The sequence below is a fragment of the Bombina bombina genome, chromosome 6 (assembly GCF_027579735.1).
Source record: "Bombina bombina isolate aBomBom1 chromosome 6, aBomBom1.pri, whole genome shotgun sequence".
Lineage (NCBI taxonomy): Eukaryota > Metazoa > Chordata > Amphibia > Anura > Bombinatoridae > Bombina > Bombina bombina.
The window spans coordinates 139,820,977-139,965,155 of NC_069504.1; positions in this window are offsets into that span (position 1 = coordinate 139,820,977).

Genomic DNA, 144,179 nt, shown 5'->3' on the forward strand with positions numbered 1-144,179 from the left:
CTTCTTTTTGTTTTAACTTTAATTCCCTATTGCCCCCTCTTCTATGTATGGGAATATGGTCTATAATTTGAAAGCGGAGTTGGCTAACTGTGTGTCCCATTTGTGTGAAATGTGCAGAAACTGGTAATGACAAATCTTTAGATTTAATAGAGGCCTTATGTTGGCTGAACCTATCCCTGGCAGCCTGGGTGGTCTCGCCAATATAACAAAGCCCACATGGGCATTTAAGTAAATAGATTACATAATTGGTCTGGCATGTATATAATCCATTTATAGTGTATTGTTTTCTTTTATCATTTTGTGCCAGGTATTTACCTTTAATTATAGAGTTACATTGGGCGCAGTGCAGACAGGGATAACACCCCTTTGAGAACAAATTTGTCTACAATAGTCAGCCATTCATCAGTAGCTGTAAGCTCTGGCTAAGGTATATAGATGATATTTTTGGCATATGGGGGGGCTCATTGGAGTCCTTAATTCAGTTTGTTGAGGACATTAATGCCTCCATGGTGGGCATTAGATTTACACTTACATATTCTCATCAAAAGTTAACTTTCTTGATACTACTGTCTATAAGCAAGGCACAAAACTGAGCACTGATCTTTATACTAAACCAACAGATAGGAATACATTGCTAAGATATGAAAGTTTCCATCCAGAAACAGTGTTCAGATCTATACCCAGGAGCCAGCTATTGCGTACAAAGAGAATAGTTCAAGACCAAGAGATATTGCCAGAAAGATTGAAATCTATGGGCAATAAATTTATCCAAAGAGGATATCCAGAAGAGACAGTAGCTAGGAGTATTGAAGAAATACAAAGAAAACAAACTAAAAAACATCCTAAAAACAGCACAGTAAGTAGATCTAACAGATTGGTCTTTTCTATGGAGTATAGTGATCTGAGTAGTGATGTTTTTAGAATAGTAAGAAAATATTGGCACTTACTGTCTAAATATAATCCAGAAGTAGAATCTTTCAAACTACCCCCCATGCCCTCATACAGAAGGGTTAAAAACCTTAGGGATAATATTGTTAGTGCCGATATAGGTACCATCAAACCATCTAATGTTAACTACCTAACTACACCAAATAAGGGATGTTATCCCTGTCTGCACTGCGCCCAATGTAACTCTATAATTAAAGGTAAATACCTGGCACAAAATGATAAAAGAAAACAATACACTATAAATGGATTATATACATACCAGACCAATTATGTAATCTATTTACTTAAATGCCCATGTGGGCTTTGTTATATTGGCGAGACCACCCAGGCTGCCAGGGATAGGTTCAGCCAACATAAGGCCTCTATTAAATCTAAAGATTTGTCATTACCAGTTTCTGCACATTTCACACAAATGGGACACACAGTTAGCCAACTCCGCTTTCAAATTATAGACCATATTCCCATACATAGAAGAGGGGGCAATAGGGAATTAAAGTTAAAACAAAAAGAAGTATGGTGGATTAAACGTTTGAATACTTTACACCCTTATGGTCTGAATAGGGACTATGATTTGTATTTGTTTTTATAAGATATTCTTTTGTTTTAAAATGTTATGTGTTTTGGGGCCACCAGGGGGCACTTAAGTAAAGCAAATTGCAATACCTGGACAGGTATGAGTTAAACCAATTAGTTCACAGCACTAAACCCTGATTGGCTCTGATACCCTTTTTAAATGTTTGTTCAGTTGTATTTTAACTATGCATGAATAAGGACCATGTAGGTCCGAAACGTCGCTTTTTTATGGTTGTTGTACCTCAATAAAATAATTTTTCACCTCTAAGAAGTAAGACTGTGCTGTGGTGCTGTTACACTTTGCATATATGGACTGTATCTTTTGGAGTGTGGCTGATACTCCACAGTAACGAGCACACAAGCTGGAAGCCAGTATTGAAACTTATGGTGCTGGGCTCTAACTATCTATTGTTTATATATATATATATATATATATATATATATATATATATATATATATATATATATATATATATATATATATATATATATATATATATATTGCAAATCAGCTTTATTGTCTAAATGTATAGACTTTCAGTTGTTTGCAATGAACAAAGCAAACAAAAGCAATTGAAATAGCTCAACACAACAAATGCTTAAAGTGATTTCCCCAAATTCAACTGAAAATGCCAGTTTTAATGAATTCTGCAGTCTCAAATTTATTCAGCCCCCTGAATAGAATCCCTCACAACAGCACAACTATGCAAACTAGGGGTTGTCTCAAGCACACCTGATGCAACTGATCAAGGGCTTCATTAGTTGCACCAGGTGCGTTTGCGCTAGAACACATGAAACACCTGTCACTTTTAACTGTATGTTAGAAATATGGCTAAGTCACAAGAATGGCCAAAAAAAAATGAGAGAAGTGACCATCGCCTTTCACAAACAAGAAACAGGATACACAAAGATAGCAAAGCACTGAATGTTCTTAGAGACACTGTTGAAAGCATATTTTGCAAGTTCAAAGTTAAAGGAACAGTGGTTACACTACCTGAACGGGGCCGAAAAATGAGGCTATCAACGGCTGCAACCAAGTGACTTAAAAAGCCCTGCAGCAAGACTTGTTTGCAACAGGCACTGCGGTCTCAGTTTGAACAGTAAGGCGCATACTAAATGCAGTAGATTTCCATACCAGAACTCCAAGACATACACCACTACTGACCCAAAAGCACAAGAAAAGTTGGCTTCAATATGCTCAAAATCATATAAATAAGTCACAGAAGTTTTGGGATTCTGTTCTGTGGAGCGATTTAACAAAACTGAAACTTATCGGCCCGATGGATCAGCAGTGTGTCTGAAGGAAGAAGAATGAAGTATATGCTAAAAAGAACACTCTGCCTGCAGTTAAGCATGGTGGTGGCTCAGTGATGATCTGGGGCTGCTTTGCATCCTCTGGCACTGGAAACCTGCAGTGTGTGGAAGGCAAGATGGATTCATTGAAGTATCAGGAAATCCTAGGAGAAGCTGAAGCTTGGGCATCTTTGGATCTTCCAATATGACAATGATCCCAAGCATACCTCAAATTCCACCAAGGTTTGGTTGCAGAAGAAGTCCTGCAATAATCTACAATGGCCATCACAGTCATATGACTTGAACCCCATAGAAAATCTCTGATGGGATTTCAAGAAGGTGGTGGCAGCACACAAACCCAAGAATATTACTGAACTTGAGGCCATTGCTCATAAGAAATGGGCTAAGATTACTCAGGAACGTTGCCAGAAGCTGGTATCTGGCTATACATCTCATTTGTAGCAGGTCATAACAGCAAAAGGGTGCACTACTAAGTACTAAAAATGCTTGCCATAAAGGGTTAAATAATATTGGGACAGCAAAATTCATTAAAAATTAGCATTTACAGTTGAATTTGGGGAAACCACTTGAAGCATTTGTTGTGTTTAGCTATTTCAATTGCTTTTGTTTGCTTTGTTCATTACAAACAACTGTCCAAATTTAGACAATAAAGCTGATTTGCAATATATATATATATATCTATTTAGAAATACTTAGAACATATTCTGCTATATGCAGAACATTAGAATGTGAAATATTTACAATAAATACACAGTACAACACTTTATTAAATATGAATATTGCATTTTTTCATCTACTTAAAGGGATATTCCAGCCAAAATTGGAAACCACATGGATGCATTTCGGTATTGAACAGAAGCAATTTTGTAATATACATGCGTTAGCAAAAATGCTTCTAATAAAAGCTCTAGCTGTTTCAAAAGTGTATTTAAGTATGCACCATGCACCAGCATTTTAAACACAGCACTTGCTTAGAGAGCCTAAGGTGCTCGTACCGTCTGGTAATTACTCAATTTGTTCATTACTGACATAATACAAACCCCAGTGATGATCTGAGCAGCTGCAAAAATGTTAACACTAAAACAGTGATAACTTTTACTATAAGCATTTTTTGCTAATACGTTTCAATTCAAAGATGTAATTCATCTATGTGCATTTAGATTTTGACTGGAATGTCCCTTTAACTGCAAAGGGCTCCAAGGTACTTATATACTGTATGTATACATACATACAATTGATTTTGTTTCATTATTATTTATGTCAAAAAGCTAAAAGTTTGTAAATGTTAACGATAAACCTGATCTGCAATGGGGGTTGAATAATTTTGATTACAACTGTATATATATATATATATATATATACTAGTCCTAAAGCCCGTTCACACGGGCCGTGTTGTGTTATATTTAAAAAATCTCTCTTTCTCTCTCTTTCTCTTTCTCTCTCTCTCTCTCTCTCTCTCTCTCTCTCTCTCCTCCACTTGCCGGTCCTCGCGCTGCTTTGTTTTTGCGATCAGCTGTGCTGCCGGGTCCTCGCGCTGCTGCCGGGTGGGTGCGCGTGCGATCAGCAAGAGTTTGTCTGAACTGCGCATGACGGCTTCAGACAAACTCTTGTCTTTTATAATATAGGATATATATATATATATATATATATATATATATATATATATATATATATATATATATATATATATATATATATATATATATAACACCAAAAAGGGAAGGCACTCACTGGGTCATTTTCAAACAAACATACCTGATATTTACAGTGTACTCACCCAATATATAACAAACACCACCTCAGCAATCCAGTGTGATGCTACTGACAGCGTTCCCGGAAGTAACTCCTCCCCTCTTGGCTGCGTTACGTAATATCCATAACCATGGCAACCAGACGCTTTGTCAGCAGCGTCTAATGGAAAAAGAAGACAGCATAATTTCATGTTTACAGGCGTCACATAACATAAGGGTACAATGCTACATGATTACTACGAACTCTCATAATACAAAAATAGACCAATGGACAGTGGATGGTATAGCATAAGAAATATAGCATTAAAAATATATATATATAGCATGTGAAATCAGACTACAAAATAGTAATAAACCTCTTAATTTCTCTATAATAATAAATGCTATAGCAAACGGAGGATAAGATTAAACCATCCAATGGTCATGATGATACTATCCATCTCTAATTTTATATAGACAGTGCAAATTACGTTTGCTAGCATGAAATATAAAGAACAGCATAATAAAAGATTAGCACCTGTTAAGATTTGTACAGTATAAACAATTCATGCAATATATAATTCACAGTATGAAAATTGGCATAGATATCAGTTGTTCTTCATTGTTAGGATACTTTTTAGGGACAAATCATAGAGCACTTAGGCCATCACAAAAAGCAATGCCAATCTAGATGCACATTCAGTCCCTGGGGTGTCATAGTACCCAAGGTGTAGATTCACCTGGCCTCTCATTGTAATAATAGCTTGACCCTGTCACCTCCTCATGTCAGAGGAGGTACATGGTCTATTATTACATATTTCAGATCTTTGGTGGTATGTCCTGCTTATGCAAAATGCCTGGCCACCAGCTGGTCAGAATCTCCTTGATCAATTGCTTTTCTGATCGCAGACCGGTGGTTTGCCATCCTTGTCCGGAGGTCATTAACTGTCTTACCCACATAAAACAAACCGCAGATGCAGTGTAGCAGGTATACAATGAAATTGGTCGTACATGTGACTCTATATTTGATAGGAAATCTTTTTAACCCATATGGGTGGTTAAAGCTGTTGCCCGTTGTTAGGCCTCCACATGTAGTGCAGCCCAGACACCTGTAGCAACCTGGATTATTTTGCAACCAGGTATCCTTCACGTAACAGCTGCTGGGGTCTGTTTTAATCAAAGTGTCCCTTAAGGAATGTGCTCTTCGATAGCCCACTCTAGGTGGATCTATTCCTTGAAAAGGCAGTTCCTTGTCTGTGGTAAGCAGTGTCCAATTATCTCTCATATTTTGTACACAATTATTCTTTCCTAGAGTAAAAGTAGTGATGAAAGTCATCCTCTCGTCCTCCTTGGGATGTTTCTGAGGTTTCAAGGCTTCTTCTTGTGTAAGATGTGCAGCTTGATCCTTACATTCATTCAATAGTTTATTTTGATAGCCTCTTGAAGGAAATTTGCTTTAGAAAATTTGCTTTAGAAAAATTTCCAATAGCTGTTCGTTTCTTAGTCTAGGGTCTGTGTTATTCCTAGTTGTTCTTTTATATTGAGATATTGGTAACGCTCTCTTTAAGCTTGGCGGATGACAGCTCGCTGCATGTAGCATTGAATTTTTGTCCGTAGATTTTGTATATAGAGTAGTACAGATCTTATTGTTCTGTTTATAGATCCGAAGATCTAGGAAGTCCACAGTTTGTTTATCATGTGTCAGTTTGAATTTCACCGTTGGATGTACGTTATTCAGTTCCTCTGTCCACCGGTGTAGTCCCTCTTAAGTCCCAGTCCACAGTAGAAACAGGTCATCTATATACCTACGGAAAAGTATTATCCTTTCATCCCGTAAAAGCTCAGTACCCATGGTCTCCAATTCCACCATGAACAAGTTCGCATAGGCTGGGGCCACGTTGGACCCCATAGCCATTCCTGCAATTTGTAAAAAATATTCCACCGGTCTGCGATCAGAAAAGCAATTGATCAAGGAGATTCTGACCAGCCGGTGGCCAGGCATTTTGCACAAGCAGGACATACCACCAAAGATCTGAATTATATAATAATAGACCATGTACCTCCTCTGACACAAGGAGGTGACAGGGCCAAGCTATTATTACAACGAGAGGCCAGGTGGATCTACACCTTGGGTACTATGACACCCCAGGGACTGAATGTGCATCTAGATTGGCATTGCTCTATGATTTGTCCCTAAAAAGTATCCTAACAATGAAGAACAACTGATATCTATGCCAATTTTCATTGTACCCGTATGTTATGTGACGCCTGTAAACATGAGATTATGCTGTCTTCTTTTTCCATTAGACGCTGCTGACAAAGCGTCTGGTTGCCATGGTTATGAATATTATGTAACGCAACCAAGAGGGGAGGAGTTACTTCCGGGAACGCTGTCGACAGCGTCACACTGGATTGCCGAGGTGGTGTTTGTTATATATTGGGTGAGTACACTGTAAATATCAGGTATGTTTGTTTGAAAATGAGGGCAACCCCGGAACGTCACTTATTAAAGCAATTTGTTCATAAGACCCAGTGAGTGCCTTCCCTTTTTGGTGTTATGCTCAGCAGAGTAAGTTCTGTGTAAAAGTTATACTCAGCTGCTAATAACTTTTACACAGAACTTACTCTGCTGAGCTGAGGAGATTGTGAGGTGGAAAAAAGGAAAATTCCAGTAATCAGTTAAGTGAACTGAATTCAGATTCTACCTTAAGAAAATCAGATAATCACAGGGTCATAGAGCATCACCTGAAGCCAAGATCCAGATTGCACTACCATACTGCGGAGAGATACCAAGTCAACAATACCAGAGACCAGGAGACTCCAAGGTTGAAAGCACCATACACAAGCCTGGCATGAAATAAAAGAAATAAAAGATAAGAACATCTCCCAACACAGGAAAGACTGCCAAGACACACCGGAGAGATACCAACCAGACACTCAGACATTACCTCATATGATTGAGGTACCCTCTGGTAAGGGCATACCACTGGTCTCCTAGTACCAGTGTTACAGTTATCGTTAAGTTTTGTTGACAAAATACATCTTGAACGTATAATATTCACCTTACCTGTTCTTATTCATCACCTGAACTTTTTTTGTGAGACAAAGGACATTTGTCTACTTCAACCGAGAGACATTTCATTTCATTTGATAGAACTTTATATATATTTACATATTCTTAGTATTTGTAGCGCTGAATATCTTTCGACACACACAGGTATAAATCCAGAGAAAAGAGCACTCACCGGGGTCTTTAAACATAAGAATCAGTAATTCTTTATTTTACCATAAGGTGACATTTCGGGGACTTTAACCCCATCCTCAGACCATACAAACATGTATACATACCTCTCTCCTTAAATACCCGACACCAACTAGCCACGCCGCAAACCGGAAGTCAACCGGTGTCCTGACCGCACTAATGCGCATACTCAGTCCTTTTTTATGGCAACAGGACGCGGTGTAACTGAAAAAACACCACAAGTCAATATTCTAAGTGCAATACAATATGGAGAGTGTCAGTTAATATATATAAGTGACATACAACTAGTCTATATTCCTAAGTTATATACATTCTTACTTGCAATGGTAATAAAATTATTACTAAAGCAATTAATAGGAAATAAGACTGTAAATTATATTGTCGTATTACAACCTTATGCACTATATATATATATATATATATATATATATATATATATATATATATATATATATATATATATATGTGCAACACTAATGAACAGTATATATTATACAGCAGCAAGACAATGTTATAGGCAAACCCTTAATCTAGCAATTTATCAGTCAATTTAGACACTGTACATATTCAAAATCTATGCTACCAGAGAAAACAGTGGCAGTCTAGGTGGGTATTCAACCCACCGGGCACAATGGTGCCCAGGTTGAAGATCCATCTGGATTCACACTGTAGCAACAATTTGCGCCTATCTTCAAGTCTCATCATAGGCGGAATGTGGTCTTTAATCACATAACGTAAATCAGCTACCGTATGGCCAGAAAGTGCAAAATGCCGAGCTACGGGTTGATCAAAACCCATTTTATTTATGGCAGCTTTTATGGCAGCTCTAATGGCAGCACGATGATTGGCCATACAGGTGCGGAGATCATCTATGGTTTTACCGACATAGAATAACCCATACGGACAATGCAAAAAATAAATAATATATGTTGTTGTGCAAGTTACCCTATGTCAGATTGTATACCTCTGATTAATACTTGGACAAGTGAAGAATTTAGCATTCAACAGGCCATTACATGTAGTGCACCCAGCACATTTGTAACAGCCAGGTTTGGCAGTCTGTAACCAAGTGGTAGTAGCATAACTCTTGATCTGATCCACCTTTAGCAAGATGTCACGTAAGGATCTAGATCTCCTAAATCCCACTTGTGGATATGAAATTCCCTGGAATGGTAAAGTCTTTTCAGTTTACAGGATGTTCCAATTCTTCTTTATTTATTGCTGAAGTTCTCGTTTATCAGAGGTATAAGTTGTAGTGAAGATCATTCTGTTGGAATTTTCTTGTGTGGACCTACATTGTAAAGCTGTATCTTGGTCCATCGTCTCAAATCTCCAAAAATGTTGGTCTATCTGTTTGCCTCGATAAGCCCTTTGGAGGAATCTTATTCTCATCTCATTCAACTGTTGTTGGGCATAGCCTTGTCTACTATTATTATACTATACTATTATTATACTATTTTATATTTCTAGGATTATATTAGCAAGTTCTTCTGGGTCTATTTTCAAATGACATCTGGCATTCTTCAGCAGACAGTAACCATCTGTAGACTCTCTTATCTTTATAATCAGATGTCACAGTGTCCCATCTTCGACTGCTATATATACAGGTATATATATACAGGTACAGTATATATATATATATATATATATATATATATATATATATATATATATATATATACACTGTATATTAGATCACAGGAGAGCACTCTTACTAAGGAACACAGCTTTCAGGGTGCTAGTACAAAAAAATAGATAATGGTAACAAAAAACTTGCACTCGCTGGTCTTTTTAAACACACTCTTTTTCTGTGGAAAGTAGTAACGTTTCGGGGACAAAATATCCTCAGACGGGGGAAGGGAATATTTTATCTCCGAAACTTTACTACTTTTCACAGTAAAAGAGTGAGTTTAAAAAGACCAAGTTTTTTGTTACCAATATATATATATATATATATATATATATATATATATATATATATATATATATATATATATATATATATATATATATATATATATATATATATATACTAGCAAGAAATAAGCACTCTCTGGTTTTGTAAAACAAATAGTATATTTAAATAGTGTGTGTATATATATATATATATATATATATATATCTTCAATAAAGGACTGCACTCACTGGATTAGGTAAATTATAAGTGGTAACGTTTCGGGGATCGCAGATCCCTTCCTCAGACCCAATACAGTGCAAACAAAACATGCTGACTTTAAACACAATAAGTCCCTCCCATCTCACAAGCCAGCAAAATTGTGCCAAAAAGTATAGTCATGGCAACCATATGGTAGCCTGGATACCATAGTAAACAAACAAAAAAATAACAAATAATACAACACTACAGGCAACTTATAACCCTAAAACTGTGATATCTATGTTAAAAAAGTGGAAAGCACCAAAGTAGTGAAACTAGTGTATGATACAATCCCACACAATATCAGTCCCTATGGTACATTGTCAAAGTAACTTAGTTGGACCCATGCCACAATAATATATATCTCTCTTAGAATTTCTCACATGCACAGTCATAATACATTGCACATCTTATCCCCTAATAGTGTTATATCCTTATAACAAGTTAAGAACACATAGCATAAATATATTCAAGTAAATCCTATAATGCGTAGTAGATAATAACAGTGCATCTAATAATGTCAACATTGGTAACATCCAGATACAAAAGTTGCAGGATGTACAGGGCTACACTGTGTCAAACTGTATAACGAGATAAACAGGGCGTAAAAGTGGTGGCCGATAACCCTCAGGATAAGTGATGTTACAAACTAAATAGTAGCCATATGTTAAATGCTGTTACTTACTTTGTAAGTTCATATCTCTTCATGCAGGGGAGCAGTGCGATATCGTGATTTAGTTGAACAGCACACTCAGTGGATAGCGCCCAATTATTGAACCCGCCAGACCGTTGCTGTGTTACTAGGAATGCATGGCTAATTTGCATAAATCCTGTGAGTGTGTGACGTACATACTACTGCTGGATGAGTATTATACAAATATAGCAGCGGCGATTATAGTGAACAACCTTCTATGTTGTTTAATCAGCAAATGTTTAAGAGTTAACATCTTGATGCTCTAAATATAAACATTAAAATGTTAACTGCTTGTTTGCTATTTAGGACCAGCAACACGGTATCATTGAATATGTGGGTTATTAAGTATTTTTTTTGCTTTGCCCGCTTCTTGCATAGTACCAACAACGATTGAACAACATAATTATTTTGCTGTACATGTATGTTGCATTAATTGTGGGTGACTGCCAGTTATGTGAATATGAATAATTGAGGTGTACAAATGATATGGACTTGCAGGGTTTGCACTAATATGTACCATTTAGTGGTAAATAAGGTACAAATATGTTTCCAACTGTCAAAGGGTCCATGTTTGTACCATTTAATCCCTCCAAAAAGGTATAATCACTTGTGTAACTAAAAGGTTGAGGGGTATGGGTGGTTCAAGACTGCTAAACCCTGCAAGTCCATATCATTTGTACACCTCAATTATTCATATTCACATAACTGGCAGTCACCCACAATTAATGCAACATACATGTACAGCAAAATAATTATGTTGTTCAATCGTTGTTGGTACTATGCAAGAAGCGGGCAAAGCAAAAAAAAAATACTTAATAACCCACATATTCAATGATACTGTGTTGCTGGTTCTAAATAGCAAACAAGCAGTTAACATTTTAATGTTTATATTTAGAGCATCAAGATGTTAACTCTTAAACATAAAGCAAATGTATTAACTAAAATTACAAAGATTTTTTTTGTTTTAAACTTTATAAAATAAACAAGAGCTGTTTAAGAACCATTTTTTTTTGTTTTTTTTTAAATTGTAACTGTTCCCCAGTCACATACATGGACATTGTGTAACACACCATAGCGCCATCTATTAGTTGAAAGTTCCTTGACATGTGTAACACAGCTCCATCTATTAGTAGCAGGTTCATCACCAAAATTTGTACTAGGGAAATAGAGGCATTTGCATATATTTTGCATAGAGTGACTATTCAATGTATGGTTGTGAGTTTTATGGTTTATCCCTCCTCCGAATCCCCCTTCTTTTAGTTAGAGTTTTATTTTCTATATTTTTTTATATTTTCTATATTTTTCTATATTTTATATATTTTTTATATGTTTTCTATATATTTATGTTTTATGTGGCATGTCACCCTAAATTAAATGAAGTGTTTTTAGAGTCTAGTACAGAGTGATATAAAACACATTGCGTAGCTCTTTTTTAAACTGGTTATTAGACCTGTGTTTTCCAGGTGGTGCTGTAGCATTCTTTGGATTTGCTATATGGCTACAGTATCCAAACTTTTTTAAAACTACAGTGTGGCTATTGTAATACTTTCTGAAAAAGTACACATTAAATGAATGCATATTTGAATGTTATATAATAAATTGAATGGAACAGCATTCGGTACATCATGAGGTACAAATGGCTTGTCAAGGGAGCAGTACCCTTAAAAGGCCAGATTTGCACCATTTTTTAAGGGTACAATATGGTACCATAGGTCGAATCTAGTCACCAAAGGTACATATTTGCCTTTGAAAGGTACAATCTGCATTGGTACCAATTTGTACTTATGTTAAAGGGTACAGCAGGTGGACTGCACCAGTGACAAGCTGTTGGACCCCTAAAGGTACAATTTTTGCACATTTTTTCTAACAGTGTACTAAACTTTCTTTATACTATTTCCTCTCCTCCATTGCTATCCCCTTGAACCCCCTTAGTATGTAAGCCTAAGAGCCATGCTGTTTGTAGATCACCTTCTTTAGAGCTGACTACAACAGTGTCACTCTTGGCAGGGCTCTCTACTTATCTGATCCCTACAAATGTTTCCTTGTATTCCGCCTATGTTTATAGCGCTGCATAATCTGTTGGCGCTCTACAAATAACCGATAATATAAATAATAATAACAGTTTAACCAAAAGTCAAATCTTTGCTGAACATTATGACACACATAATCTCATAGAACAAAATCACAAGATTGTTTTTTTTTTCAAAAACAGAAATACTTTTTATAAATATAGGACACCAAGGTACAAATACAACTCATTTAAATAATTATCTGTATACACTGAAAGAGAGAATGATGGGATAATGGATTAAGCATGAGGTAAGGGGGTTGTATTTTTTTATTTAACATTCAATTAGGATTTTTTAAGGAGCTTGAATATTTGATCGCATCGGCATTTGACAACAGAATATACTCTTGTCTGTACTTTGTTTTTTCCTTTTTTGTTTGTAATGTTTACATATTATAATTTGGAAAATGCTGAATACAGAAAACTGAGAAAATTATGATTACACTCTTAAAAAGGTAACATAAGAAACAAACTGAGAGGATGGGGAAGATGATGTTTGGCAATTTTGCAACCATGTAGCATCCATAAAGAAATCCAAGACTTAACATGTTTTTATATGGTCAGGTTTATATAAAAAGTTTAAAAATCCAGTAAAAAAATGTTTGTTAATGTATATTCTGATGGATTACAATACTGATTAGTTAATTGTCCCCATCAGTATTTTTCATGGTGGTGCATAGCCTCTTAATATCAGTGCAATAGAAAATCACACAATAAGAGTGTCAGAGGGTTTGCAAATGGATTGGATTGGTTTCAAATTTAAAAATGCTATTAAAATGTTTTTTAACAAAGATATTCAGATATATTGGAATACTCCTCTCTGTTTATAGCAATATTGTCCCTCAGTCCCTAACTTAGACATCTGTATTACATTCCCAGGACTCAAAACAAAGACCTTATTAATAGAGATGAGGAATTCTGTGAAGGAGATTGTGGTGACAACAATTTGACAAAATAATGCATATTAATAGGACCGTAAACACCTAATGGTTTAGTGTAAAAATGGTGTTTATCCTGCACTGTCTAAAAGCCAAAAAACTAATTCTGTCATCTACAAAAACTGAATATCAAATAGCTGTTTTATGTAATCTGCAGCATTTTGAAAATGTAGGTGAGATATTTTGGGAAGCTGTCCATGTTCACAGGGAATCAAGTAGTAGGTGTTGCTGAAATGTAACATTTGATAGTGGAGTACACCTAGCGCCTACTAAATAAGACCTCTGGCTTTGATAATTTGACACCTAGTTGTCAAAATGGAATGATGAAACTAATAAGCTATACCAAAGCGCCAACTATACGAAGGCTGGGTCTGGACCTAATGCAATATTATCAAATGATTACAATAAACAATTTATTGAGTACACAAATAAGTTAAAAACATGGATCCATGTATAACCAATCAAATTTATACAACAATAATAGCTAAATGAATAGTTAAAACAAATAGTTATGTAACAGATATAGCATTTAAAATTGTGCAAACATTGCTCTTAAAAATATTCCTAAAAAATTCCAAATTTAGTATAAGGCTCACAACAGAAATTCAACTTTGTGTTTACCACATACACATACACAAATTTATACAGCAATAATAGCTAAATGAATAGTTAAAACAAATAGTTATATAAGCAGATATGGCATTTAACATTGTGCAAACATTGCTCTTAAAAAATATTCATAAAAAATACCAAATTAAGTATAAGGCTCACAACAAAAATTCAACTTTGTGTTTACCACATACACATAATAGGTGAAATATATTAGTCAGTTATAAAATATTATCTAGCCAATAATGTTCTTGATTCTATGCAATGCTCCTAAATATTGCCAATAGTAACTAATGTGTAAGGCTCTGAGTAAGACCTTTAACTCTGTGTTTAACACATACGCATTGTCAAGTAAAAAATATTGTGACAGCAATATGCCAATGTAAAAAATGTGTATCAAAAAAGTTGTGTGCAAAAATTAGTGTACAAGACTTATTAATGGTCAAAAAAATATGTTGATCTTCAAAAAACGTGAATTCAGAACAAAGATTGTGAAAAATGAAAAAACAAAAATTTAAAAAAACATTGTGGTATGTTCAAATAGTGACTTGTATAAATGTAAATAGTCCAAAAAATAGTCCAACAGTGAAAACTTAATAGAAAAAATAATCCAACAATAAATTATAATAAGTGGTGTGCCTCTTTAAGAAAAAACAATAATCCTTAAAGTGTTGTGAATCCTAAGCAGCAATAATTATGGTGATTTTCCAAGTGTTTTATACTGAATAGCAGTGTCAGTACTTACTAGCCGTTTTCCAAACCCAAAATTCTATCTTCTTGGCAAATATTTTGTTATAATCCTTGGATGATCCTTCTGTAAAAGAAAGATATGATGGTGTAGATTGTTTTAAGATCAATAGAAAAATGAAATTGTGCTTACCAGTCAACGCGTTTTGGTCACAAAAAAAGAGACCTTTACCAAGACTCTTTATCAAGTCTTGATAAAGGTCTCTTTGTGAACGAAACGCGTCGACTGGTAAGCACTATTTCATTTTTCTATTGATCTTAAAACAATCTACACCATCATATCTTTCTTTTACAGAAGGATCATCCAAGGATTATAACAAAATATTTGCCAAGAAGATAGAATTTTGGGTTTGGAAAACGGCTAGCAAGTACTGACACTGCTATTCAGTATAAAACACTTGGAAAATCACCATAATTATTGCTGTTTAGGATTCACAACACTTTAAGGATTATTGTTTTTTCTTAAAGAGACACACCACTTATTATAATTTATTGTTGGATTATTTTTTCTATTACATTTTTACTGTTGGACTATTTTTTGGACTATTATTTACATTTATACAAGTCACTATTTGAACACACCACAATGTTTTTGTAATTTTTTGGTTTTTCATTTTTCACAATCTTTGTTCTTAATTCACGTTTTTTGAAGATCAACATATTTTTTTTGACCATTAATAAGTCTTGTACACTAATTTTTGCACACAACTTTTTTGATACACATTTTTTACATTGGCATATTGCTGTCACAATCTTTTTTACTTGACAATGCGTATGTGTTAAACACAGAGTTAAAGGTCTTACTCAGAGCCTTACACATTAGTTACTATTGGCAATATTTAGGAGCATTGCATAGAATCGAGAACATTATTGGCTAGATAATATTTTATAACTGACTAATATATTTCACCTATTATGTGTATGTGGTAGTACTACTACATCTTAATTACTACTGGGAATATCACTCCTGTCCTGCAGGAGGCGGCAAAGAGCACCACAGCAAAGCTGTTAAATATCACCTCCCTTCCCTCCCAAACCAGTCATTCTCTTTGCCTACGTTAAGTGCAAGGAGGTGGTAAATTAGGTGTTAGAAAAGATTCTTCAATCAAGAGTTTATTATTTTAAAAGTAGTGCAAGATTGTGCTGCTTGTCCTAAGGTGAAGCCGTAGTCCATATTAGTCTCTTCAGTAGAGCAGTGGTGGCTTTAGAGCAATGGGAACTTGTGGGACATAATTCTCACTGTGCCTCCCATACTGCACTGAGGCTGGTAACGTTTTTGGCGGTGAATATATCTCCCAACATTTACCTTATTAGTATCAGCACGGGAGATTGTTACTTTGGCTACACCCACGATGGGCGGGACGAGAGGAGGCGGCTACAGTGTATGCGCGCCTTTTTCTACTTCACTTCCGACAACGGAGGGTGAAGTTCTTATGTGACCTTTTTTCCAATGCGCAGTTAATAACTCACATACGCATTTAGACAGAGGCTGTACATCCTGCTGATACGAGTACCGAATCTGATTGCGTGGAAACGGCTCCTGATCAGAGGTTTCAGAGGTCAGGTAGGTACCTCAGCAAAGTATTGCTGAGGTGTAGAGGTGCCTTGCAGAGTTATTTTAGCTTCCTAGGCTGTCTAACCTTAATAAAGAATTAAATAGAGAAAAAATTACCATTTAAAATTTAAAGGGTAACGTTTTTTTTATATGTGAATTTATTAAAAGATTTTTACTTTTACTGAAATCTGTTAAGAAAAAACAACAAGGAAGAGGCGCCAATGGTGCAGATCAATGGTGGTTCTTATAGTGTGCCGATAGTGTATGAACACAGGGTACTCACAATTGATAAAGGCAATCAATTATGCCAGTAGGGGCAGGCTTGATTTCATCAGCAATCCAGCTAGCTGGTCGTGGAGGCAGCTCTCTACCGGCATCCAACAAGAGAGAATCTAAAAATAATAATAATAATAATAAAAAATAATGCCTGAGGAAACAGTATATCTGAGAAATGCGTCGCATTGTTTCCCCACATACCATATACAATCTGACACTAAGATGAGTGGTAAACTTTTTTATATGTTTTAATAAATCTGTTTTTATATAAATCCACTCTGAGTGCTGTGTATGGTATCCTTTTGCTATGCTACTTCTAGAGTGTTAATGTGCTGACATCCATATTTTTGCCTTTATACTTTGGATCAGCCAGCTGGATTGCTGTTAAAATCCAGCCTGTCTCTATAGGCATAAGTGATTGCCTTCAACACATGTGAGTACCCTGTATATCATTGGCTACTAGTGTTACCGAATCATCATTGATCTGCACCATTGGCGCCTCTATCTATTGCTTTTATTTTACTTTTACTGAAAAATTGTTTCATTGTGAGTAAAGATGGACCAAGAGGCCATACAAAATGTCACTTGTTCCTTATGTTTTGATGCCAATGTGAGAGGACTTTAAACTACAGGGATAAAAAAAATTCTGAGCCAGCATTTTCTAAAGAGGATGCTGTCCAGGAATCTAATGACAATGTTCAATTTATGCCGCAGCTTTCTCCTCAAGCGTCCCAAATTTTACCGCCCTCACATGCAGTGCCCTGCGCTTCCTCTCTAGCTTCCGCTGGAGTTACTTTTAAAGACATTGCTTCTCTCGTCTCTTTTGCAGTTTCAGATTCGTTGTCTGCTTTCTCAATGTTGCAAGGAAAGCGCAAGAGGAAAATCAGACATTCAGTAAGCGAGGTTTCTGACGCAGTTGCTATTTTAGATGTCCCCTCACAGAAGCCTGAGGAGGAGGATACCATAGTAGCATCTGAAGGTGAAATTTCAGATTCTGACAGTCTTGCTGATACTGAAGTTGTATCCTTCAGGTTTAAGCTAGAACACCTCTGTCTGTTACTTAAAGGGGCAGTCTAGTCAAAATTAAACTTTCATGATTCAGATAGGGCATGTAATTTTAAACAACTTTCCAATTTACTTCTATTATCTAATTTGCTCAATTCTTTAGATATCCTTTGTTGAAGAAATAGCAATGCACATGTGTGAGCCAATCACACAAGGCCTCTATGTGCAGCAACCAATCAGCAGCTACTAAGCATATCTAGATATGCTTTTCAGCAAGTGTTATCAAGAGAATGAAGCAATGAGATAATAGAAGTAATTTAGAAAGTAATTTAAAATGACATGCTCTTTCTAAATCACAAAAGAAAAAAAAATGGATTTCATGTCCCTTTAAGGAGGTTTTAGCTACTGTGGATGACAACAACTCCACAGTTGTTGTTAATCCCAAGAAACCCAGTAAGCTGAACAAGTATTTTGAGGTACCTTCCTCCATAGAGGTTTTTCCGGTACCAGACCAAGCTTCTGAGATCATTGTTAAGCAGTGGGAGAAACCAGGTATACCTTTTTCTCCATCTCCTGTATTTAAAAAGATGTTTCCCATAGCCGACTTGGCAAACAGTCCCCAAGGTGGAAGGAGCTGTTTCCACCTTAGCTAAGAGAACTACTATACCCATAGTGTATAGTTGTGCTTTTAAAGAACCTATGGATAAAAAATTAGAGGGGTTACTCAAAAAGATGTATGTACACCATTGCTTACAATGACAGTCAGCTGTGTGCATTGCTACCGTCACTAGTGTGGCGGCATATTGGTTTGATGCGTTGCCTGATGCTATCAGGACAGAAACTCCCCTGGATGAAATCCAGGATAGGATACAAGCTCTTAAATTGGCTAATTCCTTTATTACGGATGCTTCCCTTCAAGTTATCAAACTGGGAGCAAAGATTTCGATTTTTTCTGTTCTAGCTCGCAGATCACTATGGTTAAAACCTTGGTCTGCAGATGTATCCTCTAAGTCTAAGCTGTTAGCGATTCCTTACAAGGGGAAGACCTTGTTTGGACCTGGCTTGACTGAAATTATCTCTGATATTACAGGAGGTAAGGGTCATCTTCTCCCTCAGGATAAGAGAAACAAACAAAAGGGACGACAGAGTAATTTTCGTTCCTTTTGAAATTTCAAGGAAAATTCTTCCTCTTCCGCCTCCAAGCAGGAACAGTCTAAACCTTCATGGAGACCAAATCAGTCTTGGAATAAGGTAAAACAATCCAAGAAGTCTGCTATTGAATCAAAGACAGCATGAAGGGATTGCCCCCAATCCGGGACCGGATCTTGTAGGGAGCAGACTTTCCTTTGTTTATCCCAATCTTATTAGAAGCTATGTAAGTATATTTGGCAGACAGAAGCATATACAAATATGCCATGAAAGAGTGGACTTAGGTGGTTGGATGTGCACCAATATTTTTTGTTGTTTTGTAATTGTTTTGGTCACTTTGGTAGCACTCCCACAGTATGTGTGTTAAGACTAAACAGTCCTTTTGTGGTGTGCTTAACCAAAAAACCCCTTTGTTGTATCTCTTAAATAGGGAGCTGACCAAATCCCTCCCCTTTGGTTAATGCACGCCACCCAGCCCAGGTGTGTTCCAGATAAATATACTTAATAAGCTAGAAAGCTTCACACTGTGTAGACATGACTTGCTGCAGTGTGTAAACTGGTTAGAGTAGGACCAGTCTTTGTGGGACACCTTGTAAGTGGTGACTGGCTTAGCAGAATATGATCATATTGTGTGACTAAGATCCCATTATATTTAAAGGCATTTTTTAAAGCAAATTTTTTTGCAGCATAAATATAAGTCAATATTATTGCGAGATGCTAATCCCAATTTTATTTGAACTATGTAAGTATATTTAGCAGATAGAAGTATATTTGTTTTTGCAGCACAGATATAGGCTCATATTATTGTGAGATGTTTATCCCAATCTTATTAGAAGCTATGTAAGTATATTTGGCAGACAGAAGCATATACAAATATGCCATGAAAGAGTGGACTTAGGTGGTTCGATGTGCACCAATATTTTTTGTTGTTTTGTAATTGTTTTGGTCACTTTGGTAGCACTCCCACAGTCTGTGTGTTAAGATTAAACAGTCCTTTTGTGGTGTGCTTAACCAAAAAAAACCTTTGTTGACTGAAATTATCTCTGATATTACAGGAGGTAAGGGTCATCTTCTCCCTCAGGATAAGAGAAACAAACAAAAGGGACGACAGAGTAATTTTCGTTCCTTTCGAAATTTCAAGGAAAATTCTTCCTCTTCCGCCTCCAAGCAGGAACAGTCTAAACCTTCATGGAGACCAAATCAGTCTTGGAATAAGGTAAAACAATCCAAGAAGCCTGCTATTGAATCAAAGACAGCATGAAGGGATTGCCCCCAATCCGGGACCGGGTCTTGTAGGGGGCAGACTTTCCTTCTTCACTCAGGCTTGGGTTTCAGATGTTCAGGATCCCTGGGCAGTAGAAATAGTGTCCCAGGGATACAAACTAGAGTTCAAGAGGCAGGTTTCTGCATTCAAGATTATCTGTAGACCAGATAAAAAGAGTGTAGGAGACCTCTCTGACCTGGGAGTGATTGTTCCTGTTCTGATTCAGGAACAGGGTCTGGGATTTTATTCCAATCTGTTCGTGGTTCCCAAAAAAGAGGGAACCTTCAGGCCTATTTTAGATCTCAAGAGTCTAAACAAATTCCTCAGAGTACCGTCCTTCAAGATGGAAACTATTTGTTCCATTCTCCCTTTGGTCCAAGAGGGTCAATTTAAGACAACTGTGGATTTAAAGGACAAGTACTTGCATGTTCCCATTCACTAGGATCATCACAAGTTTCTAAGGTTTGCCTTTCTAGACAAACACTTCCAATTAGTGGCTCTTCCCTTCAGTCTTGCCACAGCTCCCAGAATTTTCTCAAAAGTTCTGGGATCGCTGTTGGCAGTGCTTCGGTTAGGGGGCATTGCAGTGGCACCCTATCTCGATGACATTCTGGTCCAGGCACCATCCTTTCAACAAGCAAGATCCCACACGGAAATGTTGTTATCCTTCCTGCGATCTCACAGATGGAAGGTAAATTTGGAAAAGAGTTCCTCAGTCCCAAATACATGGGTAACTTTTTTTGGGAACCATAATAGATTCCTTATCTATGAAGATTTTTCTGACAGAAGTCAGGAAATCAAAGATTTTCGATACTTGTCTAGCTCTTCACACCACTCCTCAGCCATCAGTTGCTCAGTGCATGGAGATAATCGGGCTGATGGTAGCAGCAATGAACATCATCCCATTTGCTCGGTTCCATCTCAGAACTCTGCAGTTAAACATGCTCAGGCAATGGAACAGAGATTATGCAGATTTGTCTCCTTGAATACTTCTGGAGTGGGAGACAAGGGATTCTCTTCAATGGTGGTTGTCTCGGGACCATCTCTCCCAGGGTACCTGCTTTCGCAGACCATCTTGGGTGATTGTGACAATAGATGTCAGCCTTCTAGGATGGGGAGCAGTCTGGGGCTCCCTAAAGACTCAGGGAGTTTGGGCTGAGTCAGAGTCTGTTCTACCTATAAATATTCTGGAACTGAGAGCAAACTTCAATGCTCTTCTGGCCTGTCCTCGGTCCAGTTTATCAGGTTCCAGTCAGAAAACATAACTTCAGTGGCTTACATCAATCATCAGGGAGGAGCAAGGTGTTCCTTAATGATGACGGAGGTACCCAAAATAATTCAGTGGGCGGAAACCCACTCTTGCTGTCTGTCAGCGATCCACATCCCAGGGGTGGACAACTGGGAGGCGGACTTCCTGAGCAAGGAGACCTTTCATCCAGGGGAGCGGGAACCACATCTGAAAGTGTTTTCCAGCCTGATTCTCGAATGGGGTCAGCCGGAATTGGATCTCATGGCATCTCGGCAGAATGCCAAACTTCTGAGGTACAGATCGAGGTCCAGGGACCCTCAGGCAGTACTGATAGACGCCCTGGCGGTACCTTGGACCTTCAGTCTAGCATACATATTTCCTCTGTTTGCTCTTCTTCCTTGGGTTATTGCTCGAATCAAGCAGGACAGGGCCTCAGTGATCCTTATTGCACCGGCTTGGCCTCGCAGGATTTGGTATGCAGATCTGGTGGACATGTCATTTCTTCCAACTTGGAGACTTCCGTTAAGGAAGGACCCTCTAATTCAAGGGCCCCTGCTTCACCCAAATCTAGTTTCTCTGAAGCTGACTGCTTGGAGATTGAACGGGGCTTTTCAGAATCGGTCATAGAGACCATGATTCAGGCTCATAAACCTGTAACTAGAAAGATTTACCATAAGATATGGCGTAAATATCTATATTGGTGTGAATCCAAGGCTTACTCCTGGAGTAGAGTTAGGATTCCTAGAATTGTGTCCTTTCTCCAAGAGGGTTTGGAGAAAGGATTGTCGACATGTTCTCTAAAGGGTCAAATCTCTGCCTTATCTATTTTGTTACACAAACGTCTGGCAGATGTTCCGGATGTGCAATCTTTTTGTCAGGCCTTTGTCAGAATCAGGCCTGTGTTCAAACCAGTTACTCCTCTATGGAGCCTTAATTTGGTTATCAAAGTTCTTCAAGGGGCTCCGTTTGAGCCTATGCATTCCTTAGATATTAAGTTGTTATCTTGGAAAGTTTTATTTCTTGTTGCTATTTCTTCTGCTCGCAGAGTGTCAGAGCTCTCGGCTTTGACACTCTGCTCCCTTACCTTATTTTTCATTCAGATAAGGCAGTTTTACATACTAAATTAGGATTTCTTCCTAAGGTTGTTTCTGATCGGAACATTAATCAGGAGATTGTTGTTCCTTCCTTGTGTCCTAATCCTACCTCTCAGAAGGAACAGCTTCTGCACAATTTGACGTGGTTCATGCCTTAAAGTTTTACCTGCAGGCGACTAAGGATTTTCCTCAGTCTTCTGCTTTGTTTGTGTTTTTTTCAGGGAAAAGGGTCAGAAAGCTACGGCTACTTGTCTTTCTTTTTGGCTGAAGAGTATCATACATTTTGCATATGAGACTGCTGGACGGCTCATTCTATGAGGGCTGTTGCTTCCTCATGGGCATTCAAGAATGAAGCTTCTGTGGAACAGATTTGCAAGGCTGCAACTTGGTCCTCTCTTCACACTTTTTCAAAATTCTATAAATTTGACACTTTTGCCTCGGCTGAGGTCGCTTTTGGGAGAAAGGTTTTTGAAGCAGTGGTGCCTTCCATTTAGGTTCCCTGTCTTGTCCCTCCTGTATCATCTGTGTACTCTAGCTTGGGTATTGATTCCCAGTAGTAATTAAGATGATTCGTGGACTCATCGTGTCATTAAAAAGAAAAGAAAATGTATGCTTACCTGATAAATGTATTACTTTTTTTACACGATGAGTCCACGGCTCGCCATGTTTTTGAAAAGACAGGTTGTTGGTTATTATAAACTTCAGACACCATTGCACCTTGTTACTTCCTTTCTCTCCTTTACTTCGGTCGGATGACTGGGTTGGGAGGGAAGGGAGGTGATATTTAACAGCTTTGCTGTGGTGCTCTTGCCACCTCCTGCAGGGCAGGAGTGGTATTCCCATTAGTAATTAAGATGATCCATGGACTCATCGAGTCAAAAAAGAAATACATTTATCAGGTAAGCATAAATTTTCTTTTATTTATTTATATATATTTTTTGTTATTTATTTATTTGTATAAAATGACTTATTTTCATAATGATCTAATATAACTTTTATTATTATATCAGTCAAAGCAAAGGAGATAATATAAACAGCAATCAAGAGGAGTTGGATGGGATATATATATATATATATAAATATATATATATATATATATATATATATATATATACAGTATATACATATATATATATATATATATATATATATATATATATATATATATATATATATATATATATCAGTTGTTTTTATACAGTTCAATAAATTATTATTATTAATAATAATAATAATAACAACAGCCATTTATGGTTATTTACATTATTTTGCAAAACAAAGATATACACCATAAAATTCCATTTGAGTGCTGTTTATATTATCTCCTTTGCTGTGACCGATATAAATGAGCTTGTACCAAGCGATCACTGTGCAGTATTTTTGGAGGGTCACGGGTTCTGAATTCCACAGAATGTAGACTTGTTTTTCCGGGGGTAGTGAAAAATTACAATTATCAAATGAAAATCCAACAAAAGAAGACCTAATAAATCATTTAAGTCACTTGCCAATACAAATAATGAATCATTTTATGAGAAATTCAGTTTTGCGTTTAATGTACCCTATGCAGGAAGCAACTACACACATGATTATATTTGGTTTGTTTCTCAGTGGTACCTAGAAAAAAATTACTGACCTTAAGAAGAGGGTAACTATTGCTGTGGCAAATCATTTTTTTAAATATAAGTATTATATTAACTTTTTGGCCCGATTGCTATATTAGGTAATATCTAAAAATCCAATGCCTAGATTACGAGTCTTGCGTTAAGGTTAAAAAGCAGCGTTGAGAGGTCCCAATGCTGCTATTTGAAGCCCGCTGGTATTACAAGTCTGGCAGGTACAGGTGTACCGCTCACGTTTTTTCCACGACTCGAGCATACTGCAAATCCCCTTACGTCAATTGTGAATCCTATCTTTTCAATGGGATTTTCCTAACGCCGGTATTACGAGTCTTGGAAAAAGTGAGTGGTACAGCCTCTCCTGTCAAGACTCCTACCGCATTTAAAAGTCAGTAGTTAAGAGTTTTATGGGCTAACGCCGTAACATAAAATTCTTAACTAAAGTGATAAAAAGTACACTAACACCCATAATCTACCTATTAACCCCTAAACCGAGGCCCCCCCGCACATCGCAAACACTTAAATAAATTTTTTAACCCCTAATCTGCCAACTGGACATCACCGCCACTTTAATAAATATATTAACCCCTAAACCGCCGCACTCCCGCATCGCAAACACTAGTTATATTTTATTAACTCCTAATTTGCCATCCCTAACATCGCCGACACCTACCTACATTTATTAACCCCTAATCTGCCGCCCCCAACGTCGCCGCAACTATATTAAATTATTAACCCCTAAACCTAAGTCTAACCCTAACACCCCCTAACTTAAATATAATTTAAAATAATCGGAAAAAAAATACTACAATTAAATAAATTATTCCTATTTAAAACTAAATACTTACCTATAAAATAAACCCTAAAATAGCTACAATATAACTAATAATTACATTATAGCTATCTCAGGGTTTATTTTTATTTTACAGGCAACTTTGTATTTATTTTAAATAGGTACAATAGTTAAAAGAAGTACAAATTTACCTGTAAAATAAACCCTAACCTAAGTTACAATTACACCTAACACTACACTATAATTAAATAAATTACCTAAATTAAATACAATTAATTACAATTAAATTAAATAAACTAAAGTACGGAAAAAAAAAAAAATAATTACAGAAAATAATAAAATAATTACAAGAATTTTAAACTAATTACACCTAATCTAATCCCCCTAATAAAATAAAAAAGCTGATTACTTTGGGGCAATGCCCCACAAAAGGCCCTTTTAAGCGCTATTTGTAATTTAGTATAGGGTAGGGATTTTTATTATTTTGGGGGGCTTTTTTATTTTATTAGGGGGATTAGATTAGGTATAATTAGTTTAAAATTCTTGTAATTATTTTATTATTTTCTGTAATTGAGTGTTTTTTTTTACTTTATTTAATTGTAATTAATTGTAGTTAATTTAGGTAATATATTTAATTATAGTGTAGTGTTTGGTGTAATTGTAACTTAGGTTAGGGTTTATTTTACAGGTAAATTTGTACTTATTTTAACTAGGAAGTTATTAAATAGTTAATAACTATTTAATAACTATTGTACCTATTTAAAATAAATACAAAGTTGCCTGTAAAATAAAAATAAACCCTGAGATAGCTACAATGTAATTATTAGTTATATTGTAGCTATTTTAGGGTTTATTTTATAGGTAAGTATTTCGTTTTAAATAGGAATAATTTATTTAATGCTAGGAATATTTATTTAGATTTATTTAAATTATATTTAAGTTAGGGGGTGTTAGGGTTAGACTTAGGTTTAGGGGTTAATAAATTTCATAAATAGGAATTATTTTTAAATAGGAATAATTTATTTAATTGTAATAATTATTTTTATTATTTTAAATTATATTTAAGTTAGGGGGGTGTTAGGGTTAGGGTTAGACTTAGATTTAGGGGTTAATAAGTGTAATTAGGTGGCGGAGACATTGGGGGCAGCAGATTAGGGGTTAATAAATAAAAAGTAGGTGTCGGCGATGTTGGGGGCAGCAGATTAGGGGTTCATAGGGATAATGTAGGTGGCGGCGATGTCCGGAGTGGCAGATTAGGGGTTAATAATCAAATGCAGGTGTCAGCGATGTCGGGGGCAGCAGATTAGGGGTTAATAAGCATTTACAAGGTGTTTTTGTGGTGTCAGGGTGTGTGCAGTGTAGGGGCATATTTTGGCCTAGGCAAACAAGGCACTTGCTTAGGGCAGCCGATTGGGTGGGGGTAACACATTTTTGTGACTGTATTTGTAAGTATTGCCTTTAGTTCTGTTGGCTTAGTATTGTGTTTGGGAAATTAGTGTGTTTTTTTTATATATATTGCAGCAATAGATAGATGTGTGAGTGTGTGTGTATAACTCTGTGTGTCTGTTTGTGTGTATATGTGAGTGGGTGGGTGGGCGGTCAGCAGAATTTTGAGTGCCTAGGGCAGCACAAAATCTAAATACACCACTGGTGCAGTGTGTGCGTGATGTTTGTATATATATGTGTAGTGTCTGGGTGAGTAGTATGTGTAGTGTTTGTAAAAGAATGTTTGTTGAAAGAGTACTCTAAACATGTGTGCTACTGAGCATGCTCAAAATATATCAAAATAAGAGATTTTAAACTTTTTTTTTTTTATCTCAATGACCACTCTGGTTTTTAACCAAACAAAAACATACCTACAAGACAATATAATCTATTTGCATACACATTTTATGTATTTTTTTGCTCTAAGTTTGACTAATTATATCCAAAGTTTAGAGATAGAAAAAAGTAGTTTTTTCCAATACATAATAAACAACAACATTGTCAGTATCTCCAGCCACTTAGGTTGACCGCAAAATGATATTAAAAAAAAAAAAAGTATATGATTGAAAGTTACAAACACCTAAATAAACAGAGTTTATCATTGAACATTCCAGTAAACAAGCTCACCATAAAATAGTTGGAAGACAACAGATACAATAATGTATGGATACCAATACAATATTAAACAAAGAAATATGAGTATGCATTGACATTTAAAAGGGATGAACCCTGTATATATATATATATATATATATATATATATATATATATATATATATATATATATATACGTTGATTGGAGTAGCCATGTTAGTTCAGAGATTTAGATATCAAAATAACAAGAGTATTGCATTGAGCAATGATACTTTTTTTATTGGACTAACTATACATTTATAAGATGACAAGCTTTCGGAAGAGTTCCTTCCTTTATCAAGTCTGAAGCAATACTAACCAATTCAATGGAATTTACAGATTGTATCTTAAAACACAGAATAGCTAAGAAGACAGTGCAGGGAGAGGAGGAGGTGTCGTAAAAATCATGAGGGGGGCTTAGGTAACAGACAGACAGTGTCCAGTGTAGAACAGACAGGGGAAATATATAGCTTTACATAGAGCATATACTGACATAAAGTTATATATCAACATTGAATCAATATCTATAGAGATGTGAAATTGTATATACAGGGGGAATACAAAAGTTAAGAAAAGACAAAAGTGTGGACATAGGCTTACCTGTGTACCTATGTATAAAGAATGTGGAATATACAATGTAATTGACTAAATGAAAGTACATTACAAAAAATTTTGATAATGTGTTAAGAATCCAGAGTCCACATTTAGTCCAGAATTAAACAGGATGAAGTGCATTATCATTTTCATTTCAAAGGTTTTTCTTTCCATGGTGTTATTGAAGTTGCCTCTGAGAATTTTGATTTTGAGGTTTTGGATGGAGTGGTCAGGTTGGGTGAAATGGTGACCAACAGGGGTGCAGTATTTTGTTTCACAGTGGTTTTTGATTGAGTGTCTGTGTAAGTTCATTCGAAGGTGCAGTTTTTGGCTTGTTTCTCCAATATAGCATCCCATTTCACATGCAGTGCAATGTATCATGTATACCACATTTGCAGATATACATGAATATGCCCCTTTAATGTTGTAAGATTTATTATTGTGATTTGCTGTGCTGCTTTCACAAACGTGTTGACACAGTTTGCAGCGAGCTTTATAGCAGCACTTGGTTCCATTCTGAGTGTTCTTTTTCTCAAGGGGTAGCTTCCTATGTACCAGTTTCTGCTTTAGGTTAGGTGCTTGTCTGTATGCCAGGATTGGGGGTTTTGGAAAGATTTTTTTGAGTGTGGGATCCTCTAAGAGTAGTGGCTGTAAGTCTTTTATGATTTTTCGTATCCCTTCCACAGCAGGGTTGTATTTGACTACTAGTGGTATACGTGATATGTTTTTCTTCTCCCTGTATTGTAGTAAGTGTTCACGTGGGGTATTGAGGGCAGAGTTAATTTTTTTATTTATAATCCTTGTTTTGTAACCCTTTTCTCTGAATGATTGGGACAATGTGATGAGGTGTCTGTCACGGTCCTTGGTATCTGAACAAATTCTGTGGTATCTTGTAGCCTGACTGTAGATTATGGATTTTTTAATGTGATTGGGGTGGGAGCTGGAGCTGTGGAGGTAGCTGCATCTATCTGTTGGTTTCCTGTATACAGATGAGTGCAGTTTGCCATTTGTGATGGATATTGTTGTATCCAGGAAGTTGACACAGTCTCTAGAAAAGTTCATTTTAAGCTTGATTGATGCATGAAATAGATTAAATGATTTATGAAAATGTTCAAGGTTTTTTTCTCCTTCTGTCCATATGATGAAAATATCATCGATGTAGCGAAAGTATTTGAATGGTTTGTGAGGGTGAGTGGCTAGGAATCTCTGTTCTAAGTCAGCCATGAAGAGGTTTGCGTACTGTGGTGCCATTTTGGTGCCCATGGCTGTTCCCATGATTTGTAAGTAGATGGAGTGGTTGAAGATGAAATAATTGTGAGTAAGTATAAATTCTGTAAGTTTACTGACTGTAGAAGCACTATATGTCTGGTTAAGGCTGTTGCAGGAAAGAAAGTTTAAGCAGGCATCAATACCATCTTTATGTGGAATATTGCTGTACAGGGATTCCACATCCATTGTCACAAGTATAGTATCCTCTGGCAATTCTGTTATCTGGCTGATTTTGTTAAGAAAATCAGTGGTGTCTTTTATAAAGCTAGTGGTGTTAATAACTAAGGGCTTAAGAATATTCTCCACTAGGCCCGATAGTTGCTCAGTCAGAGTGTCCATGCCTGTTATTATTGGTCTTCCTGGGTTCCCTTTGTGGATTTTTGGGAGCATGTAGAATGTCCCTATGCTTGGGTTAGAGGGCACCAGTTTGTCCAGTTTATGTTGCGTGTGTTTAGGGAATGTTTTAATTAGTTTTCTAAGTTGCAAAGTGTATTCCTGGGTGGGGTCCTTTTCCAGTTTTTTGTAATAAGTTTGATCTGATAATTGTCTATTTCCCTCTGTGATGTAGTCCTGTGTATTCATGATCACCACTGCTCCTCCCTTGTCCGCAGGCTTAATGGTAATGTTTTCATTATTTCTTAAGTTTTTTATAGACGTACCAGTGAGAAACTGAGAAATAACCTAATTCATCAACTATATAGCAAAAAGCAAATAATAAAAGACCAAAAGCAGCTCCTACTACAAAAACTACAAGAAAATAATGGGTACAATGAAGAAATTAAAAAAGAAATGCAACACTTCCACAAAGCACAACAACAAAATTTTATCAAGAAGAAAAAGAAGAAACTTGCATGCCTGTCACAAAACAGAATAAAACACCAAATGCAAGAAAACAGAGCTCCACGTGACAGATCAACTACAACTTCAACAACAAATGACCAAACGTCCACAGACAATAACAGCACCTCATTTAAAACACAAACTGTCACCAACCAAGAAAACCACACAGAAAACTCAGGGATTGTGAACCTTTCAAAATACCACCTGTCAGAGCCAGAGATATCAGTACTGTGTAAAGGATTATCATTCTGTCCAAGTACAAATCTAGACAAAATCCAACTGTACTCAGACTTAGAAGAATTCTTCAGGAGATTGCGGCTAAAAGAATTCTTCTATGACAAAGAAAATACCAGCACTATGGAGGACTACAATGGAAGAAAAAAGAACACAATCTTTACACCTGCACCAGGACGCAACACAAAATTGGACAGCTATATTGAAAGCTTCCGGTTGAGAACTGCATCTCTGCTCAACACACAGCAGAAAAAAATAATGTATAACCTCTCACACTTAGAAAAAAACGCTATAAAAAACTTAAGAAATAATGAAAACATTACCATTAAGCCTGCGGACAAGGGAGGAGCAGTGGTGATCATGAATACACAGGACTACATCACAGAGGGAAATAGACAATTATCAGATCAAACTTATTACAAAAAACTGGAAAAGGACCCCACCCAGGAATACACTTTGCAACTTAGAAAACTAATTAAAACATTCCCTAAACACACGCAACATAAACTGGACAAACTGGTGCCCTCTAACCCAAGCATAGGGACATTCTACATGCTCCCAAAAATCCACAAACCAGGGAACCCAGGAAGACCAATAATAACAGGCATGGACACTCTGACTGAGCAACTATCGGGCCTAGTGGAGAATATTCTTAAGCCCTTAGTTATTAACACCACTAGCTTTATAAAAGACACCACTGATTTTCTTAACAAAATCAGCCAGATAACAGAATTGCCAGAGGATACTATACTTGTGACAATGGATGTGGAATCCCTGTACAGCAATATTCCACATAAAGATGGTATTGATGCCTGCTTAAACTTTCTTTCCTGCAACAGCCTTAACCAGACATATAGTGCTTCTACAGTCAGTAAACTTACAGAATTTATACTTACTCACAATTATTTCATCTTCAACCACTCCATCTACTTACAAATCATGGGAACAGCCATGGGCACCAAAATGGCACCACAGTACGCAAACCTCTTCATGGCTGACTTAGAACAGAGATTCCTAGCCACTCACCCTCACAAACCATTCAAATACTTTCGCTACATCGATGATATTTTCATCATATGGACAGAAGGAGAAAAAAACCTTGAACATTTTCATAAATCATTTAATCTATTTCATGCATCAATCAAGCTTAAAATGAACTTTTCTAGAGACTGTGTCAACTTCCTGGATACAACAATATCCATCACAAATGGCAAACTGCACTCATCTGTATACAGGAAACCAACAGATAGATGCAGCTACCTCCACAGCTCCAGCTCCCACCCCAATCACATTAAAAAATCCATAATCTACAGTCAGGCTACAAGATACCACAGAATTTGTTCAGATACCAAGGACCGTGACAAACACCTCATCACATTGTCCCAATCATTCAGAGAAAAGGGTTACAAAACAAGGATTATAAATAAAAAAATTAACTCTGCCCTCAATACCCCACGTGAACACTTACTACAATACAGGGAGAAGAAAAACATATCACGTATACCACTAGTAGTCAAATACAACCCTGCTGTGGAAGGGATACGAAAAATCATAAAAGACTTACAGCCACTACTCTTAGAGGATCCCACACTCAAAAAAATCTTTCCAAAACCCCCAATCCTGGCATACAGACAAGCACCTAACCTAAAGCAGAAACTGGTACATAGGAAGCTACCCCTTGAGAAAAAGAACACTCAGAATGGAACCAAGTGCTGCTATAAAGCTCGCTGCAAACTGTGTCAACACGTTTGTGAAAGCAGCACAGCAAATCACAATAATAAATCTTACAACATTAAAGGGGCATATTCATGTATATCTGCAAATGTGGTATACATGATACATTGCACTGCATGTGAAATGGGATGCTATATTGGAGAAACAAGCCAAAAACTGCACCTTCGAATGAACTTACACAAACACTCAATCAAAAACCACTGTGAAACAAAATACTGCACCCCTGTTGGTCACCATTTCACCCAACCTGACCACTCCATCCAAAACCTCAAAATCAAAATTCTCAGAGGCAACTTCAATAACACCATGGAAAGAAAAACCTTTGAAATGAAAATGATAATGCACTTCAACCTGTTTAATTCTGGACTAAATGTGGACTCTGGATTCTTAACACATTATCAAAAATTTTTGTAATGTACTTTCATTTAGTCAATTACATTGTATATTCCACATTCTTTATACATAGGTACACAGGTAAGCCTATGTCCACACTTTTGTCTTTTCTTAACTTTTGTATTCCCCCTGTATATACAATTTCACATCTCTATAGATATTGATTCAATGTTGATATATAACTTTATGTCAGTATATGCTCTATGTAAAGCTATATATTTCCCCTGTCTGTTCTCCTACACTGGACACTGTCTGTCTGTTACCTAAGCCCCCCTCATGATTTTTACGACACCTCCTCCTCTCCCTGCACTGTCTTCTTAGCTATTCTGTGTTTTAAGATACAATCTGTAAATTCCATTGAATTGGTTAGTATTGCTTCAGAATTGATAAAGGAAGGAACTCTTCCGAAAGCTTGTCATCTTATAAATGTATAGTTAGTCCAATAAAAAAAGTATCATTGCTCAATGCAATACTCTTGTTATTTTGATATCTCTATATATATATATATATATATATATATATATATATATATATATATATATATATACATCCATACATATCACGTTGATTGCAGTAGCCATGTTAGTCCAGAGATTTAGATATCAAAATAACAAGAGTATTGCATTGAGCAATGATACTTTTTTTATTGGACTAACTATACATTTATAAGTTGATACATACATATCTATACAGGTATACCCCGCTCATACAGCGGGTTAGGGACCGGAGCACCGCTGTAAAGGGAAAACCGCCTTAAAGTGAAACAAGGCGGTTTTAGTTTTCTTTTCACTTGCCAGTGTGTTTAAAAACTTGGAAACATGTTTGAACTAACTTCAGCTCCACAAAGCGCTGTATTAGCGAAGCGCTGTAAAGTGAGGTATACCTGTGTGTATATATATATATATATATATATATATATATATATATATATATATATATATATATATATATATATATATATGCTGTATAGGTGTACAGGTGGCAAATAAACAATAATTTTACTTTGCTAATATAACATGTAGTTTCATAATTCAAGTGTAAATACATAGTAGATTTCAACATTAAAATGTTAGACTACATTAGTTTCAAAGTTATTATTATTAAACTATAATAAGCTTAGCACATGATTAGAAGCCATTTTTATTTTCATATGGATAATCTTGTTGGCATTTAAACTTAAAAGACAAAATGTGAAATTGTTCTAATTAATTTCACACTCATAATTTAATTAAACACAAATAATTTACAAATTAAAGCTGGCATTTTGCATTTTAAGATTACATAGTTCATTTTTTTTTCTTAAAAATTAACTCAATTTACATAACTTCTTATAGAGTAATAAATATTGTAATGATAACAGAAAGAAGTAAACATAATTAGCGGAACTGCATAATCTTATTTTTTAATTATTATTATTAATTTCTACATAAATAATATGAGCCAGATGCTGTTAGGTGTTAAGAATATTTGTTGAATACTAAATAAAGGGGATATTTAATTGCATTACAGGCACATAAACAAATAGAAAAGAACAATATCAAACTTATGCAGTTGGTGATGGTATCCTTATATTAACTGTAGAATATTTATTTATCGTAACTAAAGCTAAAGGTGACATTGGGCCTGATTGATTAAAATTTGGAAGAAGCTTACTTCAAATCCCAACTTTAAAATTTCACAATTCTAAAATAATTTTAAGTGTTTCTGTGAGCTGCAAATAATTTGCCTTTCTAATCAGTCGAGTAGTATATATCTCATAACTGTTCTCCTCACCTCTTGACACAAAGGCCTCTATTTATCATTGGTCTTGTGGACCTGATCCGACAGTGCGGATCAGGTCAGCAAGACCTCGCTAAATGTGGACATCAATACGCTCTCCTCATTAAAAATTGCACCAGCAGCTCACAAGAGTTGCTGGTGCAACGCCACCCCCCTGCTGACTCACGGCCATCAGCAGGGAGGTGTCAATCAACCCGATTGTACTCGATTTGATTTCCGGCAATTGCTGTCCGCCTGCTCAGAGCAGGCGGACAGGGTTATGAAGCAGCGAAGCAATAGCGAGTTTAAGAATTCCACATGATTGGTGTTAGTGTTCATAAAACAAATTCTAACCACTCCCCCAGAATGTTTCTAAAATGCTCCCGGAGTGCCCATTGCAAGCCCTTGGTTTATGTCTACAAGATCTATGAAGCTCCTTTTGTTCTATCCAGGGAAACCAATTTACCATAACAAAAGAGACATACAAGTATTTTACAACCATAAACATTTCCATTAACAATATTTCAAGCATATTTTTATTAAGTTGTTGGGGTTTCATTTCATGTGAGAAATTTCATTTATTGAACATTTTACACAACAATGGATGTTAAAGGCAGAAAAGCCCCACTAAAGGATCTATGTGAAATAGAGGAGAAGCAAACATGATTTCAAACATGATCTGGCCTTCATTGCAGTCCCCATCACAAGGATCTATGAATCAAGACCACTAAACTGTAAGGTTGAGGTATCATGCAAATCTCAACAAATAACGTTATAGATAACCTTTTAATTAAGTACCTCAATTTTTATTTTTATATTTTTTTTACTTGCCGCAGACTCCATCATTTGTAGGGGCAGTTTATCCCTATGCAAAAGAACCGTGTTAGTTGATATGTGCCCAAACACAAGAGCATTGAGAACAGCAAAAATGCATAACAAATAGAAAGAATACAATATAGCAGTGCATCAAAGGAAAAAAACAAACAAATAATTCTTCCGGATTTGTTTCTGTCTTTGGAACAAATCCCACTACTGCCTATAAATCCTGATTTAATAAATATATAATCCATAGTTTCCTTGAAATTTAAAGGAAGATGTTGTAAGATTTGTTGACAAAATAGACAGAACATCTAATTCAGATAACATTATGAGGTTTGATCACAATACTTTAAAAAAGCTTTCAAATTATTTGTCTACACAACTCCCCATGGACTTTAATTATATATTTTGTAGAAAAACTCATTAGATACATGAATGTAAAAGATTATGATGTGCCCCTATCTTTCTAAAGCTTTTAGGTAAAATAACTGCTTCTTAAAGTTTCAAATTACAAAGGGGTTGATCACAATCGATCAGCAATTCACTCCCAAAATTACTTTTGACTTTCTGCCAAAACTGGTCTTCAAGTTTTTCAGGTGATCACAATGTAAAATGGATTTATTCTTTAAAAGCCTGTAGCCCTCCCATAAAGGTCCTTTCAATGAGGATCCAAAAACACATTTATGGTTGGGGGAAAGAGATGAAAAAGTACTATTGGGATTGTGTTGAATTAAAAATTGTCTTTTATTGCCAGAAAAATAGTCTTAAAGGCCTCAGTAGATAGATTGTGATTGAGGCCCAAGTGCATTATTAGGTTTAGTAGGCAGTTTCCTAGAGGTGTTGGACAGCAGGAGTCTGTTTCCATCACTTGGCTGTCCCTGTTACTGTAGATACTTGAATTCAATAAATCTAGACCAATGTTCTTAAATTTTAGTCCCAAGGATCTAATTTGAGGCCAGAATTTCAAGTTTACCTTTGATGAGAGGAGATTGGTAACCGATCAGCTGAATATTTTACCTGTGTTCTAGATCAGATTAAAAGTAAATGAATAATTGAACATTTCTGATCTATTGTGCTTAGAGGGAAGGGTTCATAACTCAAAACAACTGGTTTTCAAACCTGTCCTCAGACCTCCCTAACAGGCCACATTTTGAGGATATCTGAACTGGAGCACAGGTGAAGTAATCAGCTGATTAGTAAACTTGGTTATTTTACCAGCTCTCATCCAAGGTAATCCTAACAATCTGGCCTGTTGGGTAGGCCTGTGGACAGGTTTGAAAACCAGTGCTCTAACCTGAATGGGTTTAATATATTCTTTCGCTTTGTATTGTATTTGGAAGCTGGAGCCCTTTTTGCCTTGCTGGAAAATTAATTATAGTGAGAAAAAGACATATTAACAGGATGTTTAGGTGAGATAACCAGATGCCAAGCCGAAGTCAAATGACATGACTTAAGTTATTAGTCTAAATTATACTGTGATGAGCCATGCTGCAAAGCACTAATAGGGCATTTACAGTACAAATTAATTATTCCCAGTTCAACTATCATTGTGATTACTTCTCCACAGCATAAAAGGATATATTTAACACAATCCTAATTAATATCAGAACATTTGTTGTTAAACAGATTGTTTAAACCCCTTGAGTTAAACATCATTAATATAAAAATGTTAAAGGGACATAAAACACATCCAAATTTTTTTTCTTTTATGGATGAGATAGATTATGTCATTTTAAACAACTTTGCCGTTTACTTCAGTTATCTAATTTGCTTTGTTCTATTGGTATCCTTTGTAGAAAAGAATACCATAGAAGTAAATTGGAAATGTGTTTCAAATTATATTCTCTATCTGAATCATGAAATAAAAAAAAGTTGTTTTTTTTTGTCTTTTAAGTAACATAAGAACAGCCCCAATATTTTAGTTTACTCTTTTTAGATACAACGATTATATTGTTTTCACTTCAGAAAATATTTATGAAAGGCCATTTAAGTTAATCTCAGCATCACAATTTACAAGTGGCGTGCTAACATTAGAACTTGCAATATTTACATTTGTATATTGGCAGTCAGAGGGCGACTGAGGGGTTTTTGCCAAGCTGTAAGTCCTTGAATATGTTATCCACTGCTCTAGTTGCATATATATATATTTATGAATAAATAGAATATATTCTGCAATGTACAGAACATTTGAATGTAAAATTTTAATATTATAATTTTGGGTTAGCGCACATGAATATGCGATCGTGTTTGCATGAGAGTGGGGGTTTTTTCCACTTTTTTTCTCCATTGAATAGGTTATCATGTGCGCAATATTATAAGTTTGGCTTTTTGCAGGCGTCGGGTTAGGGCTTTCATTCAACTCATAATACCAGCGCAACCCAATACGCACAAAAAATGTACTTCTAAAGCAATAAGCGCTATAGCAAAATAGTGCTCCACTTGTAATCAAGCCCCAGGTGGACTACCTTAATCTTAAATAATGTAAACAAGTTTGAAAATAAACGGGCGTCAACTTCTAACTTGTATTAATTATTTGAGGTTGTTTCCCATTTGATTTGGGAGTTTAAATGAAGAATAAGTAGGACTAACGTTTATTGCACAGGTGTGAATTAGACACAATGTAGTGGCCTTGGTATAGATGACATCATACATGCGCCCACAGACGTAAGCAAGCAACTGTGAGGATGGTCTTTGATGTCTTTGAACTGCTATTCAATATACTCAGTGATTCTGTTTTTTAATTGTCTTTATTTTTGCCTGACATGTTGGTGTTATATCTTTCACTTGGATGTTATAAGTTGCATAATTGTTGCATAATCTTATTTTTTAATTATTATTATTAATTTCTACATAAATAATATGAGCCAGATGCTGTTAGGTGTTAAGAATATTTGTTGAATACTAAATAAAGGGGACATTTAATTGCATTACAGGCACATAAACAAAAAGAAAAGAACAATATCAAACTTATGCAGTTGTTGGTGGTATCCTTATATTAACTGAAGAATATTTATTTATCGTAACTAAAGCTAAAGGTGGCATTGGGCCTGATTGATTAAAATTTGGAAGACGCTTACTTCAAATCCCAGTTTGCACTAAGTAATTACAACTGGATAAACAAAAACTGTGTCTGTCTTTATTTCAGGCTACAAAGCAACTAAATGTGATTATTTTCAAGGGGGATGATTCTTTTCAATTCACAATGTATATATATAGGGCCAGATTACAAGTTGAGCGCAAAATATTGCCTCCACAAAAGCGATATTTGCACTCAACTGAGTAATACTAGTGCACGTTTGTATTGCACAGAAGCATTGTGCTCACAAGAGTGCAATTCCATAGGCTCCAATGTGAGCCTCGTTATAATGCCGTCATTCTCACCACAGAACCTAAGCACAGTGTATGAATATATATATATATATATATATATATATATATATATATATATATATATATATATATATATATATATGTATATATATATATATATATATATATATATATATATATATATATATATATATATATATATATATGTGTGTGTGTGTTAATATACAGTATATATAAGTGAATAGATCAATAAATGCACCTGTGAATCTATAACCTATTTTGCTATTCTCAGAATAACCGTCCCGTTAAACCACCAAATACAATTAACAAAAAAGAGAACAGCGCTAACTAAAAGCTACAAATAAAGGTCTCAGAGGATGATTAAAATATATCCGCAATTTAAAAAAAAACAATTAGTAACATAAAAGCAAATTGGCATAATATACAAAGTGGGATGTCTCCCAAACAGTAATTTTAACAATAATGTTCCTCAATAATATGGGTACCTATACGTTAAAATAACTCTATTCAGAGTTTGTGTTATACATAAGTGACAATGACATCTATTTATCAAGCTGTCAACTTACCTGCATTCAACGGCACCAATACGCTCGCCTAAGATCGCCTAACATCGCTGCCGCAGACCTGAATACGTTCTCTAAAATTATCAAAAAAGCTGTCAAAAAGCTGCACACCAAGTACAGAGTGATGAGCCGCGGACTGTTGTTAACTAACAGTCATCGATCTCGCTGCTCTTCTGCTTTTTTTACAGCTTTATTGGTATACTGTCACTAAACACCCACACTATACTGTTTACCCCTATCCCGCCGCTCCCGGAGCCCACCGCAACTCTAATAAATGTATTAACCCCTAAACCGCTGCTCACGGACCCCGCCGCAACTAAATAAAGAGTTTAACCCCTAAATCGCCGCTCCCGGAGCCCACCGCCACCTACATTATATCTTTCACCCCCTACACCGCCGCCACCTACATTATATTTATTAACCCCTAATCTGCCCCCCTACACCGCCGCCACCTACATTATATTTATTAACCCCTAATCTGCCCCCCCTACACAGCTTTCACCTACATTATATTTATTAACCCCTAATCTGACCCCCACACCGCCGCCAAACCCTACATTATATTTATTAACCCCTAATCTTCCACCCCCTACACCGCCGCCACCTACATTATATTTATTAACCCCTAACCTGCCCCCCCCTACATCGCCGCCACCTACATTATATTTATTAACCCTAATCTGCCCCCCTACACTGCCGCCACCTACATTATATTAATTAACCCCTAATCTGCCCTCCCTACACTGCCACCGAACCCTACATTATATTTATTAACCCCTAATTTCCCGCCACCTACATTATATTTATTAACCTCTAATCTGCCCCCCCTACACCGCCGCCACTATATGAAATTTATTAACCCCTAACCCTAACACTTACACCCCCTAACTTAAAAATAATTTAAATAAATCTAAATATATATTACTAGCATTAAATAAATTATTCCTATTTAAATCTAAATACTTACCTATAAAATAAACCCTAACGGCTAGATTTAGAGTTTTGTCGGTAACGACCCGCGTAGCTAACGCTGGCTTTTTTCTGGCCGCACCTTTTAAATAACTCTGGTATTGAGAGTCCACAGAATGGCTGCGTTAGGCTCCAAAAAAGGAGCGTAGAGCATATTTAACGCAACTTCAACTCTCGATACCAGAGTTGCTTACGGACGCAGCCAGCTTCAAAAACGTGCTCGTGCACGATTCCCCCATAGGAAACAATGGGGCTGTTTGAGCTGAAAAAAACCTAACACCTGCAAAAAAGCCGCGTTCAGCTCCTAACGCAGCCCCATTGTTTGCTATGGAGAAACACTTCCTACGTCTGCACCTAACACCCTAACATGTACCCCGAGTCTAAAGACCCCTAACCTTACACTTATTAACCCCTAGTCTGCCGCCCCCGCTATCGCTGACCCCTGCATATTATTATTAACCCCTAATCTGCCGCTACGTAAACCGCCGCTACTTACATTATCCCTACGTACCCCTAATCTGCTGTCCCTAACACCGCCGACCCCTATTTTATATTTATTAACCCCTAATCTGCCTCCCACAACGTCGCCTCCACCTGCCTACACTTATTAGCCCCTAATCTGCCGACCAGACCGCACCGCTATTATAATAAAGTTATTAACCCCTAATCCGCCTCACTAACCCTATCATAAATAGTATTAACCCCTAATCTGCCCTCCCTAACATCGCCGACATCTAACTTCAAACATTAACCCCTAATCTGCCGACTGGAGCTCACCGCTATTCTAATAAATGTATTAACCCCTAAAGCTAAGTCTAACACTAACACCCCCCTAACTTAAATATAATTTAAATCTAACGAAATTAATTAACTCTTATTAAATAAATTATTCCTATTTAAAGCTAAATACTTACCTGTAAAATAAATCCTAATATAGCTACAATATAAATTATAATTATATTATAGCTATTTTAGGATTTATATTTATTTTACAGGTAACTTTGTATTTATTTTAACCAGGTACAATAGCTATTAAATAGTTAAGAACTATTTAATAGCTAAAATAGTTAAAATAATTACAAAATTACCTGTAAAATAAATCCTAACCTAAGTTACAATTAAACCTAACACTACACTATCAATAAATTAATTAAATAAAATACCTACAATTACCTACAATTAAACCTAACACTACACTATCAATAAATTAATTAAATACAATATCTACAAATAAATACAATGAAATAAACTAACTAAAGTACAAAAAATAAAAAAGAACTAAGTTACAAAAAATAAAAAAATATTTACAAACATCAGAAAAATATTACAACAATTTTAAACTAATTACACCTACTCTAAGCCCCCTAATAAAATAACAAAGACCCCCAAAATAAAAAAATGCCCTACCCTATTCTTAATTACAAAAGTTCAAAGCTCTTTTACCTTACCAGCCCTGAACAGGGCCCTTTGCGCGGCATGCCCCAAAGAATTCAGCTCTTTTGCCTGTAAAAAAAAACATACAATACCCCCCCAACATTACAACCCACCACCCACATACCCCTAATCTAACCCAAACCCCCCTTAAATAAACCTAACACTAAGCCCCTGAAGATCTTCCTACCTTGTCTTCACCATGCCAGGTATCACCGATCATTCCAGGCTCCGAAATCTTCATCTAAGCCCAAGCGGGGGCTAGACATCCATCATCCGACGGCTGAAGAAGTCCAGAAGAGGCTCCAAAGTCTTCATCCTATCCGGGAAGAAGAGTAGATCCGGACCGGCAACCATCTTCTTCCAAGCGGCATCTTCTATCTTCATCCGATGAGGACCGGCTCCATCTTGAAGACCTCCACCGCGGACCCATCTTCTTCTTCCGATGACTTCCCGACGAATGACGGTTCCTTTAAGGGACGTCATCCAAGATGGCGTCCCTCGAATTCCGATTGGCTGATAGGATTCTATCAGCCAATCGGAATTAAGGTAGGAAAATTCTGATTGGCTGATGGAATCAGCCAATCAGAATCAAGTTCAATCCGATTGGCTGATTCAATCAGCCAATCAGATTGAGCTCGCATTCTATTGGCTGTTCCGATCAGCCAATAGAATGCAAGCTCAATCTGATTGGCTGATCGGATCAGCCAATCGGATTGAACTTGATTCTGATTGGCTGATTCCATCAGCCAATCAGAATTTTCCTACCTTAATTCCAATTGGCTGATAGAATCCTATCAGCCAATCGGAATTCGAGGGACGCCATCTTGGATGACGTCCCTTAAAGGAACGTTCATTCGTCGGGAAGTCGTCGGAAGAAGAAGATGGGTCTGCGGTGGAGGTCTTCAAGATGGAGCCGGTCCTCATCGGATGAAGATAGAAGATGCCGCTTGGAAGAAGATGGTTGCTGGTCCGGATCTACTCTTCTTCCCGGATAGGATGAAGACTTTGGAGCCTCTTCTGGACTTCTTCAGCCGTCGGATGATGGATGTCTAGACCCCGCTTGGGCTTAGATGAAGATTTCGGAGCCTGGAACGATCGGTGATACCTGGCATGGTGAAGACAAGGTAGGAAGATCTTCAGGGGCTTAGTGTTAGGTTTATTTAAGGGGGGTTTGGGTTAGATTAGGGGTATGTGGGTGGTGGGTTGTAATGTTGGGGGGGGGTATTGTATGTTTTTTTTTACAGGCAAAAGAGCTGAATTCTTTGGGGAATGCCCCGCAAAGGGCCCTGTTCAGGGCTGGTAAGGTAAAAGAGCTTTGAACTTTAGTAATTTAGAATACGGTAGGGCATTTTGTTATTTTATTAGGGGGCTTAGAGTAGGTGTAATTAGTTTAAAATTGTTGTAATATTTTTCTGATGTTTGTAAATATTTTTTTATTTTTTTGTAACTTAGTTCTTTTTTATTTTTTGTACTTTAGTTAGTTTATTTAATTGTAGTTATTTGTAGATATTGTATTTAATTAATTTATTTATAGTGTAGTGTTAGGTTTAATTGTAGGTAATTGTAGGTATTTTATTTAATTAATTTATTGATAGTGTAGTGTTAGGTTTAATTGTAACTTAGGTTAGGATTTATTTTACAGGTAATTTTGTAATTATTTTAACTATTTTAGCTATTAAATAGTTCTTAACTATTTAATAGCTATTGTACCTGGTTAAAATAAATACAAAGTTACCTGTAAAATAAATATAAATCCTAAAATAGCTATAATATAATTATAATTTATATTGTAGCTATATTAGGGTTTATTTTACAGGTAACTATTTAGCTTTAAATAGGAATAATTTATTTAATAAGAGTTCATTTATTTCGTTAGATTTAAATCATATTTAAGTTAGGGGGGTGTTAGTGTTAGGGTTAGACTTAGCTTTAGGGGTTAATCCATTTATTAGAATAGCGGCGAGATTCGGTCGGCAGATTAGGGGTTAATAATTGAAGTTAGGTGTCGGCGATGTTAGGGAGGGCAGATTAGGGGTTAATACTATTTTTTATAGGGTTATTGAGGCGGGAATGAGGCGGATTAGGGGTTAATAACTTTATTATAGTAGCGGTGAGAGCCGCTCGGCAGATTAGGGGTTAATAAGTGTAGGCAGGTGGATGCGACGTTGAGGGGGGCAGATTAGGGGTTAATAAATATAATATAGGGGTCGGCGGTGTTAGGGGCAGCAGATTAGGGGTACATAGCTATAATGTAGGTGGCGGCTCTTTGCGGTCAGCAGATTAGGGGTTAATTATTGTAGGTAGCTGGCGGCGACGTTGTGGAGGGCAGGTTAGGGTTTAATAAATATAATATAGGGGTCGGCGGTGTTAGGGGCAGCAGATTAGGGGTACATAAGTATAACGTAGGTGGCGGTCCGCAGATTAGGGGTTAAAAAAATTTAATCGAGTGGCGGCGATGTGGGGGAACCTCGGTTTAGGGGTACATAGGTAGTTTATGGGTGTTAGTGTACTTTAAAGCACAGTAGTTAAGAGCTTTATAAACCGGCATTAGCCGAGAAAACTCTTAACTACTGACTTTTTTCTGCGGCTGGAGTTTTGTCGTTAGAATTCTAATGCTCACTTCAGACACGACTCTAAATACCGGAGTTAGAAAGATCCCATTGAAAAGATAGGATACGCAATTGACGTAAGGGGATCTGCGGTATGGAAAAGTCGCGGCTGAAAAGTGAGAGTTAGACCCTTTCCTGACTGACTCCAAATACCGGCGGTAGCCTAAAACCAGCGTTAGGAGCCTCTAACGCTGGTTTTCACGGCTACCGCCAAACTCTAAATCTAGGCCTAAGATAGCTACAATATAACTAATAGTTACATTGTAGCTATCTTAGGGTTTATTTTTATTTTACAGGCAACTTTGTATTTATTTTAACTAGGTACAATAGTTATTAAATAGTTATTTACTATTTAATAACTACCTAGATAAAATAAATACAAATATACCTGTAAAACCTAATCTAAGTTACAATTACACCTAACACTACACTACAATTAAATTAATTAATTAAATTAATTACCTAAATTAACTACAATTAAATAAAATTAAATAAAATTATCTAAAGTACAAAAAACAAACAAACACTAAATTACAGAAAATAATAAAATAATTACAACATTTTTAAACTAATTACACCTAATCTAATCCCCCTATCAAAATAAAAAAGCCCCCCAAAATAAAAAAGCCCTACCCTACACTAAATTACAAATAGCCCTTAAAAGGGCATTGCCCAAAAGTAATCAGCTCCTTTACCTATAAAAAAATTACAACCCCCCCAACATTAAAGCCCACCACCCACACAACCAACACTACACTAAAACCCACCCAATACCCCCTTAAAAAAAACTAACACTAACCCCTTGAAGATCACTCTACCTTGAGACTTCTTCACCCAACCGAACCGAAGTCCTCAACGAAGCCTGGCAAAGTGGTCATCCAGACAAGCAGAAGTCTTCATCCAAGCCGGGCAGAAGAGGTCCTCCAAGCTTCTTATTATTTCCAAAATCCTCCGTTTTTTCTCTTATCTTACCGTTTACTGGACCCAATAATGTAGATAGGGTTTACCGGAGTTTTGAGCAAAAGAGTCCTGTGAGTTGTATTGTCGTTTTAGCCTTTAGTGGGGGCTGAAACACTTGGAATGATCACAGTCCTGGACAACGCGTTTCGCCTCTTGGGCTTTATTGTTAATCAATATATATATATATATATATATATATATATATATATATATATATATATAAAAGCACATTTTAACACATAAATATTTATGTATATCACACAGTGATTTAGGCAGCACATTTACCATATGTAGTTAATAAAGATGGTGTCCATATACAGTAGTACAGACCTCAAGCCACACACACACCTATCCACTAGTTTCCTCCATCCTCTCTGGCCATCAGTGGAGTGATCCACAGCCTCGTTATGTTCCGGGACTTATCCGCTGGGGAGGAATACTCCAAAGACCTCTACCCTTTCCTTGCTTGCCACTGTATCGACGGATACTTCCTTAGGACAGAAGCCGGTGCTCCTGGAATACACTGCTCCAGCTTGCTTTTTCATTTTATAATATACATATATATTTACAGGGAACACACAGTTCCCATAGAATGCAATGTGAAGGCACTTTTCAGTGCCGTTTTATTTTTTCTAGCACCCCACACCGGCAACTTTTAACCCCTAAAAACTGCCTAGTGTAGTAGGTTTTTTTATGGGGAAAAAGTGATACTTTATTTTTCATAAAAAACTAAAGGACCCTTTATTTTGCAGGGAAATTGGGGCACATTTAGAAAATTAACCAGAGATCTAATTGCTTGTTCGCGGTAGCAATAACCAAAAGGGCAAATTTGCACATTTGCGGTGGTGTGATAAATTAGCGTTCCACCTGTAATCTAGACCATAATCATATATATATATATATATATATATATATATATATATATATATATAGATAGATAGATAGATAGATGTAGATAGATATACAAAGAGATCAGCACTCAATTTAAAATATAAATATATATATATATATATATATATATATAAACAAGAATTGCTTGCATTCAAAAATAAAAAGTACAACACGGTTGAAAATGACTATAGGGAAAGAAAGGTGTATAAATGGTTGTATGGCAAACAGGATATACCATTTCAGAGAAGGGGCAGATACAATAAGAGCAGACAAGTCAATTTTGAAACAGTTGATAGCAGTGGAGATGACTCCTCTGGGAGTGAGATAACTGGTTCTCAACGTGCTACAATTTCCACAAGTGGGGTTAACATCAGGTCCTCCCAGAGACCCCCTTTACCCGCGGGGTCGGATACAGACACAATAGGAGGGTTGGCAGGAAACACCACAACAACAAAAAAAGGCACTGCAAGCAAACAGAAACAATAGTGTTTAATCTCAGCTCCCGCACATTGTCCACTGCAGAATATTCACTACTTAATAAAGGTCTGTTTTTTGTCCCTACCCCAAAGTGTGATGCCTTTGATTTGCAAGTTGATTTGTTTCAGTTTCAACGCCAATTGAAATTGAAAGATCACTTTAAAAACAGTCCGACATATACACATAAACCTTTTAAAGTAGGGAGTACTTTTGAACCTACTAACACCCATACCTCCATTAAAACTTTCACCAGAATGTACAATTCAGATATTGCCAATGCCAAACAAAAAGTCTCTAAGTCTCGCACTTGGGATAATCTGACAGCAGATAAGAGAAGTGCTTTGAAAACTCTTATGGAGGACAGCACCATTGTGACTAGGCCCGCTGATAAGGGCGGGGCCATTGTTCTGTTAGATTACACACAGTATCATACAGAGGCATTAAGCCAACTTAGTGATGAGTCTATTTATCATAAGTTAACCTTCAATCCAACCAATACCTTCAAACTACAGGTGGACAAATTCTTGGGTTTAGCCCTCAATGCTGATTTTATCGATGAGGATGTATATCATTTTCTGACAGTGGATAATCCAATCTGTCCAATATTATATCTGTTACCCAAGACACATAAATGTCTGATTAATCCCCCTGGGCATCTGATTGTTTCCGCCAGGGTTCATTGTTTCAACCTCTGGCGGAATATATTGATTAATTTTTACAGCCTGTAGTTCAGTCTACCTCCTCCTATCTCTCAACTTAATAGTTTTGATGATGTACAACCGTCCGACATTTTGGTGACAATGGACGTTGTCAACTTATACACTATCATCCCACACACACATGGGTTAGAGATGGTCAGAAAATCTTGGCTAATAATGCTCATTACATTGGCCCCCCTATTGAATTTTTGATACAGCTGATGGAGCTCTGTTTAGTTAAGAACTATTTTCGGGTTGAAAGCAGTTTTTATGTTCAAATACTAGGCACTGCGATGGGGTCTAACATGGCCCCATTGTATGCCAATATATACATGGCTATGTACGAACAAGAATATATACTTCTTCCTGAACAGAGTTCCATCAAGTTTTATTGTCGCTACATAGATGACGTCCTTTTTAACTTGGAGCTGCAGCATATCTTCCTTATTTGATTGGTTTAACCATCTCAATCTAATCAAATTGACTGTACGTTTTAAAATTGAGAGTGATATGGATAACACATCATGTAGAAATCTATAAAAAGGACACCACAATGGTCTTAGGTTACACACTAAACTGTATAGTAAACCTACAGATAAAAACTCCCTATTGCATTATGGGAGTTTTCCTCCCCAATTTCAGAAGATAGGGGTCAGCTCCTCTCAGCTCCTGTGTGTTCTCCACAACAACACAGAGGAGGCCCACAAGAAGAAGCAGTTGGAGACAATGTCCAAACGTTTCCTGAACAGGGGATACCCAGAGAATATTGTGAAAGCTCAATGTGAAACAGCATCTCTCCTCACCCAACATTCCATTACCTCTAAACCACCAAAACCAGCGGATAAATGTCTGAATTTTATTACAACGTATACACCAGCTTCTGGTGTAGTACAGAGGATTGTGAATCAACACTGGCCGATTCTGTCCACTGATGCCAAATTACCCTTTGAAGATATTCCACCACCGTGATTGGTTTATAAAAGGTCAAGGAATTTGAGGGACCATCTAGTTAAGATGGATCCGGTCCACAGCTACCACAAGGTATGTGGTTGCCATCTGGCAAGAATGGATGCCATTGATGTGGAAACTGTACAACTTGTAACGGTATGATCACAGGAAACCGGTTCCATCATCCCCATACTAACCAGATCTTTCAAATTCGATATCGGCTGACATGCACATCAGATCATGTCATTTACATCATCATTTGCCCATGTTCTTTGTATTATGTTGGGAAAACTATCACCACGTTCAGAGAGAGGTTGGCGAACCATAAATCTGCTATTAGATTGACCTTTGAAAAATGCGGATCAGACCAACCGGTGGCATGCCACTTCCAGCAAGCTGAACATACCATTTCTACTATGAGGACAATCTTGATAGATCATGTTCTGAAACCGAGGCGTGGAGATGATCGAGCGAAAGCCTTATTTAGGCTGGAATCAAGGTGGATACCTCGTCTGGATACTATTTCACCCAAAGGACTCAATACCATGGTTGATTATATTTGCTTCTATAAATAGGAATGTGGGCTTCCTCTCCTCAAACATACTTTCTACCATATCCTTGAGGCACATTGTTTTTAACTTTATTTGTCTGTCTGGAGTCACTAGTGGATTTGACATGCTTTATATATGGCTTGGGCGTAATATAGCCTTAACAATTTTGTATCCTATAGGCTTGCAACCAAATAATTTTGCTATATCACTACTAATTTTGTTTATTGATGTTCCGCAAGTGGTCTACCATTAGCAGACTCTGGTATATTTTTTAATGATTAGAGGGAGGACTGAGGTGTTGCACTTTCGACTGACAGTGCGTTGCCATGGTGATGTTAAGAATTTTCATTACGTCAGCTGGAGGAGTGTCGAATACCCGGATGGGGGACATGATGTGCTGCAATTAGCTGACATGTTTTGTTTATTAGTCGCCATGACAATGGATCTGGTTTGATGATGCTTACTTACACCGCGTCTGTTTCAATTTAGTTTGACAATGAGAGGTGTCATGGGGTCCACTCTGCAGCAAATCAAGTTATCCCCAGGGGGTTTATTAGGCACTAGTTTAGGGGTATGTTGTTACACTTTGTGTTTTGTTTCCATGTGACCACGGCCTCTTTGTGGGGCCGAAATGTTATGTGTTACCTTATGAGACAATAAAGGTGGTTGTAATTTCCTGTGGTGCCTGCTTACTCTTGCTGTTCAGATGGGATTTTAACCGAGTCAAGTTTGTTCATTTTGATATATTTATATATAAATATAAATGTAGAGAAGATAATCACTCCATATAACAAGTACGGATGACCTACGCACAAGGATGGCGAACCATCGGTCCGGCATCAGATCAGCCCTGAAGAAGGGGACATCAGATCAACCTGTGGCACGCCACTTTGTAGACAACAACCATATGGTTAAGGATCTCAAGTACACTATTATTGACCATGTCCCCCCACTAACCAGGGGCAGTGATAGGAATACCCTGCTATTGAGGAGAGAGGCCCGATGGACTTTTACTTTGGATATCCTCATCCCTAAAGAATTAAACACACATTTGGACTGGAAGGTGTGCCTTTAATTTAGTGACTCACATATGCGCTAATGACTCATATATTATTATATCAATCTGGTCCTTTATCTTCCCCTTTCCTTCCCCCCCCCTTCCACCCCTTGTCTGGGTTTGGTTCCTTCTATCTAAGCCAGTGTCTAAACATACTGTCTATAATACTGTTTAAGTCTAATCATGCTGTCTGATACTTTAGATCCTATTGTCATATACTCACTATGTAGAGGTATCATATCATTACGATTTTATTGGAACATATGGGGAGTAACTTGGGACCTAGAAGCTCTCTGGTATTAACCCCTTGGTCCTTTTGCACACTTCACCTTAAGGGGATTCCCCTGCCCCGGACAATTAGGCTGCTCATGCCATCATTGAATTATGTGCTCTGTTTGTAATGAACTAACACTGATGGTATAGATGATGTGGCAGTTCTCACTGCTAATGCTGGTATCGTAATGACATAAGAGTATGAATATGTATTAGGAGGCTGATTTGACCTTTGCCTGTTAAAAAGGGTTTGTGGGTCCTGTGTGCTGCAAAACCTGCGTTGGTGGGTATACCGTTATATTTGTAACAGCCCCTTATATCTAATAGACCTTAATGGGGTATAGTAATGTCCCCCGTGCTAACGAGTCACATGACACCGGGGGAGGGAAAATGGCTAATTGGGCCCAATTTGGACATTTCCACTTAGGGGTGTACTCACTTTTGTTGCCAATGGTGTAGACATTAATGGCTGTGTGTTGAGTTATTTTGAGGGGACAGCAAATTTACACTGTTATACAGGATGTACACTCACTACTTTACATTGTAGCAAAGTGTCATTTCTTCAGTGTTGTGACATGACAAGATATATTAATTTATTTACAAAACTGTGAGGGGTGTACTCAATTTTGTGAGATACTATATATATATATATATATATATATATATATATATATATATTTATATATATATATATATATATATATATATATATATATATATATATATATATATATATATATATATATATATATATATATATATATACAATAGTTTTACCATTTGTTTAAAAGTGAATGTTCTTGTTTATTATAAAATTTACATGAACTTACATAACCTTAAAGGACCATTAAATACAGTAGAATTGCTTAATTATTATTATTATTATTATTATTGGTTATTTATAGAGCGGCAACAGATTCTGCAGCGCTATAAACATAGTAGGGATGGACAAATGTGTTTATATTCAAATTTGAATGTTAGAACTAATGTTATTGTAGAAATTGGATTTACATAATAGAATGTTGATAAGAACGAATATTCTTATAAATTCTATTATCGATTGTTATTTACAGTTTTCGAATGTGACATTCGAATTTGAATGTGACATTCGAATTTGAATGTGACATTTAAATTCAAATATTACATTTATAAAACACAGTTGAAGACTAGAAATATTATTTAGAATTTGAATGTGTCATTCTAATTTGAATGTGACATTTTAATTTGAATGTGACATTTGAATTTGAATGTGACATTTGAATTTGAATGTGACATTTGAATTTGAATATTACATTTATAAAAGACAGTGATAGACTAGAAATACTATTTTGAATTTGAATGTCACATTCGAATTCGAATGTCACATTTGAATTTGAATGTCACATTCGAATTTGAATTTACATTTTAAAAACACAGTATTAGACAAGAAATACTATTTTGAATTTGAATGTGACATTTGAATTCGAATTTAGCATTCATATTTGAATATTACATTTATTAAACACAGTTGTAGACTAGAAATACTATTTTGAATGTTTAATTTGAATTTGAATGTCACATTCAAATTCGAATATTACATTTAAAAAACACAGTATTAGACTAGAGATACTAATTAGAATTCGAATGGGACATTTGAATTTGAATATTACATTTATAAAACACAGTATTGGACTAGAAATACTATTTTGAATTCAAATGTTACATTCAAATTCAAATGTAGCATTCAAATTCGAATATTACATTTATTAAACACAGTTGTAGACTAGAAATATTATTTCGAATGTTACATTTGAATTTGAATGTCACATTCAATTTCGAATATTACATTTAAAAAACACAGTATTAGACTAGAAATACTTTTCGAATTTGAATGGGACATTCAAATTAAAATGTAGCATTCAAATTTGAATATTACATTTATTAAACACAGTTGTAGACTAGAAAAACTATTTTGAATTTGAATATTACATTTCAAAATTGAATGAAACATTCTATTATTCGAACGACTATTTTCGAATTTTAGTGAAAAATTTGAAAATGAAAATTTGAAAATAGAATGTTATATAAACATTCAAATTTGGATTTGATTGAACGAATGTATGAAAATTCGTTTTAAATTTTGAATTTTTAGAAACATTCGCCCATCCCTAAAACATAGGCGGTATAGAAGGTAACATTTATAGGGATCAAATGGGTAGAGTTGAGCTCTTAGGCTTACATGCTAAGCAAAGTGGACAGGAGAGAGAATATCTGGAGACAAGGTCTGAGAAATAGGGGGGAGCAGTGCAGTTCAGGGCCTTGGATGTCAGAGTCAGAATTTTGTGTTTAATCCTGGAGGCAAGAGGAAGCCAGTGAAGGGATTGGCAGAGAGGTGCAGCATATAAAGTGTGACATGTAAGAAAGATGAATCTGTCAGAGGCATTCATTTTGGATTGTTATGGAGCTAGGCGGCAACTAGGGAGACCAGAGAGTATGGAGTTGCAGTAGTTGAGGCGGGAAAGGATGAGAGAGTGGATTCAAATCTTAGTTGTGTCTTTTGTAAGGAAATGTCTAATTTTAGAGATGTTTTTTTAAGATGGAAGCGGCAGGATTTAGCCAAAAACTGAATTTGAGGAGTGAAAGAAAGATCTGAGTAAAATGTGACCCCAAGACATCGGGCATGCAGGGCCAGGGTAATGATGAAGTTGTCGACAGTTATAAGAGATGGGGGTGGAGATTTTAGAAGAAGGGGGAAAATAAGGAGCTCAGTTCTGGAGAGATTTAGCTTAAGGTAGTGAGAGGACATCCAGGAAGAGATGGAAGAAAGACAGTTAGTGACATGGTTAGCAATGACGAAGTTAGGTCTATACAGAGAGGTAGATTTGGGTGTCGTTGGCATACACATGATATCGAAAACCTGTGGGACTTTATTAAGGATCCAAATGATGATGTGTAGATTCAGACGAGAAGGGGACTGAGGACAGAACCTTATGGTACCCCAACACAAAGTGGTGACGGCCGGGGCAGAGGAAGCCCCAGAGAAGGCTACACTAAAGGTACGGTTAGACAGGTAGGAACATAACCACGAGAGGGCTGTGTCACAAATGCCGAAGGATTGAAGGGTTTGGAGCAAAAGAGGGTGGTCAACAGTATCAAAGGCTGCAAATAGATCAAGGATTATAAGCAGAGAGAAGTGGCCTTTGTATTTTGCTGTAAGTAGGTCATTGGTAACACTAACAATTGCTGTCTCTGTGGAGTGATGGGGTAAAATCCAGATTGCAGTGGGTCAAGGAAGGAGTTTAATGTAGGAACTGGGATAGGCATGAATATAGCAAATTTTCAAGAAGCTTTGAGGCAAGAGGAAGTAGGGAAATAGGGTGTAGTGGGATGGGAAGTTTAGATTGAGAGAAGGTTTTTTTAGAATAGGTGTGACCAGTGCATGTTTTAGAGAAAAGGGAAACATACCAGTGCTGAGGGAGAGTTTGAAAATGTGTATAGGGGTAAGTTTAGGGAGGGGAGTAACTGTGAGGGGATGGGATAGAGAGGACAGGTAGTAAGGTGAGAGCACAGCATAAGTGCAGAAACTTCTTCCATAGTAACAGGGGCAAAAGAGATAAATATATGGCTATGTGGGTTTTGGTTGATTACAAGCTTTTGAGGGGTGTGAGACTGGAAGTACAGTATGTTGGGAGCTGATTTCATTTCTGAAGGAATCAATTTTTTTATTTAAGTGTCTGGCAAAATCTTGAGCTGACAGAGAAGTTGTATTCAGAGGTGGGGGTGGGCGTAGTAGAGTATTGAAAGTGGAGAGCAGACATTTTGGGTTTGAAGAAAGAGTAGAGATAAGAGGAGAGAAATAATGTTGCTTATAAAGATTAAGGGCAGAGTAGTAGGAGTTCATGGTTAACTTGTAGTGAAGAAAGTCAGCTGAACTCTGAGATTTTCTCCAGTGCCGCTCAGCAATACGGAAACATCTGCATAGGTACTGTGTCAGAGGAGTATGCCAGGGCTGAGGGTGAGTGTGTGATTTCCGAGCTTTGGTAGAAAGGGCCAGATTGTCAAGGACTGATGTAAGGGTGGAATTATAGTGGCAGATAGCTTGGTCAGGGCAGGAGAAGGAGGAGATGGATGAGAGGGGAGGTTCTAGAGAACTAGCGAGCTGTTGCTGATCTAATGACATAATGCTTCCATGAAGTTTTGTGTGAGGGTAGAAAGAGAGAGAGTTGTAGGGAGGGATAAGATGTTGTAAGTGAGGAGATGATGGAGAGGAAAAGGTGAGTTTGTGAAGTCTGAAATAGTGCATCGATAGCTAAAGATCAGATCAAGGGAGTGACCATCTTTGTTAGTGGGAGAGTCAGTCCATTGTGACAGACCAAAAGAGGAAGTGAGTTGCAGAAGTTGTTTTGCAGAGGAGGCAGTGGGATTGTCAAGAGGGATGTTTAAGTCACCAAGTTTGAAAGCAGGGGTGCCTGAGGAAAGGAAATAAGGTAGCCAGGCAGCAAAGTGCTGTAGAAATTGAGTTGAGGAGCCATTGGGGCGATATATGACTGCAACACGTATAGAGAGGGGAGAGAATAAGCTAATTATGTGAGTTTGGAATGAGGGAAATGTGAGGGAAGAGATGGGTTGTATTTGTTGAAAGGTGCAATGAGAGGAAAGTAAAATACCTACACCACCTTTTTGTCTATTACCAGACCTAGCAGTGTGGCTGAAGTGGAGACCCCCATGTGACAGTGCAGTAGTGGATGCTGTGTCTAAAGGAGAGAGACAAGATTCTGTGAGAGCCAGAGGGTTGAGGGAGTGGGAGATAAAGAGGTCATGGATAGAAGTGAGCTTGTTGCAAACAGAGCGAGAGTTCCAGAGTGCACAAGTGAAGGGGGTACTGGCTTTAGATGCAAGAGGAATGTGAGTAAGGTTACAAGAGTTTTGTTTTCTGAGTCTATGGAAAGGTTCACATGGATGTGCATGACTAGGAAGTTGTTGGGGACCAGGATTAGGGGAGATGTTACCAGCAGCTAGTATGAGCAAGAGGGATAGTGACATGAGATGAGATTCAGACTTGCAGTAATGAGACTGTTTTAGGGATGAGGTGCAGGGGGGGAGAGAGGGTGTTCAGGAATGTGTAAAGTTCATGAGTATGAAAGTAGGGTGAGTTTAAGAGAGATGGACTAATGAACAGTGGAGGTTGTGAGGGGGAAGGAGTAATTGAGTAAAGTAGTTTGTTATAGACATGAGGTAGCAAAAAGGAATTTGAATATATTGAACATTTTTACAAGAATGGGAACCAATTAAACACAAAAAACACAGAATTACAGCAGCACTTGAATCAGGAAACAATGAGATACATAAAACACAATATTACAAAAGTATTTGCCTTGTGTCTTGCCCCTTGTCCAATCCTTGTTGAATTCTTGTATAATTCTTATCTTAGTGCCTCACTTATAAAGTGTTCACTTCAGAAATGTAAGCATATGCTAGTGTGACAATGCACACTGCCCAGGCAATGCACAGCCAGTGCAATGCACAGCCCAAGCTAATGTTAAAGGGACACTGTACCCAAAATTTTTCTTTCGTGATTCAGATTGAGCATGAAATTTTAAGCAACTTTCTAATTTACTCCTATTATCAAATGTTCTTCATTCTCTTGGTATCTTTATTTTAAATGCAAGAATGTAAGTTTAGATGCCGGCCCATTTTTGGTGAACAACCTGGGTTGTCCTTGCTGATTGGTGGATAAATTCATCCGCCAATAAAAAAGTGCTGTCCAGAGTACTGAAACCAAAAAAAACTTAGATGCCTTATTTTTCAAATAATGATAGCAAGAGAACAAAGAAAATTTGATAATAGGAGTAAATTTGAAAGTTGCTTAAAATTGCATGCTCTTTCTGAATTACAAAAGAAAAAAATTGGGTTCAGTGTCCCTTTAATATATAGGCAGGGAAGTCAGCTGGGTCCACTAAATTAGTTGATTGCCAAGTCAAGACAATTTAAAACGCCAATTGGAAAGTTGGATTTTGGTCGGGTCAGGTTGAGATAAGTTAAGTAAACAGACAGTGAAATGTGTAGAAGGTTGAAGCTATGTCATACGACAGCTATAAATTTAAAAATAATATCAAGTATTGATAAAGATTGAACATCACATGGCTATTACCAAGACATTGCAATTAAGGCATTGGGAATAACATTACAATAAATACAGGACTTCTTTAACAGCCTATAATCACCAGAATGCAATGAAAATTTTGCAGATGAACAGGGACTCTATTCACATACCTGAAAGCAGAAGAGAAAGAATAGAGTTAGCTTGTGGTAGTGTGCATTTCTTCAGCAGATATCAATAGGCAGTTAGAATAATAAGCAGCACTGTAGTGAGTACTGAGTATAATTCTGGTATATTTCTTATCTTAGTGCCTCACTTATAAAATGTTCACTTCAGAAATGTGAACATATGCTATTGTGTCAAAGCAGACTGCCCAGGCAATGCACCATGTGTGTGTTAAAATGACAATGCAATAACACTTACTCTGAATATTAAACAAGCAGTAAATTGTCAAAATTTGACAAGGTTGTATTGCGAAACATACATCAGACATTCCTGGCATGGTCTGGAACCCTGCTGAGGTCACGTTTGATAGCTCACCTGGATTTTGGTAATATATGGTTTTATGTGTTTCACAGACTAGTACGGGAATACCTATAATTTTAAAAATAATTGTACTGGAGTGACACGTAAGAATAGCAATTCACCAATCCCTTACGCTCCTCCTCTGAGAGACTTAGTAGTCACAGATAGTCTGTATGTAAGGATCTTATTTCATGTGACCCAGTTCAAAAGTAATAATTACCAATATTGTACTTGTCTGGATATAGTGATTCCTATTTAGTTTATAGTGTTCTGACAGTATATTTAGGCATTAGGATCAGACAGATATGCTACAGGAAAGTTCTTCTCTGTGATATGCACATGTTGAGCAAAAATAGGCTGCTCCTTGGGGGTAACTAGCTATAGAACAAGCTATTATGGCATTGTTTGTTCCCAGGTTGAGCGCTTCTCTCTTTTTATTAATTCAAATTTTAAGTCTCCCTATGGGTGATGCGGGAAGCCAGACGTGGACCCGTTGCTCAGTATGCCTAGAGGGATATGACTGCACCCCACACTAGGCCGAAACATACGTCTGGGGTTTCCCTATTTTCTTGTTCAGAGAAGGATTGTCTGGTGATTCAGGACTGGACTGCACTGCCAATCACAGACCCATAAATGTAAACACTATGAACTTTTGCACAAGCTAAGCAGTACTGATGTCTCCGAAAGTGTGAATATATAAATACTTTGCACAATTTGGTAATTGAAGTAAATTGTAAAGTTGCTTAAAATTGCATGCTCTATCTGAATCATGAAAATTCATTTTTGACTTTAGTGATCCTTTTAGGTGGAAATGTAGCAATTCTTCAATTAAATGAAATGTTAACTTATAAAATGATATGTTTGGTTCTTAAAGGGACACTGAACCAATTTTTTTCTTTTGTGGTTCAGATAGAGCATGACATTTTAAGCAACTTTCTAATTTACTCCTATTATCCAATTTTCTTCATTCTCTTGGTATCTTTATTTGAAATGCAAGAATGTAAGTTTAAATGCCATCCCATTTTTGGTGAACAACCTGGGTTGTTCTTGCTGATTGGTGTATAAATTCATCCACCAATAAAAAAGTGCTGTCCAGAGTTCTGAACAAAAAAAAAAGGTTAGGTGCCTTCTTTTTCAAATAAAGATAGCAAGAGAACGAAGAAAATTTGATTATAGGAGTAAATTAGAAAGTTGCTTAAATCTGAATCACAAAAGAAATTTTTTGGGTTCAGTGTCCCTTTAAAGGGAAATAATACTCATATGCTAAATTACTTGAAACTGATGCAGTATAAGTGTAAAAAGCTGACAGGAAAATATCACCTGAGTATCTTTATGTAAAAAAGGAAGATATTTTACCTTACAAGTTCTGTGTAAAAAAATATACTTCAGCTGTTGCTCAGCTGCAGGTAAAAAAAATAAATAAAAAAAAATGAAGAAATGAACAGCAGTCAATCAGCATCAGCAGTGCTGAGGTCATGAACTCTTTTACTGTGATCTCATGAGATTTCACTTAACTCTCATGAGATTTCATAGTAAACTTCCTTAAACTGAATAGGGAAATAAGATGAGTGTGCACGTAAGCTCACTCCCTTAGCTGTCCCGGGACAGACATACTATTTTTCTGTTTAGAAGTCCTTTACAATGGTATGTGGTTTCTGAGGAATTTTTGAGGTCAAATATCTTTCTTTTTTACATAGAGATGTTCAGGTGATATTTTCTAGTCAGCTTTTTACAGTTATGCTGCATCACTTTCAAGTGTTTCAACATTTGGGTATCATAGCCCTTTAAAAATTACAATATTTCATGCAATTGTTAAACTAAATATAATTTGCCTCAACATTTATTATTTATGATTATTTAAAAGTCAACCTGATGACCTTTTGAAGTTAATAACACTACCATGCATTCATAACATTTAAAGTAAAAAATTATAGTCTCCCAAAATATGTTAGAGATATAGCCATTGATAATAAATGATTATTATATTATGTAAAAAATGCATTTGAAACATTTTAGAAGAGTCTCAGTTACTTATTTTTAGAATATGCAAAGTGTATAATATGATGTATGTGTATATATATTATTCATAGAGAGAATATACATTTTGAAAAAAAACATTAGTTTCCATAAAACTGCAGCAAGTTTATCAAGAAAATAATACATATTTGTGTACATTTCAAGTTTTTACCACTGAAAGCAATGAAAGTGACAGTCATATCACAGCTGTCATCAACAGGTGCAATTATTTATGTATAGAATACATTTAATGCCTCAGTGGGTAACATTGCCTAAAACTCTAGTTTTCTACAGAAATATAAATTCTTTCTAAAACTCTATATTTTTATTTTAGATTATTAACCAAGACAGAAATCCAATTTTAACTCAATCAACAATATTAATATTCTATATAACAATATAATATCACAAACTATTATTTTAAAGAAAGTTGAATTAACTATCTAGAATAGATGTAAAGTGATGATGCGCTCCAATAAGATTTTGATGTATTTTTGTAAAGAACATAAAAGTATCAATTAAACCTCTAAACCCCCTGCCTTAACTTAACTTTTAGCTACTGAACACCCACTGCATTTTACCCTATACAACCCCCCACTTCACTTAAGCCATAGAAGCTAAAATCCAATCAAACGTAATTATCCTAAACAAGACCTATCAACCTCACTTAACCCCTCACCATCGATACTTCCCACTGTACCTACCCCTCTAACCATTAGACATTTGCATTCATTGTATTCTGTGCACAACAAATGCTAAACATGGCCACTGCTCACGGCATTCATCTCTTTTAGAAGTTGGATTTCTTTATGTGAAAGTGCAACACACAAGATCTATGCAAATCCAGATATTTGTGTGTTGACTTTGACAAGAAGAAATCCAGCTGCTAACCATAAAACTCCATTGAATTTAAACCCCACAACTGTGACCTCCCTAGACATTTACACATGTGTGTGCGTTGTTACAGTTTGGCAATGTGCTTATGTTATAGTTCCATTTCAATCTATATATTGTATGCATGAGCATATTTATGTATTTGTATAATATTCTAGTCATCATATTAGCCATGAGAAATATAGAAGCTGTCTATCTTTCTATGCTCTATTTTCAGTTACAAAAGCTATGAAGTCTTTTGTTTACTGCCCTGTCTCAAGAACAGAAGCTATACAAGCCTTTTTGTTTACCATGCCCTGTCTATCTCAAAGAGAATCAGGAGATGGTAAATAAGGAGTTATTTTCTCAGGCTTATTCCCATTCATAAAGAGTCACCAACTGTTTACATGTAAATAGGAGTCTTTCATGTACCTGTTGGGGTGTGGATGGTAAATAACAGGTTATCATGGATAAAGGAACATCTGACCTTACAATCACAACAGCTGTCCAAGCCATATGATTTATAGGTATCACCCACTCCAATAGCCCCTATTTACATGTAAACAGCTAGGACCAATGGCATTCAGTCTTCCAAATATGGTGAGGCGGGAACAAATGAACCAATGGTATCAAGAGTAATACTAACAGGTGGGGCAAGGATTGAATATATAGTAGTAGATGTAGTCAAAGAGTCAAGAGAGAAGTCAGAAGGAGAGAGGATAGGACACAGACCAGAGCTAGCTGAAAGAATTTGTCCACAAAATAATCTCAAGGTACCTATGTCATGTATGTTTGTGTAAATGTATATTTGTAAGTAAATGTTAATTGTTATTGTCTTTAGGCCTATGCATTGAATATTGTGTCATTTTATGTTTTATAGCTGACCTAATAAATACTTGTGTATTTTGAAACCAACAGTAATTTTAAGAGTCTTATTATATTGGGTTATTTATCAGTTCCTCATCTATATGTGTATTTATGCAATATTTTAAACTAGAACTTAGTCAGTTCTATCTATTAATATAATATAGAAATATTTAATCCCATAGCTATAATTTGTACATTGTAAGCCCCTTTTTAGCTAAATAATAAGCCAGATTTCATATAATTTATGCCTTGCATGGTCAAGAAGACATAACGTGTATATATCTGGATTAGTTAGAGTTTAATTGTTAATTCCTCAAATGAGCCATAAAAGCTGTGTAAATAAACAGATATACTTTATGGACGTATGCTATATTGTCACTCTGGGATAAAATCAGAAAATATTGCATAAATATACATATATATATATATATATATATATATATATATATATATATATATATATATATACGCACTTTACAAGTCAGATTAAGGATCTAAAATTCCTCATATTAAATAACCTTTAAGACTAAATATTATATTTGTACTCTAAAATTATCACTCTATTAAGAGTTCTTTATTAAGAAAATTACTTTTAATAGTTTACTTTTAAAGAGTTCATTTAAAAATTATTATTTTTAAGAGCGTCTATGTACAGTATGTGTACATATGTACTTAAGTATTTATATGTGTATATATATTTACAGACATATAAACACATAAATAAATAAAATATGTGTGTGTAAATATATATATATATATATATATATATATATATATATATATATATATATATATATATATATATATATACATATATATATAAAGGAATAGAATTGGCTGCAGCACTCCAAACTTCTTTTTATAATTTTTTTATTAAAAGCAGTGAAACATAGGACGCCCCATAGTTGCCAGCATTGACTCCATTTTATCCAATGTAGCTACCTTTTACCTTTTTGGATCGAATTTTTAAACCTATAGTATCCAAATTAGCATCATATATAGAGGATTCTACTGAATTCTTGAATAAATTAAATATGATCACATACCAGACACATCAATATCCCATACTAGTTACATTGGATGTAAAAAATCTATACACTTGTATCCCCCATTTGGGTGGAATAAAATCGGCTAGACTAAATCTTATAGCAGAGAAAAAGTACACTGATTTACAGATTGAATTTATTATTGAACTGCTAACTTTGGTGTTAAACAATAATTATTTTCTTTTTGGAGATGTCTTTTATAGACAAAAGAGGGGCACCGCAATGGGTGCTAATATGGCGCCACCATACGCAGGCTTATACATGGGAACATATGAACAAGAATATATATATTCAAATGAATTGTTCAAAGAATTTGCAGGCGTATGGTGGCGCTATATAGATGACATCTTTATGATATGGCTGGGGGATAGAGATACCCTTAACTTATTTCTAACACAAATTAATGACAACTCTGCTAACATTGAATTTACTATGGAATATAATGAAAAATGTATCAATTTTCTTGATGTGGTAATCTATACAGAACATGATAGTTTTTTTGTAAAAAAAAACAGACAGAAATACATTACTGTCTTATGACAGTTGTCACCCAGAAAATACTATAAAATCTTTACCTAAATCTCAATACATAAGAGTAAAACGTATTGTTAGTGATAAAAACATTTGTGAAAACAGTTTGCAGGAAATGAGCCAAAAATTTGTAAAAAGAGGCTATCCAAGAAAAGTATTAGAAAATGAATTAAATAAAGTTAACCTAACTACACGTAATGAATTATTGATTAAGAAACAAAAAACTACAGAGATGGATAGAATTCCCTTTATTAGTACATACAATGTTAACAGTAAACAAATAACTGGAGTAGTCAAAAAACATTGGCACATCTTAAAAAACAGTTATAAAGATGTAAAAGAGTTCCAGAATTTACCACTGTTATCTTACAAAAGACCTAGAAATTTAAAGGATTGTATAGTTAAAATTGATATAGGCAGTAGTAAAATTAAAATGTTAACTTCAAGTAAGAAAGGTACTTTCCCATGTTACAACTGTTCACACTGTAATAGTGCTATCAGAGGTGATAGAGTTGTACACCCCTATACAGGAAAATGGTATAATATTAATGGCTTATATACTTGCCAAACAGACTATGTGGTATACTTATTGAAATGCCCTTGTGGTCTTATTTATATAGGGGAGACTAGCAAAAAGATAAAGGACAGACTTACTCAACATAAATACACCATACGTAAAGGTAACGCAGATCTTCCAGTCTCAGCCCACTTTAAACAAAAAAATCCTAATGTAAATCAATTAAGATTTCAAGTATTGGAACAAGTCCCAATACAAAGCAGAGGTCAGGATAGGATTAAAAAATTGCAACAAAGAGAAGTAATATGGATAAATAGATTGGAAAGTATGTACCCTAAGGGACTAAATAAAGATTATAATTTATTCTTGTTCCTTTAATTTGCATTTTTTAAATGACAATTATATACTCTCTTTTTTCTGTAATCTAGATCAAGATTTACATAAGAAATAAGGAATTCAGGAAACAAATATTTAACCAACAAAATATGATCAGATTATGAGAATCAAGATTGAAATAAAACTATTAATGTAATCTACACAGGTTCTGGCTTGTGTAAATGAATTACAATATTGTTAACTAATATATACATATTTAGCCATGGAAAGCTATAGTTGCTTATAATGTTGTCCTCTTTAACACCCATCATGAAATTAGCATGTTTTATAAGATTATAAGTTATTTGTTAGTTAAAATAAATAGTATCACAATAAAACATATTCACTATTTTAGCACTTCACTATATGCACTGACAAATAAATATACATAATTCGTTTTTAAATGATTTATATTATTTATTTGTAAAGTATAGTTTTTTTATATAGAAATGATCAGAAAGTTACACAATTTTCTGAATGTTATTGAAAGAAATGAAGAAAAAGTGTTAAATGTTGTAACAGGTACTGTCCCTTTAAACATTCTAATATTGTAACACACCACACCTGTATTTTGTCACATGCACAGCCTATAAAAGATGGGTTTGAATTATGTGTTAATCACTTGGCTTGAGAAAGGGCAGAAGCCCGAAACGTCAGCCTATGTTTCACTGCTTGTAATAAAAAAATTATAAAAAGAAGTTTGGAGTGCTGCAGCCAATTCTATTCCTTTATCAATATCTGTCTGGGTGAGACAGAGGCAGCTTGCACCCATCTACCTAAAAGGAAATTGGTGCTGGACTTTACCATAACTATATATATATATATATATATATATATATATATATATATATATATATATATATATATATACACGCATTGGAACCCTTTGCAGTTAAGAAGTTGAAAACATGTAAAAGCTTATTTATACAATATTCATATTTAATAAAGTGTTATGCTGTGTATTTACTGTAAATATTTCACATTCTAATGTTCTGCACATAGCATAATTTTCTTTGTATTTATAAATAGATATTCTTATATATATCTATATAATCTATATATCTATACCTATATAAAATCATGTATCTATATATCGGTATAAATATATATCATACCCAAATAACATCAGATATATGTAGAAAAATGTATTTAAGAATAAATAGAACATATTCTGTTGTATGCAGAAGATTGGAATGTGAAATATAATTATATTTTCATGTCAGATTAGCGCAAATTTGAATATGCAATCAGGTTTGCGCGAGACTGGGGTGTTTTTTCCCATTTCTCTATCGAATTCTATAAGGTAATATGTGAATGCGCATGTGATATTCTAAGTTCGGCTTTTTGCACTTGTCGGGTCAGTGCAAAAGTGAATACAATTTCAACTCTTAATACCAATTCAACCCGACCAGCACAAAAAGCTCACTTTTTGCACAATTAACACTCAAGCAGAAGCATTAATGTGCGCTCCTCTCGTAATCTGACCTTTAATTCATAATGTAAGGCATAAAAATAAAAATCCCACCTTAATCATGTTGTACAAACAATGCATATCACATTACAAATGAGGCAACACCCTATTAACTGCTGAAATGAAAAGGTTTGACATAACCAAAAGGAGCTAAAACTGTGGATTATTCTTGATATTAAGAAATCTGAGGTGTTGAATCTTAAGTCTTTTAGACTTAAATAAGAGTAGATTCAGTCCTAAGATTGCTAATGCTAGCATAGTGTTGAAGAACATTGCAAGGTTACAACATTGGTGCTAAATACACAGGAAATAGAAGAAACAATATTTTTTCTAGAGATGAATGGATAGCTGTTAACTCACTAGTATCCAATAAAGATCTAATCTTGAAAAAAGCAGATAAAGGTGGTGCAACAGTTGTTCTAGATATGAAATATTGGCCTAGATTATGAGTGGAACGCAAAATTGCGCTTTCGCAAGTACCATATTTGCGCTTCACTTAGTAATGCCAGCGCACGCAAATGTATGCTTGTATTACATGTTAAGTGCAATGTAAACGCGACCACGTGTTTGCATTGCCGGGAAGCATTGCGCTCATGAGAGAGTGCTTCCATAGGCAAAGTATCTAGTGCAGCGCAGGTGGTAAGTCGCACAGCAAAGTTTAAATATATATGTATATGAATATATACATATATATTTGTGTGTTTATATGTGTATATACATATATTTACAGTTTAAAACACAGTCCTCATAGACCGCTATGTAAAAGCACTTTTCAAGCCCGTTTTTTTTTTTTCTAACACCCCACATCCCCTCACTTTAAACTGCTTTGTGCAATATTTTTTCCAAAAAATAAAGATGCTCATATTTTATTTTATTTTTTATAAAAAGATTTGTATACTTTCTTATGGGGGCATTTGGGAGACATTTTTTTAATTTACCAGAGGTCTGACCTCTGGTTAATTGCGCTCAGTGCAAAGTGCTACCGCCAGCTTGCGGTAGCATTTACCAGCCACTTGTAATGGCTGGTTATTTAACATGTGCCCGTAAACGGGCAAATTTGCCCCTTTACAGGCGCACATTAAAGTACTGCTTCACTTGTAATCTAGCCCATTATATTGATTCAATTTTTGATCAGTTATCTGATTGTAACATGCATAAAAGATTACTTTATAATACTGATTTGTATAATAAAAGGGAATGTATGTAGTTTTCACTTGGGCTGTAAAATAATTAAATAACAGATAATGAGAAAAGTACATTTCTTCTTAAGCAGAATTGTATAACCACTGTATTCTATACCATTCTGAAGGTCATTAAGGATCTTAAACTCTCTGGGCATCCTATTTTTGCTAGGAATTTCTGTCTATCCAGATAGTATTTTATGTTTTTGTTGAACAAGCTAATTCAAATATCAAAGATAAGAGGATTTTTTTTAAATAAGATTAATAATTGAACTTTACAAAGTGATAATTATATTAAATTCACATTAGATGTTATGAGTCTGCACCTTTTATAGCACACACTAGTGTTATTGTTGCATTGAGAGAGACTTTATTGTCTACTCAAAGATTTTCTAATTTGCAATGTACTTTTTTCTAGAACTTTTGGTAATTATTTTTTACTGTAATTATTTTCAATTTCAGGAACAAATTTTCTTGTAGGTGCAACCTACAGCTATGGGTTCCAATGTTGCCCCCAATTATGCTAACATATTCATGAATTTGCTTGAGGAATGGAACTACTCTGTGGTGCTATGTCAATGATGTGTTCAGTATTTGTTGTAGCAACATTGTAACCCTTTCAGACCACATTAAATTGAACCTATCTTGGAGTGAAGTCAGTATTGATTTCTTAGACATTGCAGTCTATAAAGTAGGACATTAATTTAAAACTGGCCTTTTCAAGAAATCAACTGACCGTAATAGTATGTTACATTTTAACAGTGCTAACCTGTCTTCATTGATAAAATCAAGTGTAGATTATTGAGAGGTAGGAGGACAGTCTCAGATGAGAGGAGAGTCAATCAGAGATTGAATAAAATGGGTTATTTATTTATTGCTAGAGGTTTTCCTGTTAATTTAATCCAAGACAATGTTAAAGTAATTTCCAGAACAGCTAGAAAAGAGACTTAGACTTTGATGCCACAGAAAACTAAAACAAATCAGAAAGATACATTAGTGTTTGTTTCAAAATACTGTGACCACGGAGATAAGATTATTAAAATGATAAGGAAACATTTGAATATAATAAAGGATAGTAATCCAAATAAGTCTTTCAGAATACCCCTATGGAGTGATAGGGAGGTATTATTGAAAAAGAGGTGGCTTACTGGTTCTTTAATTTAGAGACTTTGAGATTGATTGGAATGTCTTTCTGTGGTATTATTGTGTTGCCTCATTGTGGAACCACCTTATTTCTATGTTCAGTGTAATACACATTGTGGTAAAACCTGAAAAGTTATTGTGATCTTTATGTTTTTCTTTATGGAATAAATATTTGCTAATACATATTATGAAGATGATTTTGGTTTTTGCTCCCATGGCATTTACCCTCAATCCACGTCCGCATTTTACCCCTGAGACAGACCTTCCCCACTGAACCCCCTACCACACATAATCCCATAACTGTTTAACTCCCATCACACCTACATTCCTAAGAGCAACTCTCCTCATCCCTTAAAGGGAAGATCTACTTGAATTTTTTATTGTTTAAGAAGATAGATAATACTTTTATTACCTATTCCCTAGTTTTAAATAACCTGCCCAATTTTATTAATACACTTTTTTTTACCTCTGTGTTTACCTTGTATCTAAGCAGACTGCCCCTTTATCTCAGTTATTTTGACAGACTTGCATGCTAGCCAATCAGTGCTGACTCATAAGTAACTCCATAGTAATGAGCACAATGTTTATATATGGCACACATTAACTAGTACTTTTTAACTGTGAAAAACTGTCAAAATGTATTGAGAAAAGAGAAATCAGTTTTTGAGCCTTTTTAGGTTTATCTTTCAACAAATAATATATAGAGAGGAAATATGATGATAAAAGTAAATAGGAAAATTGTTTAAAATTGCATGCCCTATCTGAATCATGAAAGTTTAATTTTGACTTGACTGTCCCTTTAACTGCTAATCATTCTAACCATGCCTCCAAAACATTTAACAAGCTAAATGGCAAACCTTGAACTGCACCTAATTCCCCTAACCACCAGACACACTTTTTTTAAATGCCAAACCCCCTCTTAACACCCTAACTGTGATCCCCATTGCACTTTACAATTAACTTCCCAACACTCTTAACTCACAACTCTAACTCTACACACACTTTATCCCTAACCTCCAAACCACCACCACCCCTAACCCCTGCCATGACACCTCAGGCACTTAACACCTGTCCACCAAGCCTCCTGATTGCAGTTAACCTATAAACTATCAATCACCACCCCACACTTAACTCCCAACCACCTAATTTAAATTAAATCAGAAAATAGGAATCAAACATTTTCTATATTTATCTAACAATGACAGAGTATAGCCAGAATTCTATGAGAAATTAGAAGAAGGGGAACTAGGCTGTTTCACAGGAGGAAGATGGCAGCATAGAAGAAAACATTTAACAGTAAGTAGATTTTTAAGGTGTTTTTATATTTGGGGCAATTAAAAAAACTGTTTATTTCTTGTAAATGTCAAATAATCAAGATCTTAATGTGAGGGGTTATTTAAATGGGTGTCTTTTTGTGTGAGGGTTATCACTTTATTGTGGGTAATTTTGAGTCTGGGTTAATTATTTATTTATTTATTTATAAAATATTTTACCAGGAAGGATACATTGAGATTTCTCTCGTTTTCAAGTATGTCCTGGGATCACAAAACATTGCATTGATACAATAGGGTACAATAAAATACAAAAACAATAATAAAAATACACATTATATGCAAACATTTAACATAGAGCAGGTATGAAATATTTAATTACAATGTGGGGATCACTGTTTGGGGTGTTAAATTCAGTGGGGTAATGATTAGGTGGGAAAGGTATGGTTGTTGGAATGTTAAGAGCACTGTGGTTTCAGCAGTTAGTGTTAAAAGCAGAGTGGGTCTTTTTATAGTAAGTTAATTGCAATTGGGGGTTCTAGTTATGTGGTTAGATGTGGTGAGGGTTCAGGGTTTAATGGGTTTAGTGCATTGGGCAGTCCTTAGGTAATAGTATTAAGTGAATAAGATTCAATTGTTCAGTGTAGGGTCCTCTTTCTAATGCAGTTTCTGAGGGACCTGCAGTGTCCTTTCCTGTCTTTGGGATGCATAAGGAAACAAAATAACATTGAACATGGAAGTCCCTGCAGTTGTTATGAGAATGTTTTAAAAGCACAATAGGTAATTTTCAATGAAATTAAAAGAAAACAAAAATCACAACAATGGTTCTATTTTTGGGACTATGGTAATTTTTAATTTGCTTTTATTATTCTGGATTTCTTGTATCTAAGAATTATATACCAAGGGTTTGATTACCATTTGCAAGTTTGTTAATGTTATATATATTTATTGTTGTTTTAAAGTAAAGATATTTTATGAATGTGAAATGTTTTTTGACAGTTTAAAAAAATATTAATGTAAAACTAATTGTACTATATATTTTATCTTTTAAATATTTATTACATACTCACCTATGGATGCTTGCTGGTTGAATGAATGCATTAACTATATAGGCAAATATACAGACAAATATTAAATGACCCCCTTGAAAAAGCTGTGATTACACAGTGAAATGTACAGTACATCATAAATTCAGAGGCTGATTGATGGCCGTAGCTGGGAAGGGATATTTTGCTCAGCAACACCAGTTTTACTTTTATGTGGTAGAACTTTTGCTCATATTGTTCACATAATACAGACTTTATACACAAATAAATTTGTTTAAGCCTAAATTCTATATTTTCTGAGTGATATTTATTTCACTAGTTTTTAATAATAAAGTAGAAGATATTTTATCTACAGCTGTTTGGACATTTTAAATTTGTTTTAAATATAAGTTTTAAATAAACACTATTACCGGAGGCTCGGGTAAATGAGAATATTATGATTTCAGCTGTGTTCCGTTTCATTCATGTAAAATGTGAAAACAGGCAGACAGGTTTCCTAGCTGGGAACATTGTTTGCCCATTTAAGGAGAAATGTGGCTTTTAGAAACACATTATACACAAATCTTAAACTGTTCCAGATTCTGTCTAATTCTGCAAGGTTCTTTATTATTGATGTCATTTTTGTTAAATCATTTTTTAGAATATATGATCAATGTTACATCATCTTACTGATTTTTTTTAAAAGATGTTGTCCCAGTCTATGAGTAGTACCCCATTTCTTATTTTTGTTTTTATAAATATAGTTTTCCTCGTTACCAATGTCATAGCAACTCTACTTATCTGGGATATTGACATCAATAAAGAGTCAAAGTAGGGGGAACTTCCGGGCGGCGGCCATGATAGGTCACAGTTTTGTGTGCTGCTCCAGCCTAGATAGAATTTGTTTGGTAAAACTGGAATAAGTTACCATTTGGCAAGAAACAATACTTGTTACAGTCAAGCTAATCATCATCTACCTGAAGATCTTAAACTTGTTGTAATTGCTGTCAGCACCAGAGCACCGGAGCTTATACTGAGGTTGCGGCCTCCAACTAAACCCCCTGGTAGAGATCAGTGACGTGCAGTGACATCAGAGGCTGGTGAGGCAGTGGCAGGATACGCCTTCATTCTTTAGATATCCTTTGTTGAAGAAATAGCAATGCACATGGGTGAGCCAATCACATGAGGTATCTATGTGCAGCCACCAATCAGCAGCTACTGAGCATATTTAGATATGATTTTCAACAAAGTACATCAAAAGAATGAAGAAAATTAGATATTAGATGTAAATTGGAAAGTTATTTAAATTTGCATATGGGTTTCATATGGGTTTCATGTCCCTTTAAATGGTGTCTTGGAAAACTGGTCAACTTAGTAAACATCTGATTTTAGTCTAAAAGGATTGTAACAGAAACTCTTGCCAGATAACACAATGCTTGCTCTGATTATGAGATCTAGAAATCCATGCCCATTAAAATATGTTTAAAACATACTTTTTACTTTAATGCTGCAAATTATGCTTATAGATTCTTTCATTACATAAGGGATGAGAGTCAGAGGGGGAGGAAGAGAGACAGAGAGAGAAAGAGACCATGGGGGAGAACAACACATAAGGAGAGAGATGGATAGATAGAGAGACACACACACACACACACAAGGGGGGAAGAGAGGGACCACTGTATTTTAAGTAATAAAACAGTAGAGCTACAGAGAGTTCATAATATTAGTCTATAATTTAGTCTGAAGTACAGAGGCAAGCTGCTAAGTTAGTGGTTGTAAAGTTTGAGTAAACAAAATACCCTGCTATAAAAGAGTAAAAAAAAACACTAAACCACATTCATTAAATTATCATTTTCACTAACAGAATCCTTTTCAGTAAAATCTTACTTTAATAAGATGTGGGTGAAACAGTGCTCTCTGTGCCTCTCTCCTGCTCTGAGTCTGGAAGGATTCAGGAAGTGACAGTGGCACATTCCACTGCACTTAGAGGGGAAGAACAGAACTCTCTTTTTCACTTTAGCAAAGCTAGCAGGTTCACAGGACAGCAACAAAATATATGAAAGTTGTTTTTTTCCGTTTTTGTTTTGTTTTATATGATTTAACATCCAGCCCCAACCCTATGTTCCACTTACTAATGCCTCTCGCTGTATTGGTTCAGCCCAAATAGAACTGCCTCAAATAAGCAGTTAATGGGCCATGCAATGATCTTAACCACTTGCATCCAGTAGATGGCGCAGCATGTTGTGTAATGGTGGGCAGACCTGCTTGTGCCTCTTCATTGCACAACATATAGCTGTGAGAGAAAAAAATGCTGGGGAAAAAAAATTACAATTTTTTTTTTAAAGCCAATAAAAAAATATATATTTTTGCCCATATGAGAGGTGAAGCACTGCCTCACCTGCCTCTAGTGACTGCACATCACTGGTAGAGATTCCTTAGGGCTCTGCCGTCACGCAATGCCGTGGTTTCGTTGCAAAAACTTAACATAAAGATCTTCAAGAACTTTATCTCACTAACTAGTCATAACTATCAATAGCATCAATTCCCTGAACACTCAGCTGATTGCTACTAAGTGTCCCCTAACATGGATGTATCTAGCATGGAGGATGCGCATTTTATCGGAGAGTTCAGCAACTTGCTCTCCTACTATCAAGAGGTCTTCTCAAGCGCTCTTAGAAATATACTCCGGCCCCCTCCTGAAACTTTCACTTTGAGTGTATCACCAACCTCTTCTGCCGGTAAACCTTGTGAGAGCGATGAAGCTACAGAGCCGGATGTCCATCTAGCACCCTTCCAGGCAACCACACGCAGGAGACCCATACCTTTGCTCGTTATGGAAGGAAAATTGGATGGTGTTGCAGAGAACAAAGTATCCCATGCAGTGCTTACCTCCTGCTGTGCCGATGATCCGGAGCACTTGAGCGGATGCCCAGCGGCCTCTGTGCCGCTCCACAGTGGTGTGGCGATCCAGGAGTGCCATGCCCCGTTCCGGAAATTTACCATGAGGGAGCCGGGTCTGTTGCTGTGCGATCAGATCGCCGCAGCTGAGTCTACAAGAAGGGATCCTGCAGTGTACATGCGGCCCTGTCAAACCGCGAGGGGTCACCAACTACTCATGACTCGGCCTCTTGCCGGCGATCAGGCTGGTCCGCTGACTTTGAGGATGTGCAGCTGGAGCGTGCGGTGGTTGCGCTGGGCCAGCCATGATTTCCTCTTTGGGAACAAAGAACACCTCAGGAATGATCACCTCTGTAGGTACCATTGTGAGGTTTGCCCAATATTAGAATTTTCAATATGGTCAGTGACTCTGAATAAGAATGTTCTACTTATTGGACAACTGCTAGTCTTAGTCAGTGTTGTGGACTATGGAGACAACTCAGATAATTTAGTTTTGAGCTCACCCTCTGTTAGTATGTAAATATCATTGCATTTCATCCATATGTTTAGATATTACTGCCTGTGTAGATTAATATGTGAGGTTCATTATTGCGCCAGCTATAAATTAATAAGTCACCTTCCTACCACTGGCATTTTCAATATTGTATTTCCACACTGGGACTGCCCTCTATTATTCTGATAAGTGTATGGTTGATTCTAGCTCAATACCATAACAATGTAAGTAAATACACCATTTCTATTCATTTAGTTTTTACCTAACGTGCATTAGTACAATACTGTATTTTTACAACTCTAAAGGATTACTTAATATCATAGGTATTCGGTTGTAACTCTTTAAGTCCCCCCATATAGTCCCTCTATACAACTTTAGCCCCTTTGAAGGGACTGTGCCTCCTGGTTTGAAGCATCTCCTGTGCTATTATTGATGTATATGTACTGGGAGATCCTTGGTTGCATTCCTTTTGATTTCAGTTAAGTATAAAATGTAGGTTTGTCTAGTTTGAGGCCCAAAAGTGGTCCCCTGAGCACCCTTGAAGATCCCCAATATTATAATTCCTCCTATGAGTCAGTTAAGTTTTTATGGGCCCATGAGTGGCCCTTTGAAGCTATGGAGGCACATACTGTATATCCCTAAAAATAATTAAAAATGAGGTTCCATTCACATTGTACATTTATGCCAAAGTACTACTCTGATTTTCAGATGCTTTACAATTTTGCTTGTTTTCCTTTAGTATATTACATTAGCTTGCACCAACAAAACTATTGATGTACTCACTGTATATGATATTGACAAATTGTGTAATCTTGTTTTTCTTTTCTCTGGAATAACCTTAATAAAAAGATTTAAATAAAGAGTCAAAGTATTTAATAATACAAATTGATTTTAGGTCCTGCGACAATATAAAAATAGCATATAGAACAAGAGGTGGAGGATATTCCCTGTTCCCTGACAAAGAGGAGAATATTGAGTAAATTAAAAAATCATATTAATTTACAATCACCAAGATTACATATTGTGCACTAATCCAGGTGTGTAAACAACGCTAAATATTTAGTGGTATCACACTTTCCATAGCACTGCCATTACAAGTTACAGAGAAACCTTCTTTTGTTGTGCGATATGGTGCGTTAAGTTCCATTACCGCACAAAGCCAAGATCTGACTTAACGTGCTTGTGCATGTTTTCCCCCATAGACATCAATGGAGAGAATGTGTTAGAAAAAAACTAACACCTGCGATTGCAGAATGGCAATCGCTATAACACAATCCCTATTGATTTCTATGGGGACAAGAAAGTTATGTAAAAACCCCTAACATAAACCCCTAGTCTAATTAATACCGTTAATCTACCACCCCCCGACATCGCAGACACTAATTAAAATCATTAACCCCTAATCTGACATCCACCCGCATCGCTAACACCTAAATAAAGGTATTAACCCCTAAACCGCTGACCCCCCACATCGCCAACACAACAATAAACCTATTAATTCCTAAACCGCCGACCCACCACATCCCCAACTACTAAATTAAACTATTAACTCCTAAACCACTGGCCCCCCACATCACAAATGCTAAACTAAAACTATTGACCCCTAAACTGCCTGCCTCCACATCGCAACTCACTCAATTAAACTATTAACCCCTAAATCTAACACCCCCTAAATTTAAATTAAAGTTACTATATAACTACCATTAAATAAAAAAATGTATCTGTGAAATAAAAAAAACTAAGCTTAAACTATAAATAAACTTAATATAAGTATTTTAAAAAACTAAAATGAATGAAAAATAAAAACCCTAAGTTACAAAAATAAAAAATCCTAACACTACGAATAAATTAAAAAAACTAACTGCCAGATTACGAGTTTTGTCGGTAAAGACCTGCGGTGCTAACGAGCCTTTTTTTTTCCACCGCTCACTTAAGACAACGCTGGTATTACAAGTTTTCTGAATGACTGAGTTAGCCTCAGAAAAGCAAATTTAGCTCCACTTCTCACTGTAATACCAGCGTTGCTTAAATCAGCGGTAAGATGGCTAAAACGTGCTCGTGCACGATTTCCCCATAGGAAACAATGGGGCTGAGTTGGCTGGAAAAAACTAACACCTGCAAAAAAGCAGCATCCAGCTTCTAACGCAGCCCCATTGTTTCCTATGGGGAAAGAAAATTTACGTTTACACCTAACACCCTAACATGAACCCAGAGTCTAAACACCCCTAATATTACACTTATTAACCCCTAATCTGACGCCCCCGACATTGCCCCCACCTACATTATATTATTAACCCCTAATCTGCCGCTCTGGACACCGCCGCCACCTACATTATCCCTATGAACCCCTAATCTGCTGCCCCTAACATCGCCGACACCTATATTATATTTATTAACCCCTAATATTCCCCCCCCAACGTCGCCGCCACCTACCTACAATTATTAACCCCTAATCTGCTGACCGGACATCGCCGCCACTTTAACCCCTTAAGGACCAAGGCCATTTTTCAATTTCTTTCCCTTAAGGACCAGGGCTATTTTTACATTTCTGCGGTGTTTGTGTTTAGCTGTAATTTTCTTCTTACTCATTTATTGTACCCACACAAATTATATACCGTTTTTCTCGCCATTAAATGGACTTTCTAAAGATACCATTTATTATTATTATTATTTTCATCATATCTTATAATTTACTTTAAAAAAAATGATAAAATATGAGGAAAAAAATTGAAAAAAACAAACTTTTTCTAACTTTGGCCCCCAAAATCTGTTACACATCTACAACCACCAAAAAACACCCATGCTAAATAGTTTCTAAATTTTGTCCTGAGTTTAGAAATACCCAATGTTTACATGATCTTTGCTTTTTTTGCAAGTTATAGGGCAATAAGTACAAGAAGCACTTGGCTATTTCCAAACCACTTTTCAAAATTAGCGCTAGTTATATTGGAACACTGATATCTTTCAGGAATTCTTGAATATCCCTTGACGTGTATATATATTTTTTTTAGAAGACATCCCAAAGTATTTATCTAGGCCCATTTTGGTATATTTCAAGCCACCATTTCACCGCCAAAAGCGATCAAATAAAAAAAATGTTCACTTTTTCACAATTTTTTTCACAAACTTTAGGTTTGTCACTGAAATTATTTACAAACAACTTGTGCAATTATGGCATATATGGTTGTAAATGCTTCTATGGGATCCCCTTTGTTCAGAAATAACAGACATATATGGCTTTGGCGTTGCTTTTTGGTAATTAGAAGGCCGCTAAATACCACTGCACACCACACGTGTATTATGCCCAGCAGTGAAGGGGTTAATTAGGGAGCATGAAGGGAACTTCTAGGGTTAATTTTAGCTTTAGTGTAGTGTAGTAGACAACCTCAAGTATTGATCAAGGCCCATCTTGGTATATTTCATGCCAACATTTCACCGCCAAATGCCATCAAATTAAAAAAATTGTAAAATGTTTCACAATTTTAGGTTTCTCACTGAAATTATTTACTAACAGCTTGTGCAATTATGGCACACATGGTTGTAAATGCTTCTCTGGGATCCCCTTTGTTCAGAAATAGCAGACATATATGGCTTTGGAGTTTCTTTTTGGTAATTACAAGGCGGCAAAATGCCACTGCGCATCACACGTGTATTTTGTCTAGCAGTGAAGGGGTTAATTAGGTAGCTTGTAGGGAGCTTGCAGGGTTAATTTTAGCTTTAGTGTAGAGATCAGCCTCCCACCTGACACATCCCACCCCCTGATCCCTCCCAAACAGTTCTCTTCCCTCCCTCCCTCCCCCCAAAATTGTCCCCACCATCTTAAGAACTGGCAGAAAGTCTGCCAGTACTAAAATAAAAGCTCTCTTTTAATTTTTAAAAAGAATTTCCCAGCATATTTACATATGCTGCTGTGTAGGAGCCCCCCATAGCACCCAACCTCCCTGAGCCCCCCCATACAGCTCTCTAATCTGCCCCCTCTCACTATTTGGTGCCATTTTGGGTACTGGCAGCTGTCTGCCAGTACCCACTTTTCAAACTTTAGTGCATTTTTTTTTTATATATTTTTTTTCTGTAGTGTAGCTGGCCCCCCTTCAATACCCCCCACCCCCCTCTCCCAGATCCTTTTTATAAATAAAAATTAAACCCCCATCACCCGCTCCCACCACGGATCACCTCCCGCTCCCACCACGAATAACCTCCCGCTCCCACCACAACCGGACTGTTTATGAGCTATGTTAAGATCGGGCATGCTCGGGCGCGCGCACATACGCGCGCACGCAGCCCCGCCCTCGTACACGCGCCCGCACGCACCAGGACTAATCCGGAAAAATAGTTAAAATAACTACAAAATTACCTGTAAAATAAATCCTCACCTAAGTTACAAATACACCTAACACTACACTATTAATAAATACATTAAATAAATTAACTACAATTATCTAAAATAAAATACAATTAAATAAACTAAACTATATTACAAAAAACCAAACACTCGGCTAGATTTGGAGTTTTGTCGGTAACGACCTGAAAATCTAACACCCGCTTTTATCTGGCCGCACAATAAAAATAAATCTGGTATTGAGAGTCCACATAAAGGCTGCGTTAGGCTCCAAAAAAGGAGTGTAGAGCATTTTTAACGCAGCTTCAACTCTCGATACCAGAGTTGCTTACGCAAGCGGCCAGCCTCAAAAACGTGCTCGTGCACGATTCTCCCATAGGAAACAATGGGGCTGTTTGAGCTGAAAAAAAACCTAACACTTGCAAAAAGCCGCGTTCAGCTCCTAACGCAGCCCCATTGTTTGCTATGCGGAAACACTTCCTACGTCTGCACCTAACACCCTAACATGTACCCCGAGTCTAAACACCCCTAACCTTACACTTATTAACCCCTAATCTGCCGCCCCCGCTATCGCTGACCCCTGCATATTATTATTAACCCCTAATCTGCCGATCCGTAAACCGCCGCTACTTACATTATCCCTATGTACCCCAAATCTGCTGCCCTAACATCGCCGACCCCTATATTATATTTATTAACCCCTAATCTGCCCCCCACAACATCGCCTCAACCTGCCTACACTTATTAACCCCTAATCTGCCGACCGGACCTGAGCGCTACTATAATAAAGTTATTAACCCCTAATCCGCCTCACTAACCCTATAATAAATAGTATTAACCCCTAATCTGCCCTCCCTAACATCGCCGACACCTAACTTCAATTATTAACCCCTAATCTGCCGACTGGAGCTCACCGCTATTCTAATAAATGTATTAAACCCTAAAGCTAAGTCTAACCCTAACACTAACACCCCCCTAAATTAAATATAATTTACATCTAACGAAATTAATTATCTCTTATTAAATAAATTATTCCTATTTAAAGCTAAATACTTACCTGTAAAATAAATCCTAATATAGCTACAATATAAATTATAATTATATTATAGCTATTTTAGGATTAATATTTATTTTACAGGCAACTTTGTAATTATTTTAACCAGGTACAATAGCTATTAAATAGTTAAGAACTATTTAATAGCTACCTAGTTAAAATAATTACAAAATTACCTGTAAAATAAATCCTAACCTAAGTTACAATTAAACTTAACAATATACTATCATTAAATTAATTAAATACAATACCTACAAATAACTACAATAAACAGCCAATAGAATGCGAGCTCAATATGATTGGCTGATTGGATCAGCCAATCGGATTGAACTTGATTCTGATTGGCTGATTCCATCAGCCAATCAGAATATTCCTACCTTAATTCTGATTGGCTGATAGAATCCTATCAGCCAATCGGAATTCGAGGGACGCCATCTTGGATGACGTCCCTTAAAGGAACCATCATTCGGCTAGTAGGCGTCGGGAGAAGAGGATGTTCCGCGTCGGAGGTCTGCAAGATGGATCCGGAAGAAAGAAGATTGAAGATGCCGTTGATAGAAGACTTCATCCGGATCATGGACCTCTTCAGCTCCCGCTTGGATGAAGACTTCATCCGGATCATGGACCTCTTCAGCTCCTGCTTGGATGAAGACTTCAGCCGGATCATGGACCTCTTCAGCCCCCCACTTGGGCTTGGATCAGGACATCGGAGGAGCTCTTTTGGATGGATCGGTGTGATACCCGGTGAGGTGAAGACAAGGTAGGATGATCTTCAGGGGCTTAGTGTTAGGTTTATTTAAGGGGGGTTTGGGTTAGATTAGGGGTATGTGGGTGGTGGGTTGTAATGTTGGGGGGGTATTGTATGTTTTTTTTACAGGCAAAATAGCTGAATTCTTTGGGGCATGCCCCGCAAAGGGCCCTGTTCAGGGCTGGTAAGGTAAAAGAGCTTTGAACTTTAGTAATTTAGAATAGGGTAGGGCATTTTTTTTATTTTGGGGGGCTTTGTTATTTTATTAGGGGGCTTAGAGTAGGTGTAATTAGTTTAAAATTGTTGTAATATTTTTCTTATGTTTGTAAATATTTTTTTATTTTTTGTAACTTAGTTCTTTTTTATTTTTTGTACTTTAGCTAGTTTATTTAATTGTATTTATTTGTAGGAATTGTATTTAATTAATTTATTGATAGTGTAGTGTTAGGTTAATTGTAGGTAATTGTAGGTAGTTTATTTAATTAATTTATTGATAGTGTAGTGTTAGGTTTAATTGTAACTTAGGTTAGGATTTATTTTACAGGTAATTTTGTAATTATTTTAACTATTTTAGCTATTAAATAGTTCTTAACTATTTAATAGCTATTGTACCTGGTTAAAATAAATACAAAGTTACCTGTAAAATAAATATTAATCCTAAAATAGCTATAATATAATTATAAGGGTTTATTTTACAGGTAAGTATTTAGCTTTAAATAGGAATAATTTATTTAATAAGAGTTAATTAATTTCATTAGATGTAAATTATATTTAACTTAGGGGGGTGTTAGTGTTAGGGTTAGACTTAGCTTTAGGGGTTAATACATTTATTAGAATAGCGGTGAGCTCCAGTCGGCAGATTAGGGGTTATTGTTTGAAGTTAGGTGTCGGCGATGTTAGGGAGGGCAGATTAGGGGTTAATACTATTTATTATAGGGTTAGTGAGGCAGATTAGGGGTTAATAACTTTATAATAATAGCTGTGCGGTCCGCTCGGCAGATTAGGGGTTAATAAGTGTAGGCAGGTGGAGGCGACGTTGAGGGGGGCAGATTAGGGGTTAATTATTGTAGGTAGCTGGCTGCGACGTTGTGGGGGGCAGGTTAGGGGTTAATAAATATAATATAGGGGTCGGCGTTGTTAGGGGCAGCAGATTAGGGGTACATAGGGATAACGTAGTTGGCGGCAGTGTACGGAGCGGAAGATTAGGGGTTAAAAAATTTAAATATAGTGGTGGCGATGTGGGGGGACCTCGGTTTAGGGGTACATAGGTAGTTTATGGGTGTTAGTGTACTTTAGAGTACAGTAGTTAAGAGCTTTATAAACCGGCGTTAGCCCAGAAAGCTCTTAACTACTGACTTTTTCCTGCGGCTGGAGTTTTGTCGTTAGATGTCTAACGCTCACTTCAGACACGACTCTAAATACCGGAGTTTGAAAAATCCCATTGAAAAGATAGGATATGCAATTGACGTAAGGGGATCTGCGGTATGGAAAAGTCGCGGCTGAAAAGTGAGCGTTTTTGAGTGACTCCAAATACCGGCGGTAGCCTAAAACCAGCGTTAGGAGCCTCTGACGCTGGTTTTCACGGCTAACGCCAAACTCCAAATCTAGGCCACTAAATTACAAAAAATAAAAAAATATTACAAGAAATTTAATCTAATTACACCTAATTTAAGCCCCCTAATAAAATAAAAAAGCTCCCCGAAATTATAAAAATCCCTATCCTAAACTAAATTTCAAAGTAATCAGCTCTTTTACCAGCCCTTAAAAGGGCTTTTTGCGGGGCATTGCCCCAAAGTAATCAGCTATTTTACCTGTAAAAAAAAGAAATACAATACCCCCCCAACATTACAACCCACCACCCACACACCCCTACTCTAAAACCCACCTGATCCCCCCTTTAAAAAACCTAACACTACCCCATTGAAGATCACCCTAACTTGAGCCGTGTTCACCGAGCCGGGCAGCGATGGGGCAGAAGAGGACATCCGGACCGGCAGAAGTCTTCATCCTATCAGGGCAGAAGAGGACATCCAGACCGGCAGACATCTTCATCCAGGCGGCATCTTCTATCTTCATCCTTCCGGAGCGGAGCAGAGCCATCTTCTATCCAGCCGATGCGGAGCCATCCTCTTCAATCAAAGTCCTAACGAAGAATGAAGGTTCCTTTAAATGACGTCATCCAAGATGGCATCCCTCGAATTCCGATTGGCTGATAGGATTCTATCAGCCAATAGGAATTAAGGTAGGAAAAATCTGATTGGTTGATTTAATCAGCCAATCGGATTGAACTTCAATCCGATTGGCTGATCGCATCAACCAATCAGATTTTTCCTACCTTAATTCCTATTGGCTGATAGAATCCTTTGAATCACCCAATCGGATTGAACTTCAATACGATTGGCTGATAGCATCAACCAATCAGATTTTTCCTACCTTAATTCCTATTGGCTGATAGAATCCTATCAGCCAATCGGAATTCGAGGGACGCCATCTTGGATGACGTCATTTAAAGGAACCTTCATTCTTCGTTAGGACTTCGGTTGAAGAGGATGGCTCCGCATTGGCTGGATAGAAGATGGCTCCGCTCCACTACGGAAGGATGAAGATAGAAGATGCCGCCTGGATGAAGATTTCTGCCAGTCTGGATGTCCTCTTCTGCCCGGATAGGATGAAGACTTCTGCTGGCCCGGATGTCCTCTTCTGGCCCATCGGTGCCCGGCTGGGTGAACACGGCTAAAGGTAGGGTGATCTTCAATGGGGTAGTGTTAGGTTTTTTTAAGGGGGGATCAGCTGGGTTTTAGAGTAGGGTGGTGGGTTGTAATGTTGGGGGGTATTGTATTTCTTTTTTTTACAGGTAAAAGAGCTGATTACTTTGGGGAAATGCCCCGCAAAAAGCCCTTTTAAGGGTTGGTAAAAGAGCTGATTAATTTGTAATTTAGTTTAGGATAGGGATTTTTATTATTTTGGGGGGCTTTTTTATTTTATTAGGGGGCTAAAATTAGGTGTAATTAGATTAAATTTCTTGTAATATTTTTTTTATTTTTTGTAATTTAGTTTAATTTATTTAATTGTATTTTATTTTAGATAATTGTAGTTAATTTATTTAATTAATTTATTGATAGTGTAGTGTTAGGTGTATTTGTAACTTAGGTTAGGATTTATTTTACAGGTAATTTTGTAGTTATTTTAACTAGGTAGCTATTAAATAGTTATTAACTATTTAATAGCTATTTTACCTAGTTAAAATAAATACAAAGTTGCCTGTAAAATAAATATAAATCCTAAAATAGCTACAATGTAATTATTAATTATATTGTAGCTATCTTAGGGTTTATTTTATAGGTAAGTATTTAGTTTTAAATAGGATTAATTTATTTAATTATAGTAATTTTATCTAGATTTATTTAAATTATATTTAAGTTAGGGGGTGTTAGGGTTAGGGTTAGACTTAGGTTTAGGGGTTAATAACTTTATTATAGTAGCGGGGATGTTGGGGCGGGAGATTAGGGGTTAATAATTGTAGGTAGGTGGCGGCGACGTTGGGGGTGGCAGATTAGGGGTTGATAAAATTAACTATAGAGTTTGCGAGGTGGGAGTGCGGCGGTTTAGGGGTTAATACATTTATTATAGTGGCGGAGATGTCCGGTCGGCAGATTAGGGGTTAATAAGTGTAGGTAGGTGGCGGCAACGTTGGGGCAGCAGATTAGGGGTTAATAAATATAATGTAGGTGTTGGCGATATTAGGAGCAGCAGATTAGGGGTTCATAGGTATAATGTAGGTGGCGGCAATGTCTGGTCGGCAGATTAGGGGTTAAAAATATTTATTTTAGTGTTTGCGATGTGGGGGGGCCTCGGTTTAGAGGTTAATAGGTAGTTTATGGGTGTTAGTGTACTTTTTAGCATTTTAGTTAAGAGCTTTATGTTCCGGCCTAAGCCCATAAAACTACTGACTTTTAAATGCGGTAGGAGTCTTGGAGGTAGAGGCTGTACCGCTCACTTCTTCCAAGACTTGTAATAACAGCGTTAGGTAAATCCCATTAAAAAGATTGGATATGCAATTGACGTAAGGGGATTTGCGGTAGCCTCGAGTCGCGGAAGAAAAGTGAGCGGTGAGCCTCTACCTGCAAAACTTGTAATACCAGCGTTAGATAAAAAGCAGCGTTGGGACCTCCCAACTCTGCTTTTTAAAGCTAACGCAAAACTCGTAATCTCGCCGAAACATTACAAAAAACTCCCACTAATATTACCAAAAATAAAGAAAATCTAAGATTACAAAAAATAATAAACGAAATTATCCAAAATAATACAAATTAAACCTAATCTAATACCCCTATAAAAACAAAAAAACACCCCAAAATAAAAACACCCCCTAATCTAACACTACCAAAAGCCCTTAAAAGGGCCTTTTGTAGGACATTGCCCTGAAGCAATCAGCTCTTTTACATATTTTTTTTTACAAAGTACCCCCTAACAGTAAAACCCCCCACCGAACCAACCCCCCAAAATAATTTTTTTTAAAAAAAACTAAGCTACCATTGCCCCTAAAGGGGCATTTGTATGGACATTGCCCTTAAAGGGGCAATCAGCTCTTTTGCTGCCCATAAAAAAAATAAAAAGCCCTAATCTAAATAAAAAACAAACAAAAATAAAATAATACCTAACACTAACCCCCAAAAAATGTTCTCACAGTTCCTGAAGTCCGGACATTCATTTTCATCCAGGTGGTGACAAGTCTTCATGCAGGCGGCGACATCTTCATCCATCACGGGACCATCTTCTATATTCTTCCCGGAGGTGCAGAGCGGTCTTCCCCGATGCGCGGATCTGGAGCGGTGGTCCTTTTCAGCGGCGGCGGTCCTCAGCGGTGTGGAGGCTCCTCTTCATGCGATCTCCACCACACACTGAAGATTGAATGCAAGGTACCCCTTTTATATTTTGAATACCTTGCATTCATATTGGCTGAAATATTCAAATCAGCCAATAGGATGAGAGCTCCTTAAATACATTTTTCTTTGTTCTCTTGCCATCTTTATTTTAAAAGCAGGAATGTAAAGCTTTGGATCCTTCCTATTTTAGGTTCAGCACCCTGGATACCAGTTTCTTATTGGTGGCTACATTTAGCCACCAATCAGCAAGCATAACCCAGGTGCTAAACAAAAAGCGGGCTGGCTCCTAAGCTTTACATTCCTGCTTTTCAAATAAAGATAGCAAGAGAATGAAGAAACATTGATAATACGAGTAAATTAGAATATACAAGAAAACTAATTCCACAGATAACATAGGAGATACAACAACCAGGGGAAATGCATATGGTAACATTTGAATATGTGTAAACTGTTACCTTAGTTTTTTTTTTTTTTATAAAGATGTTTAACAGTGTGTGTTTTACATTAACAAATAATTGTAACTTTTGTGTTCTTTTCAGAATATATATGTTTTTAAGCAAATCTTTTTATTTAAAGTTGTGTATTGTAACTTTTTCCTCCCTTTTATGTTGTCAATTATTCCTTATACCAGCCACAGAATATTAGATCTTTGGAAATTGCTACTTTAGGTACTGTGTATTGTTTGCAATTCCTTGCAAGGGAACTGTAAGCTGTTGTTAAAAGTAATTGAGAGCATATAAAAGGGAAACTCTTAGATTACAGTCTCTTTAATAAAAAAACTCCAGAACTACTCAAGTGTACTTATAATTGAAGTAGCCGTGTTAGTCCAGTCATTTAACAAGATTAGTGCATTTAGCTTTTTTATTGGACTAACTATACATTTACTAGTAGACAAACTTTTTTTTTAGGGGGTAATTTGTAGTTTTTAAGTAAAAGAGCTGTTAAACTTAGGGCAATACCCTACACAAGGCCCTTTTAAAAGGACAGTATACACTAATTTTCATATAACTGCATGTAATAGACACTACTATAAAGAATAAGATGCACAGATAATTATATAAAAATCCAGTATAAAACGGTTTAAAAACTTACTTAGAAGCTCTCAGTTTAGCTCTGTTGAAAAGGTAGCTTGAAAGCCCAATGCAAGTGGGAAACAAGACACTCCCCCCTCCCCCTTCTTTTGCATATGAAAAAACCCTTTACACAAACAGGAGCAAGCTGGAGTAGGTATCTGACGGTATGCTCATAAAACTTTGGGGCTTGGTTAGGAGTCTGAAAATCAGAGCAATGTTATTTAAAAAATAAGCAAAACTATACATTTTAAAAAAAACAACTTTATGGGCTATATAAATAGATCATCTACAAAACATTTATGCAAATAAAAAAGGAGTGTATAATGTCCCTTTAAGGGCTATTGGTAGGTCAGTCTTAGATTAGGGGGTGTTTTTATTTTGGTGTGGCTTTTTTGTTTTTATAGGGGTATTAGATTAGGTAAAAATAATTTTGTTTATTTTTTTCTGTAATTTTAGATGTTTTTATTTGTTGTAATCTTAGATGTTTTATTTTAATTTAATCTTAGTTTTTTTTTAAAATGTAATGTTAGGATTTACTATTTTAATTTTAAGTTAGGATTTTTTTTATTTTGGTAAATTTTAATTTATTTTTTAGGTAAATAGTATGTTTTATGGAATTGTGGTTAATTTAGGGGGTGTTAGGTTAGGGGGTTTAGTGATTAGATTAATACTTTACATTATGTGGGGATGGCAGTTTAGAGTTTAATAGGTTCATTATGTAGATTGCATGTGGGGGGGGGGGGGAATTAGTGGTTAATAGGTTGATTAGGTATTTTGCGATGTGAGGGTGGCGGATTAGGGGTTAATGCATTTATTAGGTAATTTGCGATGTGGGGGGATGGCGGATTAGGGGTTAAAACATTTATTAGGTACTTTGCGATGTGGGGGTTGGTGGATTAGCGGTTAATCCCTTTATTAGGTATATTGCGTTGTGGGGGATGGCGGTTTAGAGGTTAATACATTTATTATTAGTTGCAATGTGGGGGGATGGTGGATATAGGGGTTTTGATGAGTCTGGTTCATTTTTGGGAGGCGGGTTAGACTTTTACGTGCAATTAAACTTTTTTTTGTTTTTTACTTAGGTGTCGGCAGATCATATACTGCCGTAAGTCACTGGCAACTCCAGAAATGTCTATTTCCGCACATTTCTGAATGTTGTCGGTTTACAGCAGTATCTGATCTGTGTGGTTTATGTGATTCACACGATGTGCGAGGTGAACTTATGGGCGGCATAGGTAGCAACAGCTTTGTGGCAGATTGACTATGTAGCATAAAGAGTGTGCTAAATAAGTTAAATGCATATAACTTTTTTTATTGACATTTTTGCTAGATAGGCATGGCTGTCTCTACACAATTTTTTTGTGAGGTATATTTTTTATTTCTTGCATGCGCACATGGAAGTATAAACTAACCCTATGGATATTTCAGGTTTTTTTATATCAACAATATTGGTGTTGATAATACAAATAGCAACATTAAATTTGTGTGTTACTTAAAGGACCAGTCAACACATTAGATTTGCATAATCAACAAATGCAAGATAACAAGACAATGCAATAGCACTTAGTCTGAACTTCAAATGAGTAGTAGATTTTTTTATAACAAATTTCAGTTATTTATATTTCCACTCCCCTTGTACCATGTGATAGCAATCAGCCAATCACAAATGCATATACGTATAGTCTGTGAATTCTTGCACATGCTCAGTAGGATCTGGTGACTCAAAAATTGTATATATAAAAGACTGTGCACAGTTTTTTTAATGGAAGCAAATTGGAAAGTTGTTTAAAATTACATGCTCTATCTGAATCATGAAAATTTAATTTAACCTGAGTGTCCCTTTAAAAAAATTTAAAAAATTGTCTTTTGCTGTTAGAATGTTCTTATCTCCTACTGTATTTATGGAAACACTTCTGTGTTTCCATATCCTTTGACTTCAATTAATGAATAATTTCATGACTGTGGCAACTGTTTAACTAAAGCAACACTAGATAGAATAAAAAACAACTTAAAGAGTCCACGGATGATAGATTGTTTCATCTTTATTCTGATGACCTGCTTGAGTCACATAGAAATGAATTAGATTTTTTTTTTAATATAACAACACATATGCAATCGATGACTAGGTAGATTAATGGATGATGCAACATCTACATTTCTTGATTACAAAAGGGATCAAAACTATGAATTGGTTCTGGAAAGACCACTTTGATTTTTTGACAGGGTCAGTAGAACACCACAAAAGCCATTTATTATTGCTATTCATTACCGAAAGGTTACAGACATCTTTCCAATTACTTTTTTATAACTTAGTTCTTCTAAGTAACTTTTAAACAGATTGCTTGTCACATTTTGTGACCTCTGCATAAATCGATATTTATTTGCATTTTTTGGCGCTCATTATCGTGAAAGATGACACACACTTGGAATAAAACATGTCTTTGCTGATAATAGTGTTCATGGTAACTAAAGGATAGTGATGACATAAACTTAGAAGTAATGAATGCAAGAACCATGATGTTACCTTTCTCTTGTATATGTGTTTTGTTATTATGCTGCAATAGTTAGAAAAAAATACTATATTTCCCATCTTTGAATTTCCTCTAAGTGGAATCTCATTTTATCTGATTTGGTTTCATTCAAATTCATAGGAAGGTATTATTAACTACTGAATGATTCAGGATTTTGCAATTAAGAGTTCATACAGTTGTTCTTCACTATAATTAATATTGGAAGATGGGAAAAATTATTATGTACAGTAGAGCAATTTTTAGGTATTCATCCTTTAGGTATTCATCCTTAATATGTTCAGTGGCTGCAATCCATCAGCAGAATGTGACAATAGAATTGTGTGAAAACTGATTAGGGGACAATTAGCAGCTTAAAATGTCAATTATGAGATCAATTCATTTTGACTTATATATTGTATTTTTAGAGGTTTATATTGAACAGAGTAAACAAATGTTATGTACTTTATAAGATCCTAATTCAAGAGAAAAAAAACCCAGTCATAACCACAATTGCAGTTTGAGTGTTTTTAAAGGTATTTTTTTCCAACTTATTGCATTTAAAGGTAACAGGCAACACCATAAGTTATTTGTATAAAAAGATAGATAATCCCTTTATTACTCATTCTCTAGTTTTGCATTACCAGCACAGTTATAATAATACATGTTTTACCTCTGTAAATACCTTGTATATAAGCCTCTGCAAACTGCCCCCTTATATCAGTTATTTGGATAGATTTGCATTGTAGGCAATCAGTGCTGACTCCTAGGTAACCATGTGCGTGAGCTCAAAGTTATCTATATGAAACACATGAACTAACACCCTCTAGTTGTTAATAACTGTCAAAATTCATTCAGATTAGAGGCGGCATTCAAGGTCTAAGAACTTAGCATATGAACCTACCTAAATTTAGCTTTCAACTAAGAATACCAAGAGAACAAAGTAAAATTGGTGACAAAAGTAAATTGGAAAGTTGTTTAACCCCTTAGTGACAGGACCACTTTTCCATTTGTTGACCGTCTGGGACCAAGGCTATTTTTGCATTTCTGCTGTGTTTGTGTTTAGCTGTAATTTTTCTCTTACTCATTTACTGTACCCAAACATATTATATACCATTTTTCTCGCCATTAAATGGAATTTCTAAAAATACCATTATTTTCATAAAATCTTATAATTTAATATAAAAAAATATATATAAAATATGAGGAAAAAATGAAAAAAAACACACTTTTTCTAACTTTGACCCTCAAAATCTACAACCACCATAAAACACCAATGCTAAATAGTTTCTAAATTTTCTCCTGAGTTTAGAAATACCCAATGTTTATATGTTCTTTGCTTTTTTAGCAAGTTATAGGGCAATAAGTACAAGTAGCACTTTGCTATTTCCAAACCACTTTTTTTCAAAATTAGCGCTAGTTACATTTGAACACTGATATCTGTCAGGAATCCCTGAATATTCATTCAAATGTATATATTTTTTAAAAGAAGACAACCTAAGGTATTAAACTTGGGGTATTTTGACTTTTTTCATGCAACCAATTTACCACCAATCTATGCTAAATTTTGAGAACATTTTTATTTTTGTTTATTTTTTTGACAAAATAGCAATTTAAGAATACATTTACTGAAAATGTTAAGGGTTACTGCCAAATAACACCCCAATATGTCTTCAGCAGCATCTCCTTAGTACAGTGATACCACCTATGTATAGGTGTGTCGGTTTCTCTGGGGGCTAAAAGGCCTTATTTGTAGGGGACACATTCCAGTTTTCCAACTTGAAATTTTCACATCTGTCATCATGCACCCATGTTCTATTTGGGACAGTTCTGAAGCCAGTCAATGTAATTTACCCCCATCAAACCATATATTTTTGAAAAGAAGACACCCTAGGGTATTTTAAATGCGGGTATTTTAACACTTTCCATGCACTAATTCAACCAACAGTCTTTATCAAACTTTTGGGTAGTCATTTTTTTTGTGTTATTTTTCACACACATTCTACTTTAGGCATGGATTTTCAGTTCCTGTTATGTGTTACTGCCAAAAACCACCTCAATATGTGTTCAACAATATCTCTTGAGTACAGTGATACCACCCATGTATTGGTGTGTCGGGTTCTAGGGGGCTAAAAGGCCTTATTTCTAGGGGGCGCATTCCAGTTTTTCAACTTGGAATTTTCACTACCCATGCCCCCATGTAATATTTAGGACATTTCTGAAGCCGACCAATGTAATTTATCCCATCAAACCATATATTTTTAAAAAGTAGACACCCTAGGGTATTTTAAATGCTGGTATTTTAACACTTTGTATGCACTAATTCAACCACCAGTCTTTGTCAAACTTTTGGGTAGTCATTTTTTTGTGTTAATTTTCACACACATTGTACTTTAGACATGGATTCTTAGCTCCTGTTATGTGTTACTGCCAAAAAAGACCCCAATATGTGTTCACCAACAATATCTCCTGAGTACAGTGATACCACCTATGCATAGTTTTGGTGGCTTGTTTTGGGGGTGCAATGCCAAATGTCTGACATGCATTTGTGATTTTTTTTCACATTTAACATATTTTCTTTGCCTATCGTCTTTTTTGGGGGTCTTTTTACATACCCCAATTTATTTGTTTTCCATTAATGTGCATATATTTCAAAAGTTGACATCCCAAGGTATTGTATATAGTGTGCTGTGATGTCTTTTAAGCAACCGTTTTAGCCAAAAAAATGGAGAAAATGTATGGTGGTAATTTTTCAATTTTCATTTTTACACACACACTGCTTTTTGACTATGATTTAGGAGAGACTGTTGTAAGTTATTGCAAAAAAATACTTTAGGTTGTTTTCTGCAAGGCACCCTGAGAACACCTATGTCCCCCATCCATAGGTTTGACAGGGGTTTTTAAAGAAAAAAAAAAAACAGCCCCAATTTTAGAAAAAAAGTAGTGAAATGTAAAAATCTGGAACAGTAAAAGTAAAAAAAAAACAATCAAAAAACAGTAAACATAACCAAAAAACTGCAAATGTATTTATTTTAAAAAAATTGACCATTGTATGGTACCGCTTGAAACAGTCCCCAATGCAGAGTGCAGGCTGTCCAGGGCAATCAGGGCAGTGATATATGGTGTCCCTTCTCTTCCCCATCTTGGTACAGACTCTGCATTTTTTTGTGGTTTCTGCTTTGCGGCAGTAGGGGGGATTTTAAAAATAAAATGGGTAGCCCCAACTCTGCTCTCTCCCATCACCGCCCGGGGAGCAGGTGCATCATGGTACAAAATCCCCGAAATGATCTGGAGCTGAAACTGTAAAAAAGTCTGTTTCATTCTGGGGTTTGCTTTTTTGAACAACAAAAAAGCATTGTGGGTTGCAATCTGCATTAGGTAAATTGCAACCTTTTTGTACCAGGCCCTTGTCTTCCGCATAATTAGGTAAGGCTGCAGCAGCTGATCTGCTAGATCAACCCCACCCATATGCCGGTTATAAGACTTGATGCACACTGGCTTCCTTATGATCTCAGCTCTGCCACGTACAGAGACCACCACCGTCCCCTCATTGTGGATGGTGGTAAGAAGGTATACATCCTTCTTGTCTCTGTACTTAAGTGCAAACAGCTCCTCTTGGCGCAAAGCTGAGGTCTCCCCCCTTTGTAGTCGGGTGCGTACAAGTTGTCCTGGGAAACCTGTGTGGTTCTTTTTAATTGTACCGCAAGCTACTGTATCAAAGCAATACAGTAGCTTGAACAAAAGGACGCTTGTATAAAAATTGTCTAAGTACAAGTGGTACCCTTTGTTCATTAGGGGTAATATCAGGTCCCAGACAATCTTGCCAGTGGTTCCCATATGTTCTGGGCAACCTGGAGGGTCAAGGTGGCTATCCTTTCCCTCATACACCCGGAAGGCCTGAGTATACCCACTGTCGCTCTCACAGAGCTTATACACCTTTACCCCATACCTGGAACGCTTGGAAGGAATATACTGCTTGAATCCCAGCCTTCCCTTATACTTCATTAGGGATTCATCAATGCATATATTCCTTCCAGGTGTATAAGCCTCTGCAAACCTGGCAGAAAAGTGGGTAATCAGGGGGCAGACTTTTTACAGCCTGTCAAATTGGGGATGCTCCCTAGGGGGGCACAGGCTGTTGTCGCTGAAGTGCATGAAATGCAGAATCATTTCATACCTCTGCCTCGACATACTCTGGGAGAAAATGGGGGTAGAGCAGATGGGGCTACTGCTCCAGTAGGAGTGAACAGAGGGTTTCTTTATGATGCCCATCAGCATAGTCAATGCCCAGAATTTTTTAAATTCTGGCACATCGACGGGGGCCCATTGCTGCTTTGCCAAATATGTTTCAGGCTTTGCAGCACGGTACTGATGGGCATATAAATTAGTTTGGGCGACAATGTTCCCCAATACATCATCACCCAGAAACACCTCCAAAAACTCTTGGGGGCTAAAACCTGCTACATCTATATTTATTCCAGAATTTGCTGTGAAAGGTGGGATATCTGGCCTCTGGAGATGAGGCATTACCCACTCTTCAGCGGCAATGCCAGTGATTTATAGAGATCACTGGCAAGCTAGGGGTTAATGACTCTGGTAATTAAATTAAATTATCTAAATGACTATGAAAAGAGCCTTTGGTTTTTTTTAAAAAATTACAACAAAAAAATTAACCCCTTAAAAAATGCACAGACAGCAAAAAAAGTGCAGCTGTGCTAATGCCAGTGATTTATAGCGATCACTGGCAAGCTAGGGGTTAATAACTCTGGAAATTAAATTAAATTAATTAAATTAAATTAAATTAACTAAATGGCTCTGAAAAGAGCCTTTGGCTTTTTAAAAAAAAATTACAACAAAAAAATTAACCCCTAAAAAAATGCACAGACAGCAAAAAAAGTGCAGCTATGCTAATGCCAGTGATTTATAGTGATCACTGGCAAGCTAGGGGTTAATGGCTCTGAAAAGAGCCTTTGGATCTCAATTTTTTTTAACAAATATAATAAATATAGCTCTCTCTGCTAAATACAGGTCTCTCTCTCTCTCCAACAAAATAGCAAGTGAGAAGAGGGAGGGAGATCCACACTGATCAGTGTCAATATTTACAAATATTGACATGATCAGACAAATGGGGTATTTTTTTATTTATTTTTTTTATGGGTGGGAGGCTCAGATTGGGTGACCCTAGCTTGCCCCTATGATGAGGCAGGCTAGGGACACCCCCAGAGGCCCCATGATGCACTGGGCATCGCCATCTTGGATGCCCTGTGAAGGGGGAGGGCTATTTAGGGCTGTTTTTTATTTTCTGCCGTTTTTTTTTTTTTTTTGTTTGTTTTTTTTTAATTTTCTAACTAACTAAGTGCCTCAACCCACCGAGGCACTTAGCACACAAGCAGAGCATCGGAAGCGTGTCTGATCGCTTCCGATGCTCTGCTGCACTGCTGGGCTCCACGTGGAGCAAAACCGGAAGTGATCACTCGTGGGGGAGTGACCAATCCGGTCCCGGTACTCGTAAACAGTATTGCAGGGATGCCTCGACATCGAGGCATCCCTGCAATACTGTAAGAGCGGTTGGAAGCGATCTCGATCACTTCCAGGGTTCAGTTTAGCCGACAACGTACGCCATACGTCCTCAGGCGTTAACTGTATTTTTTTGCAGGACGTATGGCGTACGTCGTCGGTCACTAAGGGGTTAAAATTGCATGCCCTATCTGAATCTTGAAAGTTTATTTTGGAATTGACTGTCCCTTTAACATTAGATTGTGTTATTTTACTGTAAATTAAAAAAAAAAAAAAATTACGTATAGTATACTCTGACAGAAAAAAAATAATCTAGATATATACCTCAATTTATAAACGGTAACCAACAAAAATATAGATTAGTGTTTTCTGATTTTAATTTCTATAGTGTATATGGTAAACAATAGCATGCAAGTCATTATTTTATAAACTCAAGCACTTTATGATTCACCCCCAGTCCAACTTCCCAAAACATAAAAACTAAGGCTTATAATCCTCTATAGCCTTCTAAAAAATAATTTGAATATGAGAACAATTTTATTTCAGAGAGATGGGTGAAAACTTATTTTTGCAGGGTAGGTATCCTCTTACCCCTGCCCAAAATATTTGAATGTAGCTTTAAATAATAAGTATATATGCACAAGAAAAAAGGAAGGACTAATGATAATTATTCAAAAGTCAAAGAATGGCAAGGCCGCACCAATGCAAATTAATAGCCAATCTTGTATTTATTGTGAGAACAAAAGTAACATATAACACCATTTATTTCAAATGATTACTAAGTATCACATCATAACGTCCAGGAGATCTTATTCTGTTACAAAGTTAACACCTTATAACTTAGCTGCTTGTGAAGTTTTCAGATTTGATACTTTATTAGCGAAATATCACCAAGTGCAGTCTCCACCAAACAAACACCATGTGTGTAATGCCAGATGACGCATTTCTTGTTGGAGAAGAATTTTATCATAATTACCACCTCTTCTCTTTTGTTTAGGGTGCTCAATACCTATCACTTTTAAACAGGTGTAATTGGCATCATGACATGCTGCAAAGTGTCTAGTCACCGGACTTTCAATGACTATTAAATTCTTCTCCAACAAGAATCTAAATGGATGTATAGATTGCAGACATTAGCCCCTAAGGGGTTACATGAAAAAATAGAATATGCCTGTTTTTTATAAGTAAACATCCGTAAAATGTATTTGATAAGCGTATTTTGTTCTTTCTCTGTGACTAGTATTAGACAATGACTAGTATTAGTTATTGTAGTCATAACAGAAACTGTAGCAATACAAATTACTTTGTTTTTGTTTAAAATTACATTGCTGCTATGCTGTTGCCTCTTTCTTTGTAACTAGTCCATTTAACATATATTTTAAATGTGTTTCTAATCACCAATAAGAATGTGATATAGCTTGAAGTAAGCATAATTTAAATATGAACGGATAATATTAAAGAGCCGTTTTGGCTCTCTGACAGCTATCTGACGAAGCCCTGGCCAAACCCCAAGTGGGAGAGGTGAAATGCGTCATCTGGCATTACACACATGGTATTTGTTTGGTGAAGACTGCACTTGGTGATATTTTGCTACTAAAGTATCAAATCTGAAAACGTCACAAGCAGCTAAGTTATAAGGTGTTTACTTTGTAATGGAATAAGATCTCCTGGACGTTATTGCTCACTTTGCACAGCTTTGCTATGGAACTTTGGTTTGCAAGTTTCAAGAGAAGCTACAAAAGTGCTATTTGGTGGCGATAACAGCTTACCTCATACCGGTGGATGGATCATAAAGTTTTAAGGTACTTTTGCAAGTGGTGTTATATAATTTCATGAGCCTCTGCATACAAGTATAATTCCTTTGGATTGATCCGCACTGAGATATTTACAAAAGAGTGTTCAAGCATTTGGATATGGACACCTTCCGTTCAAAATAACATACCCTTGTTACCTTTTGGAGCGTGCATTTGCACTAAGTGCTCCTAATTCTACTACAAAAGGGACTTTCAGTTTAACAGTTTTGGGAGCGTGCTGTTTGCACTAAGGGCTTCCTCATTCATGATTATTAAGCAAACTGAATCTACTAATCATTTGGAATAAATGGTGTAGTGTTATATGTTACTTTTGTTCTCACAATAAATACAAGATTGGTTATTAAGTTGCATTGGCGTGGCCTTGCCATTCTTTGACTTTTGAATAATTATCATTAGTCCTTCCTTTTTTCTTGTGCATATATAATTGTTAAATTACTAAAAAACAGGTTTTGAATGCCACATCTTTCATAAAATTAAATAATAAGTAGTATACAATTCTTATCCAAATATGCATGTTTTTGACTATTTATTGAAATTATTTTACAATTAAATTAAAAGTTACAATGTAATGCTTTTAAGGTTCATGAAGGAAATACAATTACTGCCCATATTGCCATAAGGCTAGATTACAAGTGGTGCGCTAACGATAGAGCATGCAATAACTAATATCCCTTGATCATCCTGCCTTTAGCGAACAACTTTGATATTACAAGTATGGCCGACTTCACTCAAGTGCAACCTATACTTTCAATGGAAATAATGACCATGCTAACTTGTGCTAGTATTACAAGTTGAAGTTATAGTGCCTAAAAGCTTAAGCTGAAACTGCGCTAGAATATTTATTGCGTCTTCAGACCTGAAGTAAACTGTAAGCCTTAAAAATATAGTTGAAAACAAACACATCACAAACATAAAAAAAAAGTTTTACACACATATATTAAATTTTTAATAACAAAAATTCAAAAATTATCATCTTAATATTAATAAAAAAAGGTTTTTAAAAGGGTTTTATGGTATATGGCAAAGGGTTTGACTAGAAAGGGCTCCAATGTATATATATATATATATATATATATATATATATATATATATATATATATATATATATATATACAGGGAGTGCAGAATTATTAGGCAAATGAGTATTTTGATCACATCATCCTCTTTATGCATGTTGTCTTACTCCAAGCTGTATAGGCTTGAAAGCCTACTACCAATTAAGCATATTAGGTGATGTGCATCTCTGTAATGAGAAGGGGTGTGGTCTAATGACATCAACACCCTATATCAGGTGTGCATAATTATTAGGCAACTTCCTTTCCTTTGGCAAAATGGGTCAAAAGAAGGACTTGACAGGCTCAGAAAAGTCAAAAATAGTGAGATATCTTGCAGAGGGATGCAGCACTCTTAAAATTGCAAAGCTTCTGAAGCGTGATCATCGAACAATCAAGCGTTTCATTCAAAATAGTCAACAGGGTCGCAAGAAGCGTGTGGAAAAACCAAGGCGCAAAATAACTGCCCATGAACTGAGAAAAGTCAAGCGTGCAGCTGCCAAGATGCCACTTGCCACCAGTTTGGCCATATTTCAGAGCTGCAACATCACTGGAGTGCCCAAAAGCACAAGGTGTGCAATACTCAGAGACATGGCCAAGGTAAGAAAGGCTGAAAGACGACCACCACTGAACAAGACACACAAGCTGAAACGTCAAGACTGGGCCAAGAAATATCTCAAGACTGATTTTTCTAAGGTTTTATGGACTGATGAAATGAGAGTGAGTCTTGATGGGCCAGATGGATGGGCCCGTGGCTGGATTGGTAAAGGGCAGAGAGCTCTAGTCCGACTCAGACGCCAGCAAGGTGGAGGTGGAGTACTGGTTTGGGCTGGTATCATCAAAGATGAGCTTGTGGGGCCTTTTCGGGTTGAGAATGGAGTCAAGCTCAACTCCCAGTCCTAAAATCTAATGACATGGCCTCCTTGTTCACCTGATCTGAACCCCATTGAGAACCTGTCGTCCATCATCAAATGTGAGATTTACAAGGAGTGAAAACAGTACACCTCTCTGAACAGTGTCTGGGAGGCTGTGGTTGCTGCTGCACGCAATGTTGATGGTGAACAGATCAAAACACTGACAGAATCCATGGATGGCAGGCTTTTGAGTGTCCTTGCAAAGAAAGGTGGCTATATTGGTCACTGATTTGTTTTTGTTTTGTTTTTGAATGTCAGAAATGTATATTTGTGAATGTTGTGAATGTTGAGATGTTATATTGGTTTCACTGGTAAAAATAAATAATTGAAATGGGTATATATTTGTTTTTTGTTAAGTTGCCTAATAATTATGCACAGTAATAGTCACCTGCACACACAGATATCCCCCTAAAATAGCTATAACTAAAAACGAACTAAAAACTACTTCCAAAACTATTCAGCTTTGATATTAATGAGTTTTTTGGGTTCATTGAGAACATGGTTGTTGTTCAATAATAAAATTAATCCTCAAAAATACAACTTGCCTAATAATTCTGCACTCCCTGTATATATATATATATATATATATATATATATATATATATATATCTATCAACAAGTAGGGACTGCACTCACTGGATTCAGTTCAAATAATACCTTATTTATTCAATGGTGACGTTTCGGGGTAAGCAAACCCCTTCCTCAGACCAAACACAGTGCACAAGAAACAAAGTGACTTTAAACCCAAATAAACCCCTCCCATCTTACATTCCAAGAAATTGCGCCAAAACCGTATCCATGGAGACCAGGTAGTTACCTGGCAACCATGTTAAAACATACAATTTAAGGCATTCAAATAACAGTGGTGTGATTATTACTTCCTAACTGTTAATAAGACAAAAAGAAACACCAGTGTGTAAACACTTATGTGTATAAAAACTGTGAAGACATCATGCTTAATATATACCTTTAAAATTCAGTATATCAAATCATATACAATATAGGTAAAATCATTTGAGTAAATATATAAACCCCTCTGCAACAACATAGCTTATATGTTCAAGTTTACACACTAATCAGTGTATTATTCGGCACCAGATAATGTTAGGCTATTTAGACACATAGTTACAGTTTGCGTGGCTAAATGCAATTATTGCAAAGATGAGCTTCATATTTAGTGCTAGAGAGAATAAATGTTATCATTTAATATAGACATTTAACCTTTGCTCAGTGAGTTAGAGATTAGTGGAATGATCATATCGGATTAGGTATAATATTAGTTGCTCACTGTATATTATGAATTGCTGCTAATCGTTATTTGAATGCCTTAAATTGTATGTGTAACATGGTTGCCAGGTAACTACCTGGTCTCCATGGATACGGTTTTGGCGCAATTTCTTGGAATGTAAGATGGGAGGGGATTATTTGGGTTTAAAGTCACTTTGTTTCTTGTGCACTGTGTTTGGTCTGAGGAAGGGGTTTGCTTACCCCGAAACGTCACCATTGAATAAATAAGGTATTATTTGAACTGAATCCAGTGAGTGCAGTCCCTACTTGTTGATACTTATTGAAATTTTGACTGAGCACCCTGGTTGCTGACTATCTTTGAATTGTGGGTGCAGATACACAGCGGAAATATATATATATATATATATATATATATATATATATACTGTATATATATATATAAAAACAACGTATTTATATGTGTAAATGTGTATGTGCACACATACACACACACACACACGTATATATATATCCTGTATATACTTTTGAGCTCTTTTCAGTGAAATACTTTGAAAGATATTTTTTTTCTTTTTTAATGTGGTTTTTTGTGTGTTTTGAATAGAAATTCATGAAATACTCATGTTCTTCACATAGAAAAAAAAAAATTCTTTCCTACACAGGATCATTAATTACTGTTGAGAATATCACTCCTGGCAAGCAGGAGGAGGCAAAGGGCACCACAGTTAAACTGTTAAGTATCACTCCCTTACCCACAACCCCCAGTCATTCTCTTTGCCTCTGTCAATGGAGGAGGGGAAGTTTCTGGTGTCTTATAAAAATTGGATTTTATTGCTACAAGCAAGATTTTTTTGGGTCTAGTCATACTCCATGTTAGTTTTTTAGTAAGGGCAGTGGTGTCTTTTAAGCGGTTAGGAATTGTAAGGTGGGCTTTACTGAGTTTCCTAACGTCTGTGCTGCCCTATTATAGAAAATCAGAGTAGGTGACTCTGTCTTTTCTTTCACACAGGTCTCTGTAAGGATTTGTGCCCTTGCATACCTGATAAACAGTACCTTTTTTTCTTCCAGGTGAGGAGACTTTGCACTTACATGACTCACTGCAATATTATTAAGGGACAAATTAATCCTTAGTTATGATATATTGGGCATGTAGCCGGACTCTGTGACTGAGACAGTATAACCTTTCAGAGTTGAAAGGGTTAAAAATTAAAGGCTCTTATTTTTAATTTGAGAAGCATAAAAAAAAGTTTTAATTTATTTTTCTGTGAGTTACGGTCTGGTAGACAGAGAAGGGTTAATGGGTATTTGCTTTTACTTTCTTTTTCTCTCAGGCTATAACGTAGCCTCTAGCATACTTATATGGTATTATCAGGAAGTAGTTCAGTGTTTGATTTTTCGTGCCTCACTGTGGCACAGTTAAATTTCAGCCAGTCACATGACCTTATCAGTATATCGCATCAGTCCGGTGAAGAAAGTGACAGTTTGATTTTTGTGTCCTTCCGGAGTTGGTGACAGGTAGGCACCTCAGTTAAGACTGAAGTGTGGAGATTCCTGAGGATTTATTTTTATTTTCTGATAGTTTTGTGAGTGATAATTGCCTAGTTTTTTCTGTAGAATAAACTTGGATGCCCTAGCTGCAGAAGAATTAATTTAAGGATTATAATAAAATATATATTTTTTTCTTTTGCAGAATTTTGGTGTTTATGCTAAGTGTTTTGCGATTATGTCTGATGCAGATCAAGATCATGTTCAGTTAAATGTCTATCTTCTGTGTTTAGAAAACACGATTGTTTCTCCTATGCAGTTCTCTTCCTCTTGTGTTAAAAAGATCATGCAGTGTAAAGATAAAATTTTGATTGCTGAGCCTAAAGTCTCTTAGGATGGTACTGTTAAAATTATTCCACAACCTTCTCCTGAAATTTCCCAAGCCTCTATGGTGTCACATGCAATGCCCTGCAGCTCCTCTATAGCTCCAAGTGGAACAAATGTGAAAGCAGAAATTGCTGCACAAGTATCTTCTGTGATATCTGCATTGTAAGCAGATTTTCCTATGTTAAAGGGGAAGTGTAAAAGTAAAAGGAACTCAGATAGCAAAGTTTCTGATTCCTGTAATTCTTAAATTATTCTTCCTCTTAAATCTGATGAGGAAGATGATTCAGAACTTTTGGAAGGGAAAATTTCTGATTCGGACAGTGCTTCTCCTTTGTCTGAAACTGAAGGAAGTTCCTTCAGATTTAAACTTGAACACCTCCGTGTTTTGTTAAAGAAGGTTTTGGCCACTTTGGATGACTCACACACTCCTGTTGTGGTTAATCCTAAAAAGTCTAGTAAACTTAATAATTATATTGAAGTGGCTTCTTCTAAGAATGTATTACCGGTCCTTGACCAGGCTAAAGACATTATTTCTTAGGAATAAGAGAAAGCAGGGGTATACTTTTCCCCATATCCTATTTTTAAGAAAATGTTTCCGGTTGCTGACTCTATAGTAGAGTTATGGCACATAGGTTCTAAGTAGAAGGGGCTATTTCTTCTCTAGCCAAGAGGACAACTTTTCCTATTGAGAATAGTTGCTCTTTTAAAGATCCTATGGATACAAATATGGAGGTTTATTTAAAGAGAATTTACGTTCATCTAAGTCTTTTATGGCAACCTGCAGTATGTATTGCCACCGTGACAAGTGCTGCATCTTACTGGTTTGACTCTTTTAGATGAGATTCAGGACAGAATTAAAGCTGGCTAATTCCTTTATTTCAGATGCTATTTTGCAGGTGTTTACACTAAGTGCTAAGTCATCTAGCTTTGCTGTGGTAGGCTGTAGAGCCTTGTGGTTGAAATCTTGGTCAGCAGATGTTTCTTCCAAGGTCAAACTTTTGTCTCTTCCTTATAACGGAAAGACATTGTTTGGTCCAGGGCTAACAGAAATTATTTCTGATATCAGGGGTAGAAAAGGGTCTTTTCTGCATCAAGATAGAAAAAATAGAATGAAAGGCCGTCAGAGTAATTTTTGTTCCTTTCATAACTTCAGTGGTGTCTTCCGCTATGTCTACCAAGCAGGATCGATCCAAGGCCTCTTGTAAACCCAGTCACTCTTGGAACAAGGGGAAGCAATTGAAGAAGCCTGCAGCTAACTCTAAATCTGCATGAAGGATTTCCCCCAATATGGGATTGGATCTAGTGGGGGCAGACTTTCTCAGTTCTCTCAAGCTTGGATAAGAGAGGTCCCAGATCCTTGGGCTGTAGACATAGTTTCACAGGGTTACAAATTGGAATTCAAGACTTTTCCTACCAGGGGCAGTTTCCACCTTTCAAGATTATCTGCAGACCAGACAAACAGAGGGGAGTTATTGAAATGTTCAAGATCTCTCCTCCCTGGGAGTAACTGTACCTGTTCCAGTTCAAGAACAAGGTCTGGGGTTTTATTCCAATCTGTTCATTGTTCCCAAAAAGGAGGGAACTTTCAGACCGATTCTAGACCTAAAGTGTTTAAATGATACGTTCCATTCTCTCCAGATCTCTCCTCCCTGGGAGTAACTGTACCTGTTCCAGTTCAAGAACAAGGTCTGGGGTTTTATTCCAATCTGTTCATTGTTCCCAAAAAGGAGGGAACTTTCAGACCGATTCTAGACCTAAAGTGTTTAAATGATACGCTCCATTCTTCCTTTAGTACAAGAGGGTCAGTTCATGATGACCATAGACCTAAAGGATGCTTACCGTCATGTTCCCATTCACAGGGATCATCACAAATTTCTGAGGTTTGCTTTCTGGAAAGGCACTTTCAGTTTGTGGCTTTTCCGTTTGGCCTTCCTACAGCTCCCAGATTTTTTTCAAAGGATCTGGGAGCTCTTCTAGCAGTGGTCTGGTCTCAGGGTATTGCTGTGGCTTCCTATCTGGATGACATACTGATCCAGGCGCCATCTTTTCAACAAGCAAAATCTCACATGGAGATCTTGTTGTCTTTTCTTCGTTCCCATGGTTGAATGGTAAATCGGGAAAAAAGTCCCCTTGTTCCAGCCACAAGAGTAGTGTTTTTAAGGGACTATAATAGACTCCCTATTGATTAAAATTTTTTGACAGAAGTCAGAAAATCCAAGATTCTCTCCTCTTGCCTCTCCCTACAGTTGTCTGTTCAACCAACAGTGGCTCAATGTATGGAGGTAATTGGACTATTGGTTGCTTGCATGGATATCGTTTCTTTTGCTCAATTCCATTTGAGAGCTCTACAACTGTGCATGCTCAGGCAATGGAATGGGCGTCATGCAGATCTATCTCAGAGAATAGATCTGGATCAGTCAACAAGAGATTCTCTTCCGTGGTGGCTTTCTCAGGAAAATCTGTCTCAGGGTACATGCTTTCAGAGACCTCCCTGGGTGATTGTCACAACAGACACTAGCCTGCTGGTTTGGGGAGCAGTCTGGGATTCATTAAAGGCTAAGGGCCTGTGGACTCAGGAGGAGTGTGCTCTCCCCATAAACATTTTGCAGTTTTCAATGCTCTGATGGCCTGGCCTCAGTTGTCCTCAGTCCTGTTTATCATCAGGTTCCAGTCAGACAACATAACTTCAGTGGCTTACAGCAACCATCAAGGATGAACTTGGAGTTCCCTAAGCATGAAGGAGGTGACCCGAATTATCCTGTTGGTGGAAGCTCACAACTGTTATCTATCTGCCATCCACATTCCAGGAGTGGACAATTGGGAAGCGTATTTTCTGAGCAGACAGAAAATCCGTGGGAACTCTATCTGGAGGTGCTCTCCAGCCTGACCTTAAAATGGGGGGCACCAGAGCTGGATCTGATGGCATCTTGGCAGAATGCCAAACTCTTGAGGTACAGCTCGAGGTTGAGGGATCCACAGGCAGCTCTAATAGATGCTCTGGCGGTCCCTTGGAATGTCAAGTTTGCATACCTGTTTCCTCCGCTTGCTCTCCTTTTGCGGGGCATTGCCCCAAAGTAATCAGCTCTTTAACCTGTAAAAAAAAATTACAAACAACCCCCCCAACAGTAAAACCCACCACCCACACAACCAACCCCTCAATTAAAATACTAACTAAAAAAAATTAAGCTCCCCATTGCCCTGAATTGGGCATTTGAATGGGCATTGCCCTTAAAAGGTAGAAAATTCAGAAATTGCCCAAGCACCAAGGGTGTAGCAAAACTTGTTTGCAGGTGTGCCAACTATTGGACCTGCACCAAGGTCCCAAGAAAACAGTCCAAAAATAATAGTATAGCTGCACCACCAATTGTATTAAAACATCATGTTTTTATTTAGCCACTTTAAAACAGACAACGTTTCGTACCCATGTCCTTATTCATGTAGACATGAATAAGGACATGGGTCCGAAACGTTGTCTGTTTTAAAGTGGCTAAATAAAAACATGATGTTTTAATAAAATTGGTGGTGCAGCTATACTATTATTTTTGGATTGCCCTTAAAAGGGCATTTAGCTCTATTGCAGCCCAAACCCTAATCTAAAAAATAAACCCACCAAATACACCCTTAAAAAAACCTAACACTAACCCTCTGAAGATCGACTTACTGTTCTGAAGACCGGACATCCATCCTCAAGGAAGCAGTAGAAGTCTTCATCCAACCGGGCCGAAGTCCTTAACGAAGCCAGGAGAAGTCTTCATCCAAGCCGGGCAAAGTGGTCCTCCAAATGGGCAGAAGTCTTCATCCAGACGGCATCTTCTTTCTTCATCCATCTGACACGGAGTGGGTCCATCCTCAAGACATCCGAAGGGGAGCATCCTCTTCATCCGGAGTCATCTTACTGAATGAAGGTACCTTTAAGTGACGTCATCCAAGATGGCGTCCCTTAGATTCTGATTGGCTGATAGAATTCTATCAGTCAATCGGAATTAAGGTAGAAAAAATCCTATTGGCTGATGCAATCAGCCAATAGGATTGAAGTTCAATCCTATTGGCTGATCCAATCAGCCAATATGATTGAGCTTGCATTCTATTGGCTGATTGGAACAGCAAATATAATGCAAGCTCAATCCTATTGGCTGATTGGATCAGCCAATAGGATTGAACTTCAATCATATTGGCTGATTGCATCAGCCAATAGGATTTTTTCTACCTTAATTCCAATTGGCTGATAGAATTCTATCAGCTAATCAGAATCTAAGGGACGCCATCTTGCCATTTAAAGGAACTGTCATTCAGTAAAAAGACTCCGGATGAAGAGGATGCTCCGCCTCGGATGTCTTGAAGATGGACCCATTCCGCGTCGGATGGATGAAGATAGAAGATGCCGTCAGGATGAAGACTTCTGCCTGTCTGGAGGACCACTTCACCCGGCTTTGATGAATACTTCAATAAGGACTTCAATAAGGACTTCGGCCCATTTGGATGAAGACTTCTGCCACTTCCTTGAGGATGGATGTCTGGTCTTCAGAACAGTAAGTCGATCTTCAGGGGGTTAGTGTTAGATTTTTTTAATGGTGTATTGGGTGGATTTATTGTTTAGGTTAGGGCTTTGGGCTGCAATAGAGATAAATGTCCTTTTAAGGGCAATGCCCATCCAAATGCCCTTTTCAGGGAAATGGGGAGCTTAGGTTTTTTTAGTTAGTATTTTATTTGGGTGGTTGGTTGTGTGGGTGGTGGGATTTTGTGTTGTTTGTATTTTTTTTTACAGGTAAAAGAGCTGATTACTTTGGGGCAATGCCCCGCAAAAGGCCCTTTTAAGGGCTATTGATAGTTTAGTTTCGGCTAGGTTTTTTTTTTTTTTTTTTTTTTTAATTTTGATAGGGCTATTAGATTAGGTGTAATTAGTTTAAATATCTTGTAATTTGTTTATTATTTTCTATAATTTAGTGTTTGTTTTTTGTACTTTAGCTAATTGTATATCATTTATTTAATTGCATTTAATTTAGGTAATTTATTTAATTGGAGTATAGTGTTAGGTGTTAGTGTAACTTAGGTTAGGTTTTATTTTACAGGTATTTTTGTATTTATTTTAGCTAGGAAGTTATTAAATAGTTAATAACTATTTAGTAACTATTCTACCTAGTTAAAATAAATACAAACTTGCCTGTAAAATTAAAATAAACCCTAAGATAGCTACAATGTAACTATTAGTTATATTGTAGCTAGCTTAGGGTTTATTTAATAGGTATTTAGTTTTAAATAGGAATAATTTAGTTAATTATAGTAATTTTCTTTAGATTTATTTAAATTATATTTAAGTTAGAGGGTGTTAGGGTTAGACTTAGATTTAGGGGTTAATACATTTAATATAGTGGCGGTGACGTTGGGGACGGCAGATTAGGGGTTAATAAGTATAATGTAGGTAGCGGCGATGTTAGGGACAGCAGATTAGGGGTTAATAATATTTAACTGTGTTTGCGAGGTGGGAGTGTGGAGGTTTAGGGGTTAATATGTTTTTTCTAGTGGCGGCGATGTCCGGAGCGGCAGATTATGGGTTAAAAATTTTATTATAGTGTTTGCGATGCGGGAGGGCCTCGGTTTAGGGGTTAATAGGCATTTTATAGGTGTTAGTGTACTTTTTAGCACTTTAGTTATGAGTTTTATGCTACAGCGTTGTAGTGTTAAACTCATAACTACTGACTTTAGAATGCGTTGCGAATCTTGGAGGTAGAGAGTGTACCGCTCACTTTTTGGCCTCCCAGGACAGACTCGTAATACCGGCGCTATGGAAGTTCCATAGAAAAAAGGGTTTACGAAGTTTACGTCAGTCGTTTTGTGGTAAGGCCAAAGAAGTGTGCAGTGCCCCTAAACCTGCAAGCGGTAGTGAAAAAGCAGCGTTAGGACCTGTTAACGCTGCTTTTTCAGCTTAACGCAAGACTTGCAATCTAGCCATATGTTTCTTCTCTTTAAATTATATGTACTTTAAGTATATTTCTTTACATACAACATTTTTAGTAAAACAGGCATCACTTCCAGTTATTAATTTCCCTTTTTCTTGTCCATCTATGACCTTAACTTTTACATATGCAGAGCTTTTTACCCTTGAAAAAGCTACATATAACTGTCCATGGCTAAAACCTGGCTCTAGCAAATAGATGACAACTCTTTCTAAATTTTGTCCCTGAGCTTTGTTAATGGTCATAGTGAATCCTAATTTAACTGGGAATTGTCTTCTTCTTAATACAAAACGAAAGTTCAGTATTGCTTGGGGCTACATCTATTCTACTTGTGCAATAATTCAATTTTCACGCAAAGCTTTCACAACTAATTAGTGCCATTACAAAGACCTCTTTTGGTGTTAAGATTACGCAAAAGCATAATAGAATGCGAACAGCCAATAGAATGCAAGTTCAATACGATTGGCTGATTGGATCAGCCAATCGGATTGAACTTCAATCTAATTGGCTGATTGCATCAGCCAATCAGATTTTCTCTACCTTAATTCTGATTGGCTGATAGAATTCTATCAGCCAATCAGAATTGAAGGGACGCCATCTTGGATGACGTCCCTTAAAGGAACCTTCATTCGTCAGGAAGACGTCGGTTGAAGAGGATGGCTCCGCGTCAGCTCCTTTGAAGATGGCTCCGCTCCGGATGGATGAAGATTGAAGACGCCGCCTGGATGAACACTTCTACCGGATGGATGGAGGACCTCTTCTTGCCCCGCTTGGATGAAGACTTCTACTGCATCAAGGACTTCCTCTGTGCACCTTGGATGAAGAATTCGGCTCGGCTGGGTGAAGACGACTCAAGGTAGGATGATCTTCAGGGGGTTAGCGATAGTTTTTTTTAAGGGGGGTTTGGGTGAATTAGAGTAGGGGTATGTGGGTTGTGGGTTGTAATGTTGGGGGGGTATTGTATTTTTATTTTCAGGTAAAAGTGCTGATTACTTTGGGGCAACGCCCCGCAAAAAGCCATTTTAAGGGCTGGAAATAGAGCTGATTACTTTGGTAGTTTAGAATAGGGTAGGGCATTTTTTTATTTTGGGGGGATTTTATTAGGGGGTTTAGATTAGGTGTATTAGTTTAAACTTCTTGTAATTCTTTTTTATTTTTTGTAATTTATTGTTTTTTTTGTATTATAGAATAGTTTATTTTATTGTATTTTAATTTAGCTAATTGTAGGTAATTTATTTAATTAATTTAATGATAGTGTAGTGTTAGGTGTTTTTGTAACTTAGGTTCAGATTTATTTTACAGGTAATTTTTACTTATTTTAACTAGGTAGCTATTAAATAGTTATTAACTATTTAATAGCTATTGTACCTAGTTAAAATAAATACAAAGTTGCCTGTAAAATAAATCTAAATCCTAAAATAGCTACAATGTAACTATTAGTTATATTGTAGCTATATTAGGGTTTATTTTATAGGTAAGTATTTAGTTTTAAATAGGATTAATTTAGTTAATTTTAGGAATATTATTTTGTTTCATTTAAATTATATTTATGTTACGGGGGTTAGGGTTAGAGTTAGGTTTAGGGGTTAATAACTTTATTATAGTAGCGGCGACGTTGCGGGCGGGAGATTAGGGGTTAATAATTGCAGGTAGGTAGCGGAGATGTTAGGGAGGGCAGATTAGGGGTTAATAACATTTATTCTAGTGTTTGCGAGGCGGGAGTGCAACGGTTTAGGGGTTAATACATTTATTATAGTGGCGGCGAGGTCCGGTCGGCAGATTAGGGGTTAATAAGTGTAGGTAAGGTAGCGGCGACATTGGGGGGGCAGATTAGGGGGTAATAAATATAATATAGGGGTCAGCTGTGTTAGGGGCAGCAGATTAGGGGTTCATAGGGATAATGTAGATTGCGGCGGTGTCCGGAGCGGCAGATTAGGGGTTAATAAGTGTAAGGTTAGGGGTGTTTAGACTCGGGGGTTCATGTTAGGGTGTTAGGTGCAGACTTAGAGAGTGTTTCCCCATAAGAAACAATGGGGCTGTGTTAGGAGCTGAACGCTGCTTTTTTGCAGGTGTTTTTTCAGCCCAAACTGCCCCATTGTTTCCTATGGGGATATCATGCACGAGCACGTTTTTCCAGCTTACCGCTACCGTAAGCAACGCTGGTATTGAATTTGAGGGTTGATGTGGAGCTAAATTAGGCTCAACGCTCCCTTTTCTGAGCCTAATGCAGCCACTCAGAGAACTCTAAATAAGGGTGTGCTGGGAAAAAAAGCAGCATTAGCTATGCGACCGACAAAACTCTAAATCTAGCCATAAGTTTTGGACATAAAATGGCCATATTTGAAAACTTAAAAGCATCAGAATCTTTTAACTCTTCCCCAAAAATCTCCTTTACAATGGAGTCCTTGCATATCATTTGGGATGGAATTTCAAAGATGTCTTCATGCAAAACCATACTCATTTAGTAGTAGTCCATCTCCAAGCTTTAAAAGCCAAGAGCTAAACTCTAGATCAACAGATCTGACATTATTAGTCAGCTTCAAAAGTTTGAACTTATGCCAGAGTGGATTAAATGTTATTCTGGCTTCAACTATAGCTGCTCTACTTCCATGTGCAACAACAGGAAGAGTTTGTCTAAAATCACAGCCGAGCAGAATAGTTTTCCCTCCAAAAGGTTTGTTGTTGTTCATCAACTCTTAAAAGAGTTTGTCGACACATCTAAGTGCATCACTGGAAGACATGGTTGATTCATCCCAAATAATTATTTTTGCACTATGGTTCTATTGTGCATCATTAGAGGTTTGCCTCATGGAAGATGTTGAAGTATCCACCAGAGGAACTGGAAACTTAAACTGTGAGAGGTATGTTCATCCACCTTCCAGCAAATTGTCCGCAATACCTGTTGAAGCAACTGGTAATGCTACCTCACTATTTCCTCTAATTGTCCTCAACAGAGTCTTGTACTGGTAAGTTTTTCCACTACCACCTGGACCATCAAGGAAATAACACATTTGTGGTAAACTGTCATTTTCTGATGCAGCAATTATTTCTTCAAAACGTTCTCTTTGAAGGTCATTAAAAGATGCCTTCATTTGAACTCCAGTATAACTTTCAAAAGAAGAATCATAGAGATCTCTGGGATTTTCAGGTAAATAGTTTGGAGGATTTGGTAAACCAAAATCTTGACATTTTTTCCATGAACAATTAATATATTCTGAATATCTCTAAGTGCAAAATTAAAAAAAAAAATTACACTCTGATGTGTGACCTGGATGTCTTGAAAAGTCTTCAAAAAAAATTATTTTTACTTTTCAAAAAGCTCATTAGCATTGGTTAGAGATGCTAAAGCACGAATTTGAGCAAAAAGCTCTCTAAGCAGTTGAGGCATCATTTCCCTTGCAGCTTCATGAAGAGTTAAATGCCAAGATTGATCATCTTCAAAAAGACAATGTTTTTGGGCTAATTTATTAAATGGGTGAAATTGAACACCATCAACTGTACGAATATCTTCAAAAAAAGTTGCTCTTTTAACATTAAGTAAAAGCAAGCATAAACAAAATCTCTCAACATCTGAAATTAAACTTACAGAGAACAAACAACCAATAGTTTTAATTGCTCGATCTTGTACTCTTTTTTTCCATGTTGTTGTATTTTGATGGAAAACAAAATGCTGAGGTTTATCAGTGTAAAGATATGCATGAGCTGACAAATCTTCTTTGTTTAATTTAAACCAAGCAGTTAACGTTGTGTCTCTATAATGTGTTCTTTCTACTGCAGTTTCAATATTCTCTTCAGTAAAATATACTGACTGTTCTCCAGGAAGGTGAACTTGTAATCGCACAATCGTATGTGATTGATGGTGCATATGAAAGCCAAAAAGCCGCCATGCTGCTTCTGGAGCACTAACATATCTTGAATCCATAAATGAACTTATCTCATCATGAAGAAGTGTTTCATGTTCTTTTATTGCAATATTTGCACAGTTATGCCCTTTATAAATATATTTAAATATGTACTTTACACTTTTTATAGAAGCACAGTTTTCAATATTAATATGGCAGTTGTATTTTAATGTCAAATATGGGTTGTATGGTACAACCCAAGAGTTATCTATTTTTTTACCATTTATTTCAATTGAAATACTTTTTTTGCTTCTCTTGTAACGTGGATAACCATCTATATTGCTTAAAGTTTCTTCTTGGAAAGATTTTGGAAATTGCTTAAAATAAAACCCCATCGACCATACATGGAGATCTTAGATTATGCTCCCAGCAGGGCCCATCTATTATGTGTTTGGTAACAATTGCATGTAACCGTGACTTCACTTCAATGTCAGGTATTTCAGCACAAATAAAGCTATCAATAACTTGTGCATTTTTAGGCTTATCTTGTGCACATAATATAAGCAAAATATGTGCATGAGGTAACCCACATTTTTGAAATTCAATTACATGAACTTTGGCACCTGGTTTACCCAAAACATGTTTCTTTGTGATATCATCAAGAAGTTCTTGAAGTTTTAAATGAAAAACTCTTGCCACTAAATCAGGTAAAAATTTAACTGATTGACTTTCTTTCAAATTTAAAACAATTTCTGACAATTTTGGGTTACATGTCATAGTTATAAAAAAATCAGGCTTTCCATACTTTCTTACAAAAGCCATGGTATCTTGGTAATTCTGTACCATGTTTCTGGGACTACCTTGGAATGTAGATGGAAGTATAACAGCTTTGCCGGGAAGTAAGCCCTGCTCTGCAGCTACATTTTGAAGATGGTCCATGAGACCTGTATACTTTTCAACCCTTAATTTTGACTGATTTTGTCTTACATAGTTTAACGATTACCTTCTGTTTTAACATTTGCATCTAGTAGTAGTCAATTTCCCAGCACTCAGAAATGGGTTAAACTCGTGACGGATGGAAAGTATATAACCATAAAATTGCATTTGTGTGATCCATTCTCTTGGCTTTGCTAAGGATTGAGTTCTTATATGTCTAACTCTAGTAGGGTTTTAATTAAGTTTCATTTTAGGTGACCAACTTTGATCCCCAAAAGGGAAAAAAAATGGATACAACATTGGTTCCAAATTTCTATCTTAAATACTTATCCTTTCTGTTTTTTTTTCATTGTTTGTACTTCAAAAATGAATAATAAGATCTTGCTCAAGAGGAGGTTCAACATCTGCATTTTGGAAAATAATAGCTAACTCCTTACACTGAGGAGCATTATATCTAAGTTAATCGTTTTTGTGATCTTGTACTATTGCCATGGTCACAGTTGCAGGTGTAACACCATTTCGAGATGCATGTTCTAAACATTCTTGTTCTACTTCATATAACATTTTACATGCTTCTGCAAAAGGATTGTTTAAAGCCATAAAAGAACTCAACTCAGTCATTAATTCAGGGTTGCAATTTGTATTTTCATCAATCTTAAGGCGCTGTTGTGCAGCCTCATCTGGATCAAGAATATACAGTTGTGCAAACTTTCTATTATCCTCATTGGAAGGATGTAGTGATCCAGTTCTGCGATATATTTGTCCATTAATTCTAAAACCCTAAGGGCCATAACCGGGAGGAGAAGCAATATTTGCCTCCATTGAAGCAAATGATAATGAATTATTAAAAGATCTAATATTTTTGTAATATTTTTTTTTGAATGTTTATGACTTCCTGTCATTAAACTTTCTATTAAAGGAGCAACTTTAATAGCTTCAATATCTACTTTTACTTTTCTGCAGAATTGACTAAATAATTTGTCTAATCATTGCTCTTTTGCAAAATGTAATGCATCACAGTTGCTGCATATAACATTTAGCTCTCCACAGTTATGATGATCAAATGAATCATCATATCTTGCAAGTGCTGCAATGTGTTGAGTATGTTTTGCCAAATTTGTACGATTACTTTTTACATAACTTGCACTACGTTTCCTTTTATGTTCCCTTTCTGTATTGCTTATGCTAAGCTGTTTCTGTGTTTCTGATTGTTCATTTTCTGAATGTGCTTTTCTATGTGCATTAGCATTTTTTTGTTGTTCTTTATGTCTCTGATTTTCTGTCATATTTGTTCTCTCTTTTCTTTTCTGAACTGTTTTTGATTTCCTTAAATGGACCCTTTCTTCATCATTTTTTTTTATTTTTATTTATTCTGTCTCTCTCATTTCGTCTCTTTTTAGCATCAGATTGTTCTTCTAAAGATAACTTTCTTTTAGGGGGCATGTTTGTTTTTTTATTATTTTTAATGTTTTGATATATATATTGAAGCTACAGCAGTAGCAAAACCCAGACTTATTTAATATAAATATAAATATATATATATATATATATATATATATATATATATATATATATATATATATATATATATATATATATATATATATACAGGGAGTGCAGAATTATTAGGCAAGTTGTATTTTTGAGGATTAATTTTATTATTGAACAACAACCATGTTCTCAATGAACCCAAAAAACTCATTAATATCAAAGCTGAATATTTTTGGAAGTAGTTTTTAGTTTGTTTTTAGTTTTAGCTATTTTAGGGGGATATCTGTGTGTGCAGGTGACTATTACTGTGCATAATTATTAGGCAACTTAACAAAAAACAAATATATACCCATTTCAATTATTTATTTTTACCAGTGAAACCAATATAAAATCTCAACATTCACAAATATACATTTCTGACATTCAAAAACAAAACAAAAACAAATCAGTGACCAATATAGCCACCTTTCTTTGCAAGGACACTCAAAAGCCTGCCATCCATGGATTCTGTCAGTGTTTTGATCTGTTCACCATCAACATTGCGTGCAGCAGCAACCACAGCCTCCCAGACACTGTTCAGAGAGGTGTACTGTTTTCACTCCTTGTAAATCTCACATTTGATGATGGACCACAGGTTCTCAATGGGGTTCAGATCAGGTGAACAAGGAGGCCATGTCATTAGATTTTCTTCTTTTATACCCTTTCTTGCCAGCCATGCTGTGGAGTACTTGGACGCGTGTGATGGAGCATTGTCCTGCATGAAAATCATGTTTTTCTTGAAGGATGCAGACTTCTTCCTGTACCACTGCTTGAAGAAGGTGTCTTCCAGAAACTGGCAGTAGGACTGGGAGTTGAGCTTGACTCCATCCTCAACCCGAAAAAGCCCCACAAGCTCATCTCTGATGATACCAGCCCAAACCAGTACTCCACCTCCACCTTGCTGGCGTCTGAGTCGGACTGGAGCTCTCTGCCCTTTACCAATCCAGCCACGGGCCCATCCATCTGGCCCATCAAGACTCACTCTCATTTCACCAGTCCATAAAACCTTAGAAAAATCAGTCTTGAGATATTTCTTGGCCCAGTCTTGACGTTTCAGCTTGTGTGTCTTGTTCAGTGGTGGTCGTCTTTCAGCCTTTCTTACCTTGGCCATGTCTCTGAGTATTGCACACCTTGTGCTTTTGGGCACTCCAGTGATGTTGCAGCTCTGAAATATGGCCAAACTGGTGGCAAGTGGCATCTTGGCAGCTGCACGCTTGACTTTTCTCAGTTCATGGGCAGTTATTTTGTGCCTTGGTTTTTCCACACGCTTCTTGCGACCCTGTTGACTATTTTGAATGAAACGCTTGATTGTTCGATGATCACGCTTCAGAAGCTTTGCAATTTTAAGAGTGCTGCATCCCTCTGCAAGATATCTCACTATTTTTGACTTTTCTGAGCCTGTCAAGTCCTTCTTTTGACCCATTTTGCCAAAGGAAAGGAAGTTGCCTAATAATTATGCACACCTGATATAGGGTGTTGATGTCATTAGACCACACCCCTTCTCATTACAGAGATGCACATCACCTAATATGCTTAATTGGTAGTAGGCTTTCGAGCCTATACAGCTTGGAGTAAGACAACATGCATACAGAGGATGATGTGGTCAAAATACTAATTTGCCTAATAATTCTGCACTCCCTGTATATAAAATTTATATATACATAGTTACAGATATAGCAACACTTTATTTAGCAACGCTACTTTTATCTATATATATAAATTAATCTACAGGTGTATTACACATATTTATATGTGTATAACCTACAGGTGTAACGACACCCTTATTTGAATGGACTGCTGTCCTAAATATATTGAAAATATTAACTTCTAATAAAGCTACAGGATATATAATTAAGCTAACAAAGTAGCAAAAATATTATAGTGCAAGCTGCTTTAATCTATATATAAATATTTCTACAGGTGTAGTGACAGCCTTTTTTTATGTTCAACTGTCCTATATATATAATAAAGTTTGCCAAACTTATTGAAATTGTATATTTATATAACCAACAGGTATAGTGGCAACCTTATCTGGATGGACTGTTGTCCTAAATATATGCCACATATAGTATAGATAATAAGGCTACTGATGTAGAAATACTATTTATTTTTGTTATAATGATATTGATATAGCAACACTTTTATTAGCTATGCTGCTTTCATATATCTATATATATATAAATTAATCTACAGGTATTGTAACGCCTTTTTTTGAGGATCTCATTTCCTAAATATATTTATAAAAATATATATTTAATCTAAAGTTAAAATGATTTGGACTTATTTGGACAGACTATAGTCCTTAATATATAAAATCTACAAATGTAGCAACCCCTATATGCTATATATTTCTTAACTATAGTTGAATTTACAATTATTTTTCAAAGAAATAAAACTATTTTTTTTTTATAAAAAAATTGTATACCTTATTAATAAAGAGTTTACTTTATTTTCTTATATATATGTTAATATATCTTATATGTTACTGTGCTGCCTTTTTTTTAACATTTTTTTAACTATTTGAGCTTTTAAAAAAGCTTTATAACATTATCGTCCTTTTCTTTAGCTTTCTTTAAAGCTTATGATGTTAAATCTCCTATGTTTTTTTTTTTTTGTCACCGCTAAAGCTTTGAAAAAAGCTGTTAAAAATAAAAAACAACAGGCTTATCTTTAGCTTTTAAAAAAAGCTTTTTGGTTGGAATAACTAATAATGCTAATAAAGTTAAACTAAATACGATCTTCCGCTATTAAAGTAACTGATCTCTCTCTACAGCAACTCTCCTCACAGACTACTTTTTCCTAACTGTGTCAGATAATATTAAACCTTAATATTTTAAATGTCTAAATGGCACGAGGAAGGGGCGTGTTTAGAAAATTAAATAATAGAATTAAATTAGAAAGTTGTTTCAAATGGTATATTCTATCTGAATCATAAAAGAAAATTTGGGGGTTTGCTATCCCTTTAAATACAGACATGTCACAGCCATACTGAGTTTCAAATGCATTGTTAGCTTAAAAATAAATGAATGCTGTTTTACTATAGAATAACTTATCAGTCAAGTCTTAAAATGTCAATTATTTTACTATGTTAAAACTCCTCCCATAATTTGGAAGAACCAATATGGACTTTAGTCTGCAGACAACAAGGCTAGCCACCAGACAGGGCTAGGATCCAAAATAGGCCCAGGCATTTAAAGGTGGAGCAGCTCACATCAGTTAGATCTCTGTCAGCTAGGTGGCCATAATAGACCAGATCTCTTATCCTGCAGCAACTCTGTTTAACAGCCAGACAGAAAATGTACTTTCTGCTTTACAAAATAGGCAGATTGTAACAGCTTTCCTATGTTACCAATGTAAAGAGAGGGTTGTTTATAGCAGCAATACCCATATAAGAGTCTAGCCTAACAGACATTTGCCCTTTATGCCCTATGGCCATTCCGAGCCTTCTAGCCACAATCATAAAATTAGTAAAAGATACACTCATTGGCAGTTATCTGATAAATCCAGTTATGGACAGATATGAAGCATGGTAATCTTTGAAAAGTTAGCAGGTTGTATTCAAAGTTCTGATAATTAGAAATTGCTCAATTTTCAGAGCTAAATTACATGAAATGGAGTAAAATAAAATGAAAATATATTGCAAAATTGATTTATTATACATAACTAAACATTTTTTTATAAAAATCTCAATCTCTTTATTGTCCATTTAATGTTACATGTGGCTCAAAATATACTCAGCAAAACTTTACAGTTACATGAATCATATTTATCTCCCTTGCAACCATCTTTATTGTGACACATTCCAGTTCTATACAAAATATTTAATTTACATAAAATTATACTGATCTCAATCGACAAGTTTATTATAAATATTATATTTTTCTCATGATGCATTAACAACATTAAAAATGATTCATTTAATATTTTATTATGTGTTTTCATCTGCTAAAATGTAAATTTCAGTATCAAGACTATAAAAAGACTGGTGCATTTTGTTTTCCTGCATTATAATAATAAAAAAAGCACACACACAACACAATTCCTGGAACACAGAAATTATTTTTATAATCCTTTTTCCCATGTTTTGACCATTAATGCTAAAAAAATGCTGTATAGTATTTAGAGATTCCTTAATGTTGCGATATTGTCCAGAATCAACCTTACATTAGAAAATGTTTTAAAGGGACATTCCAGCCAAAACTGGAATCCACATGGATGCATTTTACTTTTGAATAGAAGCATTTTTGTAATATACATGTATTAGCAAATATGCTTCTCATAAAAGCTATAGCTGTTTTAAAAGTGTATATAAGTATGCACCGTGCACCAGCATTTTAAACACAGCACTTGCCTATGATGCTTGTACCAGCAGGTAATGACTTACGGCTAGATTTAGAGTTTGGCGTTAGCCGTCAAAACCAGCGTTAGAGGCTCCTAACGCTGGTTTTGGGCTATCGCTGGTATTTAGAGTCGTGTAGGTAAGGGTCTAACGCTCACTTTCCAGCCGCGACGTTTCCATACCGCAGATCCACCTACGTCAATTGCGTATCCTATCTTTTCAATGGGATCTTTCTAACGCCGGTATTTAGAGTTGTGGCTGAAGAAATCTAACGACAAAACTCCAGCCGCAGAAAAAAACAGGAGTTAAGAGCTTTTTGGGCTAACGCCGGTTCATAAAGCTCTTAACTACTGTGCTCTAAAGTACACTAACACCTATAAACTACCTATGTACCCCTAAACCGAGGTCCCCTCACATCGCCGCCACTCGATTACATTTTTTTAACCCCTAATCTGCCGACCGCACACCGCCGCCAGCTACGTTATACTTATGTACCCCTAATCTGCTGCCCCTAACACCGCCGACCCCTATATTATATTTATTAACCCCTAATGTGTCCCCCTCAACGTCGCCGACACCTACCTACACTTATTAACCCCTAATCTGCCGACCGGACCTCGCCGCTACTATAATAAATGTATTAACCCCTAAAGCTAAGTCTAACCCTAACACTAACACCCCCTAAGTTAAATGTAATTTAAATCTAACAAAATAAATTAACTCTTATTAAATAAATTATTCCTATCTAAAGCTAAATACTTACCTGTAAAATAAACCCTAATATAGCTACAATATAAATTATAATTATATTGTAGCTATTTTAGGATTAATATTTATTTTACAGGTAACTTTGTAATTATATTAACTAGGTACAATAGCTATTAAATAGTTAATAACTATTTAATAGCTACCAAGTTAAAATAATTACAAAATTACCTGTAAAATAAATCCTAACCTAAGTTACAATTAAACCTAACACTACACTAGCAATGGAATCAGCCAATCAGATTCAAGTTCAATCCAATTGGCTGATCCAATCAGCCAATCAGATTGAGAACGCATTCTTTTGGCTGTTCCGATCAGCCAATAGAATGCGAGCTCAATCTGATTGGCTGATCGGATCATCCAATCGGATCATCCAATCGGATTGAACTTGAATCTGATTGGCTGATTCCATCAGCCAATAAGAATTTTCCTACCTTAATTCCGATTGGCTGATAGAATCCTATCAGCCAATCGGAATTCGAGGGACGCCATCTTGGATGACGTCCCTTAAAGGAACCGTCATTCTTCGGGAAGTCGTCGGTGAAGTCGGCGGGATGAACTACATGGATCTGGAAGAAAGAAGATTGAAGATGCAGCTTGATAGAAGACTTTAGTCGGATCATGGACCTCTTCAGCTCCCGCTTGGATAAAGACTTCAGCCGTATCATGGACATCTTCAGCCCCCCGCTTGGGCTTGGATCAAGACATCGGAGGCTCTTCTGGATCGATCAGTGAACCCGGCGTGGTGAAGACAAGGTAGGGAGATCTTCAGGGGCTTAGTGTTAGGTTTATTTAAGTGCGGTTTGGGTTTGATTAGGGGTATGTGGGTGGTGGGTTGTAATGTTGGGGGGGTATTGTATGGTTTTTTTTACAGGCAAAAGAGCTGAATTCTTTGGGGCATGCCCCGCAAAGGGCCCTTTTCAGGGCTGGTAAGGTAAAAGAGCTTTTCTATTTTAATTTTAGAATAGGGTAGGGCATTTTTTAATTTTGGGGGTCTTTGTTATTTTATTAGGGGGCTTAGAGTAGGTGTAATTAGTTTAAAATTGTTGTAATATTTTTCTAATGTTTGTAAATATTTTTTTATTTTTTGTAACTTAGTTCTTTTTTATTTTTTGTACTTTAGTTAGTTTATTTCATTGTATTTATTTGTAGGTATTGTATTTAATTAATTTATTGATAGTGTAGTGTTAGGTTTAATTGTAGATAATTGTAGGTAGTTTATTTAATTTATTTATTGATAGTGTAGTGTTAGGTTTAATTGTAACTTAGGTTAGGATTTATTTTACAGGTAATTTTTTAATTATTTTAACTAGGTAACTATTAAATAGTTATTAACGATTTAATAGCTATTGTACCTAGTTAAAATAATTACAAAGTTGCCTGTAAAATAAATATTAATCCTAAAATAGCTATATAGGATAGTTAGGCTATTATATCCAGCTAGAATCAGTATACAGACTAAAGAAGGTTTTAGGATTTTTTGATAATCCTCAGGACCTAGAGGACTTCTTGAGAGCAGAGCAAAGGTAAAAGTGATCAGATGGGGGATACAAGCTCTGTATCATGGGTGGCCATGCTGAGTAAAAAGTGGAATAGGAGAAGGGAGGAGGAAGGAAATAAATTTCTAGGTGCAGAAAGGTGGTCAAGTAAGAAGCTAAATATTATAAGTAGGGGGCAATATAGGAATGTCAGGTGTATGTGTGAAAGGGACTTTTTCCTTTTTTTTTTTTTTTTTTTTTTCTCTTCTTTCTTCTTTCTTTCTCTCCTTTCTCCCCATCCCCCCCCTTCTCTTAGATTTTCTATGTCTCTACCTAGAAGTAGGAAAGAAGTATAAGATATGACGGAATTATGTAAATTTGGATCATGGAACGTGGGAGGGTTCACCTCCCCGGTCAAAAGGAAAGCAATATTACAACACTTTAATAAACTTAAAATTGATATTGGCTTCCTACAGGAGACCCATTTAAATGAGTCAGAAAGTCAAAAACTCAAATGGGGATGGGTGGGCGAAGTTATCTATTCGGCAGGAGTACAGAGAAAAAGAGGGGTAGCTATACTTTTTAGGAAATCATTAAAATATAAAATTCTAAAACAAGAAATTGATCAACAAGGGAGATTTATTATACTAGAGATAGAACTAGGCTCAAAAAGATTCGTGTTATGTAATGTTTATGGTCCAAATGTAAAAAAAACCGAGTTCTGGGAACCTCTCCAAAACAAATTATTAGAATACAATCAAAACATAATACTAGGAGGAGACCTGAATCTGGTGGCATCTAGTTTCCTAGATAGAAATCGGAGGGGGAAAGAGGCTATATCAGGCTGTAAGGATACAAAATTTTTTAAAAAATTCTGCTTTAATCTAGGCTTATTAGATATCTGGAGGAATATTTATCCAGACAGTAAAGAATTTACGTGCTTATCCAAAGTGTATAAATCATTTTCACGAATCGATATGTTCCTAATTAGCGACAAATTGTTCTCTCTGGCAAAAAAGTCGAAATCTTGCCTATCACAATTTCGGATCACGCCCCCATTACTATCTCTATGTCCATCTTGAATCCCAAACTAGGGAATCACAGATTATACTTTCCAACATATTTTTATAATAATTTAAAATTTCGAGGCTTTTTGCTAGAGAAATGGAATCTCTATTATAATGAGAATAAAGGATCAGTGTTGAATATAGAATCTTTATGGCAAGCTTTCAAAGCCGTGATAAGGGGAGAAATTCTGGCTTATATGATAAAAGTAAAAAGGAAAAATGACGCTTATTGGATCCAACTCTCTAAGCAGATTATTAACAAATTCCAAAAATATGTTGCAGATAATAGTCAAGAGAACTGGCGAAACTATCTGGAAGCCAAAAAACAAAGAGACAATTGGCATATATCAAAAGAAATCCAGCATGAGCTGAAAAGAAATAGCAATTACATGCAGTTCGGTAATAAGATAGGGAAATTCTTAGCCAGATTGGTAAGTACTAGAAAATCTAACAGTATCATATCAATAATAAAAACTAAACACAAAACTTGCACTCTCCCTCATGATATTTTAGAGGAATTTACGCACTATTTTAAACAATTATATCAGGCTCAACCTATAGATAAAATAAAAAAAGCTCTCTTCTGGGATAGGATTAAAATACCTCAAATAGCTAAAGATGATCTGGATCCCCTCAACTCTCCAATTAAGGAGGAGGAGATTAAAAACTTTATTATGAAATTAAAGCTAAACAAAGCGCCAGGCCCGGATGATCTTCCTGGAGAATTATATAAAATTCTTGCAGATTCGGTCACCCCCATTCTGTGTGAGCTTTTCAATGGTTTCCTACAAGATAATCAAACACCTTCTAAATATTTTACAGAATCTAGAATAATCTTAATTTATAAACAAGGTAAAAATAAAGAACTAATGGAGTCTTACAGACCCATCTCTTTGCTAAATGTGGATTACAAAATCCTTACCCACATCTTAGCAGACAGACTTCAAAAAGTGATTAGTGAACTGGTCCATCCTGACCAAACTGGTTTTATCAAAGGAAGGACACTTATTAAAAACCTCAGGAAACTAGAAATAGCAATTAACTATTGTGAACAAAAAAAAGGAAGGAGATTGCAATTATTTCGATTGATACACAGAAAGCGTTTGACACGTTACTTTGGGATCATATGCTGACAACTATTAATAATTTTGGTATCCAGGGTAAATTCTCCCATATTATTGCCTTACTTTACTCTAATCCAGGGGCGAGTCTAAGTGTTAACTCCTTAACTTCAGAACATTTTAGACTCCAGCGAGGAACGAGACAAGGTTGTCCGCTATCCCCGTTGCTTTTTAACTTAGCGCTAGAGCCTCTGGCAATATTGTTTAGACAAGAACTGCTAGGGATAAATATCGAAGGACACAGAATAACTCAAGCCATATATGCCGATGATCTGCTTATATTTGCTCAAAATCTTCAATATAATCTGCCTATAATTATGGAAGCTTTAGAATCTTTCCAGGCTTTTTCCGGCTTTGCAATTAACAAAGAAAAATCGGAACTTATGTGGCTCATCAAATTAAAAAGCTCTCCAGAAACCCCTTTTAAAGTAACCAAAGATCATATTACATATCTAGGGATAAAATTTGCATCTAACTCTAAGAGTTGGTACAAGTTAAATTTTGTACCAGCTATTGCATCACTCCAGGCAGATTTAGAAAGATGGAAGAACCTGCCCCTATCTCTTATGGGACGAATACATTTAATAAAAATGATTTCTCTCCCCAAATTTTTATATATTTTTCAGGCCCTCCCACTCCTACTACTGAGGAAAGACTGTCAGTTAATCAATAAACTAATATCGCAATTTATCTGGTGCAAAAAAAAATCTAGGATAGCGCTGAAACGTTTGAGTGCCAGGAAAGAGGCTGCAGGTATGGCTCTTCCCGATTTTGAGATGTATAATATAGCTTCCAACCTAAAATTTGTTTGGGACTGGTTTTCGGAAAAAGGACACTTCTCCTTGCTAGAAATTGAAGGAGCTTTAGTAGCACCTTATGCCCTGAAAGCATTAACACACATGCCTTTAAAACTAATTCCTATAGAAACAAGGGGGATGCTTATCATAGACCAACCAATACGGGCCTGGCGTCAATTCTGTGCTAAAATTGGGATCAGCCATCGGGGTTCAGCCTTTCTCTCAATTAAAGGTAACCCTGAATTCGAGGTAGGCTACGACTCAGCTAGATTTAATGCCTGGTCAGATCGAGGGATCAACCACATTGCACAGCTATTCAAAAAAGAAGATAATTCGATTAAATCTTTTAATGAATGTAAATCGGAATTTAACATACCAAATCGTTTATTCTTCTCTTATTTACAATTACGGCACTATGCTGATCAGTGTAGGAAAATAGTGGCAATAGAGTGGGACAATGATATATTAAGGCAGATAACTAGTATGTTTCAAGCAGGAAATTGTTCTATCACAAACTCATATAATGCTTTACTCACTTCTCAAGAACAAAGCAATAAAAGATATTTGGAGCTTAAATGGGATATAGCAGGTGATAACTTACAAGAAGCAGACTTATTTAAGAACTCTGGAGATAGGGTAGCAAAGGCAATGAGAGGGGAATATTTTAAAGAACAACAGTTAAAGATTTGGTATCAATGCTATTTTACACCCAGCTGGCAGGCTCGGTGGGACAAAAAACATGAGAACATAGCTTGTAGGAAATGCAAGTATCTGGCAGCAGATATGTTCCATCTGTTCTGGTCCTGTCCTGTAATCCAAAGATTTTGGGGGAAAATCTCATTTTGGGTCACTAAAATCTTAAACCAACACTTTCAAGTAAGTAAACATGTAGTCTTTTTCCTAGCAAACCAGGAAGAAGTAGGCCCTAGTTATTTACTAATAAATACAATGATACTGCTCGGTAGGAAACTGGTTTTAAAATATTGGCAGTCTAATAAAGAACCCAAATTTTCTGAATTTAAAAATGGGATAACATATCAAATGTTTCTAGAACAAGCCTCAGTACAAGCACAGATAGATAACAATATTAGGTTCTTTTTAAACAAATGGGGGATTTTCATTAAATCTCTAGATCAGGAAACTCAAAAATTGATCCTGCAGCCATTTAAGAATTCTCCTTTCTTATTGGAAGCTAACCTTAGAGGTGAGTGACTGCTTGCCTGAAGGATTATGGTGAAAGCTGGTTGGGGAGAGGGGGGGGGGCTGTGTGGTGTTTTTTTTTTTTGTCTCTTCTTTTTCTCTGTTTTTCTCTTCTCTGTGTGTGTGCCAGATAGGATCTAGAGTTTATAGCATTAATGGAGATCAGAGTTTTGGGAGGGTTTTTATGCATTAAGAAAAATTGCCAGGTCAGAGTTGTCTTTTTCTTTTCTCGAGTGGGTAGGTGAACTTCTTCACCCACTTAAGGTGTCCTTTCATTTCCAAGCGAGACTGTATTCTGTTTTGTATTAACGTACACTTTTGCAAGTATTTTTCTTATTTGCTTTTTTGTCGGAATCACCTATTGTTAATTGTTTATCTTTCTTGGCAAAATAAAAAGAAATTAAAAAAAAAAAAAAAGAATAAAATTATATTTAACTTAGGGGGGTGTTAGGGTTAGGGTTAGACTTAGCTTTAGGGGTTAATACATTTATTAGAGTAGTGGTGAGATCCGGTCGGCAGATTAGGGGTTAATTATTGTAGGTAGGTGGAGGCGACGTTGGGGGCGGCAGATTAGGGGTTAATAAATATAATATAGGGGTCGGCGGTGTTAGGGGCAGCAGATTAGGGGTACATAGGGATAATGTAGGTTGCGGTGGTGTACGGAGCGGCAGATTAGGGGTTAATAATAATATGCAGGGGTCAGCGATAGCAGGGGCGGCAGATTAGGGGTTAATAAGTGTAAGGTTAGGGGTGTTTAGACTCGGGGTACATGTTAGGGTGTTAGGTGCAGACATAGGAAGTGTTTCCCCATAGGAAACAATGGGGCTGCGTTAGGAGCTTAACGCTGCTTTTTTGCAGGTGTTAGTTTTTTTTTCAGCTCAAACAGCCCCATTGTTTCCTATGGGGGAATCGTGCATGAGCACGTTTTTTAAGCTGGCCGCGTCCGTAAGCACCGCTGGTATCGAGAGTTGCAGTGGCGGTAAATTATGCTCTATGCTCCCGTTTTTGGAGCCTAACGCAGCCATTCTGTGAACTCTAAATACCAGCGGTATTTAAAAGGTGCGGGGGAAAAAAAGCATGCGTAGCTAACGCACCCCTTTGGCCGCAGAACTATAAATCTAGCCGTTAATTTCTTAATTGCTGACATGATACAAGCCTTACTGGCTCTCTGAGGCCCTGATAATCGAAAGTGCTACAAGACAGCAAAATATCCATAGGGATTTACTGCTATTTCAAGCTCTCAGCATATCGGCATTGCCGGCAATGCTGGCTAAGACAATACCCAGCATTGCCGACCGTATTAACAATGTATAGTAAAGGATCCCTTGAATAGAACTGCCATCTGCCTAACCACTAATCCAAATACCCCTAAATACCCCTAAACCGACCCCAAATCGCAAACTAACACTAGACTAATAAACATCTAAACCGCCACATACCCATCGCAAGTCACAAACTATTAACCTGTATACCACCACATACCCACCGCAAGTCACTATTAACCCGTATACCGCCACATAGTCACTGCAAGTAACTAACTTTTAACCCCTATGCTGCCACGTACCCACCGCTATTATCTAATATTAACCCTTATGCAGCCACATACCCACTGCTATTTTCTAACTATTAACCCCTATGATGCCAGATACCCACCACTATTATCTAACTATTAACCCATATGCCACCACATAAGAAACCACAATAAACTATTAACCCCTATGTGTAATGTCTCTATCATAGCCTGTCATAAATGACATCATGGCTCCTCCTAATTTTTCAGCCTATTTAAACATCACATCTCAAGCTATCATTGCCTGATTATTTTGTTCATATTCTGTGTAGTTGTAACTTCTCCTGCTCGCTTTAAAACAACTTCCTGTGAATCCTTCCTGTTCCAGTTCAAGTCAAGCCTTTTCAGAAAACTCTTCGTTAACTGAAGTTGCTTTTTCTCTCCATTAAAATCCAGCTCACAGCTCCTCTGCATGCCTCCTGTCACAGCTGATCATCACTGAATCTCCTTCTGCTATTTAGAAGCATTTTCACTCTAAAGTCAACCCGGATCCTTTCTGTGTAAAGCACTCACTGCAGCTGTTTGTTACCTGCTTTTCCAAGACTGCAACTGACCGCAAGTATTTTCATTTCACACAATGAACTGTGCTATTATTTTTTGTCTTCACTGAATATCTTTCTTCTAATTAATTGTTGCAAACTGAAGTTATGTTTGTTACTCATTCAAACTGAACCGCTTATCATTTCAACCTTAAGTCTGTCTAATCATATCTTAACTAACCTACTTGGGAACTTTTTACACAAACTGGATTGTTATATCTGTATATTGAATATATTTGCCTTTTGATTATATTAATCTTTGGACTGCCTCATCATACAGCAAGATTAATGTTAGAAAGAAACAATCACCTAGATTGTGAGTTTTGCGTTAGAGGCTATGCGGTGCTAACGAGCAGTTTTCCCTCACTGCTCACTTTCCTACAGCGCTGGTATTACGAGTTTTTACAAACCCGTCGTTAAAACAAAAGAAGTGAGCGTTGAGCAAAATTTTGCTCATTACCGCACTCCAATACCAGCGCTGCTTAAGTCAGTGGTGAGCTGGTGTAACATGCTCGTGCACAATTTCCCCATAGGAATCAACGGGGAGAGCCGGCTGAAAAAAAGTCTAACACTTGCCAAAAAGCAGCGTAAAACTCCTTAACGCAGACCCATTGATAACTATGGGGAAATAAAATTTATGTCTCCACCTAACACCCTAACATGAACCCAGAGTCTAAAAACCACTAATCTTACACTTATTTACCCCTAATCTGCCGCCCCCGACATAGATGCCACCTACATTATATTATTTACCCCTAATCTGCCGCTCCGGACACTGGTGTATTGGGTGGGTTTTATTTTTAGGTTAGGGTTTGTGCGGCAAAAGAGCTAACTGCCCTTTTATGGACAATGCCCATCCAAATGCCCTTTTCAGGGCAATGGGGAATTTAGGTTTTTTTAGATAGTATTTTATTTGGGGGGTTGGTTGTGTGGGTGGTGGATTTTACTGTTGGGGGGGTTGTTTGTATTTTTTTTTTACAGGTAAAAGAGTTGATTACTTTGGGGTAATGCCCTGCAAAAGGCCCTTTTAAGGGCTATTGGTAGTTTAGTTTAGGCTAGGGTTTTTTTATTTGGGGGGGCTTTTTTATTTTAATAGGGCTATTACATTAGGTGTAATTAGTTTAAATATCTGTAATTTGTTTATTATTTTCTGTAATTTAGTGTTTGTTTTTTTGTACTTTAGCTAATTTAATTTAATTTAGGTAATTGTATTTAATTTAGTTAATTTAGGTTAGGTTTTATTTTACAGGTAAATTTGTCTTTATTTTAGCTAGGTAGTTATTAAATAGTTAATAACTATTTAATGACTATTCTACCTAGTTAAAATAAATACAAACTTGCCTGTAAAATAAAAATAAACCCTAAGCTAGCTACAATGTAACTATTAGTTATATTGTAGCTAGCTTAGGGTTTATTTTATAGGTAAGTATTTAGTTGTAAATAGGAATAATGTAGTTAATGACAGTAATTTTATTTAGATTTATTTAAATTATATTTAAGTTAGGGGGTGTTAGGTTTAGGGTTAGAATTAGGTTTAGAAGTTAATAACTTTAATATAGTGGCGGGCGGCAGATTAGGGGTTAATAACAAATTACAAGATCTTTAAACTAATTACACCTAATCTAATAGCCCTATCAAAATAAAAAAGTCCCTAGCCTAAACTAAACTATCAATAGTCCTTAAAAGGGCCTTTTGCGGGGCATTGCCCAAAAGAAATCAGTTCTTTTACCTGGAAAACAAAATACAAACAACCCCCCCAACAGTAAAACCCACCACCCACACAACCAACCCCCCAAATAAAACCCTAACTAAAAAAATCTAAGCTCCCAATTGCCCTGAATAGGGCATTTGGATGGGCATTGCTCTTAAAAGGGCATTTAGCTCTATTGCTGCCCAAAGTCCATAACCTAAAAAATAAACCCACCCAATACACCCTTAAAAAATCCTAACACTAACCCCATGAAGATTCACTTACCGGAAGACGTCTTCATCCAAGCAGCAAGATGTCCTCAATGAATCCAGCAGAAGTGGTCCTCCAGACGGGTAGAAGTCTTCATCCAGATGGCATCTTCTATCTTCATCCTACCGACGCGGAGTGGCTCCATATTCAAGACATCCAGCGTGGAGCATCCTCTTCCAACAATGTCTTCTTGCTGAATGAATATCACTTTAAGTGACGTCATCCAAGATGGCGTCCCTTTGATTCCGATTGGCTGCTAGAATTCTATCAGCCAATCGGAATTAAGGTAGAAAAAATCCTCAATAGGATTGAGCTGGCATTCTATTGGCTTTTCCAATCAGCCAATAGAATGCGAGCTCAATCCTATTGGCTGATCCAATCAGCCAATAGGATTTTTTCTACCTTAATTCCGATTGGCTGATAGAATTCTATCAGCCAATCGGAATCGAAGGGACGCCATCTTGGATGACGTCACTTAAAGTGATATTCATTCAGCAAGAAGACGTAATTGGAAGAGGATGCTCCGCGCCGGATGTCTTGAAGATGGAGCTGCTCCGCGTCAGAAGGATGAAAATAGAAGATGCCGTCTGGATGAAGACTTCTGCCCGTCTGGAGGACCACTTCTGCCCGTCTGGAGGACCACTTCTGCCTGGATTCATTGAGCACATCTTGCCGCTTGGATGAAGACGTCTCCCGGTAAGTGAATCTTCATGGGGTTAGGATTTTTTTAAGGTTGTATTGGATGGGTTTACTTTTTAGATTAGGGCTTTGGTTTAGTTTTAAATAGGAATAATTTAGTTAATGATAGTAATTTTTATTTAGATTTATTTAAATAATATTTAAGTTATGGGGTGTTAGGGTTAGGGTTAGACTTAGGTTTAGGGGTTAATAACTTTAATATAGTGGCTAATAACTTTAATATAGTGGCTAATAACTTTAATATAGTGGCGGCGACGTTGGAGGCGACAGATTAGGGGTTAATAAATGTAGGTAGGTGGCGGCGATGTTAGGGGCGGCAGATTAGGGGTTAATAAGTATAAAGTAGGTGGCGGCGGTGTTGAGGCAGCAGATTAGGGGTGTTTTGATTTGGGGTTTATGTTAGGGTGTTAGGTGTAAACATAACTTTTATTCTCCTATAGGAATCAATGGGATATCAGGCAGCAGCAAACATAAGCTTTGCTGTTTTCAGACTCCCATTGATTCCTATGGCATCCGCTGCCTCCAGGGCGGCGGATTGAAAAGCAGGTACGCTGGGCCGTAATAGTGCCGAGCGTACCTGGTAGAAATGAGATAATTTGCAAAAGTAGTCAAATAGTGCCGAACTTGCATTCGGAAGATCTGTAGTGACATAAGCATCGATCTGTATTGGATTGAGACCGGCGGATCGTATGTTATGTCACAAAATTCTACTTTTGCCAGTCTGTAGGCTTTGATAAATGAGGCGAATCAAGCTCTCCACAATTACGCTGCGGAATTCCAGCGTATTTGCGGTTGAAGGCTTGATAAATAGGCCCCATATTCTTTGTTAAAAACAAAGATAAAACAATTAGGCACATTATAGATTACAGGACATTAAATTTGATAACCATTAAAAACAGGTATCTACTTCCACTCATTCCCGAACTTCTAGAACGCCTGAACGGTGCCACAATTTACACTAAACTAGATTTAAAAGGTGCTTATAATTTAATAAGAATGAAGGAAGGGAATGAGTGGAAGACGGCATTCAGAAAGAGATATGGCCTGTTTGAATATAAAGTAATGCCTTTCGGCCTTTGTAATGCCCCAGCTACATTTCAACATTTTATAAACGACATATTCAAAGATCTTATAGACATATGTGTAATCATCTATCTCGATGATATTCTGATCTACTCGAGAAATATAGAAGATCATATTAAACATGTACGATGGGTATTAACACGTTTAAGAGATCACAGACTATTCGCAAAATTATAGAAATGCCAATTTCATCTGAACAAGATCATATTTCTGGGGTATATAATTTCTCCCAATATGGTCCAAATGAATCCAGATAAGGTTTCAGCTATAGTTAATTGGCCTATTCCCACATCAGTAAGAGATTTATTGGATTTTCACATTTTTACAGAAAATGTATTTTTAATTTATTTATAATAACTAAACCTTTAACCAGCTTAACTAAAAAAAATCTGAGAGGGGCGGAGCCAACAGCACACAAGCATGGACGCACTTTCATAATGCTCCTGAACTAATAGTACTTTTGAGGACTTTGGAACATGTTCCCATCTCAGCTAAACTTTATAGAGCTTCCTGATGACGGCTAGGATTAATACCATGCTTTTATTGTGAACCAACTCTGACATCAGGCGAGATTCTGACTAACAGGGATTAGAGGCCTACATCGGCAGCTTATACCGGACGACCATTTTGTTTTACCCGCATGGTAGTGTCGCTACATAAATCCTGTGGACCAACCACTGAAACCCATAACCTACATCACATCACTTTTTTTATGCCTGTCACGCTGGACTCTTAAACTCAACATGCTAACAACCACTCAGTTTCTGGAAGCGCTGCGCGGCATACTGAGAGATCACCACGCCGCACTTGAAGATTCGTTGTACAGAAACTTTCAGCTAGAGGACACCTATATCTCTAGATCAGACATACAGCCTGATTCTACATTTGGAGAAGACCAGGAGCTCTGCTTTCAGGAGCGGGTTGCAGCGGATGCAGAAGTTGCTGCGGTAGACGGAGCCCTGCCGGGAAAGAATCCATTGAGCACCATGGATTTCACAGCCACACAAGGTAAAGCAGGAGTGCCGGCGCTTAACAGAAGAGCGGAACCCAGAGCTGAAGTCACAGCGGCGATGATGGGGTCTGGAATCTTGGATCCGGATTTTGGGCCTATTACTTGCCAATCAACCAAGCAGCTCTGGAACTCACTCCCGGCATCTAATACAGGGGGCTGTGTAAACTGGTTGCACCGGTGTCAGAAGAGCTGGGGAGGCTTCTCTCATCTATCTAAAGTTGGAGTGGGATAGACATAGCCAAACCCTGTACAGACAGTCTGCTCATAATTGCTGGAGCTGAATTACCGTTACAATACTATAGTTGATAACCTCATTGTTTCTCATTGTTTCCCCTCTACTCTGTCTACAGGACCTCATGCACGTTGCAGTCTACCAGTATTTATAATGTTGAAAATATCTTCTAAATAATCATAAAGCATCATCTGCTTATCAATGTGCTGTTCCACAATATCTGCTTACAGTTAGCATTAGGTCTATATGTCATGCCACATATGAGTTCTTATAATAATCACACTTTCACAGGTTGCTTTCAGTAAGTTATTTTATTTTGCATACTTATGTCATACTCTACCTTTTCCATTATCCCATTATGTGCCTGCACATAATTACATTGATTCTTTTGTTGCCTCATATATTGGTTAATACTGACTTACTGTTTTCACTACACTCACCCCCTGAAGATAGTGCCGTCTAGGCTTAATTTTAGTGCTCTCTGAATTAATGCTGAACCAGACTGACTGCAGGCTGCATACTTAATCTGCACTCCCTAATTATTATTACAAGTATGCATGTGTAGTTTAATAGGGATATATTCTACCCTGTCTCTAAGGTCTACAGTCCACTAACATAATAGATTAAGCAAGTACTGCTCCATTTCCTTAGCTCTAACCTTACATAAGTCTGTTTTATATAAATACATATCTACTTGTTGTGAACTATTGTGCATTGTGGTACCACATGACAGCTTAACTAGTTTTAGCATATTTTCACAATGCTCTTCAGGGTTGGTGCGATGAGCTTACCCCTATATATATATATGATGTGTCCCTGAGCATTTTCAGCTACAGACATAGTATTCATAACACCTTGCTTAGAATTGTACAAGCTTCCTGTATTGGTATTGGTACCAGCATAGATAACTAGGACACCATTACTGTTTGTCACTGCGCTTTAGGATAACATTTGCTGGGGTCCCTAAGTTAAGTTATATTCTATCCCCATATAAAGTGAGATACTATAGTTTATGAGATTATAGGGATAGTTTAGTTTAAAAGAAATGTTTTAAGATATTGTCGCTCTTATGTTATAATTAGATTAAGCTAGTTTAGCATATGACGCATTTGCCTATCAACCTTATATTGCTGCTATTGTTCAGCTTCTATATACTTGGAATACTGAGTCCTATTTCCTTATAGTATAGGTGTAGCCAGCGGCCGAGGCTGCGCCCTAACATCTATCGTATACAGTATTATAGCTACCATACCAAGCTCAACTGTTTTGCCCCATCTCCTATAATAATTCAGTTCATTATTTGCTAGCATCTAATTTATGCAGGTGTGTTGTTTGTTTCCATATTACCTCAAGACACAGGGTTCAGCTGGCAACTTGGGAGTAGTCTTTCATAATTAAAAGCATTTTATATTATAAGGGTCCCACCCTGGCTTCCACACCCCACCTTTGCTTACACCCATAGTTCGCATACCTATGTTGGTTTTCCATATTTTAATTGTGCTATAGTTTAATTTATGAGCCTGATAGGGCTACATTGTGATTTTCAGGTTTATTACATAACAGTAGTGAATAGGTTTTTAGTGTAGGCTGGACCTGCTCTGTTACTCTTACATCCCTACTCATGGTATATCACATAAGTTACATAAACCTTATCTCACTTACCACCTCCCCCCCCCCCCTCCTGTAAGGTACCTCCGGATGTTGGAGGGCTATCTATATGGCTTATCTTGCCTATGCCATACAAACATTTACTTAGATCACAGCATTTTCCTTACCTACTTTAATGATTTACATATCCTATGAGTAGCCCTGAGGATGCATTATTACTCCCAGTTAATTCCCCCCTTGTTTTATGCTGCGTAAATCCTCAGAGCCTCAGGAACAAACTAGTTGTTGAATTTAAAATGCTAAAAACACCCGAGGTTTATCAATAAGATCCAAAAGTGATCTTTCCAGTTGTAATTTCCTTCCTTCGCTTCATTGCTGCCTGTTGCTTTTGTTGGCCCAAGAGTAAATTATTGCGTCATATGGAAGGTTCATAAAAGATTAGCATTCTATTAGAATAATATCTACAAACTATGTAATTTACTGACTATATGCCTATTTCATGTCTATTGTATTACACTTGTATTAATTTGTCTAATGTGGCATAAGAATTTGTTACTATGACCTCTGTATGCCTTTAACTAAACCTCAATAAAAAAAAAATCAAAAAAAAAAAAAAAAAAAATCTGAAATTCAAATGGACTCCCGATGCAGAAGAATCTTTTCAATTACTTAAACAAAGAATAATTACAGCACCTATCCTAAGACTACCGAATCATAATAAGTAATTTAGTTTAGTTGACGCTTCAGATTCAGGTATTGGAGCAGTTCTATCCCAATATAGTGAAGAAACATCTAAACAACATCCAATAGCCTTCTTTTCTTGAAGATTACTACCAGCAAAAACAAATTATACTGTCGGAGACAAAGAATTACTTGCGATTAAATCTGCACTTGAAAATTGGCGTCATTTATTAGAAGGAGCTACCTTTTAAGATCTACACCGATCACAGAAATCTAGAATACCTTAAAAAGAACAAGACCTTGTCTTCACGTGAAGTCAGATGGGCCCAATTCCTAGATAGGTTTGACTTTTCAATTACTTATAAACCTGAAACTCAACACATCAAGGCAGACGCCCTCTCCCGGATACATGACTCACATCCAAACGTAAAGGAATCAACTTATATAATAGCACCAAATAAAATAATTGGATTTGCAACACCCTTTGAGGAAGACATTCTCAAGGCCTTAACTACAGATTCCTTTCTGGACAACAAATCTGCTGGATGGCAATTACTGGAATTCAGGTGGAACTTTTTACACAAACTGGATTGTTATATCTGTTTCTTGTATATATTTGCCTTTTGATTACAATAATCTTTGGACTGCCTCATCTTACAGCAAGCTTAATGTTAGAAAGAAACATTGTATCTACATTTTAATTAACCCATTTAATCATTATTAACCTCTGGGTATCAAATATTGCTACAAGACCCAAGGGTTTGGAGTAACCAAGGGGAAATATAATTATTTTATATGTTTAAGTTAGTATGTACACATTCAGTGTACAGCTTGCCATGTGTTTGCATCACTGGAGCAGCCACTTCAGGGATTATATGTTTGTGGCAAATGTGAGCATATTGTCTCTTTGGAAACTCATATTGGAGTTCTGGATGAACGAACTGCAACACTGCATGAAATTCAGACACTTGAAAGGGAAATGGATAGGACTGAGCTGGTTGTTAATGGTTCTAGCAGTGGGAATGGGGAGGAGAATCAGCAGAAAGCACATGAAAATTAAATGTATGGCAACAAATTCAAGAAGCATGACAGGTAAAATGGGGGAGCTGGAGCTCTTAGTTGCAGAAGAGGACTATGATGTTATCAGTATAACTGAAACTTGGTGGGATGATTCACATGACTGGGCAGTTAACTTAGAGGGGTATACTTTATTTAGGAGGGACAGGAATAATAAAAGGGGTGGAGGAGGACTTCCGATGGGCGGGATCAACGAACGGTAGCATGGCCGAAGAGCTCCGTGCAGACTCTAAACAAAATAGCCTAAAAATCTACAGCTACCACATCCCCGCTGCTTTGGCTTGTTGGGTACTGTATCTTAACAGTGAGCCGACCGCCTACTCATTTTGCGAAGGGTTAAAACATTGCCCTTGCCCCCGGAGGGCTCATAAATAGCTTAGTGGCGCAGAAACCGCATGTTAAAGCCACAACAGGTTTTCCTGGCATAAGATCCTAGGGATTAGAACTGAAAAATGGATAACCTACCTCCAGAATATCATCACATTTTGGAGTTGCTGCAGAACCTACTGCTTCCGGCATTTACCAAGCTTGAAAATACTACATAACAGTTGTTGGCGGAGATTCAGACATCAGGATTCCTGCTTGCTCCATCAAAATGGCGCCGGCCTGAAGCTGGTTTACCCAACGAAAATTGTGACTCAAATTTCAGTGACACTATGGGGCCAGAAGACACACAGCATAAATCAAATTGCGACGAAGTATCGCCCGGCATTGCAGTCATCTACAATGATCTAGCATTAACAGGGAGAGAGAGCACTATAGAGGCGCTGCGGGATGCCGACACTCAGCTCTTCTCTGCACAGGCAGTGGAACAGACCCTTGTACAGTTCAGGCTTTGGTTGGGGGCATGTCGTTCACACATGGGACAGGGATCTGGTTACGGCCTGCCATCTTCTCCCACGGGACATTCGGTGCTGTTGCACGCCCGTTTCTTACAGAATATGGCGGATCCAAGTTTCACCTGGCAGGCTTTCAAGAATCATTTGGCTACGGGTATTGGCTGATTTACACTCTCTTTGCCCAGTAGCATAGATCTCTGGCCATGACAAGAATAACTAATCCAGTATATACCTAATCATATCAGCGGTTCCAATTTACAATTTTAAAATATACCATTTTGCTAACTGATCATTCTGTTGTGCTTAGTACTGTTTTCATCCTGTTATCCCGGCTGTTTTCAAGAGAATTCCTGGACATATCACATGATAGTAGGACAGCAATGCTTTATTTCATGGTTTAGCTATGTGTTGTTTGTTATGTTGTGGGTTTTTTTTTTTTTTTTTTTTTTTTTTTTGTTAGGTGATGTGTTGTTTGTTATGTTGTGTTTTACTGTTTTATTATTTTAACAACTAAGGAACACAGGTGCAATACGAGATGAAATCCAACTAACTGTGCTATAACCCTTAAAGAATGGATCATTCCATGTTACAACAGTGCTCTAACTGCAGGCTGATAGATTTCTTCTCCTTTTTCTATGCAGTGTTTATTGCTCTTTACTTAATTATTATTTTTATTATTGTTTTTTGCCACTGGACACCAAGCCTAGTCAGATATGGTGTACAAATATTATTCCGCTACCTCTGAAATCCACATTGTCTTGTGCACTAGGAGACCAGCCTGATACCTCATGCAAGTAATTGTATTATGCTGCAAACTGTATATCTCTCTTATGTGTCCCCAATCTTATCAAAGAACATCTAATGAATTTGAACACCATGTAACTTAGGGCAACTCTCTAACAGGACCACTGGTTTTATTTCTCTATTTAGGCTATACCTAGTCAGCTATCAGTTTAGTCACAAATCTGAAACTAGTACTTATCTTTTATCATGTATCAGGAGACAGGCGTGTTATTTACTGTCTGTATAATTACAGCACTGTTATATATATGTCACATAAGCTGCCCAGAGAATCTTAAATGGGATCCAAGGCCTTACGGCCTCATCTAGACAACGTTAAAAATAGCTCATATTGCAGAATTCCTGCTTTTGATATATCCTACAAATTTTAATAGAGGAATCTATATTATAATCTGATGGCTGATATATTTCAAGAGTTCCATTACTTAGATGTATGTATATTGTTTTAGTGGTCTGTAGTTTGAAGTTTGTTTTAGTATGTTATTGTTTCGTTTTGTTAGGTTATGTTTCAAATTATTAAAAACCCCAGCGATGTGTGCAAGTATAATTACTGACCTTTTGGTTAACCTCTGAAGAACTTTCACCAACATATATCAAGTGTCATTACGGATCTAATTGTATCTATTTTACTCCTTGTGTTATATAACGTTCTGCCCTGTGTGGCACTAAGACACGTGTTTTGTATGATTGTACACATTGTTGGATATAAATAAAAAAAAAATTAAAAAAAGGGGTGGAGGAATCTGCATGTATATTAAACCTAACCTTAAACCTACAATAAGGGAAGATATTTATGATACAGGCAACAATGTAGAGACCCTGTGGGTGGAAATAAAGAGTGCGGGAAAAAATCCTAAAAAAATATTACTAGGAACATGCTACAAGCCCCCCAACATTAGTGACCTTGATGAAACTCAACTACTAATACAAATAGGTAAGGCTGCTCTGTAATTATGGGATATTTTAACTACCCTGATATAAACTGGGCCAATGAAACTAGTAATTCAGCTAAGGGGGATAGATTTTTAAATGTCAACTAGGAGCCAACTAGGAGTAACACTATATTGGATTTAGTGCTATCAAATAATACAGATATAATATCAAACATAGAAGTCAAAGAACATTTGGGTAACAGTGATCATAACATGGTCACATTTGAAATCTCTTTTTATAAGCAGTGTCTTAAAGGTTTAACCAAGACTTTTAATTTTAAGAAAGCAAAATTCAACGATTTAAGGAAATCATTAAATAACATAAATTGGGACAAAGTATTCTCTAATAAAAATACAGAGGATAAATGGATAACATTTAAAACTTTGTTAAATAAATATACATATCAACAAATACCATATGGTTCTAAAAATAAAAATAAAGAATCCAAGCCAATGTGGCTGAATATAAATGTGTTAAGAGAAATTAGGCAAAAACGTAGGGCATTTAAATTATTCAAAGAAAATAGTACAGACTCAAAATTCCATATTTATAATGAATGTAACAAAGCATGCAATCAAATTAGCCAAAATTGAAAATGAAAAAATAATTGCAAAGGATTCTAAATCTAACCCTAAAAGGTTCTTTAAGTACATAAATAGCAAAAAATCTAAGAAAGACAATATAGGTACATTAAAATGTGGGTAGGGTAGCATGATTAACAGTGACAGGGAGAAGGCTGAGATACTAAACCGTTTTTTTTCTTCAGTATACACAAGAGAGGAACCATTGGATGATACTTTGGAACAAAATAGAACATGCCAGCCCATACCATTAACTGGGTTATGTATAGAGGATATCAGGAACAAATTGGATAATATTAAGGTAAATAAAACTCCAGGCCCAGATGGAATACACCCAAGGGTGTTAAGGGAACTTAGCACTGTTATAGACAAACCTCTACTCTTAATTTTTCAAGACTCATTATCCTCAGGCATGGTACCCAAGGTTTGGCATAAAGCTGATTTGGTGCCACTCTTCAAAAAGGGAAGTAGGGATGATCCAGGAAGCTATAGACCAGTTAGTCTGACATCAATAGTGGGGAAGATATTTGAAAGGATTATAAGGGATTATATTGATGAGCATATTCGTGTAAACAAGATTATGGGCTCCATGTACTAAGCAGTCAGCGAGCTACCCGCAACAAATCTCGCGTCAAAACTCGCAAACTGATATGTACAAAGTTGTCAACTATGTTCAAACTCGCATCTTTAAAATTGCGAGAGTACTTATCCGCCAAACCTCGCTACCTCTCCATTTTTCACTGTAATTAGACACATTTGACCACCAACTCGCCAAAAACGAATGTACTAAAAAATCTATTTGTCCGCTCGCTACAATTTCCGCTCCCACCTCGTTATTTTTGCCTCGCCACCTTTTAGGTGGCGGGCAAGGTACAAAACAATAGGAAAGTCAATCTAGACGCCAGTCTAGACATATATAAAAGGCAGTAATATCAGCATTGTACTTACAGCATAACTGGCGTCTAATTTGTCTCTCATTTCCATGTACATAAATTGCGCACAATTTGTCGACTGTAATTAAAGAGTAATCTATATTTTAAATTTGTATTGTATAGTTGTCAATCTTTATAATTATTTTTATATTAATATTTATATATTATCAGATCCAGATGAAGCCATATCCAAATTGTAAATAAATATTACAAAAATAACGCTCTGTAATCACTCTTCAAAAATTTTGAACAATAATGGTTGTTTAGATAAGTTTAACTTTTGTAGGAGCAAAATTCTATTCCCGCGACTACTATGATGTTCGTGACACCTTGCATGTCACGTGTTAATAATTGGCCAGACAATTCAACTGAAAGTTAAGTACATCAAATTTATCAATAATCCGCCACTGCTCGCGGCAGGCTAGACTTGTCTATTTATTGGGGGATGATTAGTACATAGCGACAGCGGACACCATTTCGCCCGCGGCGAGTAACGGCGAGTTTATCCGCGTCTACAATGACGGATGAATTGACGGCTTAGTACATGGAGCCCTATGAGTTCTAATCAGCATGGCTTTATGAGAAATAGATCATGTCAAACTAATCTAATTAGATTCTATGAGGAAGTAAGTAAAAATATAGATAAAGGGGAATCAGTTGATGTGATATACTTAGATTTTGCAAAGGCGTTTGATACAGTGCCACATGAGAGATTAATGCACAAAATTAAGCGACTGGGAATAGCTGAAAATGTTATTTTACGGATAAATAACTGGATAAAAGATAGGGAGCAACGAGTAGTAGTAAATGGATCATACTCAGATTGGACAAAGGTAATCAGTGGAGTCCCCCAGGGATCAGTTCTGGGCCCTATTCTTTTTAATATTTTTATAAATGACTTGGAGCTAGGATTAAATAGCGACATCTCTATTTTTGCAGATGATACTAAGGTAAGTAAGGTCTTTCGCTTCAAAGGGACCTGCAAAAATTAGAAGTATGGGCAGGTAAATGGAAAATGAGATTTAATACAGGAAAATGCAAGGTTCTACATTTTGGAAGTAAAAATAAGCAGGCAAAGTATTATTTAAATGGGACAACATTTAGCCAAACACAGAAGGAAAGAGAGTTGGGGGTAGTAATATATAACAAGCTAAAGATGGGTGCACAATGCAGGGCAGCAGCTTCAAAGGCTAATAAGATACTAGCATGTATTAAAAGAGGCATTGACTCAAGAGAGGAAAGCATAATTTTGTCACTATATAAAGCCCTGGTATGACCTCACCTTGAGTATGGAGTGCAGTTCTGGGGACCAATTGCAAAAAAAGATATTGCAGAACTAGAAAAAGTTCAGAGAAGGGCCACAAAGCTAATAAGGGGATTTTAACCTATGAGGAGAGGCTAGCCAAACTGGGTCTGTTTTCTTTAGAAAAAAGGCGCTTAAGAGGTGACATGATTACTGTATATAAATCTATTCAAGGCCTATATACAGAAATGGCAGAAGCTCTGTTTATGCCAAGAAAATTGTTTGTGACCAGAGGTCACAATTTAAGGTTGAAGGGAAGTAGATTTAAGAGCAATAAAATTGTGGAACTCATTACCAAAGGAGGTAGTGAATGCCAATACCCTAGATACATTTAAAAATGATTTGGATACATTTCTGATTATTTAAAGGGACATGAAACCCAATTTATTTCTTTTGTGATTTAGAAAGAGCATGTCATTTGAAACAACTTTCTAATTTATTTATCACTTGCTGAAAAACATATCTAGATATGCTCAGTAGCTGCCGATTGGTTGCTGCACATAGAGGCCTTGTGTGATTGGCTCACACGTGTGCATTGCTATTTCTTCAACAAAGGATATCTAAAGAATTGAGCAAATTAGATAATAGAAGTAAATTGGAAAGTTGTTTAAAATTATATCCCCTATCTGAATCATGAAAGTTTAATTTTGACTAGACTGCCCCTTTAAGCTTAACTGGAGCTTTTTGTATATATTTTAGATTTGTATAGCTTGAACTCGATGGACTTTGTTTTTTTTTCAACTTAATCTACTATGTATTCACTAAAATCAAACTCTTACACTAAGGCCTCTAGTTATCAAGCCATCAACCTCAAATACGCTGGAATTCCGCAGCGTATTTGTGGCGAGGCTGATTCGCCTAAGTTATCAAGCCTTACACACCAGCAAAAGTAGAATTTTGTGACGTAAGCTACGATCCGCCGGACTAAGTCCGACACATTGATTCTTACGTCACTCCAGATGTGCCGAATGCAAGTTCGGCACAATCTGACTACTTTTGGAAGGTATCAAATTCCTAGCAGGTACGCTCTGCACTTTTCTGGCCCAGCGTACCTGGTTTTCAATACGCCACCCTGGATGCGGCGGATCCCATAGGAATCAATGGGAGTCTGAGCAAAAGTTCATGTTCGCTGCTGCCCGACATCCCATTGATTCCTATGGGAAACGTCTGCACCTAACACCCTAACATGTACCCCGAGTCTAAACACCCCTAATCTGCCCCCCCTACGGCGCCACCACCTATATTAAACATGTTAACCCGAAAACCGCCGCTCCCGGAGCGCACAGCCACTCTAATAAACGTATTAGCCCCTAAACCGCCGCTCCCGGACCCCGCCGCAACTATAATAAATTTATTAACCCCTATCCTGCCGATCCTGTACTCTGCCGCAACTAAAAAATTGTTTAAACCCTAAACCGCCACTCCCGGACCCCACCGCCACCTATATAAAACTTATTAACTCCTATCCTGCCCCCCCTATACCGCCGCAATCTATATTAAACTAATGAACCCCTAAACCTAAGTCTAACACTAACCCTAACACCCCCTAACTTAAATATTATTTTAATAAATCTAAATAAAAATTACTCTTTTAACTATATTAATCCTATTTAAAACTAAATACTTACCTATAAAATAAACCCTAAAATAGCTACAATATTAATAATAATTATATTGTAGCTATTTTAGGATTTATTTTTATTTTACAGGCAAATTTAAATTTATTTTAACTAGGTACAATAGCTATTAAATAGTTATTAACTATTTAATAACTACCTAGCTAAAAGAAATACAAAATTACCTGTAAAATAAATCCTGACCTAAGTTACAATTAAACCTAACACTACACTATCATTAAATTAAATAAATAAATTAGCTACCAATACCTACAAAATACAATTAAATAAACTAAACTAAATTACAAAAAACAACAACACTAAATTACAGAAAATAAAAAAATATTACAAGAATGTTAAACTAATTACACCTAATCTAAGCCCCCTAATAAAATAAAAAAAACAAAATAATAAAAGTCCCTACCCTATTCTACATTACAAAGTAATCAGCTCTTTTACCAGCCCTTAAAAGGGCTTTTTGCAGGGCATGCCCCAAAGTAATAAGCTCTTTTGCCTGTAAAAAAAAATACAACCCCCCCAACATTAAAACCCACCACCCACATACTCCTACTCTAACCCACTCAAACCCCCCTTAAATAAACCTAACACTACCCCCTGAAGATCTCCCTACCTTGAGTCGTGTTCTTTCCTGGAAGTCATCATCCAAGTCATCATCCGAAGGGGCGCTGAAGAGGTCTTCCATCCAAAAGAAGTCTCCATCCAAGGGGCGCTGAAGAGGTCTTCCATCCGATAGAAGTCTTCATCCAGGCGGCGTCTTCAATCTTCATCCATCCGGAGCGGAGCCATCTTCAAACGAGCCGAAGCGGAGCTATCCTCTTCAACCGACGACTACCCGACGAATGAATATTCCTTTAAGTGACGTCATCCAAGATGGCGTCCCTCGAATTCCGATTGGCTGATAGGATTCTATCAGCCAATCGGAATTAAGGTAGGAAAAATCTGATTGGCTGATTAATCAGCCAATCAGATTCAAGTTCAAGCGGGTTGGCTGATCCAATCAGCCAATCAGATTGAGCTTGCATTCTATTGGCTGATTCGAACAGCCAATAGAATGCGAGCTCAATCTGATTGGTAGGAGGTTGAGAAAGAGGAGGCGAGGACTGCAAGATTGAGAAAGATGTAAATACAGAGTTAGATGAGGGAAATGTTAGGTAAGTGAAATGAATTATTGAGTTGGGTGGTAGGCTTCCCTGAACAGAAAAGTCTTCAGGGAACATTTAAAGGAAGAAAGATTAGAGCAAAGCCTGACAGCATGAGGGAGAGTGTTCCAAAGGATAGGTGCTGCACGACAGAAGTCTTGCAGTCCAGCATGAGAGGAGGTAATAGTCGCGGATGCAAGGAGCGGGTCATTGTTGGATCTTAGTGTTGCGGGCTGGAGTATACTTGTGTTTTAGAGAGGATAGGTAGAGGGGAGCGACGTTGGTGAGAACTTTGTATGTAAGGGTGAGAATTTTGAATTTAATTCTGCTGTGAATGGGGAGCCAATGATGGAACTTGCAGAGAGGTGCAGCAGATACAGAGCAACAGGAAAGGTGGATAAGCCTGGCAGAGGCATTTAGGATGGATTTTAAGGGAGGAGATGTGGGAAAGGGGTAGGCCAGCTAGTAGGTTATTGCAGTAGTCAAGTCAGGAAATAACAAGGGAGTGGATTTTTTGCTTTGTGGTGTCAGCGCTCAGAAAAGTGTGAATCTTGGAAATACAGGTAGCCCTCAGTTTACACCAGGGTAAGGTTCCAGAAGGAATGGTTGTAAATCGAAACTGTTGTAAATTGAAACCCAGTTTATAATGTAAGTCAATGGGAAGTGAGGGAGATAGGTTCCAGGCCCCTCTCAAAATTGTCATAAGTAACACTTAATACATTATTTTAAAAGTTTTGAAATGAAGATTTTAAATGCTAGACAGCATTATAAACCTAATAAAATAATCACACAACACAGAATATATAATTAAAATAAGTTAAATGAACAAAAACATTTGTTAAAGAGAATTATAAACCTAATAAAATAATTGCACAACACAGACTTCACTTGCATTTTTCGGCAAATAGTTCTTTCTATGCATTCCAATCTGGACTGAGTTATAGACAGGAAGATCTTGTTCCTTTAAAATCTGCTCGATTGCTCAGGTCTGGTTAAACGGATTAATTTCAGCTTGCTTGGCTTTGCTGCAACACAAGCGGACAGCTCCATCTACTGGCTATTTTAATAAATGCACTGCTTCTCAATGCTTTTCAATAGCAGTCACCTGACTGGAAAAAAAGGTTGTTATTCTGAAACGGTGTAAATTGAACCGTTGTAAAACGAGGGCCACCTGTATTGCATAGATGGTTGCGGCAGGATGTAGAAAACGTTTGAATATGGGGGACAAAGGATAGATTTGAGTCAAGTGTAACTCCAAGGCAGCGGACTTGGGGCGATCGGGAAATGGTGATGCCGTCAACAGGGATAGAAAAGTCAGAAGTTGGCATAGAGCTGGAGGGAGGGATAAGAAGGAGCTCAGTCTTGGACAGATAAGCAGTCACTGACATGAGAAAGGACAGAGGGAAAGAGAGCAGGGGTGGAGAGGTAGATCTGGGTGTCATCAGCATAGAGGTGATATTTGAAGCCATAACTGTTGATAAGTTTACCCATCAAAGAATTATAGATGGAGAAGAGTAGAGGACCCAGAACAGATCCTTGAGGTACTCCAACAGACAAAGGCATAGGAGAGGAGGAGTTGCCAGCAAATGACACAGAAAAAGACCTGTGAGAAAGATAGGAGTGAATCAAGAAAAAAGAGCAGTGTCACAGAGGCCAAAAGAGCTAAAGGTCTGTAGGAGGAGGGGATGGTTAACTGAGAGGTCATGTAAGATGAGCATAGAGTAGTGGCCAATATTTTTAGCAGAGAGAAGATCGTTAGTAACCTTGGTAAGGGCAGTCTCTCTCAGTTGAGTGTTTGGGGGAATTCAGATTGCAGGGTGTCAAGCAAAGAGATGGTGGACAGGAAGTGGGTTAGGCGATTGTAAACTAGTTTTTCAAGAAGTTTTTTTGTTAGTGGAAGCAGTGATATGGGACGGTAGCTTTCAGGAGAATTAGGGTCGAGGGAGGGTTTTTTGAGTATGGGAGTGACATTTGCTTGTTTGAAAGAAGATGGGAATGAGTCGGTAGACAGAGATAGGTTGAAGATGTGAGTAAGAGCAGGAATGAGGGTGGAAGACAGGGAGGGTATTAGATAGGAAGGGATAGGGTAGAGCGAGCAGGTAGTGAGGCGTGAGGAAGATAGTAAGGAAGAAACTTAATTCTCAGTGGCTGGATGTAAGATGCAGAGGGTGGCAGAGGGAGTAACTGGGCCTGTTGTTGGAATATTGCAGGTTGGTGTTTGGATGTTGCTTCGGATAGTATGTGTTTTGTTGAAAAAGTAGTCTGACAGGTCTTGAGCACTCAAGACAGATGGGGGGTGGAGCAGGTTGGTAGAGGAGAGAGTTAAAGGTGGAGAAGAGTAGTTTAGGGTTTGAGGAAAGAGTAGATATGAGAGAAGAGAATTAGGTTTGCTTGGCTAAGTGAAGGGCAGAAGTGTATGTAGAATAAACTTATAGGGGGGTAGTTATCAAGCCGTCTACTTTACTTGCCTTCGCCGGTTCAATACGCACGACTAAGCTTGCCTAACATTGCCGCCGCGGACCTTCAAAATTTTGCCTAAGTTATCAATAAAGCTGTCAAAAAGCCGCGCACCAAGTACGGGGCGATGAGCAGCGGACTGTGAGAGTTATCACTCATCCGATCTCGCTGCTCTTCGGCTTTTTGACAGCTTTATTGCTAGCCTGTCACTAAGCACCCACACTAAACTACACTGTTCTACCCCCTATACTGGTGCCCCCGGAGCCCATAAAGTTATTAACCCCTAAACCGCCGCTCCTAGACCCCACCGCAACTCTTATAAATGTATTAACCCATAAACCACCACTCCCGGACACCGCCGCCACCTACATTAAACCTAGTAACCCCTATCCTGCCCCCCCTATACCGCTGCCACCTATAATAAAGTTATTAACCCCTATCCTGTGGATCCCGGACCTCGCCGCAACTAAATAAATAGTTTAACCCCTAAACCACTGCTCCCGGACCCCGCCGCAACCTATATTAAACTTATTAACCCCTAATCTGCCCCTCCTACACCGTAGCCACCTATAATAAATTTATTAACCCCTATCCTGCACCCCCCTACACCGCCGCCACTGTAATAAAATTATTAACCCCTAAACCTAAGTCTAACACTAACCCTAACACCCCCCTAACTTAAATATTAATTAAATAAATCTAAATAATATTTCTCTTATTAACTAAGTTAATCCTATTTAAAACTAAATACTTACATTTAAAATAAACCCTAATATAACTACAATATAAATAATAATTATATTGTAGCTATCTTAGGATTTATTTTTATTTTACAGGCATCTTTCAATTTATTTTAACTAGGTACAATAGCTATTAAATAGTTATTAACTATTTAATAGCTACCTAGTTAAAATAAAGATAAATTAACCTGTAAAATAAAAACTAACCTAAGTTACAATTACACCTAACACTACATTATACTTAAATACATTATTCCTATTTAAAACTAAATACTTACCTGTAAAATAAACCCTAAGATAGCTACAATATAATTAATAATTACATTGTAGCTCTTTTAGGATTTATATTTATTTTACAGGTAACTTTGTATTTATTTTAGCTAGTTAGAATAGTTATTAAATAGTTATTAACTATT